Source organism: Bos indicus, chromosome 8, assembly GCF_029378745.1.
Source record: "Bos indicus isolate NIAB-ARS_2022 breed Sahiwal x Tharparkar chromosome 8, NIAB-ARS_B.indTharparkar_mat_pri_1.0, whole genome shotgun sequence".
Classification (NCBI taxonomy): Eukaryota; Metazoa; Chordata; class Mammalia; order Artiodactyla; family Bovidae; genus Bos; species Bos indicus.
The window spans coordinates 84,849,184-84,992,378 of NC_091767.1; the positions used below are offsets into that span (position 1 = coordinate 84,849,184).

Consider the following 143,195-nt stretch of genomic DNA (forward strand, 5'->3'; position numbering starts at 1 on the left):
GTGACTGTCTTCCAGCTCACCTTCTCCCCTTCAGGGGTCTCCTAGCCCACTTTCTCCGTCTTCCCAGCCCACTCTCTCTCCCTTCAGGTCCCCCGACCCACCTTCTCCGGGCAGGGTCTTCTGGTCCCTCTTCTCCCCCAGCACGGTTCCCCCGGACCACTTTCTCCCCCGGCAGAGGGGTACCCTGGCCCGCCTTCCCCGCGGTCCCCGGCCCGCCTTCCCGCGGCGGGAGCGGCGGCCCTGGCTGGCGGGCGGAGGCGGCGCCACCCGGGGCGCTGACGTAGAGGCCGCTCGGCGGCCGGGGGTCCCTTCGGTGGGGCCGCGGCTCCCCGCCCGCCGCCCCCGCGCGTCCATTCCCTTTTGTGTCCCGCGCGCGGCCCGCTCCCCGCGCACACTCGCGCCCTGCGCCCCGCGGGCCGGCGGGCGGCTCCCGGCGCGGCCCTGCACCGCGCGCCCCGCTTTGTGTGGACGCGCCGGCCGGGTGCGCGCGGGCTGTCGTGCGCCCCCGGCCCCGTCCCCGGCCCCGGCTCCGGCCCCGGCCCCGGCCCCGGCCCCCGCCCGGCCCGGCCCGCCCGGCCCGACCCGGGAGCGCAGCGCGGGCCGAGGGGCGGGCGGGCGGCGCGCGAACATGGCGACGGTGCCCGTGTACTGCGTCTGCCGGCTCCCCTACGACGTTACCCGCTTCATGATCGAGTGCGACGCCTGCAAGGACTGGTTCCACGGCAGGTGAGCGCGCAGCCGCCCGGCCCCGGCCCCGGCCCCGATCCCCGTCCCCCGGGCCCCCGGCCCCCGGCCCCGGCCCGGTCCGGTGAGCGCCCTGCAGGCCCCCGCCCGCCGCCTCCCGCCGGCCGCGCGCCCTTTTGTGCCCGGGGCGGGGGCCGGGGGCCGGGGCCGGTCGGGCGCCCCTCACTGCCGCCGCGCACAAAGCGGGTCCGCGGGGGGCGGCGGGCGGGGGCCGGGCCGGGAAGTTGGGGCGCCGAGCAGGCCGGACCGCCTGACAGCGGGCCCGCGGAGGCCGGGCTCCCGAGGCCCAGGCCCGGCGCCTCCCCCGCGAAGTTGCAGGAACTTTCCCCGCGCGGGCCCGGGAGACGCGCGAGTGGCGGGCTCGGACGCCGGCGGGGCTGGGACGGACGTGGGGCCCGGCCAGGTGGCGGCGGCGCGCCCACCCTCCGCCGCAGCCCGGAGCTCCGGCACCTTGTCCGGGAGGCAGGGACCCCTGCCCGGCCCCAGCGGGGCTCCTAGACACGGCCGGCCTGCACATCCCCGGCAGGCGTGTGGGTGACAGAATGGTGGGTCTGTGTGGGTGTTGTGGCTTTGCCGCCTCCTCTTTGGCCGTCACGTTTCCCCGTTCCCCTCCTCTGTGTTCCAGACACAGGCCCACCCTGGTTTTGACTTGACCTTCTGCTCTCAGAGGAAGATGGGGTGGGGGGAGGTGAGGCTTGGCCTTTGCCCGTGACCATGACCTGGCCCTGTGCCGAGTTTTCAAAAGCCAGAGGCCCCTTCCCACCCAGAAGTAAGTGGCGGAGGAGGAAGAGGAGGTGATCCTGGTGCCCAAACTGCTCCAACAGGTTCTCCTGTGTTTGGGCCTCAGCGGAACCGCCAGAGGCTGGCCAGGGTAGTGTGCCCTCCTAGGCTCCAGTCTTAGACCCAGCAGGAGCAGGGCTGGGGGCAAGAGGCTGTGTGTGTGCTGGTACGTGGTCCCTCAACTTCCAGAGAGACGAGCCCCTCACCCCCTACCCCGGTTTTAACTGTGGATGGGCGAGTGGCCCTTAAAGGTAGGTTGTGTTATCTACTTCTGACAGTTTGCATGTGTGGGGCTAGGCAGCCAGATGTGACAGGGCTTGCTTAGGTTGGTCAGTGCCAAGCCTGAGTCCTAGCTCAGTGCCTGTGCCAGGGACACCAGTGAGGAGGGCTGAGCCGCCATGGGATAGGAACTCCCACTGAGATCGTGGGGATCCTGGGCTGCCTTCCCAGGACTGTGGAGACCCTGCAGAGCAGTGGAGGCTGGAGTATGGGCATTGGGGTCTGCCCAGAACAGTGCTGTTATGCACACCCACCAGTTGGCATCCTCTCAGAGTTCATGGCTGGATCAAGGGTGCAGGCTGCCATATGATTGTTCATGGCTCCTCAGGTCCAGAGATGCTGAGAAGCTGGCCGGGAGTGCCCTGAAAGTGGTGGGACCTCTCCCTCCTCCCCTACCCCTACCCAGGGCCTGCAAGCCTGCCCAAGGTGCCCAGGCTGGAGGAGTGTGAGGGCCTGGGAGGACCCTTGTGTGGCTTCCCTCCTTTGAGTTGGGCAGGCAAAGCCAGTTCTGAGCTGGACTTTGAGAAGGGGCGTAGTGAGTGGGAGGAGCGGAGTGGGTAGGGAGAGACCTGGGAATGAGAGCGAGCAGGGGAAAGGGGCTGAGGGCTGGGATGGTGGCATTTACTGGATTGGCTTAGGTAGAGACAGGGAGAAAGATGTGCCCTGACACCTCAAAGGGGATGTTTTGGGGAAGTCTTCTCTCTTTATTTCTTATTTCTCATGTGAAGTCTTTGATTTAATCTGATATACACACAGATCATTTGACCAGCACAGATTCGTTTCCACCTATGTGGGGTCACCCTACGGTCTGAAAGGGGCTGTGCTTCCCTCGTGCCATGGGACACATCTTCTCTGTGTGTAATCAAGGGTCCTTTACAGAAGTGAGTGAACCCTGAGGGGCCAGAGCACCTCCTGTAGTGCTTCGTCCCCTGAGTAGCTCAGGGGAGGTGCTGTGTTGGGAGAACATAGGGTCAGAGTTTGGGACCATTGTTGGCGAGGTTGGACAAGGCTATATGCGGCCCTCACACCCCTGGGCAAACCTCCCACCTCTCCTGTCATGACCCTTCTCCACTGTGACAGAAAGGTGTATGACATGATCCACAATGTTTCCAAATCTCCAGATATTCCTGGATGGATAACCCTCTACTCTTTTCAGATCCATGTACCATCTGTACTGTTGTTCACTTCATATTCAAACATCTCAACTCACTTTCTAAAAGTTTGAATACTTTGTAACTTTTTGTGTTGAGAGAATTTGAAGAGTTACAAAAAAAGGTACAGTTTCCCTGTACCCCACACCCTGCCTCCCCTGAAGTTAACATCTTATCAAATTATGTTACAAGCATAGAAACAGGCAGAAACACTGGGGCCACACTGCTAACCAAACTTCAGGCCTTGGGCAGATTTATTTAGTTCCAGGACCCCACATTGCATTTCACTCTGGTGTCTCCTTACTCTCCTGAATCTTTCTGTTCCAAGGAAACTTCGTATCATTCCCTGAAATAGAACATTAGTATAACTTGCTGTAGACAGTACTTGTAAAAATAAACATAACTGTGAAAGTAACAGGCTCCCTCTTGTTCCACCTGTGACCCATCACATCCCTACAATGAACCCCTCTTTGGATGGATTGGAAGGGGGTCTCTGAAGTTACTTTCACTCCCAGTGGCCTACTCTTTGCTGGTAGGACTCTAGTAGCAGTGCCGGCTGAGATCATGGTTGAGGCAGTCTCCTTCCATAGGGGAAGAACCTGCTCCCAGGATGTGTCCACCCTGGCAGGAAGCCTGGAGAACCCTGACTACCCCTTCTGGCATTCTCTGCGGCAGTCTTTCTGCTGGACCGAGCTGGTACTTGGGCAGCCAGGAAGGCAGGAGCTCGTGTTCCACCCTATCTTGACCATGACTGGTCACTCCTGGGGCTAGGATAACGTGTCAACCCAGTCTGCCTTCCTTGCACCCACTGCAGTGTCACCTGGAAATTGATTGACTGGGAAGGGATAGATTTTGTGGCTGGGTGTCCTCAGAGCTGTCTTATCTGTCTGAGCAGATATGGCACCACTCAGGCATTGGGAACCTTCCTCCTCAATTGGGGTGCCACAGAGCCAGAAATGGGGGCCAAGAGATGGGGGGCTTCTCATGCTTGTGCCTCCTGCCAGACCCTGTGTGTCTGCCTTTGGCAAGTCGTCTAACTCTAGACCAGTAAGTAGCTCTAGGGAGTGACCTGGACATCTCACCTTTTCACCATCTTGACGTGAAGAGTCTCTGTGAGATATTAGAGATCCTGAAGCTTCCTGACCCTCTTTAAGTTCCTGTTGTATTGAGCTTGAAGGGTTTTTGGAAGCATAATCAGTAAAGTTGATTTTAAAGAGTTTGAAAGCTGAGGTGCTGTGCCAGTCCTTTAGAGGCGGAAGTTCCATTTATTCCTCAGCAAGTACTATGGGGTGCGTGTTCTGTATGGGGTGCAGTGCTAGCTTTGTGGTTTCCTGGGGTAACAAGGCAGATCCCCTTGCCTCTTACAGGTTTTCTTCTGTGAGAGTCAAACTTGTGGGCTGGGAGTTCCATCCCAGCCTGGGGAGTGTTTCAGAGCCGGAGGAAGCATTGTGTGGGGCAGGGAGGTGCATCAGGGCCAGCCTGCAGGTGTGGCTGGAGACAGGAACCACTCTGGGGCACTGAGCAGAGCAGTGGTAGGAGGGGACTGAGGACTTGACAGGGGTCCTCTGGATGCTGTGCACGCAGCTGGGGAAGAGGACGGGGACAGGGGTCCCTGCCCAGATGAGAGGGGACAGGCAGGACCTGGGGTGAGGACTGGGGTGGGGAGAAGGGGTTGAATTCTACAGGTACTCTAAGGTGGGCTGGCAAGACTTGCCTGCTATAGATCCCCTCTGATTGCTGTGTGTTTGTCCTGCCATCTGGACTCCACGTGCCCTCCTCGCCAGGGCCCTATCTCTGTGCCCATCCTCCCCAGGACTGGTTGACCTTTGTGGGCTTTTGCCATGTCTTTCACCCCACCCAGCCTTAAGCTTTTTAGGGCAGATCCTCTTCCTGGGTCCTTGGCCCTCATGGCTGCTCAGTACCACAGAGTGGGATGGTGGGTGGCTCTGTTGGCCAGCGAACTGTGTGAACTTGGAGAGAAAGAAGGGCTTGCCAGGGCTCAGGCCTCAGTGCCACAATCTGGGAGAGCAGAGCTGACAATTAAATCTTCTAATGTGAGATCCCTTAATATAGTGGGAAGTGCCATTCACATGGTGACCGAGTTGTGGCATGTTTGACGTGGTTAGGAATAATGATTTGTCATTTTAAAATGAAGAATTCTCACTGAATGAGCTTAAGAAGTTCCAGAGGAGGTTGGGGGAATGTCCTGCCAAATTATAGAGGGCAGAACAGATATCCCCTGTCCATCGATCCTTTCCAAATGAGATGAAACTCAAAGGAAGCTACTTGGAGCTCATGGTAATCACCAGAATGTTTGCTTTTGTTGAAAATATTGGCCTGGAAGCATGCTTGATGCGAGCCTCTGCACTGCAGCCTGCATTTGTTTGGGGCCTCTTGGGCTTAGGTGCGGCTGCAGATGGCCTGAGTTCGGGCAAAGTTTGGGATACTTGAAGCGGACCCTGCCACGCTCAGTTACCATCTGTGGGTCCATCCCCTCACCTCTGTGATCATGGCACCTGGCCATGTGCAGGGCCTTTTTCCAAAATAATGAGAAGTTTTGCTGTTAGGAGGGAGTGTTGGCCAGAAAATAATGTTCCACAATAGAGTATGCTAGAAGAATCCAACTGCTAAGATTCCTGTGTGGGTAAAGCAAAGCTGTTAAGTGACTGGTGTGACTAGTAGCACTGCAGGGCTCACACTCTGTCTGGCCTTTGTGGTGTCAGGATTAGTTCCCAATCATCCTTTTTTATTGGATGGTGGTGGGCCAGGCAGGCCACCTTGGCCTCCTACTTCTAGCACAGGGAGAGGGCCCTTGTCTCCTCACCCACTGCTGGTGTAGGCATCTCTGCCAGGGGTGGGGGCAGAAGTGGCATTTGGCATATTCTGGCTCAAGTGTGCTGAAAACTCCATACCTGTCCATGGGTTTGAAAATGCAGTGTGGATAGAGACATCTTCGCAGCGGAAAGGCCACATCCGGTGGCAGGTAGGGAAGCTGGGCTCTCTGCACACCCTTGGTGCCTCAAGTGTACCCAGCAGCCCCCCCCGGCCTCCCACTTAGAGCCACGTCTCCATCTCTGCACCCTGCCTCCATGTCTCACTCCAGCTCCATTCCCTACTCCTGTCTGTCTCAGTTCTCAGCTTTTTGGCTTGGTGGTGAGGCTAACAGCGCTCTTTGGAATGGGTCTTGGCCCTGTGCTTTAGGGCACAGGGTCTCTTCACTTCCCTCCAAAGTGTTGGGTCATCTGTGGACAAACGTAGTTAGAATTCCAGCCAGTGACTGGCTTTGCCTCTAAGCATAAGAACTGAAGGTCCTTGTGGTGTTTGTCCAGGCAAATGGAGAAACAAGCCTTTCATCCTTTTTTAAAAATTAGGGTGAAATTCACATACCATGAAATTAACTGTTTTATAAATTTAAGTGTTAGTCGCTCAGTCGTGCCTGACTCTTTGCGACCCCATGGACTGTAGCCCACCAGGCTCCTCTGTCCATGAGATTTTCCAAGCAAGGATACTGGAGTGGGTTGCCATTTCCTTCTCCAGGGGATCTTCCCAACCCAGGGACTGAAACCGGGTCTCCCGCACTGCAGGCAGATTCTTTACTGACTGAGCTACAAGGGAAGCTCCTAGTGCACAGTTAATAGCATTTAGTACATTCAGGACATTTCGCAGCTGTCACCTCTGTCTAGGTTGTGAACATTTTTATCACCCCCAAAGAAAACCCATTAGACAACTTCCCCATTCCTCCTCCCGTCAGTCCTGGACAACCACCCATCTATTTCCTGTCCCTATGGGTTTATCTATTCTGGACATTTCATATAAATGGAATCATACTATATGTAACCTTCTGTGTCTGTCTTCTTTCACTTAGCATAATGTATTCTTAGGATCATCCGTATTGTGGTGTGTATCAGAACTTCGTTGACTTTTTATGGCTGAATAATACTCCAGTGTAAGGATATACCACAGTTTGTATATACATTCATCTGTTTAGGGTTATTTGGGCTTTTTCCACCTATGGCTATTGTCAGTAGTGGTGCTGTGAACATTTGTGTACAAATATTTGTTTGAAGACTTATTTTCAATTGTTTAGGGAATTGCTGGGTCATATGATTAGTCTATGTTTAACTTTTTGAGTAACCAGCAAACTGTTTTTCCACAGCAGCTGCACCATTTTACATTCTTAACATCAATGTGGGAGCAATCTGGTTTCTCTTCATCCTTACCAACACGTTGTTTTTTATTTTTAAAATTATGGGCATCCTAGTGGGTGAGAGGTGGTATCTCATTATGATTTTGGTTTGCATTTCCATAATGGCTGATGATGTTGAATATGTTCTCATGCATTTGTCCATTTACATATCTTTGGAGAAATGTCTGTTGAAACAGGTTGCCCATTTGAATTTTTTTTTTTTAATTTTAAGAGTTCTTTATATATTCTAGACAATAGACCCTTATCAGATACAAAATTTGCACGTGTTTTCCATTCGATGGGTTGTCTTTTCACTTCTGTGTTAATGCCCATTGATGCACAAATATTTTTAATTTTGGTGAAGTCTAATTTGTCTTTTTCTTCTGTTGCTTGTGCTTTTGGTGTTATATCTAAGAATCCATTGCCAGATCTGGAGGTCATGAAGATTTACCCCTTTGATTTCTTCTAAGAGTTTTACAGTTTTAGCTCTTATATTTAGTTTTTGACTCATTGTCAGTTGATTTTTATATATGATTTGAAATAGGGATCCAACATCATTTGTTTGCATGTGGGTGTCCAGTTGTCCCAGAGCCATTTGTTGGAAAGACTATTTTTTCCCTATGAAAGTCTTGGTGGCCTTGCTGAAAATCGTTTGACCATATCCACGAGGATTTAATTCTGTACTCTCTTCCATTCCACTGGTCTGTGTGTCTGTCCTCCTGCTAGCACCACGCTGTTTTGGTTACTGTAGCTTTGTAGTAATTTGGAAGTGGGAGACTTCCAACCTTGTTCTTTTTAAAAAAATTTTTTTGAATTGTTGGGACTCCTTGCAAATTCCATATGAATTTGAGAATTGGCTTCTCCATATCTGCAAAAAGGGCTTTTGGAATTTTGACAGGGATTGCGTTGAATCTGTAGATTGCTTTGGGTAGTATTGACATCTTAGTATTATATCTTCTGATGTATGAGCATGGGGTGTCTTTCCATTTATTTAGATTTAGGTATTCCCTGATTACTTCCAGCAATTTTTTGGTAGTTTTCAGTGTGCAAGTTTTAAATTTCTTGATTAAGTTTATTCCTAGGTACCCCATCTTCTTGGATGCAACTGTAAGTAGGATTGTTTCTCTAATATCTTTTTTGTATTTGTTGCTAGTGCTTTTACACATTTTAATTTTTTTTTTTTAAATCACCTTTTAACATGTGGTGGTGAAATTTCCTGAACCAGACATGCTTGGGTGCAGGTGCTGAGGTATGCACATGCTCAGCTGCTCGCCTTTGGATGTCATGTGTCCAGAGTGTCTGCATGCCCAGGGAGGAGTGCTACTTTCCTTTTTAATCTTAAGTGTTCATTGAGCCTTCCCTCTGTCACATCCTGGGTTAGGCATTTTTCATACACATGTGGTGGGGGTGCTTCTTGTGTTGTCTGGGGATTGCCATACAGGTCTCTGTATCCTTTATGGTGACCGTTAAGGAAGTTACAACTGAGTAGTCAGGGCTTGCTGCTGGGCTTGTAGTGTATGTGGCCTTGCTGACCTTCCCACTGCCTCTGAGTGCTTGGTGGTGGTGGGCCTTTCTGATTGAGAGGCAAGCAAGCTGAGGCTAGAAAGATCAGCTCTCTGAGGTCAACACTACCACATGATAGGCTGGGACGACAGCAGCTCCCTCTACCAATGCCCCTTCATTGATGTTAATGACAAGGTTCAGTGCCTGGGACCCCAGAGGGTGAGAGTTCCCAGCAGTTGTGAAGCTGTGGGTTGGGTCAGCCCTGCTCCTTGGGCTGAGCAGCGCATGAGGGCAGCGAGTAAGCTCCTGGGATGGTAGTGCAAGCTGCTGACTAAACCATGAGCCTTACGCTGGGGTAGGCTGCTTGCCCAGGAAACTTTGGGCACAGTCTGGCTGGGTGCATCTGGGTCTGGGTCCCTCCAGTAGGGTGCTGTTTTCTGCTTCACATAAAAGTGCAGGGTGGAACTCATTTCTTGTGCTCTACACAGCATGGGCTGGGCACAGGTCCCATGGTGCTGGATAAGTGTGAGTGGCTGGATAGGCCTTGGAGACTGCCCTGGGGCCAGGTCTGAGCTCATAGATGCCTCCCCCTGGGACAGCCAGACTTACGCTGGTAAGCCCAGACTGATGCATGATCAGCCCAGCTACATGGACTCTGATACTTGAAAATCTTTTTGTAGCTTTGTGACTTTGCCTCTCATTTTATCCAGCCCCTAAGAACTGCCCCCAGATCAGAGTCTGGATGTGAATTCCAGCAAAGTTGGGCTGGAAGGGGAGTGAGAAAGTGCTTTCTGGGAACAGTGGGGGCACACAGGCCCTTCCCTGCCCAGGCTCCATCTCACCACCCTCCTGGGCTGACTTGCTGTCACCTGGAGAGATGACACAGGAATAGGTATTCAGCCCCCATCTCCTGCAGAAGAGGCTGAGGCCTGGGGCCCTGTGCAGTATGACTCTAGGCATCCTGGGACAATCAAGAAACTGCAGCCTGATCCAGTCTGCCTGCCAGATGAACAAGGCCCAGAGAGGTGTGCAGTGAGCTCCCCAAGAGGACTCCCCAGACCCTGTGGGGAGGGAGATCCCATGACACCCCGTGAAGCAACACAGGGGGTGTGCATCAGAGCTGGGATGGGTTCTCACTAAACATCCTTCTGCTGACATTTGCAAAACTCCAGGGTTAGCTGCCTTTGTTGGTACTTATGGAATCTCTTCCCTGGAAATTTAAGATAACTGTGGCTAATCTCCCAGCTGTTTTGGAGCTATTGCCCATAAAAAAGGGGGTGCCTGGGGGTGGTGATGCCTCATTGCTCCCAGCAAGATACTTTCTGTCATCCCCTTGTTCTTTCAGCAGCTTCCCGAGGGCACCACACTTGGGTCTGCCTAGGAGAATCTGGCTTGGAGAGGGCCAGCAGCCAGCCTGGGTCACTGGCTGGTAAGTGGCACGTGGGGCTCTGCCACCCCGCCCTCCCCTTGGCAAGGTGAGAGTCTGGCAGGCACTGCTTCACCCGTGCTGTTGGAGGGTGAAGTCTTAGCTGCTGTTCGGTCTTGTGGTTCTCATGATACCCTGTTGTCGTGGTGACCTTTTGATCCCAGTCTGGGTACTTATGTAGCCGACCCCCGTCCTGTCCTGGTACTGCCCCTGGACCTCTCCAGCGTCCCTCTCAGAATCCTGGGCCCCTGTCTGCCAGAGCCCCTGCCCCCTGCCCAGTGTGTAAGCATTAGGTACTTGCATTTCGGTCCCTGGCTCCAGAAGTGGAGGTGGACAGGGGAACCTGGGCGTGACTCACTAAGTGGGGGTGGGCATCTTTGTGAGTCTAGGGGCCGTGTTGTATTATATCCTCTCACTTCACTGGGCCACTGCTAGGTGTGGGACTAGGGCTCTGAAGACTTGTACCTAGGTTGCCTCAAAAGCTGTGCTTTCCCAGACCCTGCACGCCATGTCCCAGTCCTGCCCATCCAGTCCCCTTCTCCAGCTTCCCAGGGCACGTGGTTCCTTTCCTTTGCTCCACAGACAGCGTGACCCTCTGGAATAGAAGGTGGGTGTTGGTGGGACCAGAGAGCACCATGTGGCTCTGCTCTTCCTGGCGCTCAGCGGCCGAGGTCCAGAGGTGCAGCCCTGCCTGATCCTTCTGCAGAGCAGCCGTGCCAGCCTCAGGGCTGTGAAAAAACCAAGTGCTGGATTGAAGCTTGGAGAAAGAGGCGGACAGATCTGCATTCAATTTGAGAAAAAACTTTTTGATAATTGAAATTGGCCCTAGACTGGACTGTCTGGGGAAATATACCATGCACGTTAAAGCAGGATCTCTCCATCTGGGCTCTGTGGACACTGGGACCAGAAAGTTCTTTGTGGGATATGGAGCAACCCTGGCCTCTGCCTACTAATCCAGGAGCACCGCCCCTCAGTTGTGACAGCAAAAGTGCCTCTAGGCATAGGCCGATGTCCTTCGGGAGATACAGTTGTCCCTGGTGGAGGAGAAGAGGTGACTGAACATCTGCAGAAACATATTCACTTTCGTTGGGTGGAAAATGGAGCTTCTGACCCCTTTTCTTTATGTTTATTGTGATAGGAATAACTGCATTTATTCACTTAAAAATAGTTATTTGAACAAATTTGCAAGTGGAATACTAGGATCTGGCTTTTTAAAAAGGAGTGTGAAGGAATCGGTAGTGAAAAGTTATCTTCTCTCCAGAACCAACTCGATTGCAGCTCTTTAAGAAAAGCTCCAGGGAGATTTCTGTTTATACAGCATTTGTGTGGCGCAGCCGCCCCCCTCCCTTTCCTCAGGCACACAGGCGCATAGGCGCATGCTGTGGGCACGGTTCTGCCTGGGACAGGGGTCTCACCGAGGGCTCCGTTGTGCTGTCTGCGCTCAGGGATGCATTTTCCTGACTCCTAGGTCCTGGTTGGCGTTAAGCTTTCTTCTCATCTGTAGCAACTGCAGTTTTGTGCAGGGAGCATCCTGGTACATACAGTTATGTGGTCACATGTACAACTTTATCTGTTAGATAAATCCCAAGATATAAGGCTGCTGAGTTGAAGGGGAACGCATTATAGGTTTTAAAATTGCCAGATAGGTTGTACAGATTTCTCTACACACTAGCAACACATTTTCTGAACTTTTTGATTTTTTTTTGTCAACTCTGTCTAGAAGGTGAAAAATTGTTTATCTCACTGTGGTTTTAGAGTGCAGTTTTCATACATTATTACTTCAATTTCTAGTTGTCTAGTTATTAACTCACTTTTAAATTCTTTTTGCCCTGCAGTTGTAGGATTTTGGAAATGGCCCTGATGCTTTCTAATAAAGACAAAAAGAGCAGATTGAATCTGAGAAGTAAAATGAGAGGCAGCCTTCTTCTGTTGGGTCAGGGCAGGGTGGGATGGGTGTCACTCCCATGCTCTCCGTCCTCCTGCTCCAGTAGTACTCTGAGCCCCTGCAAACCTTTAGGACTGGCAGAGGGTGAAAGCCCACTTGTTTGCTAAATATCCCCTCTCCCTTCCTTTTTAAAGTAATTTTATTTATTTATTTTGCTGTGCTAGGTCTTTGTTGCTGCGAAGGCTTTTCTCTAGTTGCAGCGAGCAGGGGTTACTCACCAGTTTCAGTGCATGGGCTTCCCATTATGTGGCTTCTCTTACTGTGGAGCACAGGCTCTAGGGTGTGCGGACTTTAGTCGTTTTGGCTCCCGGACTCTAGAGCACAGGCTCAATAGTTGTGATGCACAGGCTTAATTGCTCTGTGGCATGTGAGTTTTTCCTAGATCAGGGATCGAACCCATGTCTCCTTCACTGGCAGGTGGATTCTCTACCATTGAGCCACCAGGGAAGCACCCCCTGCCACCTCTCCTTTCCTTTTGAGTCTTATTGTGAGGTCAGCCTCATTTGCTTTTATTTCTTTAAGAACTTTTATTTTAGACTTGTTTTAGGTTTGTAGAAAATTTGCAGCCTTGGTTGAGTTTGTGCATACTCTGGCTTAGTTTCCCTGATTGTTAGCGTCTCACATCACTGCCCTACCCTGGTCACAGAGCAGGAGTTCATGTTGTTCCATTGCCATACACTCCCAACTCCTGGTCCTCCCCACAGAACCAGGTTTGCTTTAGGCCTTGCGTGCCTTGTTGTGGCCTCTCAGATCCCTTTGTCCTCTGATCCTGACACTGAAGACCCTCCAGAGTTTGTGTACCTTTGAGGAACCATGTCTCCGGCTTGTGTGACTTCCTTGTGGCACCTTCACACACCCCTAAACCTGGGACCCCAGCCCCAACATGGGCACTCTAACTGCTCTTGGGGCTGTCTGTGATCCTGTGAGAGAGCTGGGCATCACTCAGCAGCCCCATGGTGGTCCCTGCAGCACAGACATGGGGTGTATTCCACGTGGTCCTGATCACAAAGGCTGCCATTAAGGATCATGGTGCTGCTCCCCTTTCACAGTTTCTTCTAGATCTCAGACTTGTTTTGTTTTATTAGATTTCAAACTACTCTTTGGAAAAGAAAGATGTAATTAGGGTGGTCTTTTGCACCTCCCCTCTGAAAAGCTGACTGAGAGAGTGGCCGCTCCCCAACCCTTGTGCTCTGCCTTGGGGACCAATGTTACCACCATCCAGACACTTCAATGGCTCCTGCCCTCTGGACACACCATTGGAGTAGGGTGTGCGAGTGGGGGTGTCCCAGGGAGCATTTGGTCCAGCCCTCTCTTTTGCAAACAAAAAATGAAGCTCTTTCCAGACCCTGGGGCGTTCCCACAGATGGGCTGGAACCCTCCTGGTTGGTTCTGCCCTGGGGAAGGCCCCCTGCCTCCAGTGCTAAGAAGCACACGTTTGAGTGCTGGAAGCCCTTTATCCTCTGTGACTTCAGTGAGTGATTGATGACTGTGAGCCCCTATTCGCCTTGTGGTCGGGCTGCCTATCTGCAGTGGGAGGCTGTGACCAACTGGCCTTGAGTTTCTGGGGTCAGTAGGATGTGGCCCGATGCTGTTCTGGTAGAGGCCTGCCCGCTGCTGGGTTGTCCTTCTGGAGCCTCCCCTCTCTGCCTGCCCTCCTGCCCTGTCCGTGGAGCCTCTATCACCTAGGAGGCCTGGGCAGCTCCCCGAGGTCCCTTGTTGGAACGATGGATCAGGATCCAGCCTATCTTCAACATCCCCTGCCACCCCAGAGCTGGTCACTAGAGGCCTGAGGGATGGCAGAGCTGGGCCTGGTTGTGTCCTTGCCACTTCCCTGCTGACGCTCTGGGATTCCAGGATTCAGTTCATTTTTAAACTCCTGGGGCAGTCCCTGTACAGATGGTCCCTGTGCTGGGGCCACGGGTCTGGATGATGGCTCACGGTCACAGCACCCTGTTGTACCGGGGGTCCTCTGGGAGCGGACAGTCACCTCGCGGTGCTGGCCTGTTCACCGTGATCTGCACGCACTGCGAGTTAGTGAAGGAAAAGGCTCTTGGCAAAGCCACCCAGCAGCAGTTGGCAGCCTGCCATTCTGACCAGTCGCTTGGCAGGAGAATCTTAAAGGCCTTTCCGGAAATGTCCTGTCTGTAGGGCGGAACTATGGACACGGCCTAGTGTGCTTGTGCTTGCTGGTATCGTCAGCGTCGGATGGACAGAGGACCCTGGCACCCCTGTACAGTGAGATCTAAGGTCTTGTGTGCCTCATCTCGTCCGCAGGGCCTGTTCCAGGAGCCAGGTGAGGCCCCTGACTTAGGCTGGATGTGGTCAAGCGCAGCCAGTGTCCTTTTGCCATGCTCACTGCCCAGTGGCTATGATGGCTGCTGTTAAAGTGTCCCTTGAGGCCCAACTTGTACCATCCTAGACCCATGGCCTGGTCCCCTCTGGGATAGGGTCCATCAAAAGGCGTATCATAAGATGCTCATCTCAGAGGGCTGCAGCACACGTCTGCTCCAGGCCCACACCTTTTTTTGTGCCTTCTGAGAGTCTTGAGCAAGGGCCCACTGGAGCCCATCCAAGTTTCCATAGCCTGATCTTTGCTTTTCTTGTCCTCTATGGTAAACACATGAACACACACAGACACCAAAAAAAAAAAAAAAAGCAAAGGACAGATATTAGAATGTTCCACCAGGATAGAAGCACACCAGTTAGTCCTCCATCCAGATGTGGCCACACTACAACCAGAGCACATCCTTCATCTGTGCTGTCACCTGGAGGGTCACAGCACAGAGCTGGATCCCAGGCCCTACACCTAAACACCTTCCAAGGGATATGTTAGGGGCTGAGGACAGGCACCTCACCTCCCTGGGCCTAGAGTGTTATTTCTGTTGATATGACCTTGGATTGCATTTGCTCTCAGGTCAAATTTGTCTTCCCAGCCACCTTGTGAGTCTCTGAGGATTTTATCCAGATGGAAAGCTGTAATTCCCAGAGCTTGTGTTTGCTGTATATCTGCATACAATTGGTTTCCTTAGAAACTGCTGGAATAAATGCTCCAGAACCTGCTTCTGATTTTTAAAGAGAACATGCCATTTATCTGGAATATCTATTAAAAATTCACCGGGACAGGTTTAAAAATATATAAAGAGACATTTTGAATATTCATTTAATATATCAAGGATTCTAGACTCTCATTAGATTGAGGGGATGATTAAATAAATTATAATGTACTCACAATAGGAAATTATTCAGTCTCAAACAGTAGATGTTTATGACAAGATTTTAATGATATGGGAAAACATTTACGCTATAATATTAAATAGGAAAATAAAACAAGATGCTATATCATCTATATAGGATGTTAGTTGGTATGAATCAATTAAAACAGAAGACATGCTGGAAGAAAATGTTAAGAGGGTTGAGAGTGTCTTTTTTCCTGTTGCTTTCATACTCATCTGTACTTTTCATCTTGTTTTCTAGGAACATAAGGTTACTTTTATAAGCAGAACTAAAATAAGCATGAAAATAAGGTTGTCAGAGTGTAGAGGTCATCCTGCCCTTCCTCGCATTTTACAGGTTTTGGAGACTATAGTAAGGCCCCTGTATATGAACAAGCTCTGTTCTGAGAGCAGGTTTGTAAGTCCAATGAATTTAGCCTAGGTACGTGACTAACACAATTGGCTATATAGTACTATACTATGATAGGTTTATATTACTTTTCACACAAATAATACATAACAAACAATCACAAAAAATAAATACCATATTTTAAATCTTACAGTACAGTACCTTAAAAAGTACAGTCGTGCCAGCTATATTGCCGCTGCTTTTACGCTTGCTTCCAGACACCTTGGGCTTGAAACAGACACTGTGCTACGGAACTCTATACAGTACTGTAGTGAAGTACACAAAAGTACAACTGCTTGTAGAGAATGCACGCACGTGACACTTGTGTGATTGTACGTGAGAATGCACATTCGCATCTTTGAAAGTTCTCGAGTTGAAGGTTCATATGTAGGGGACTTACTCTATAGGTTTTATAGACATTTGGGAATGAGTGTCTCCCAACCTCACAGCCACCTGGAAGCTAGGCTGAGGGCAGCCTTCTGTAGGACCCTTGACTCTGAAGGTCCTTCAAGCAACCTTTCTTCTGATGCTATTCCCCCTAGCCCCCAGTAATGCATAGTAGCCTGGCCTGCAAGCTGTCTGCTGAGAAGGGGCTCCATCTGCCACCCAAGAGCCCCATCACCCCCAAGCATCTTTCTGCAAGTGGAACTTCAAGCCTCATAGGACCCTGTACCCACTTTGGATCTCCCAGGGATGGGGCCTCAGGCTAATGGGTTGAGGTAGGCCCCTCAGCTAACTAGGCGCAGTGACTGAAGCCCTGTGACCACTTCCCAAAGCAGCAGGACCATCCTGTCACAAGCTGCTCTTATGCTGGAGTGTCCCACTCTAGATGGGGACCCAAGAGTGCAGCCAGCTTTGGAGGGCAGAGCCTGTAAGCCAAGCTCCTTCTGGTCTGTCCTCACATTTCTCTCCTTTAGACTAACTAACTAGGCTAAGCCCCTAGTTACTGCGCTCCATGTGAGGGATGAGCAAGTGGGGCCTCAGTGCCCCAAAATGTGGTTTGCAAGGCTGATGGGGGTGTGACCTAAGAGGGGGCCCTTGGGGAGATACCAGCGGACACCAGCCTTATCAGACATGCTAAAGGCACAGAGCTTTAAGCCATTACTTAGACATGCCAGATAGTTACTCATATATACTTGGATACTGCTGTGCTGCTGCTAAGTCGCTTCAGTCGTGTCTGACTCTGTGCAACCCCACAGACGGCAGCCTACCAGGCTGCCCCGTCTCTGGGATTCTCCAGGCAAGAACACTGGAGTGGGTTGCCATTTCCTTCTCCAATCCATGAAAGTGAAAAGCGAAAGTGAAGTCGCTCAGTCATGTCCGACTGTTCGTGACCCCATGGACTGTAGCCTACCAGGCTCCTCCATCCATGGGATTTTCCAGGCAAGAGTACTGGAGTGGGGTGCCATCGCCTTCTCCACACTTGGATACTAACAGATACTAAATTATTAGAGTAACCTAGGGCCAAAGGTATGGAGAGCTACTTTCAGTTGGATCTACTTTAGGAATAATAGCAAAGAATTCTGAAAATACAATGTAAGCCTTTAGGATTTGGTGTTATAGAAAATATTTCCTGACCACATTCAGTGTGTGACCATTCATTTTCAAAACGGCGATTCTGGAATGCCCTGAGAACATGTTCATCTGTGTGTCTGTGCACATGTCCTTTCTGAGTGTGCCAGGTGGCATTTTGCAGTGCACAAGGAAGAACATCCTACAGATGCACCCACCGGGCACGTGTCCTTTCCAAGTCTGTGTGTCCACACAGCTGGTTTGCACCAAATATGTGCATATTCAAAGATGCCCTATTCTTTTTTCTTATACATTTTACAAAATTCAGTTTTATTCTTTCCAACTTTATTGAGTTATAATTGACAAAATTGTAATGTATTTAAAGTGTACAATGTGATGATCTAATATAGGTATACATTGTGAAAAGATTCCTACAATTGAGTCAATTAACATATCCATCATCTCACATAGTTAGTTCTTTTTTTTTTTTGGTTGGAACACAAGTTTTAATCTCTTGGCAAATTTCAGTTATATAATACAGTATTATGAACGCTAGTCCTATGTTATACATTAGATCCTCAGACTTTGCCCTTTACCAGCCTCCCCCACTCCCCACAAAGATGCCTTGTCTTGGAGGGATGGTAGACCTGGGATTCCAAGATGACCCCATCAAACAGAAAGTCCACGTCCCTAAGTCAACTCACTTTCTCTACTTCACCGAGCTCATATTACTGTTAGTTTTACTGCCATCACACAGGTGATACTGTACTGTTTCAGATTTGATAACTGGTTTCTGTTTGAGTTGTGTCTGTGGCAGCCAGCAGGAGTGGACGTTTTCCCAGTTGCTCACTTTCCGACCGTCCATCCTTTTGGGTGAGCTGAACCCAGCTGTTCCTGACTTTTCTTTTGAGCCAGGCTCCTCCTCTCCTGTTTTCTTGAAGCAGAAGAGGCAGAACCAGGTTGAGTGGGTGGCTATCTTGGGGGGCAACCTTGAACAGCTGTGGGTGAGGAGAAGTCAAGGAGCTTTGCTTGTTTCCCAGAACAGGATGGAAGGAAACTGCGTGTAGCACTGGGTCAGCAACCCAAAGGGGTCTGGAGGTGCCCACTGAGAACCAGAGCAGAGACCACCCTGTTGGGACTGGTAGCCTTGTTGAGCCTTGCCTTCTCCACCTAGCCCAACCCTGTGTTGCACCTGGCAGATACTGGGGCTCTGGAAATGATGAGCAGGCTGTCAGGTGTGGCTGAGACCTCTAGAGAAGTGAAGTGAAGTGAAGAGAAGTCGCTCAGTCGTGTCCGACTCTTTGCAACCCCATGGACTGTAACCCACCAGGCTCCTCAGTCCATGGGATTTTCCAGGCATGAATACTGGAATGGGTTGCCATTTTCTTCTCCAGGGGATCTTCCCGACCCAGGGATTGAACCCGGGTCTCCCGCATTGTAGCAGATACTTTACTGTCCAAGCTACCGGGAGAAGGTGATGTCAAATACTTTCCCAGCCCTAAAGTCCTGCACTTCTTGAATGTGATTGTTTTCTATGCTTGGATGGGTCTATCCTGGGGAGAGAGAGGGTTTCAGACCATCGCAGCTGGCCCCTAGAGCTTTGAGGAGCTGGTGGGCAGGGCCAATGGGTAGAGTTGTTCTAGCTTCTTGGGGGCTTCCCTCCCGGGGTGATGCTGATGCCGACAACTGAAGGTGTGTCTCTGGACGGAGTTAGGGAAATTGTGCCTGAGAGTCTCAGAATTTCTGCCGAGTCCTAAAAAAATTAAAAAGTGCCTGGCTCTGAGGTGCTGGGTGGTGTGCAGCAGGTGTGCATTCTGGGACCTTTGTTCTGGTTCCTCTTTGCTCCTGGACCCCCACCTGCTGGCCACGGGAAGGGGGAAGATGGAGCTCTGGAAGGAAGGAGAGCAGAGGCTGCCAAACCTCAGTTTCCCCACCTGCAGAGCTGGAAGCGGCTGCTGCTGGGTGTGTGGGGCGGTGGACATGCAGTGCCCAGCATGGTGTGGCTTAACAGCTCTGCTTATATTGGGACGTGAGAGATGGCTGAGTGTTCTGAGGTCTGCTGGGGAAAGGCCTCTGTTGTCTCTCGGAGGAACCTGGCACATCCTCTCAGGAGTCTGGGACCTAGCCTGTAGGTGACATTTCAGTTTCCCAGCTGCTGAAGCCCTGTCATTCGTCCCTACCGCATTTGTGGACTCTTTCAACCGCCCTTTCTATTCAGTGTGGGAAATATGCATATAGCCATGAGTAGGGGGTTTTAGGAGAAGGCAATGGCACCCCACTCCAGTACTCTTGCCTGGAGAATCCCATGGATGGAGGAGCCTGGTGGGCTGCAGTCCACGGGGTCGCTAAGAGTTGGACATGACTGAGCGACTTCACTTTCACTTTTCACTTTCATGCATTGGAGAAGGAAATGGTAACCCACTCCAGTGTTCTTGCCTGGAGAATCCCAGGGACGGGGGAGCCTGGTGGGCTGCCATCTATGGGGTCACATAGAGTCGGACACGACTGAAGTGACCTAACAGCAGCAGCAGCAGCAGCAGGGAGTTTTAAAGAACTCCTCTCTTCCTAGCTCTCTGTTTCTCTGATTTTCTGACTCCTTCCCTGTCTAGGAGGGCACCTCAGCCTGGCATCTTCCTCCTCTAAGCACCCAGAAGGGGGATGACCGATGTGTACCGTGGTGCTCAGGAGCACCCTCTAAGTTTCAACACTTCATGCAGCTCAACTCACAGGCACCCGCATTTCATCTTTCCAGAGGGTCAGCCGGTCTGCCCCTGTGGCCTTTGGCTGCTCAGCCTTGGTGAGAGGCCTGCTGCCTGTCTCATGACCACCAAAGTCCAAAGGCCCCTAAGAGAAGACAGGAGAGCCTGATCCCTTCAGGCACAAAACCCACTGTGAACCCTGTTTATTCTGACCGGTGAGAATCAGGCTGACTGATAATGATGACGCCAATTCCCTATGAATGTGGCTACGCTTCGTGGGAGCCTTGCCGACTTCCTTGTTGCCAGATCGTTGACACTCGGCTCCCATCCCACCAGAAAGGCCATGACGAGGGGCATTGGGTATTTGCAAGGGATGGTCAGCCAGCAGGGACCCCATGAGCTGGATGGAACTTCCGCAGGTGGTGGTGATGAGCAGGGAAAGCCACCAGTCTCAGTCCGAGTGCTGTGCCCTGCTAGTCCTGGCCCTGGCGGCTGTCCTCTGGAGGAAGGCACGGCCCTGCATCCTGGCTCTTTCTGGGAGGCCCCGCTCACCTTTCAGGCTCTGAGAAGGCCCAGCCGGGTGGCCCTGAGGCTTGGGGTGGGGTCCCCTTGGCTGGGAAGATGGGCTGAAGAGGAGCACCACAGGCCTTTTAGGCCAGGCTGGTTCCACAGCTGGCAGTTTTGGCTGCCATGTGCTCAGGTCTCATCCTTGTTTTGTGTCCCCAAGAGTGGCACCCTCAATGCTGGCCCCTGTGGGCCTAGGCCTCTCTGCCCCAGGACTGGCTGTGATCCAGAGAAGAGCCCAGGAGGGTGTCCTATTGACCCAGAGCCCCAGAAATTACAGTTGTCCTTCGGAGAATTCTACCACAGGCGTGTGCTGTTGAGTGTGTCCTGGTGGGTCAGCCGCCTCTGACCCCAGGAGAGGTCCGGCACAGAGGCCCCTGTGCAGGGGACTGTGATCATCTCCAGGAGGGCATTTCCCTGCGGCCCCACTCTGCCCCTCCACTGCTGGGGGTCCAGCACGAGCCTCCACCTTTCCACACGTGTGCTTCTTGCCTGTGCCCTCAGAAACTGTTTTTATTGTGCGTGTTCTTCATAAATGATTTCATTTGTACCAGTTTTGTTCTGCAGCCCTTGCCTCCCTTCAGTCCAGGCCTCAGCAAGCCAGCCCTGCTGGACACCCTTGGTTGTCCCAGAGCCCAGGGTGAGGTCTGCTGACCAGCCCCTGCCTGAAGGTAGAGCCGCTTAGACACCTGTTCCTATGGGCCCTGCGGAGGATCTCAAGGGCAGTTTCAGGGGTGGCTTGTGGGGCTGGGGCTGCCCTCAGGGTTACTTTTCATGTCCGGTACATTCACCTTCCTGGGGCAGTGGCAGGCAGGGGATCAGGTGGCACTGGGCTGGCCTGGGAAGCAGACATGAACTGCCCCGGAGCAGGCTCACGGGGCACACACTGCTGCTGCTGCCCCTCCACAACTCTGGCTCAGCCTTTCTAATCTGTAAGTCCAAGAAGTGAGTTTCTAAAGGGATCAAGGAGGAGTTTCAGACAAATTCTGAGTGAGCGATGGTCAAGGTTTTGTAAGGAGATGGGGGTGCCCAGAGGATAAAAGGCCAAATAAAAGAAGTGTCTACATTCATTGTTTGAATGCCAGTGTTTCAAAACAAGACCCAGTGCCAGTAAACAGCTCACGAGGGAGCCAGCCTGCCACCTGAAGTGTTTGATGGTCACGCCTGCATTTCACCTTTCCTGGTCTCCACCAAAGCATGCAGTGTCTCAGCTGAGACACATGGGGTCCAACCATCATTTCACACCTTGTGGGGTTCAGAGCCAGAAGGGATTTAGACATGCAGGTAGGGGTGCTAGATAAAAATAGCTTGAATTTCTATTTATCAGAAATTCATATCTGACCGGTGTCCAGTATTTTCATTTGCTAACTCTGGCCACCGTGTAGCCCAGACCTGTATCTTTGTCAGCCAGGAAAGGTGGGACTCCCAGGCTCCCAGCACTTTGCAGGGAGGGAACCTGGCCACTGGGGTGCCTTGTGTCCCCCAGATTGATCCAGCCTGCTTTACCAGTGAGAGGAGAACCTTGCAGAGGTGTGTGTGTGTGTATGTATGGGGTACATGTGGGGGATGCAGTGTACATGTGTAGAGTGTGTGTGTGTGTAGTCTGTGGCATGTGGAGTATGTGTATATGTGTTGTAGTGTATTTGTGTGTGGATTTATGTGTGTATATGTGTATATGTATTTTTGTATATGTGTGTGGTGTATTTGTGAGTGTGTTTGCATGTATATGTGTATGGTATGTGAGTGTGTGTGTGTGTGTGGCAGCCACAGAGCAATGGAGTAGCATATGGCCACCTGTGTCAGCACCCTGAGAATTTGGGAGGGCCCTTGTAAAATGTTGAGGCCATGGATGCTGCACATGCTTTCTCCAGAGGGGAAAAAGCAGACACACTAGGAGGAGAGTCTAAGAATTTTCCAGAGCATCACCTTGTGAATCTCTTAGTCAGAAATCTGTCCTCACTGTGGGAGCCCAGCACAGTGCTCCACTGATGTGAGACCGCCTGGCCTTCCTATGGGGTGGGATGGTTTTGCACCTTCGGATCTGTACAGCCTCCTTCAGCACCTGGCCTGAGTGAGCCCCTCACCTGTCCCCGCTTCCCACCTGTAGAGTGAAAGTGGGAGGGCCACTTTGAAGGTTGTCATGCAGATTGAGTCCCAGGCCAGCAAGCACGCTGTGATCACATCCTGTGACCTGTCAAACCCAGGCCAGTGTGGACAAGGTCTCAGCCCCCCAGCCTGGAGGCAGTCAGCTGGAGCCCCCTTGGCTCAGCAGGGAAAGTTTCAAGTAGCATTATGTCATGAAAGAGTTAAGTGTTGCTCGGGCCTGAGAGAGGGAAAGACTGTCATGACACCACAGTCATGCTGAGTTTACAGCCAGGCTCTGACTGGTGGAAAACACACAAAGGGGGTCTAATCCTTTCTTTTTTTTTTTTTGATATGTTTATTTGGTAAAAATTAGAGAAGAAATTAGGCAAATTAGGCAAATGGACTTTAAAAACCAGAGTTTGGGGTTACTTGGCATTTTGGAAGGGGTAATTGATGGCTGGCAGGAGAATCGGCATCCTCATCCCTTTCACTGTTGCCAGGAGGGTCTGCATGGGCCTGAGAGGACCCGGGAGGTAGCTCAGTGCCCAGTGAGAGCCCCAGTGCCTAATGGGCACACCAGAAAGGCTCCCAGGAGGGTGGGAGCAAAGCCAAAACATTGTTTTTGGAGGACGAAGGAGGGATTGTTTGTTCCCTAGGATGTTCCAGGTATCGAAGCAACTGGTCCCCCCACTCCCTATGAACATGATGGCAGCAGTGGGAAGAGGTTCTTGGAGAAAGGGAAGCAGGGCTTTGCAAGTGGCACCGAGGTGGATGTTGGGCTTCTCCAGCTATTTACTTTCCATCTTGCCCTGGCTTTGCTTCCTAGAGCTGAGCTAGGCCTTTCTTAGATTCCGCACAGCCCTCAGTCTCCATCTCTTGGCCTTCCTTCCATTCTCCTCTCACCTCCCTGCAACAGTTTTTCTCTTGTGTTGGGCCTTCTCATTCTCTTTCATGGCCCTTAACTTTGTTTTCACGTATTCCCATGTCTTTTTCTTTGTGTGTTACATTCTTGGTGACTCCAGTTCACCAATTCTGTGAACCCTATGAACACATTAAAAAAATGTGTCTAGTTGGTTGCTTAAGCTGTTCATGGAATTTAAAATTTTAATATCATTTTTCACTTCTAGAAGTTGGAGTTTTTCAGATTTGTCTGATCATTTTTTTCCCCAGCATGTGTGAGTGTGTTTCATGCTTTTGAATCTTTTTTTTCCCCCTCCAATTATTTAAAATTGTTTTATGTCTTCTATTAGATGACTATTATATAATGTACTCGGGGGTTTAGTCCTCTTTTCCCTCAGGGTAGGTCATCGCCTGTGTTTAAAATTCTGTTCTCCCGAGGCCTCGGGGAGCTGCTGTTCCCCCCGCTCCAAGGGGCTGTGAGGCTGGCACCTGCCCCCCAGTGTAGTTTCTAGGGGCTGTTGGAGCATCTGAGATGGCCCCCTACAGTGTACCCCCTCTCCCTTGCTCGCTGGGCTCTGGAAACGCCACGCCTGTGCAGCGGCTTAGCCAGCTCCTGTCTGCTATTCTGTGGGCTTGGGCCGGTCCTGTGTTGGTTTGCCTCTCTGGCAAGGCCTGAAAGGGACTGGAGCCGTGACTGAGCGGTGCAGGACTGTGAGAAGAGTTACTGATCAGTAAAGACACCTATAGCGTCATGAGGAGAAACGAGGCCCAACAGCAGGCCCACCCATAGTCTACCATGGTCTGCAGCCCTGTGTTTGCTCCCCTGGCCTTCAAGGCCGCGGGTGCCATTTCCACAGGGTTGGAGACATGTCCTGATGTTGTAAACGTTTCCCTGTGTTTTTCCGTGTCCTCAGTTTCCCCAGGGTGTGGCTCCCCGTGAGTGCCTTGGTTAGTGGCATCTGTGCTTCAGGCCTCCTGTATGGGATGCCCAGTACATGAGAAACATCCTGGGTTCTTTGGAATCACCTCTTGGGGGGCAGTCCCAGCAGTGAACTTGTTTGATCAAAGGAAAGGACCTGAGGCTGGTAGTATGGCTCACTTGTTGCAATATTGCCCCCTCAGGGGCACACAGGAGTGGTTCTTGTGCTGTGACGGACTGGTGAGGCCATAGGGAGATAGAACTTTCTAATTCTTCCAAAGCCCGGGGCTGGGGGCCCTGCCTAAGAGTCTTTCCATCAGGGAGGAATGAAGGACCGACCCTGAGTCTCCTGGACCAGCAGGGGCACCGATGTGGGGAGGGAGCTGAGACATGGAGATGGACTCCCAGGTCTGTGGTTTCCCTTCCCAGGGGCCCAAGGCTGCAGAGGCAGTTGGCCCAGGTGACGGTGCTGATGCTGGGAGCCTCATAGTGGTGCCCTGGGTCATGGTGCCCAGTTAGGACAAGGCCCAGTCTAGATACTTCAAGGCCGCGGGTGCCATTTCCACACGGTTGGAGACATGTCCTGATGTTGTAAACATTTCCCTGTGTTTTTCCATGGCCTCAGTTTCCCCAGGGTGTGGCTCCCCGTGCCTGCCTTGGTTAGTGGCATCTGTGCTTCAGGCCTCCTGTGTGGGATGCCCAGTACATCAGAAACATCCTGGGTTCTTTGGAACTTTTATCTGATGGCATCCCCATGGGATTGTATGTTGGGCCTGGCCTAGTACACTCGCCTTCAATGCTCACCTTGTCATTGCCCCATTAGTCAGCACCTGGAGGCTGCCCAGCGGCCACCTCTGAATCCCCAGGCCACAGCCAGTTCTGGTCCTGATGGGCTCAGAATCTGGGGTGGCCCATCCTGCACTCACTCAACCCTGCTAGAGTGTCTGTGGCTATCTCAGAAGCCTGCTGGCCAAGGGGGCATTTTTGCTGTTTGAGAGGACACTCTGATCCTGACCTGGGAGCGTATGGGGGAGCATTTGCGAGGGGGAAGAAGAAGCTCCTGAGATAAGGAGGCCCCTCTGAGGTGGGAGACAGATGGTGCTCCAGATATGAGACCAAGAGGCAGATGGTGGGTGGTGGGTGGAAGAGCCCCTTCACCAGGTGGGTGCTGAGGGTCAGGCATAGTGGGGGCCTCAGCCTGGAGCCTGGAGCCCTGAGCTCTCCTCCTGGCATCAGGGAATCAGGGAGAAGAGTGAGCTTAATGGGGGTGAACAGGAGGCCTAGGCCTTGCTTTTCAATCTAGAGAGATGATTTACATTTGTATCAGGTTCCAAAATTAAACAGCAGCATGTTTCACTATCTCATTACCCAGTAAGTCAGCATTTTTTATATCCTAGTTTTTGTCTATTTGCTTGCTCATTTTTAAGTTGTTTTAGGTAATCTGTGAGATATATATTGTTTCTGTAGGTTTTTATTAATATTTCCTTCATAAGATTTTCTCATAAGATTTTCATAGCTTTTCTCCAGCATTCTCACTGGATGGCTCCCCACATCTCTCTGGGATTTTTGTTAGTAAGCATGTGGACACATGTGGAACTTTTCCATGTGATTAAAAAAAGACTTTTTAGAAGTAATTTTAGATTTACAGGAAGATTGTGTGGAAAGTATAGAGTCCCCATGTATCCCTTCATACCCACCTCCAGCCTCCCCTATTATTAACATCTTGACAGTGTGATATATTTGTTATAATTCATGAGCCAGTATTGATACTCTATTACTAACTACAGTCCATAGTTTACATTGAGATTCTCTCTTGGTATTTTACACTCTATGGGTTTGGACAAATGTATAATGACATGTATTCTCCATTATAGATATAATATAGAGTATTTTCACTGCCTTAAAAATCCTCTGTGATCTCTCCCCCAATCCATACTCCCTGGCAACCACTGATCTTTTACTGTTTCCATAGTTTTGACTTTTCCAGAATGTCATATAGTTGGAATCATACAATATGTAGTCTTTTTAGATTGGTTTCTTTCACTTGGTAATATGTATTTAAGTTTTCTCCATGTCTTCTCATGGCTTGATGGCTCATTTCTTTTTAGTGCTAAGTAGTATTCACCATGGCATGGATATGCCACAGCTTATTTATCTGTTCAACTACTAAAGGACATCTTGTTGCTTCTAAGTTGAATAAAGCTGTTAAAAACACCCATGTGTAGGTTTTTGTGGGAATGTTAAGGTTTCAATTTATTTGAATAAAAACCAAAGAGTGCCATTTCTGGATTGAATGATAAGAGTACACTGAGTTTTTTTTTTATTGAACTATTTGTTTTGTATTGGAGGTTAGCTGATTAACAATGTTATGATAATTTCAGATGGACAGCAAAGGGACTCAGCCACACATAAACATGTATCCATTCTCCCCCGAACTGCCCTTCCATCTAGACTACTGCATAACATTGAGCAGAGTTCCCTGTGTTGTACAGTAGGTCCTTGTTGGTTATCCATTTTAAATATAGCAGTGTGTACATATCCATCCCTAACTCCCAAACTATCCCTTACCCCTGGTAGTCATAAATTCTTTACGTCTGTGAGTCTGTTTCTGTTTTGTAAGTAAGTTCATTTGTATCATGTCTTCTTGAATTTACAAAGGATGTCATATGGTATTCTGGTTCTCTAACCTCTCTTCACTCAGTATGATAATCTCTGGGTCCATCCTTATTGCTGCAAATGGCATGATTTCATTCTTTTTAATGGCTGAGTAATATTCCACTGTGTATATGTACTACATCATCGTTATCCGTTCCTCTGTTGATGGACGTTTAGGTTGCTTCTGTGTGCACCCCTATGTTTATTGCAGCACTGTTTACAATAGCGAAGGGTACACTTAGTTTCCAAACAAACTGACAAGCTGTTTTCCAAAGTGGCTATACCTTTTGCATTCCCACCAGCAATGAATGAGAGCACCTATTGCTCTACATCCTTACCAGCATTTGGTGTTATCAGTGTCCCGGATTTCGACCATTCTAACTGGTGGAGCTGTATCTCGTTGTTTTAATTTGCATTTCCCTGATGACATATGATGTGGACCATTTTTTCATGTACTTATTTACCAGCTGTGTACCTTTCTTGGTGAGATGTCTATTAATGTTTTTGATCCATTTTTAAATTGGGTTGTTTTCTTTTTCTTATTTTTTTCATTTAATTAATTTATTTTAATTGGAGGAGAATTACTTTACAATATTGTGGTGGTTTTTGTCATACATTGTTGAATTTTTAATAGTTCTCTCTATATTTTGGATACTAGTAATTTTTCATATATATGCTTTTCAAAGACTTTCAGTTTGTGGCTTATCCTTTCATTCTCTTAAAAGTGTCTTTTGCAGAGCAGAAGTTTTTAATTTTAGTGAAGTTCAGTTTATCAATTTTTTCTTTCAGAATCATGCTTTTTATTGTATCTAAAAGTTGTAACCAAACCAAGGTTATCTAGGTTTTCTTGTATGTTATCTTCTAGGAAAGGTATAGTTTTGCATTTTATACTTAGGTCTCCCACCCGCCTCCTTTAAAAAAATATTATTTGTTTATTTTTGGCTGCACTGGGTCTTCCTTGAGACATGTGACTCTTGCTGTGGCCTGTGGGCTTCTCTTTAGTTGTGGCACGTGGTCTCCAGAGCATGTGGGCTTGGTAGTTGGCGGCACATGGCCTCTCTAATTGAGGCACGTTGAGACATGTGACTCTTGCTGTGGCCTGTGGGCTTCTCTCTAGTTGTGGCACGTGGTCTCCAGAGCATGTGGGCTTGGTAGTAGGCGGCACATGGCCTCTCTAATTGAGGCACGTGGGCACAGTTGTGGCACACAGGCTTAGTTTCCCTTTGGCATATGGAATCTTAGTTCCACAACCAGGAATCCAGCCTTCATCCTCTGCTTTGAAGGGTGTATTCTTAACCACTGGACCGCCAAGAAAGTCCCCCACCCCCTTCTTTTTGCATGTAGGTGTTCAGTTGTTCTAACACTGTTTGTTGAAATGACCATCTTTCTCCCATTGTATTACCTTTGTTTCTTTATCAAAGATCAATTAACCATGTATATGTGGGTTTATTTCTGAGGTCTTTCTTTTGCTGAATTGATCTGTTTATCCATTCTTTCACTGATACCACACTTTTGTTTAATAGTAGAAGGTCTTGAAGTTGGGTAGTCAGTCCTCTAACTTCTTTCTTCTCCTTTAGGGTTGGCTATTCTGTTTAAAATTTAGAATCAGTTTGTCAGTATCCACAAAATAACTTGCTTTCTTTTTGATTGAGATTGCATTAAATCTGTAAAGCAAGTTGTGAAGAACTAACATCTTGACAGTGTTGATTCTTTGTGTCCATCAGTATGGAGTACTTTCCCACTTATTTAGTTCTCATTCATCAAAGTTTTATATTACAGTTTTCCTCATATAGACCTGTACCTGTTGTGTTAGATTTATATCTCAGTATTTATTTTTTGGGGGTGCAAATGTAAATTGTAAAGTGTTTTTAATTTTAATTTATCATTGTGGTATATAAAAAACAGTTTATTTTTGTATATTAACATTGGTATCACACAACCTTGCTCTAATCACTTATAGTTTCAGAGATTCTTTTGTTGATTGCTTAGGACTTTCTACATAGACAGTCATATCATGTGTAAACAAGGATAGTTTTATTTCTTCTTTTCCAATCTGCATATTTTTATTTCTTCTTCTTGTGTTATATTATGAGCTATATTTTAAGAGCTTCTAGTACCATGTTGAGTAAGAATGGTGGTAATTAATATTTTTGCTTTATTCGTGATCTAGTTTCTCATATTAAGTATGATATTAAGTTTCGGGGGTTTTGTTTGTTTGTTTGTTTTTTGTTTATTTGTTTTTTTAGGTCTTTTTTTTTACCAAGTAGAGGAAATTCCCCTCTATTCCTAGTTAGCTGTGAATTTTACATGAAGGAATGTTGGATTTTGTCAAATACTTTTTCTACAGCTATTGATATGATTATATAATTTTTCTTCTTTAGCCTGTTTTGTGGTGGACTGTGTTATATTTTCAAATATTAAACCAATATTACTTATAGGGGAAATAAATCCCTCTTGGTCTTTTTATATACTGTTGAATTTGTTGCTAATGTTTTATAGATTTTTGCGTCAATGTTCAAAAGAGATATTGGTCCATCATTTTCCTTTCTTTAGTCTTTGTCAGTCTGCTATTCCTTTCTCTGTCTTTGTCTGGTTTTAGTATTAAAGTAATGATAGCCTCATAGAATGAGATTGGAAGCATTTCCTTTGCTTCTAATTTCTAGAAGAGATTGTAGAGCATTGGTATAATATTGTCCTTAAATGTTTGGTAGAATTAATCAGAGAGCCCATCTGGGCCTAATGCTTTCTGTTTTGGAAAGTTTTAAAATATTGATTCAATTTCTTTAATATAATAGTTATATAGTCATAAGCAGATTATTTCCCCTTGTGTGAGGTAGATTGAACTTTTCAAAAAATTGGTTCATTTAATCTAGGTTATCAAATTTTTGAGCACAGAGTTGTTCATAATATTCCTTCATTAACCTTCCAGTATCCATAGGATCTGTAGTGATGGCCCCTCTTTCATTTCTACATTGTGTTGTCTCTCTTTTTTCCTTTGTTAACCTGGCTAGAGGCTAATCAATTGATTGATTTTTCCCCAAAACCATACTTTGCTTTCTTTGATTTTTTTCTATTGGCTATTTTAAATTACATTAATTTTTGCTCTTATTTTTATTATTTTTTTTCCTATACTTACCTTGGATTTAGTTTTCTTTTTCTAGTTTCCTCTAGTGGAAGCAGAGATAACTGATTTTAGATCTTCTTTTGTAGTATTTGCATTCAGTGCTATATATTTCCCTCTAAGCACTACTTTTACTACATCCCATAAATTTTCTCAAGTTGTGTTTCATTTTCATTTAGATAGAAATATATTAAAATTTCTCCTTAGACTTAGTCTCTGTGTTACTTAGAAGTGAGTTGTTTAATCTCCAAGTATTTGGAGGGAGGGGAGTTTCTAGATGTCTTTTTTTTTTTTTTTTACTTGTTTCCAGTATAATTCCATTGTGGTATGTGAGCATTCTTTGTATGACTTCTAGTCTTCTAAATTTACTAGTGTGTGTTTCAAAGCAATCAGGGCAGAAAAAGAAATAAAAGGAATCCAAATTGGAAGAGAAATAAAATTCTCTGTTTGCAGATGACATAATCCTCTACATAGAAAACCCTAAAGACTCCACCAGAAAATTACTAGAGCTAATCAATGAATATAGTAAAATTGCAGGATATAAAATCAACACACAGAAATCCCTTGCATTCCTATACACTAATAATGAGAAAATAGAAAGAGAAATTAAGGAAACAATTCCATTCACCATTGAAACGAAAAGAATAAAATACTTAGGACTGTATCTACCTAAAGAAACTAAAGACCTATATATAGAAAACTATAAAACACTGGTGAAAGAAATCAAAGAGGACACTAATAGATGGAGAAATATACCATGTTCATGGATTGGAAGAATCAATATAGTGAAAATGAGTATACTACCCAAAGCAATCTATAGATTCAATGCAATCCCTATCAAGCTACCAACAGTATTTTTCACAGAGCTAGGACAAATAATTTCACAATTTGTATGGAAATACAAAAAACCTTGAAAAGCCAAAGCAATCTTGAGAAAGAAGAATGGAACTGGAGGAGTCAACTACCTGACTTCAGGCTCTACTACAAAGCCACAGTCATCAAGACAGAATGGTACTGGCACAAAGACAGAACTATAGATCAATGGAACAAAATAGAAAGCCCAGAGATAAACCCACACACCTATGGACACCTGATCTTTGACAAAGGAGGCAAGAATATACAATGAAGAAAAGACAATCTCTTTAACAAGTGATGCTGGGAAAACTGATCAACCACTTATAAAAGAATGAAACTAGAACACTTTCTAACACCATACACAAAAATAAACTCAAAATGGATTAAAGATCTAAACATGAGACCAGAAACTATAAAACTCCTAGAGGAGAACATTGGCAAACACTCTCTGACATAAATCACAGCAGGATCCTCTATGACCCACCTCGTAGTGTAATGGAAATAAAAGCAAAAATAAACAAATGGGACCTAATTAAAATTAAAAGCTTCTGCACAACAAAAGAAACTATAAGCAAGGTGAAAAGACAGCCTTCAGAATGGGAGAAAATAATAGCAAATGAAGCAACTGACAAAGAATTAATCTCAAAAATATACAAGCAACTCCTGCAGCTCAATTCCAGAAAAATAAACAACTGAGTCAAAAAATGGGCCAAAGAACTAAACAGACATTTCTCCAAAGAAGACATACAGATGGCTAACAAACACATGAAAAGATGCTCAACATCACTCATAATTAGTTCAGTTCAGTTCAGTCGCTCAGTCGTGTCCGACTCTTTGCGACCCCATGAATCGCAGCACGCCAGGCCTCCCTGTCCATCACCAACTCCCGGAGTTCACTCAGACTCACGACCATCGAGTCAGTGATGCCATCCAGCCATCTCATCCTCTGTCGTCCCCTTCTCCTCCTGCCCCCAGTCTGTCCCAGCATCAGAGTCTTTTCCAATGAGTCAACTCTTCGCATGAGGTGGGCAAAGTACTGGAGTTTCAGCTTTAGCATCATTCCCTCCAAAGAAATCCCAGGGCTGATCTCCTTCAGAATGGACTGGTTGGATCTCCTTGCAGTCCAAGGGACTCTCAAGAGTCTTCTCCAACACCACAGTTCAAAAACATCAATTCTTTGGCACTCAGCCTTCTTCCCAGTCCAACTCTCACATCCATACATGACCACTGGAAAAACCATAGCCTTGACTAGACGGACCTTTGTTGGCAAAGTAATGTCTCTGCTTTTGAATATGCTATCTAGGTTGGTCATAACTTTCCTTCCAAGGAGTAAGCGTCTTTTAATTTCATGGCTGCAGTCACCATCTGCAGTGATTTTGGAGCCCAGAAAAATAAAGTCTGACACTGTTTCCACTGTTTCCCCATCTATTTCCCATGAAGTGATGGGACCAGATGCCATGATCTTCGTTTTCTGAATATTGAGCTTTAAGCCAACTTTTTCACTCTCTTTCACTTTCATCAAGAGGCTTTTTAGTTCCTCTTCACTTTCTGCCATAAGGGTGGTGTCATCTGCATATCTGAGGTTCTTGATATTTCTCCTGGCAATTTTGATTCCAGCTTGTGTTTCTTCCAGTCCAGTGTTTCTCATGATGTACTCTGCATATAAGTTAAATAAACAGAGTGACAATATACAGACTTGACGTACTCCTTTTCCTATTTGGAACCAGTCTGTTGTTCCATGTCCAGTTCTAACTGTTGCTTCCTGACCTGCATACAGATTTCTCAAGAGGCAGGTCAGGTGGTCTGGTATTCCCATCTCTTTCAAAATTTTCCACAGTTTATTGTGATCCACACAGTCAAAGGCTTTGGCGTAGTCAATAAAGCAGAAATAGATGTTTTTCTGGAACTCTTTTACTTTTTCCATGATCCAGTGGATGTTATGCAAATCAAAACCACAATGAGGTACCATTTCACTCCAGTTAGAATGGCTGCTATCCAAAAGTCTACAAGCAATAAATGTTGGAGAGGGTGTGGAGAAAAGGGAACCCTCTTACACTGTTGGTGGGAATGCAAACTAGTACCGCCACTATGGAGAACAGTGTGGAGATTCCTTAAAAAACTGGAACTAGAACTGCCATACGACCCAGCAATCCCACTGCTGGGCATACACATTGAGGAAACCAGAATTGAAAGAGACTCGTGTACCCCAATGTTCATCACAGCACTGTTTATAATAGCCAGGACATGGAAGCAACCTAAATGTCTATCAGCAGATGAATGGATAAGAAAGCTGTGGTACATATACACAATGGAGTATTACTCAGCCATTAAAAAGAATACATTTGAATCAGATCTAATGAGGTGAATGAAACTGGAGCCTATTATACAGAGTGAAGTAAGCCAGAAAGAAAAACACCAATACAGTATACTAGCACATATATATGGAATTTAGAAAGATGGTAATGATAACCCTGTATGTGAGACAGCAAAAGAGACACAGATGTGTAGAACACTCTTTTGGACTCTGTGGGAGAGGGCGAGGGTGGGATGATTTGGGAGAATGGCATTGAAATGTGTAATATCATATGTGAAATGAATCACCAGTCCAGGTTCGATGCAGGATACAGGATGCTTGGGGCTGGTGCACTGGGATGACCCAGAGGGATGGTATGGGGAGGGAGGTGAGAGGGGGGTTCAGGATGGAGAACATGTATACACCAGTGGCAGATGCATGTTGATGTATGGCAAAACCAATACAATATTGTAAAGTAATTAGCCTCCAATTAAATAAATTTACATTAAAAAAATGTGTTAGTATGTGTTTTATTGCCCAGAAATGTGATCTCTCTTGGTGAATGTTCTATGTGACTTGAGAAGAATGTTTATTCTGCTTTTGTTGGATGATGTATTCCTTAAATGTCAATTAGATCAAGTTTGTTGTGGGTGGTGTTCTGTTCAGTTATGTCCTTACTTAGGTTTCGGACTGTTGGATATGTCAACTACTGTTAGAGGATGTGAAAATCTCTAATATAATAATGAATTTGTCTATTTCTCCTTCAGCTTATCAGTTTTTGCCTTTGGTATTTTGATGCTCTGTTATTAGGCATAGACACATTCAGGGTTGGTATATCTTCCTGGAAACTGAACCCATTTATCATTATGTAATGCCCTTCTTTATCCTGATGATTTTTCTTCCTCTGAAGTTTATTTTGTCTGAAATTAACTTAGCTACTCTGGCTTTCTTTTTCAGTAGTGTAAGAAACAATATATATTTCTTCATCCTTTTGCATTTTCCCCTTCATCTAAATTTTTTTTACTTATTTCCTAATAGACTTTTAATTTTTAGAGCAGTTTTAGATTCAAACTGAGCAGAAAGCGCAGAGAGTTCCCATACTGCCCCACCCCCACATTGTCCCTTTACTTTTAATCTCTCTTAATATTTAAAGTGAGTTTCTGATAGAAAATACATGTTTTATTACCGCCCCCCCCTTATTTCTCTTTTGGTTTGTATATTCAGACCATTGATGTTTAAAGTAATTATTGAAAATGTTGGATTGATCTATTTGTTGTCTTTTTCTATTTGTTGTCCTTGCTATTGGTTTTTGTCTTCCAGTCTTTTTTTTACCTTCTCTGATTTTAATTGAGCATTTTATATGATTTTATTTTTTCTCCTCTCTTAGTATATACTTCTTTTTAAACTTTTTTTTAGTGATTGCCCTTGAGTTTGCAATATATATATTTATGGCTAAGCCAAGTCCACTTTCAAATACACTCTACCACTTATGGATAGCTCAAGTTCCTTATGACAGTGTCCCCTATTCCTCCCTCTCATCTCCTGTGATGTGGCCATCGTTCGTTTCTCTTATCCATAAATTCATTGTTGCTGTTATTGTTGTGAACAAATAAGATGGGTGTGCAGTCTTCAGTAGCTGCAGCATGCACGCTTCAGTGATTGTGGTACAGAGGCTTAGTTGCTCTGAGGCATGTGGAGTCTTCCCAGACCAGGGATCAAACCAGTGTCCTCGCACTTCCTATTGTTCCTTTCTTGGGATTTCCACCTCTGAGCTTACATGGCCCATCTGTTCTTACATGTTGTCCGTTTATTCCATTAAAACCCTTAACATAGTAATCATGTGCTGTGCTTAGTCGCTTCAGTTGTGTCCAACTCTTTGTGACCCCACGGACTGTAGCCCGCCAGGCTCCTCTGTCCCTGGGGATTCTCCAGGCGAGAATACTGGAGTGGGTTGCCATGCCCTCCTCCCAGGGATCTTCCCCACCCAGGAATTGAACTCAGGTCTCCCATATTGCAGGCACATTCTTTACTATCTAAACCACCAGGGAAGCCCATATAGTAATCATAGTTATTTTAATTCCTTATCTGATAATTCCAACATCCCTGCTTTCTATCTCTCTCATATCTCATGCTTTCTCTGTTTCTTCAGACGGGTTTTTTTTTTTTTTTTGCCTTTAATATGTTTATTTTTTTGTTCAAAAAAACATTTTAAAGACAAGAAAACTGTCCCCTTTGCAGTGATGCTTACTTGTAACCACTGTTCCCAGTAACCTCCCTCCCGTCTCTCCTGTGTGTGGATTTCAGGATGACTCAGTGTGCTGCTTCCTGTATTAGGGCATAAGTGTGTCACTGTCGGTACAAACCTTTGGATACATAATGATCTGATAGGTGGAAACTGAACAGCTCCCCTCTTGTTGGGTACTTTAGTTGGTGAGTTTTTTTGTCTCTCCTAACCTGGGGAAGCTGAAAAGTAGACTTTCTTGCTGTAGTTTATGGACACGGAGGCTGAGAGAGGCCCAGAGGGGCAGCCCCTTCAGCCACCCTCCTCCATCCTGCTCACCCTGATGCTGCTGCAGGCCTGGGTTAGACTAGGACTCTTGGCATCCTGGTGTCGTAGCTTTCCACATACTAGCTGTGCTGTTAGTTCGGCAGGTCAGTGTCCCAGGGTAGCTCCAGGCCCAGAGTCTCCTAGGACCGATGCAGTCCCTTTGCTGCTGTACTGCCTTTCAGCCAGAATGTGTGCAGACCCCATGCTGGTGGGGAAGGAGGGATTGCTGCCCCAGACATCACTGAGGCCTGGTCAAGGACATCACTGGAAGGCCTCAGAGGCTAGGGGCACCTCTCACTACCCTGACACTGGGCTGTGCAGGAGGGCCTCAGCTGGGCTCAGTTGCCCAGAGCAAGGGGGTACCTTTTGACCTTGTGTCTGGGGTAGGGGTGGGGCTTGCAAACTGCCCACTGGACCACAGGTGTGTGCAGGGCCCATGATGTTGGTCCACACAGGGTTTTCAAAAACAGTTCCGTTAGCTACAACATACTAAAATCATGAGTTCCCTGGTGGCTCAGACAGTAAAGCGTCTGCCTGCAATGCGGGAGACCTGGGTTTGATCCCTGGGTCAGGAAGATCCCCTGGAGAAGGAAATGGCAACCCACTCCAGTACTCTTGCCTGGAAAATTCCATGGATGGAGGAGCCTGGTAGGCTACAGTCCATGGGATCGCAAAGAGTCATACACGACTGAGTAACTCCACTGGTTCGCTGGTCACATAAAGATGCGCATTCCTAGGTTTTCTTGAACAGTTGGGAGATCTGACAGCTCAGTGCGCATCCACAAGGTGCCCCCACGGGCCTGCTCGGCCTTGGGCTGTGGTGTCCTCATCTCCATTGCTCGCTGAGCTGAGCTGCACCTGCCCGCTTTGCCTTGTGGCCCGCCTGCAGTGTCCACTGTGCACAGTCAGGGCCCACTTGGCAGGTTGTTCTGGATGACCTTCAGATCCCCGCCATGCAGACATGTGGTGGGTGTCTGAGGGCCGGCCGAGTGGAGACCTGTGAGCGCCAGGCTTCTGTTGTGTCCTTAGAGCTGTGTCAGGGAAGGCTGTCCCTGTGCACTGGGCAGCCTGCTTCCCGCCGTGTCGCAGAACAATGCTAAACGAGATTTGTAAAAGGAATTAAAGCGGAGTGGGCAGGCCTGCTGACCATACTTGGCCTTACTGTCCTTGTCTCACAAATGAGAGGCTGGATGGGATTGATTTTTGCTGAGAGTACCTTCATTTCTGATGCTACAAGAGCCTTTAGTTCCTACCTGCTTCAAGCAGCTCTCAGAAAGTTCTGAGCACATACCATAAGCACACGCCAGCACTTGTTTATGACCCACATTCTATGCAGATTTATTTTCAAGAGTCAGAAGAGTATTTCTTTGAAAGTTTATTTGTATATACTTAAGAAATTCAAATAGCTCTGATGTGAATCAAGTCAGTTTATTGGGATTACAGTTGTTTTTTATAATGTTTAAACGGAGATAGCAATATGTACACACAGGAAATGGAGAAGGCAATGGCACCCCACTCCAGTACTCTTGCCTGGAAAATCCCATGGACAGAGGAGCCTGGTAGGCTGCAGTCCATGGGGTCTCGAAGAGTCGGACACGACTGAGTGACTTCACTTTCACTTTCCACTTTCATGCACTGGAGAAGGAAATGGCAACCCACTCCAGTGTTCTTGCCTGGAGAATCCCAGGGATGGGGGAGCCTGGTGGGCTGCTGTCTGTGGGGTCACAGAGAGTCAGACATGACTGAAGCGACTTAGCAGCAGCAGCATAGCACACACAGGACAAAACTTGTCTTCAGTGACAAGTCTGTCTCCTCCCTACTGACCACCAGGCTTCTCCAAAGGTAGCCACTGGGGTTCTGTTTCTGAGTCTTTCCAGAACATTCTGATTACAGAGGAGCATGTGTTTGCATTTCCTTCAGTTCAGTTCACTTCAGTCGCTCAGTCATGTCCAACTCTTTGCGACCCCATGAACCGCAGCACACCAGGCCTCCCTGTCCATCCCCAACTCCCAGAGTTTACCCAAACTCATGTCCATTGAGTCGGTGATGCCACCCAACCATCTCATCCTCTGTCATCCCCTTCTCCTCCTGCTCTCAATCTTTCCCAGCATCAGGGTCTTTTCAAATGAGTCAGTTCTTCGCATCAGGTGGACAAAGTACTGGAGTTTCAGCTTCAACATCAGTCCTTCCAATGAACACCCAGGACTGATCTTCTTTAGGATGGACTGGTTGGATCTCCTTACAGTCCAAGGGACTCTCAAGAGTCTTCTTCAACACCACAGTTCAAAAGCATCAATTCTTCTGCGCTCAGCTTTCTTTATAGTCCAACTCTCACATCCATACATGACTACTGGAAAAACCATAGCCTTGACTAGATGGACCTTTGTTGGCTAAGTAATGTCTCTGCTTTTTAATATGCTGTCTCGGTTGGTCATAACTTTCCTTTCAAGGAGTAAGCGTCTTTTAATTTCCTTCAGTGCCCTCCAAAATGAGTGTGGGCCGTGCCCCCTCCTGAAATTTGTGCTCTTTGCTGCACAGTATATCTTGGAGATTGCTCAGATAGCAAGTGTAGAGTTTGTATTTCTTGGCGCTCCAGACATTTGCCTAAGTCTCCCCTGGATGGGGACCTGGCTGCTGCTGCAGTCAATGCCCTGTGCACACCTTCGCTCGTGTACCTGTGCATTCTTGGGAGAGAATCGCAGACAGGATGCATACGTTCTCAGTATTGGCAGCTCCCATCCTACAGGCTTTGCTGGTGTGTGTTTTCGCTGAGACGTTGAATGCTTGTCTGTCTGCAGTGTCACCACACCAGGTACTCTCCAGCGTCTTAGGGCTGTGCCGGGCAATAGGTGGGAAACCTTGCATTTGGGTTTGCATGTCTTACTACAAGTGCTGTTGCATTCCTTTCCATATGTTGAAAAACCACTTTGTCCTTTTCTGTAAATTGTTTACTTAAAGCCATGATTTGAATCACTGGTCAGGCAGTTTCACTGTTTTTTTTTTTTCCCTGCAAAAAGTCTTCCTACTGTTTCCACCATTCTTGACATGTGGTCCAGACCTAAACTGAGGTCTCCCTGAGGCACATAGCACTCCACAGAAAGCTGTCATTGATTTGGGTACTTGGTATTTTTTACTCCTGGTGCTGCTGTTCATTGTTTGGAGTTATTTGGATTTTTGTGTCCCTGAGGCCAGAAGCAAGGCACCCGTTCAGGGCCGTGGGGAGGTGTTCCCCTCAGCTGCATCTCTGTGGGGTGTGGGAAGGGCCAGGTTTCCCTTGGGGCCCGTGACCAGCTCTGCTGTGGCCTTGGTTAATTAATTAGTGTCAGGAGCCTCTGTGTCCTGCTTGCTTCTCTCCAACAAATACTTACCTACCCAAAACCTGCAGATGTGGTTTTGTACTTTTACATGCTCTAGGGGTAAGGTTTTAAGAAGGCAGCCCTTAGGAGGATTGTTTCAGCTAACTCTGCATGAACATTATGGGACCTTAAGTGCCGACCTCCCTCTGGTCCTCTCCTGTTCTTGTTTGCGCAGGGTCGAGGGGTGTCTGCTCAGTGCTGGTTCTGTACTGGAGTCTCTGGGCTGACTGGAAATCAAGGACTTCCCTGCTTTCTCTGGGACGGGGCTGCCTGTAAGTTTCTAGGTCATGGAATTTTAGCGCTGTTGGGACTTTGGAGATGCGCTGGGCAAAGCAGTTTGCTTAGTGCTGAGTAACAGGGTTCATGGAGGATAAGTGACTTATGTCTCACGTGGAGGGGGTCTGCTCCATCTGTGGTTTCCTCCAGTCAGTCGCTCTGGGGGTTTTCCTTTAGCAAATATAGTCAAGAAATGAGGTTGAACAGTGAATTCCTAGGTAAAGCTGGCACCTGGGCGGAGACCATGGCCGAGGGCCAAGGATGCTGACCAGGAGTGAGCCTGGGACTCATGCTGTGCATGTGGCCTGCTTTTCTGCAAGGGGTTATAGCCCCAATGAAGGAAGTTATAGCTCCGATGGCTCACAGAAACCCCAGGTGAGAGCTGAAAAGAGCATAGGCTTGGCCCCACCTGGCTTCCTAAAATAGGCCCTGTTCTCGCAGCTCCTAGGCCCCAGCTTGTCTTTAGAAATGGGCCTGATCCAGTAAGTTAGGTGGGGCTTGGGGTCCAGATCTTCAAAGCCTTCCCAAAAGTTGTCTAGACATATTGCCAAGACAATATATTTGCCAGAACATGTTGTTAAGTGGAAATCCCAGGGCAATAACTGGGTCAGCCCTGGACACTGAGGCTGTAGGTCAGACATTGCAGGGGCAACAGAGTGACCTCCCCCCCCCCCACAACAGAGTCCCTTCTTTTTGACCTGATAGTGGGCCTGTCCCACCCAAGAGACTCCAGTCTGCATGTCCATGGGGGCACAGCTTGACCCTTGGGGGCACAGCTTGACTCAAGTCTGTGATCTATGCCAACACTCCCCATGGGGCATTTGTGTCAGAAACGCAGCTCAGGTGTGGTCATGCAGAAACACCAGGCAATCCAGAACGCAGAGTACATAGGAGACCACCAGCCTGGAGCCTGCAAAAGGCCACAGCACCAGAGAAAAATAGCACCCCTACCCCAACTAGGACTTCCCTAGTAACTCAGCTGGTTATCCAGAATCCACCTGCAATGCGGGAGACCTGGGTTTGATCCCTGGCTTGGAAAGATCCCCTGGAGGAGGGCATGGCAACCCACTATAGTATTCTTGCCTGGAGAATCCCCATGGACAGAGGAGCCTAATGGGCTACAGTCCATGGGGTCTCAAAGTTGGACACAACTGAGCACCTAAGCACACACAGCAGCGCCCCCATTTCAGGAGCCAGAGGCTGGGCAGCTGGTGCCATGTGTGATCTGGGGTCAAATACAAACAGCTGTGAGGAATGTTGTTGAGACAACTGGGAAAATATGGATATGTAGACACGTGCTTTAGGATATGTCTTATGGTGTTAACTTTGATGTTGTGGTTATGGTGGAGACAGCTCAGTTCTTAGGAGACTGCAGGGTGATGAATTAGGGGGCCAGTCCTCACGTCTGTAACAGATTTTCAAATGTTTCAGAAAAAAAAAAAGAAGGAAACTACAGAGATATAAAGCAAATGAGGGGAATTGTTAACCATTGGAGAACCTGAGTGAAGGGAAGACAGGTATCCATTGCAATTTTTCTGTAGGGTTTACAATTTCAAAATGGGAAGTGGGTTGGGAGAGCCCTCTCAGGTGATGGTGACATGGAGTGGACAGCACACTGTCGCCTGTCCGCCTCTGCCTGTGTCTCTTACCTTCACCAGGGAGGGTCCTGTCTGTCCCAGAGTGGAACCTGTGTGTAGACTCCCCAAGGCTTCACTCTGCCTCACTTGGGACGCTTCCCAGGCCCCTATGCTTGCTCCTCTCTGTCCTGTGAGCCCTCTCACTGCCCCTCGCACTGCCTTTGTGCCTATACCAGATGAAGGAGACTAGGGACACGAGTCACTTGCCTCACGGTGGCTGGCCGAAGAGGTATGTGAACATGGAGGACCTTGACCTCCACCTCCACCCATTAGACTGAGCGACATCAACTTACAAGGTCATGACCCACCTTGCTTAAACCTTTGAACTGGGAGAGAGGGGTTTCTTCCCCTACAGTGGTGCTTCTTCCAGATTGCTGTGGGTGGTGCTCTTGGGTTGGCCTGGAGAATGAGGGAGACTCCTGTCCAGCATGTCTGCCTATGGCTTTTATCCCCCCATCATGGCTTTGTCCCCCATGGCTTCCATTCCCCCATATCTTCCATCCCCTTGGAAGCTTATATTCCCCTGGGTGCCCCATCCTGCTGAGGGAAGTGTGGAAAAGTACTAACAAAGACATTACAGCCAGGAAGGAAAAGCTGTGGGCATGATGGGGTGGGTCTCAGCTGAGCAGAGGCCACTGGCCCCTTATTCTCTCCTTGGAGACAGGCAGGGCTGGGCTGCAGTCCATTCACCTCTGAGTCCTGGAGGAGTGGACATGACACATCTGGGAATAGGAATAGATGTTGACATTCTTTCCATGCAGATTCTTTGTTTTGCGCTGGAGTTTTGCTCTTTCTCAGCCACTTGCTGACAGAAGGGAGAGCTTGTGTCATGATCCATCAGCTCATCGGGAGAAATTGATGACAGTGATGATGATGGTGATGGTGTTGATCATGATGGTGATGACTGTAGTGACCATGATGGTGATGACTGTAGTGACCAAGATGGTGATGACTGTAGTGACCAAGATGGTGATGGTGATGGTGGTGATGATAATGGTGATGGTGTTGATCATGATGGTGATGACTGTAGTGACCATGATGGTGATGACTGTAGTGACCAAGATGGTGATGGTGATGGTGGTGATGATAATGGTGATGGTGTTGATCATGATGGTGATGACTGTAGTGACCAAGATGGTGATGGTGATGGTGATGGTGGGTGATAGTGGTGATGGTGTTGATCATGATGGTGATGGCTGTAGTGACCAAGATGGTGATGGTGATGGTGGTGATGATAATGGTGATGGTGTTGATCATGATGGTGATGACTGTAGTGACCAAGATGGTGATGGTGATAGTGATGGTGGGTGATAGTAGTGATGGTGTTGATCGTGATGGTGATGGTTGTAGTGATGATGATGGTGATTATGACTGTGAAGGTGGTGATGACTACAGCAAGCAGTAAACTGTCTTTGCAGGCCCTTGCATTGTGCCAGGTATGGCGCTGGGCATTGTACATACAGTCCTTTCTAAGCTTACCTGCCTCCTCAGCAGGGGCTAGGAGAACAATTGTCCTTCATGTTCTGGAACCTCTTTTCATTTCTTCTGAGTATTCATCCCTCCCCACAGCCCTAGTTATCTGTGACTGTGTAATAGCCACCCCCAAATGTAGTGGCTTCTGACAATGCCTGCCTGGGTTTTTTCTACGAGTCTACATCTGGGCTCAGCAGACAGACCTGCCCGCACCAAAGCTCTGTCACTGTTCTGTAACTGGGTCCCCACAAGGTCCGGATGGAAGCCACATGGTCTGTGTGACCCTTGTTGGTGTTGTTCAGTCTCTAAGTGATATCCAGCACTTTGCACCCCTATGGACTGCAGCATGCCAGGCCTCCCTGACTATCTCCTGGAGTTTGCCCAAGTTCACGTCCATTGAATCAGTGATGCTAACCATCTCATCCTCTGCCACCCTCTTCTCCTTTTGCCTTCAATCTTTCCCAGTCAGGGTCTTTTCCAGTGAGTCGACTCTTCACATCAGGTGGCCGAGATATTGGAGCTTCAGCATCAGTCCTTCCAATGAATATTCAGGGTTGATTTCCTTTAGGATTGACTGGTTTGATCTCCTTGCAGTCCAAGGGACTCTCAAGAGTCTTCTCCAACACCACAGTTTGAAAGCATCAGTTCTTTGGTGTGCAGGCTTCTTTATGGTCCAACTCTCACATCCGTACATGACCACTGGAAAAACCATAGCTTTGACTCTACGGACCATTGTCAGCAAAGTGATGTTTCTGCTGTTCAATATGCTGTCTAGGTTTGTCAGAGCTTTCCTTCCAAGGAGCAAGCGAGCATTTTTTAATTTTATGGCTGCAGTCACCATCCACAGTGATTTTGGAGCCCAAGAAGAAAAATATCTGTCATTGCTTCCACTTTTTCCCCTCTATTTGCCCTGAAGTGATGGGACCAGATGCCATGATCTTAGTTTTTTGATTTCTGAGTTTTAAGCCAGCTTTTTCACTCTCCTCTTTCACCCACATCAAGAGGCTCTTTAGTTCCTCTTCGCTTTTTGCCATTAGAGTGGTGTCATCTGCATGTGTGACCCTTGGGGGTCCTGATATACTGAGTCCTCAGGCTGACTACCCTCCAGAGTTGGGAGTGAGACCCTCCTCTGTGGCTCAGTGTCTTCCGCTGCCCCCCCAGGCCATGGCTGGCACTCTGTCATCCCAGGCACCCAGGCAACCCACTGGCAGGCTCATCCAGCTGGGCCAGGTCTGGTGGTTTCCTGTTTCCTGTTCCTCTTTATGAACTTGTCCTTTGAGGGCTCAGCTGCACCAGGGGTCCAATCCTTATTGCACTCCCAGCTCCTTCTGTGGCAGAGTGTTTGCTACCCGCTTCTGCACAGCAGGCTGGCTGACTGGGAGCTGTGAGGGCTCCTGAGGTGCATATGAGGTGTGGGGTGCAGACAGACCTGGCTGACCTCACCTGCTCTTGCCCCACTTCTATGTGGTCCAGGTGAATGTGGGCCTCTCTGGGCCTTCGTTTTCCCCTCGCACACCATACCTGAGGGTCTTAGGGTGAAACCACAAAACCTGTGGACAGCTGCTGCCTGGGAGCATCTTGGGAGCACCAGGCACACTGTCTTGAGCCCCTGTATGGCTCTGAAGGGGTCAAATCCCTTCTCCCACTGTGATTTCTCCCCTGTCGTGTGGAGGTTGTGTGGCTCCTGGACTAGTGGCTGGGCACTCAGTGAGTGGTTGCTCACGTGATTAGGGTCTAAAGGACCACCTTAAGTTTGATGATATGTGGCTGGTGACCATCTTGAAGCAAAGTTGTAACTGCGTTGTGATCCCTATGGCTTTGTCATGTGGAAATGTGCCAGTGACCCATTTCTGGGCGCCTTCTGGAGACTGCAGGCAGAAATGTGGGAGAATGCAGGAAGAAGGGGATGGCCCTCAAGTGGGGCTGGCTTGACATGGGATGAAGTCATCATGAGGGGAATTGCTGGGCACCCCCAGGCCTTCTGGGGCTCCCTGGCCCGCCCAGGCTTCCATACAGTATCCACCCACCCTGCCTCTCCCTGTTGTCTGCAGCGTGGACTCATCCCTCTGCGAGGCTCCCAGGGGAAACCCAGGGGCCCTGAGATGAGTGTCCTAGCCTTGTGGCAGGGTGGACAGCTCAGGAACCCTTCTCAGTGGGATACCAGGACCTGAGAAATGTAGAGGAGATGAGCTAGGAAGGGACATCGTTCTGATCTTCTGAATAAAGCAAGACTTTTGCTACTTGTTATGGAAAGAAATACACACTCATTTCAGTGATTTAGGGAAGTACAGAAAAGTGTAAAGAGAAAACAAGCATGCCATTGCCTGGCACCAGGGTGGAGCCCTCTTGTGTCACTGTGTGCCAGGGCTATAGTTTAGTGTCTGCACATTGTAAACACGTAAACTCAAAAATGTGTAAAACCTGAGTTTTGGTGACTGTGTGATATCCTGCTGTGTAAGCAAAGCATGACCTGGGTCTCTGACCTCCTGGCTGGAAAAGTTTACTGTTCTTAATTTTTCACTATTGTGAATAATCATGGGGTGGACCATCTTGCATGTGAATCTTGTGTGCATTTCTACTTTCTGCCTTATACTAGGTTTGAGATTGTGGAATTACTGGCCCAAAGGATGGAAACCTTTTTTAAACCTGGGCAACACGACTGTATCTGGGGAGGCTTCTTCCCATGTTAGTTTCTCCACGGGCAGGATGAGTCCAAGTGGCCCCACGTGCCGTGACCATTATTGACAAATCAGCTGTGCCACCTCTGACCTCCTCGGTGCTTCACAGTGCGGGGGCTCCACCTTCCCTCTGGAATTAAAAGGGGCCACCTCCTTTTTTTGAGGCTCCTCCTCTAACTTAAAAAAATCAAAACAGTGTTACAGAAGTTGTGATTTACGGTAAATCAACATCCTTGACAACACAATAGGAAAAAACCACAATGCAGTCTAATTTTGGATTCATGAGAAAATTCCAACCTTGATTCTCAAAGACTGAGCAGAGGAGAGTGGTGGGGTGTCCAGGCCGTGCCAGGAGCCTGTGCTCTGGGGAGCTCCTCTGGCAGGGCTGTTACCATGAGGTTGTACCCTGCATGCTTGGGGGTAGGATTCTAGAACGTGCTACTGAAAGTCACCCTACTGGCTGGCAGAGCTGGGATTCCTGTGGGATGGCCATAGAAGAGCTATTCCTCTCTTGATCCCCCTTGGCCCTTGGTCTCACAACCGGAGCATCTCCAAGGGGTAGGTTTGGATTTTGTACAAAGAACAGGGAACCCAGGCTTCCTTGCAAGCAGGACTTCCTGGAGGGTGGATGGCTGCTTTGGCATTTCTGACCTGATTTTGCCACCTTTGCAAGTGTCTGAAATCTGCAGCATCAAACTCCTCAGTTCTCTTTTTCTTGGTTATCTTTGGTGTCTTATCTCCCGCTCACTTCTGTCTTTGAAAATTCTGTTGTCTTTCTACTTACTGGGCTCTGGGGACCAAATGAACTTAACATTTGTTTGGGGTAGACTTTCTGACATGCTGGGGTCCCTGGGAGCTCAGATCAAACCAGTTCCCAGCCTCATCAGGTCATGAGCCCCTGAAAATGCAGTAGAAACATCACTCATTCATTTCAGCCTTCTCCTAGGGACCTGGGGTCCTGGGTCCTGATGACCTGGATTCTCTCCAATGTAGGGAACGTGGGGTCAACAGGGTCCATGTTGATGTCTTAGGTGGTCCTGGCAGTCTGTGCTTCTGCCTGCTGCCTACCACCTGGGTGGACCACAGCTTTCCACCCTGGGCACTGGGGCTGGGCAGGCTGGATTTGGCCCTCACAACTTCCTGTCCTTTAAGAAATATGGCCTGTGGGGTGCTTGGGGAACCACTATTCTCATCAGATGGAGAAGGCAATGGCACCCCACTCCAGTACTCTTGCCTGGAGAATCCCAGGGACAGGGAAGCCTGATGGGCTGCCGTCTGTGGGGTTGCACAGAGTTGGACACGACTGAAGCGACTTAGCAGCAGCAGCAGCATTCTCATCAGAGTTCAAAAGGACTGTTGCTGCTGCTGCTAAGTCGCTTCAGTCATGTCCGACTCTGTGCGACCTCATAGACAGCAGCCCACCAGACTCCTCCATCCCTGGGATTCTCCAGGCAAGAACACTGGAGTGGGTTGCCATTTCCTTCTCCAATGCACGAAAGTGAAAAGTGAAAGTGAAGTCACGTAGTCGTGTCCAACTCTTTGCAACCCCATGGACTGCAGACTACCAGACTCCTCCTTCCATGGGATTTTCCAGGCAAGAGTACTAGAGTGGGTTGCCATTGCCTTCTCCATTAAAAAGGACAAATGCTACAATTATCTGGCTGCCTGTGTCTTTGCCAAGGTGTCAGAGCTGTTGAAATTGTCGTTCTGTTTTTGAACGGATATCCTGGATGACGTTTGTCCCCATCTAGCCTCTGAGGTCTATGTACGGTTCCCCTGCCTTGGTCCCACAGCACCTTTCCCAGCTTCTGGTCTTTTCCCTCTTCTGCCCTGAGCTACCTGCCTCCACTTCCCCTCTCTCTCGCTCCCCTCCCCTACCTTACCCTCATGCTCTCCCCAGTGTGCTCCCCTGGCCAGCTCTGCCCAAAGAGCTGACCCTCCCAGGCTGCACTTGGGACTGCCTTGAGTGGTTGTGATGATCCTGGGGACATGGATGCAGCTGGGCCTGGCCATGTCCAGGACCCAGCTTGTAGCTGATGCCCCTCATCCTCCTTTTTCTCTTGGACCATTGGCAGGTAACTTTGAACCCTTGCTTGGGCCTGGAGTGTGTGGCAAGCTCCAGTGCCTACTTCCCAGGAGGGCAATACCCACCTTCCATTGAGAAGCCCCTGAGTCTGGGGCTGGTTGCTGCGAGGACCCTTCTCACCCGCCTCTTTGGCTCACTGTGTCCGCAGAGAGCCTTTGCTGCAGTCCCACAAGGGGCAGGGACAGGTGAGGACCTTGGGCACCTTGCCGTGGATGCAGGAGGACTAGAAGGCTGGGCCTGCTGAGCCCCCAGTGTCCATCCAGAGAAGTCCTTGGGTGTCCAGCTCTTGTTGTGAGCCAGCAGGGGTCTCCAGTGGGGAGAGTATCTTCCGTATTCAGTACAGTCTGGCTGCTTGGGTTCAGGTGGCCCTTAACAGGGTGCCTGTAGAGGGCATGCATGTGCAGACACGTGCATAATTGGAATTTTCTTCAAACTGATGCTCCTTGGTGGCTCAGCAGTAAAGAATCCACCTGCAGTGCCCAGAGCTGCAGGAGATTCAGGTTCGATCCGTGGGTTGGGAAGCTTCCCTGGAGGAGGAAATGGCAACCCACTCCAGTATTCTTGCCTGGAGAATTTCATGGACAGAGGAGCCTGGCAGGCTACAGTCCATAGGGTCACGAAGAGTCAGACAAAACCAAAGTGACTTAACGTCCATGCTGGATGCTCTTTAACTATTGATACTTGCCCACTGTACTTAAGTACAGCAAGGCAGGGGATTGGTGTGTATTAATGTGAAATGTGTGCTTCTTTTTTTGTCTTTAAATGATGACTCATCACACTAGCAGCCACTTAATGTGAATACATCTGCATTTCTCTTCTCACCATGGATGGCGTTGATCACGCACACTAAACGATCACCTAGGTGATTGATCCAGATGCATGTTGGAGTGACAGTCTCCCTCAGAGTCGCAGTGTCTTTGCTTCTGGCTTTGGGGCAATAAAAATGCTTCTGATGTTTCTCTTGTTCTGATTTTTTATAATATCTCAAATAATTTCTTTGGAGCACTCAGAAAGGCTTAACTTTGGGATAATAAAATAAACGAGCTGCTTTCAGTAAGCAACCCTGACAGAATGGCAGTGAGCAGGTGTGGTCTAGTGCTCTGCACACAGGATCTTGAACTGGGCAGTGGGTCGCTGGATCTTTAAGACAGGATTGGGGTGGTTCCCCCCTGCACACGGTACATCCAATGAGCTGAATCTGGGGACTTCATTTCCACAGGTGGCCTTGTTAGGGTCATGGACACATACAGGGCGGTGATGCATCGCTCTGAGGGGGGTTGCTGCTGGTATTTCCCATTAGGAGAGGGCAGGCTTGCCTGGGGTCACCTCCCTGGGAGCCCCAAGCCCTGGGTGGCTCTCCTGGGTGAGGGGCAGCCCTCAGGTGTGCCCAGCAGAACGGGGCCCACCTTCCTTGTCTCTCATTTTCCCTTTCAGTCCCAGGACCTTCCTGCACAACACAGCAAACAGCCAGACCCATCCTGGACCATGTGAGCCCTGTGCCCCCCAGATGGTGGTGTTCTAAAGAGCGAGCTCCCAGGGCTGCGGTGGGAGTATCCGCATGCACAGTGCACATGGCTGTGACCTCTGGGTCTCAGTTTCCCCATCTGTCACAGAGGCCCCTGCTGTGGGCCTTCCAGAGCATGATGAGGCTTCAGGGATGTGTGGGACCAGTAGGTGGTATTTGGGGGAGCCAGTCTGAGGAACTAGGCCTGAGAAATGCCAACTGGGGGGTTTGTATTTTAAGGTGCTTTGGTTTCCTTCCCTTTGATTGACTTGAAACTCAACCCTTATGAGGCCTTTGGGTGGGAGTGGTCCCCCCTGTGCCCTTAGAGCCTACGTTGGAGAAGCCCCTTGGGCTTTCCACGGTATACCTTACTCCCGACCTGTTGAATGGGCCCTGTGTCATCTGACCTGAGACCTTCTGCCTGCCTGCAGGGTCAGTGCTGGCACATAGAGGCCTTGCAGCAGAACCATGACAGCCCTTCTCGTTTGTCCTTGGGTCCTGGGGCAGGCAGGGGTTCCCAGTGGGCTGTGGGTATGCATGACTTCTGCTGGGACAGAGGAAAGCCCTTCAGGGCAGGTTGCCATCCTCAGCGTCTGTGAGCTCCAGGAGCTGCCAGTGAGAAGTAGCCTAGAACCACTGCCCGGTGTGGACTTGCAGTATGCACTGTTCATCTAAACTAATGACACAGCCAGCTATTTTACCAGCAAAATGGGTTTATTCAGGCACAACAAAGAATTACGGTTTGAGACATGGTCTCTGGTGAGCACAGGCAAGTCCAGGGAACAAAGGAGAGGACCATTCTTTTATAGAGGAAAAGGGGGAGTTGGGAGGAGCTGCTGTTAACAGAGTCCATTGGAGGAAACTGGGAATTGGAAGTGCAGTGGCGCTACCAGTAGGTCTCTGTCTTTCTACATTTACCTCTGCTGGGTGTGACCATCTGAATGGAATCGCAGTATGTGGCTTCCTCTATCTGGTTTCCTTTCTCAGCACAATGCTTTTCAGGTTCGTCTTTGCTGTAGTGTGTATCAGCACTTCGTTCCTTTTTAAGGCTGAATAGTACTTCGTTGTATGGCAGCATTGCAATTTGTTTATCCATTCATCAGTTAATGGACATTTGGGTTGCTTCCATCTTTTGTTTATTGCGACTACCGCTGCTGTGAGTATTTGTGTACAAGGATTTGTTTGAGAAACTGTTCTTAGTTCCTTTGGGTCTATACCTTTGAGTGGAATTGCTGGATCATCTGATACTTTTATGTTTAACTTTTTGAGGAACTGCCATACTGTTTTTACATAGAAATTGTATCATTTTACATTCCTACCTGTGAGATGTAAACCACTGTGAAAGTCACACAGTTGTGTCTGACTCTTTGTGACCCCGTGGACTGTAGCCCGTCATTCTCTTCTGTCCATGGAATTCTCCAGGTGAGAATACTAGAGTGGGTTGCTGTTCCCTTCTCCAACGGATCTTCCTGACCTGGAGATTGAACCCGGGTCTTCTGCATTGCAGGCAGTTTCCTTACCGTCTGAGCCACTAGGAAAGCCCTGTGATACGAGAGCGTTCTAATTTCTTTGCATCCTCACCAGTCTTTGCTCTTTTCCCATTTTCTTTTTTTCAACTACAGCCATCCTAGTGAATGTGCAGTTGTATCTCTTGGTTTTGATTTGCATTTCATGGCATCCAGATGACTAACGATGTTGAGCATCTCTTCATGAGCTTGTTGGCCATTTGTATTTCTTTGGAGAAATTTCTATTTGGGACCTTTGACCATTTTAAAATTGATGTGTCATTTTTGTTGTTGAGTTGTGAAGTTCTTTATTCATTTCAGTGATAGACCCTTATTAGGAATATGATTTGCAGATATTTTCTCCCATTCTGTACAGTGAAAAGCCTTTTCACTTTCTTGATGTCCTTTAATGCAGAAAAGTTCTAAATTTTAATATTGTCCAATTTATCTCTTTTTCCTTTTGTTGCTTGTACTTTTTTTTAAACTTTTAGTCTTTTATTCACAATGTTTGGGCATATTAATTTTACCTTTTTTTAATGCTATTTTTAAAGCAACAGAGGAGGTAAGAAAATATCTTTTACTCTTGGAAATATTTTTAGCATGGTCTTCTTTAGTCGCTAGATCAGATCAGATCAGATCAGTCACTCAGTCATGTCCGACTCTTTGAGACCCCATGAATCGCAGCACGCCAGGCCTCCCTGTCCATCACCAACTCCCGGAGTTCACTCAGACTCAGGACCATCGAGTCAGTGATGCCATCCAGCCATCTCATCCTTTGTCGTCCCCTTCTCCTCTTGCCCCCAATCTCTCCCAGCATCAGAGTCTTTTCCAGAGTCAGTTCTTCGCATGAGGTGGCCAAAGTACTGGAGTTTCAGCTTTGGCATCATTCCTTCCAAAGAAATCCCAGGGCTGATCTCCTTCAGAATGGACTGGTTGGATCTCCTTGCAGTCCAAGGGACTCTCAAGAGTCTTCTCCAACACCACAGTTCAAAAGCATCAATTCTTCGGCACTCAGCCTTCTTCACAGTCCAACTCTCACATCCATACATGACCACAGGAAAAACCATAGCCTTGACTAGACGAACCTTTGTTGGCAAAGTAATGTCTCTGCTTTTGAATATGCTATCTAGGTTGGTCACAACTTTCCTTCCAAGGGGTAAGCGTCTTTTAATTTCATGGCTGCAGTCACCATCTGCAGTGATTTTGGAGCCCAAGAAAATAAAGTCTGACACTGTTTCCATTGTTTCTCCATCTATTTCCCATGAAGTGATGGGACCGGATGTCATGATCTTCGTTTTCTGAATGTTGAGCTTTAAGCCAACTTTTTCACTCTCCACTTTCACTTTCATCAAGAGGCTTTTGAGTTCCTTTTCACTTTCTGCCATAAGGGTGGTGTCATCTGCATATCTGAGGTTATTGATATTTCTCCCCGCAATCTTGATTCCAGCTTGTGTTTCTTCCAGCCCAGCGTTTCTCATGATGTCCTCTGCATATAAGTTAAATAAACAGGGTGACAATATACAGCCTTGGTGTACTTTTCCTATTCGGAACCAGTCTGTTGTTCCATGTCCAGTTCTAACTGTTGCTTCCTGACCTGCATACAAATTTCTCAAGAGGCAGATCAGGTGGTCTGGTATTCCCATCTCTTTCAGAATTTTCCACAGTTGATTGTGATCCACACAGTCAAAGGCTTTGGCATAGTCAATAAAGCAGAAATAGATGTTTTTCTGGAACTCTCTTGCTTTTTCCATGATCCAGCAGATGTTGGCAATTTGATCTCTGGTTCCTCTTCCTTTTCTAAAAGCAGCTTGAACATCAGGAAGTTCACGGTTCACATATTGCTGAAGCCTGGCTTGGATGTCCAATTCTCTTGTGACTCCATGGAGATAGCCTGCCAGGTTTCTCTGTCCGTGATATTTCCCAGGTGAGAATCCTGGAGTGGACTGCCATTTCCTTCTCATTGTTGCTTGTACTTTTGATGTCCTATTTGTGCCCAAATCCAAGGTCATGAAGATTCACCCTTGTGTTTTCTTCTAAGAGTGTTATAGTTTTAGCTCTCATATTTAGATTGTTAATCCATTTTGAGTTAATTTTGTGTGTGGTGTGAAGTAATTGTTCAGTTTCACCCTTCTGATATCTAGCTGTCCTAGCACCATGGTACAGCTCCCTGGGGTCTGCAGGGGCCCTGCCCATGGCTGCAGACTGTCTGTGGTGAAATGATGGGAGTGCCTGGGCTGTGAGACACCCCATCTCCCGCCTCCTGCCTCAGCCTCTCTGGACTCTGTGGTGACAGGTAGTGATGGCTTTCTTAGAGGCAAGCCTAAAGTCTGGCCAGTCCCCTCTGCCTCTCCCAGTCACACATAGTGAGGCCTTCCTTGACCCTCCCTCTCCATTTTGAGTCCCCCATCCCATACCTGTGAGTTACTGTCGTCACACATACTCTGCCCCAACTGCCCTCATACCACCTTCTCTTTCTCCCAGGGTGTTGCCGAGCTTTGCAGGGGAAGCACTTAAGGAGTTGCTGACTGCTGGTGATAATCTATTTCTCCTCCATTTCAGCTGTGTTGGAGTGGAAGAGGAGGAGGCCCCAGACATTGACATATACCACTGCCCAAACTGTGAGAAAACCCACGGGAAGTCCACCTGTAAGTATAGCACCATTCTGCTGCCCCTTGGATCTGACTATGGGGGTGAGGTCTCTGCTTGACCTTGATCCCAGCCCCAACTGGACCCTACCTTGCTGGAGTCAACTGCCCTGTGTGGTTGCAGCCAGGGGTCTCTGGTGCCTAGGGACCTCCTTCTGTCTCATTTATTGCTCCTCATGGCCTTAGTGGGCTGGTTGTGGCTCCTCCTGATCATCTCCTGCCTGCAGATGCATCTAGGGCCCCTCATGACCTTTGCAGAGAGCCCACCAGCCTCCAAAGGCCAGGACAGGGGTTGCAAACTCTAGCATTCGCAGTGACCAGGCAATGCGAGATGGGGACATAGCGTGGGAGATGTCCAAGGAGCCATCCATCGCAGCTCTGCCCAGCTGGCCGCTTCTTATCTATGTAGCGCTCTAGGAATGTGCATTATTGGGAACCTGTTCTCCTTCCTATCTCCAGAACTCCTTGCTTGGAATCTTAGGTGATCCCCTTTCTCTATCTTTTTTTCAGCAATGCAAAGCATTTTATTTCTTGTCAGTTCTACATTATTAATAAGTAAGAGTACAGAGAGGACAACTAATAGTTTTTTTTTTTTTTTTTCCTTAATTGAAGTATATGGCCAAGGAGTTTTGTATTTTTGAAATGCAAAAGAATTCCCATTCTCACACTACTATTTGTACATCACAATGACTTTATCACCCTCCCCTTCCATGTGGCCCTTTCAGGGTGTGGGGGGCACCTAGTGGGTGCTCTCCAAGGCATGGGCTCATCCAGGGTGGCTCTAAAGGGCCCCACATCAAGGCTGGGAGGCAAGTTCCAAGGCCAGGTCCACATGGGAGAAGAACCATGATCTGCCGGGGCTGGAGCCCTGTAGCCCTGGTGGGGTAACCCAGTGGATCCAGTGGGCATAGAGGTATGGAGTCCTGTAGATCCACTGGCACAGGGTGGGGTGGGAGCCCACCCGGAGCCCATCCCCAGCGGTCCTATTCTGTAGGCTGAGGCCAGCAAAGCAAGCCCAACCTAGCCCCTTGGGAAGCTGGGTGAAGAGTCGTCTTGCCTCACCTCGACCTTTCTTGGGCCTCTCTTTTTGCCTAGCCTGTGCTCCATCATCACTGAGTGACCATAGGAACTGTATTTATTTTGGCTTTTGTGCCCTACTTTCCAGCACATTGTGGGCATGTGGTAAATGCATGAGAAGAAGACAAGAAGGCCTGGTGGCTTCTGAACTTCCCAGGCATGAAGGTTCTCAAATTCCTAACTTACCCTCACAGCCCTAGAGGCTGGCAGCACTGCTGCTCGCAATATGTCTGCCCTAAAGTACCCGATCCTTCTGGTAATGGCTTCACAGCAGACACAGGAGGATGCCTGTCACCCCGTGGCTTAGTCTACATTTCTAATACCTCATGAACTTCCAGGAGGCTAGGGTAGATGAACAGGGTGTGCACCCGGGTCGGCACCTCGTGGCCCCGGGAGTGGGATGGGGGGCCGATAAGGGCTGGAGCTGGGAGACACCACCCAGCTGATGATAGGCACTACCCTGGGGTGTGCTCAGGGAGGCTGGGGGGCCAGGATGCCTCTATAGCACTGTCCTAGATCAGCAGTGTGGGACTGCCGCCTGGGGGGACCTGACAACCCTCCCTGACTGTGTGTGTGCATGTGTGCATTGTGTGTGTGCTTGCACATGTGCTTTATAAATTCTGTGACTCAGACTCCACTGATGGGCTGTGTGTCCATCAGGGATGAAAGCACAGATTCTAGCAGCTTCCGCCAGTGGGCATTCCCACACTGCCTATCACCGATCATTTTACATGTGTGTGCCCTGACCAGAGCCTGTCTGTGACACACTGGTTGGTTTTTGCTGCATGAACTCCAGTCACACCTGCGGGAAGGCCCCTTGATGACCCTGTGCCCCCTGGGAACCACCCAAGCCCACGCGCCTGCCTCCTTTCCCTGTCCTGGCCTGGGTGCGGTTTGTGGTGGGCACAGTGACGTGAGGACAGCAGGGAGAGGGCCAGGACAGGGTGGGGCGGGGGATGGAGCCCTGGGAATGGATGGAGGCGGGGCTCCCGGAGCTTCAGCTGGACCTGAGGCCACACCCCTCGTGCTTTGCCTTGTCTTTGCGAGCTCGCAGGGTTCCCTGTCCATGCTGTTGCCATCTGCCCCTTGGACTGACTTTGGTTTGTGACTCTCAGGCCCACAGGCTCCCATGAAGGCTCATGGGAGGCAAGTGACATGACCCTTAAAGTGATTCTGAATCCTAGTGTTTCCTCTTGTTGGCTCCATGACTGCGTAAGAGGTTTTGTTGTTCAGTCACTCATTCGAGTCCAACTCTTTGCGACCCCATAGACTGCAGCACGCCAGGTTTCCCTGTCCTTCACTGTCCCCCGGAGCTTGCTCAAACTCATGTCCATCGAGTCGGTGATGCCATCCAACCATCTATCATCTGTCATCCCCTTCTCCTCCTGCCTTCAATCTTTCCCAGCATCAGGGTCTTTTCTAATGAGTTGGCTCTTCTCATCAGGTGGCCAAAGTACGGGAGCTTCGGCTTTAGCATCAGTCCTTCCAATGAATATTCAGGATTGATTTCCTTTAGAATTTAAGGAAAATTTTTAAAAATAAATTTATTTATTTTAATTGGACGTTAATTACTTTACAATATTATATTGGTTTTTCCATACATCAACATGAATGCGCCACGGGTGTACACGTGTTCCCCATCCTGAACCCCCCTCCCTCCTTCCTCCTCGTACCATCCCTCTGGGTCGTCCCAGTGCACCAGCCCCAAACAACCAGTATCATGCATCAAAGTTGGACTGGCAATTCGTTTCATATATGATATTACACATGTTTCAATGCCATTCTCCCAAATCATCCCACCCTCTCCCTCTCCCACAGAGTCCAAAAGACTTTTAAGAGGTTACTTACTAATTTCTTATCTTTTCCTTCTCCCTGAGGCAAGCATTGCTGTCACACCTTTGGGATGGGGCAAGCTACGCTTAGGAGGGTGGGCTGAGCTGTGTTACCAAATGTCTTAGGGATACATATTGCCCCTGTAACCCAGAGGGGTCTGCTGAGTCCCCACCAGCTTCCAGCTGTCCCCTGGGTACCTTGTCAGAGGGTGTCTTGGGCCACCCATAGGCAGGGAAGGCTCAGCCTTAGAGCTCAGGAGGGTCTTAGACCCTGGGGAGGGAAGGAGCCCACCAGTCAGGGCTGCAGAGGGGTTCAAGAGTAGCCCCTGTGAGCTCAGACCTGCCTCACAGCTTCATCTTTGGCTGTTGTCCCAGCATACCTGCTCCAGCCACAGTATCAGGCATATTCCAGCCTCTACACGAGGTGCTTGAAGCTGCCCAGTCCTGAATAAGGGCCCAGGAAGCCCAGATGGCCCAAGACTGCCACTGGCCCCTGGTCAGCAGGGGCCCCAGGCCCGGCTCCTGGAAGGCAGAGGAGATGCTGCTTCTTTCTTCTGCTGCCCACTGCTGCCTGCATATGTGCTGTCTCTGGGCTGTATGCCTCCTCCAAGACTCAGTCACCCCATGTGTCTCCTGGCACAGGGCCCTCCATACTCACGAGGAGCCCAGGAAGCCAGAACCAGCATTAAAGATGAGACACAGAGACACCCACTAACTTGCCTAGAGTCACACAGCTACAGGATAGGTGGGCAAGAAAGATTTGGACTCCTCTCTGGGTCTGGTGGGGCTTCCCTTGTGACTCAGCTGGTAAAGAATCTGCCTGCAATGCGGGAGACCTGGGTTTGATCCCTGGGTTGGGAAGATCCCCTGGAGAAGGGAAAGGCTACCCACTCCGGTATTCTTGCCTGGAGAATTCCATGGACTATGTAGTCCATGGGGTTGCAAAGAGTCAGGCATGACTGAGCGACTTTCACTTTCACTGGGTCTGGTGCTGCCACCGGAAGTTCTAGCTCCAGCCCCTCCTTTGTAGGACCTGGCCTGATTTCCATAATATGCACTTGCACTTTGGTCTGGGAGACCAAGCATGATGTATATATCACCTATTTTAGGAGACAGTCTCAAGGAACTATGACTTGATGAGACAGGGAAGAGGTGGCAATTTGGAACAGAGGTCAGCTCAGCCACCCCGCATCCAGTGCCTTCCGCTTCCTGCTTTAGGCAGGTCCCACCCAGGAGCAGTCGTCAGCTCCCTTCATCCCCACAACCACTGAAATGCAGGAGGACTGCAGCCCCTACCCGATCCCTGTCTGTGAAGGACAGACACTCTAAGGGCCCCGCCAGCTCTCCCTCACCTCCAGTCACATCTCTGCCTGAGAATCATGTTTAAAACCCTGCGAGGCAGTCCCCCAGGATGGGTCTCCATGCCTGGCCCATCTTCACTCACTGAGTTATCCATGGCTGCCCTGAATGGGGCCGAAGGTATCAAGGAAATAGCTTCCTTCCCTCTGGGAGCTCGAAGTCCAGTAGGAGCATGTGTTAGTGTGTGTGCATATTTGTCCTTATGTGTGTGTGTGTCCTAGTGTGCACGTGCCTGTCCTGGTCCCGTAAGGGCATGTGTGGTTGTGTGTGGATGTGCATGTGTGTACGTGCGTGAGCATGTGTCACAGCCCAGGAGGCACAGGTGTGCATTCTCACGTGTAAAAGTCCAAGAAGTGTGTGTCCAGTGCCCTGGGAGCAGGTGTGACAATACGATACCCTGAGGATGGGCAGGCAGTGGTGGGCAGGGAGTGGGGAGGGCAGTGGGCATAGAAGATGGGGCTGGGCTGCTCTGCCTATGAGTTGTGGGTTGTCATGGCAGCAAAGATCCCAGTGGGGAAGGACAGCAGTCTGTGCTATTTGAGGGCAAGTCTGAGGGTAAGACAGGTGAGAAGGGTCCTGAAAAATGACCGTGGGTGGGAGCTTCTCAGGGGGCGCCTCTGAAGAGTTCTCAGCAGACTAAGTGCTGAGTGAGGTGGGGCCCTAGGAAGCCCCAGCTTTGAGTGCCATCATCTGAGCCAGCAGGTTGGGAAGTATGGGGTAAGAGGTGAGGTGGGGGCTGTGACTCAGGATGTGAGAGGTGGGAGTTCCTGACCATGTGTCAACTCGGGGTCCTGAGAGGCTGGGGAGGCTGGGTGGGTGGGGGCCAGGGAACCCCAACTTCTTTGCCTCTGAGAGGTCTGAGTCTTGCAGCATTCATGGTGGCTGCCCTCCTGGCTGGGTCTCTGCAGGCATGAGGAGGGGAGGGTGTTGCAGGTGACGACCTGCCTCCTGTTTCCCCCACAGTGAAGAAGAAGCGAACCTGGCATAAACATGGCCCCGGGCAGACGCCGGAAGTGAAACCCGTGCAGAATGGCAGCCAGCTCTTCATCAAGGAGCTGAGGAGCCGGACCTTTCCCAGGTGAGCAGCCTGTTCCTCTCCAGCCTGAGGCTGGATACGCACCCCGCACTGGGGCTCCAGGGCCATGGGCTTCCCTCCAGGGGAAGCAGCAAAGTCCCAGAAACTCCAGGTGCTCCCAGTATGGGAGCTGATCTCTCCCTTCTCAGCACCTCCCCAAATAGGTGATTGTGACCTTCACAGCCCTGGAGGGAAGAGTCTTATCTCCCCCACCTGGTATGGCCCTTCCGACGGCACATTCCTGAGAGAGAGCCACTGTCCCCACTTTATGGACCAGGAGTGGGGGCTGGTATCCAGCCTGATGTGGATGTGGCGGGTCCTGGTATCATAGCCATGGGCTTTCCTCTGTGCGCATGGCCTGGTGGGGTGTCCCTGGTTCTTCTTAGACTGCCCCTCCCCCTGTACACCCTTGTCCTTGTGAGGGCAGAGGGCAGGATCAGGGTCACGGAAATCACTTCTGGTGAGGGGGGGCACCCTGACTGTGCGGACATGTGGTTGTATAGACAGCGGCTCTGAACCACCCTTGGCCCTTCACAGCTGGAAGACAGTTTCTGTTTGTCTGACAAAGTCTTTACTCCTTTTTTTTGAAGGATAATTTGATGGACACAGATTCCTAAGTTGGCGGGGTTTTTCTTTTAACATTTTAAATGACTCATTCCATTCTCTACTTGAGTGCAAGGTTTCTGGTGAGAAATTCAGTGCAACTTCTTTCCTTGCTCCTCTATGGATAAGGTATTTTTCCTCTCTGGCTTCTTTCTTATTTTCTTTTTTCCCATCTTTATTGAGATATAATTCATATACCATATAATCCATCCATATGAAGGGTACAATTCAGTGTATTCACAGCTCTGTGCACCACACCAGTTAATTTTGAAGGGTTTCCATCACCTCAAAAATAAATTTATGATCCACATTCCTCCTAGAAGTCCTGCCACTAATCATGCTTTCTATCACTGTAGATTTGCCTATTATGAACATTTCATCTAAAAGAAATTATATAATATGTCGTCCTTGTGACTGGCTTATTTTACTTAGCATAATATCCTCAAGGTTCATCCAGAGTGTAGCAAGTGTCAGTGCTTCATTGCTTTTTTATGGCTGAGTAATATTCCCTTTGGATAGACTGCATTTTGTTTATTCATTCATCAGCTGATAGAAATTTGAGTTATTTCTGATTTTTGACTACTGTGAAGAATTCTACCATAAATATTCTTGTAAAATACCTTGTTTGGACATATATTTTCATTTTTTTAGGGGTAACTTAATATATAATTGTTTGAAGAATTGCCAGGCTGTTTCTTTTTTTTTAATTAATTAATTTTTTTTAATTGAAGGATAATTGCTTTACAGAACTGTGTTGGTTCCTGCCAAACGTCAACAGGAATTAGCCATAGATCTGCATATGTTCCCTCCCTCTTGAACCTCCCTCCTACCTTCCTCCCTACCCCACCCCTCTAGGTGTTATAGATCCCTGGTTTGAGTTCCCTGAGTCATACAGCAAATTCCCACACCACTTTCCATTCCCACCAGCAGTGTCTGAGGGTTTTAAAACATTCTCCGTGTCCTCACTAGAATTTGCTATTATCTGACTTTTTGAGTTGCTTCCCTTGTGGCTCAGCTGGTAAAGAATCTGCCTGCAATTTGGGGGACCTGGGTTCAATCCCTGGGTTGGGACGATCCCCCGGAGAAGGGAAAGGCTCCCCATTATGGTATTCTGCCCTAGAGAATTCCATGGACTGTATTATCCATGGGGTTGCAAAGAGCTGGACACAACTGAGTGACCTTCATTTTCATGGTGGTTCTATCTATCTATACTTGCAGGTGTGAAGTGGTCTCTCACTGTGGTTTTAATTTGAATTCCCCTGATGACTAGTGATGTTGAGAACATGAACCTTTTCATGTTCTTGTTGGGTATCTGTCATTTGCCCATTGAAAGTTGTTTTTTGTCTTTTTGAATTGTAAGAATTCTTTGTATATTTTAGATACAAACTCCTTATTGGATATATGATGTACAAATCCTTTCTCCAATTTCATGGGCTGTCTTTTCACTTTTTTGCTGTCTTTTGAAGCACAAAAGTTTTAAATTTTCATTCAGATCAGATCAGATTAGTCACTCAGTTGTGTCCGACTCTTTGCGACCCCATGAATCGCAGCACACCAGGCCTCCCTGTCCATCACCAACTCCCGGAGTTCACTCAGACTCACGTCCATCAAGTCAGTGATGCCATCCAGCCATCTCATCCTCTGTCGTCCCCTTCTCCTCTTGCCCCCAATCTTTCCCAGCATCAGAGTCTTTTCCAATGAGTCAGCTCTTTGCATGAGGTGGCCAAAGTACTGGAGTTTCAGCTTTAGCATCATTCCTTCCAAAGAAATCCCAGGGCTGATCTCCTTCAGAATGGACTGGTTGGATCTCCTTGCAGCCCAAAGGACTCTCAAGAGTCTTCTCCAACACCACAGTTCAAAAGCATCAATTCTTCGGCACTCAGCCTTCTTCCCAGTCCAACTCTCACATCCATACATGACCACAGGAAAAACCATAGCCTTGACTAGACGAACCTTTGTTGGCAAAGTAATGTCTCTGCTTTTGAATATGCTATCTAGGTTGGTCATAACTTTCCTTCCAAGGAGTAAGCGTCTTTTAATTTCATGGCTGCAGTCACCATCTGCAGTGATTTTGGAGCCCAGAAAAATAAAGTCTGACACTGTTTCCATTGTTTCCCCATCTATTTCCCATGAAGTGATGGGACCGGATGTCATGATCTTCGTTTTCTGAATGTTGAGCTTTAAGCCAACTTTTTCACTCTCCACTTTCACTTTCATCAAGAGGCTTTTTAGTTCCTCTTCACTTTCTGCCATAAGGGTGGTGTCATCTGCATATCTGAGGTTATTGATATTTCTCCTGGCAATCTTGATTCCAGCTTGTGTTTCTTCCAGTCCAGTGTTTCTCATGATGTCCTCTGCATATAAGTTAAATAAACAGGGTGACAATATACATCCTTGACGAACTCCTTTTCCTATTCGGAACCAGTCTGTTGTTCCATGTTCAGTTCTAACTGTTGCTTCCTGACCTGCATACACATTTCTCAAGAGGCAGATCAGGTGGTCTGGTATTCCCATCTCTTGAAGAATTTTCCACAGTTTATTGTGATCCACACAGTCAAAGGCTTTGGCATAATCAATAAAGCAGAAATAGATGTTTTTCTGGAAACTCTCTTGCTTTTTCCATGATCCAGCAGATGTTGGCAATTCTGGTTCCTCTGCCTTTTCTAAAACCAGTTTGAACATCAGGAAGTTCATGGTTCACATATTGCTGAAGCCTGGCTTGGAGAATTTTGAGCATTACTTTACTAGCATGTGAGATGAGCGCAATTGTGCGATAGTTTGAGCATTCTTTGGCATTGCCTTTCTTTGGGATTGGAATGAAAACTGACCTTTTCCAGTCCTGTGGCCACTGCTGAGTTTTCCAAATTTGCTGGCTTATCGAGTGCAGCACTTTCATAGCATCATCTTTCAGGATTTGGAATAGTTCAACTGGAATTCTATCACCTCCACAAGCTTTGCTCGTAGTGATGCTTTTAAGTCCAAGTTATTTTTTCTGTTGCTGCTTGTGTTTTTAGACAAAAACAAAAAGAAACTATTGCCAAATTTAAGGTCATTAAGACTTATGCCTATGTTTTCTTCTAAAAGTTTTGTAGTTTTAGCTCTTATATTTAGGACTTTAACTCATTTTGAGTTAATTTTTGTATATGGTATGAGGTAAGGGTCCAACTTCATGCTTTTGCATGTGCATATCCAGTTCTCCCAGTTATTACAATGATTATTCATTTGCCATTGAATTATCACGGTACCCTTGATGAAAAGCAGTTAACCATAGATGTTTAGGTTTTTTCTGGACACTCAATTCTGTTCCACTGATCCATATGTCTCGTATTATGCCAGTACCACACAATCTTGATTACTGTAGCTTTGTAGTGAATCTTGAAATTGGAAAGTACCTTCCAACTTGTTCTTCATAAAAAATGTTGTGGTCATCTTTGTGCCTTGTATTTCCTCAGTATTTCAAGTTCATCATGTGGGTTTCTGCAGAGTAGTCAGGTGGTATTAAGAGAGGGATTGTGTGGAATCTGGAGATCAGTTTTCCATTATTTCTTGAATCCCACTCCTTCCTTCAAGATTTGGTTTCCTCCTTGTTGAGTTATATCCTTTAGTAGTTCTTCCAAAAAAGCTCTATAAAAATATTTTCTGTGTCTGACAATATTTTTATTTCATCTTTATTTTTACATGATTCTAATTTTCTAAAATGGATCTAAAATTCTGGTTATAAGTTATTTTCCTTTAACTCCGGAGATATTATAATATTGTGTTTCTTTTGACATTTCTTGCTACTGTTATCAGCCTAGTTGCTGGAGTTTTTGTTTTGTTTCATTTTCATTTTTGGTGAATAATCTGTTTTTCTGTCTGGAAACTTTTGAGATTTTTTTTTTAATTTATTTTTGATATACCATAAGTATACTGTGAAGCTTCTAATGTGCATTTGCTTTTATTTATCCTTCTCAGGATTCAGTAAGCACTTTTAATTTGAGGTGTCATATTTTATCTAAGTTCTGAAACATGTTCTGTTTTCTGTTTTAATAGCACTTCTTCCCCATTCTATCTTACTTTTTGAAATCTTTTTTTTTTTTAATCAAATTCAATGTTGTTTAGCCAGCTACCATTTAATGTATCTGCTGAGTTGTAAACATTTCAATCATCATATTTTTCTTTTCTATAATTCCTATTCCTTTTCATTGTTGCCTATTCTTTCCCCTCCTTCTCTGATCTTTGCTTTATCTTCTCTTTATCCCTTTGAATGGGTTTAATGTATTTGTCTTAAAATCCCCTTTACGATTATCCTATTATCCTCAGTCCTTGGGCTCTACTTCTCTGGGCAGATGAGGCTGCTGGCCCTTCCTCCTGGGGGTTTACCTCCTTGTGTGGGGCAAGATGCCCATGGCAGCCAGTCTGCCCTGGGCTCTGAGGTATCCCCACACAATGGTTCATATTTGCCTCTTGCTGGGCCCCCATGGGTTTTGTAGTTCCAGACCCAATCCATTGGGTATTGTGTGAATCCAGAACTCTCACTAGTGACTAGAAAAGAGCCTGGGATTCCAGCTTGTCAAGGGCAGCCTTCTACCTCCCACTGCCTTTTGGCCTCCGTGGCTGACTCTGCTGTCCCAGTGCTCCCAGAGCTTCTCACAGCAGTTGCCCAGCACACTCCTCCTTCTTCCTCACCCTCTGCTCAGTCCTTCTGGATTATCCCTAACACTCCGCCCAAACCCCAGAATCACTCTTCAGTCCTCACTTAACTGGCCCTTGTTAACACATGGCAGTGGTGCGGGCCCCCCACCTGGAGTCAGATGTCCTCCGTAGAGGCCGTGACACCATGCCATGCTGGCTGTCCTCCCTGCCTGATCTCCCCTGCTCACGGCTCTTCTCAGGGATTCTGGGAACTCCGCTCGGTCCCCACTATCTGTTTCTCTGGCCTCATAGATTGTCCCTTGGCCAGCGGTTCCTCAGCTTCTTTCTCCAGCCACTGGTCCTTCTGAGCTCCTGACCTGTCTGGATGTGCACCTGCATCCACTGGCCAGTCCCAACAAGTGTGTCCCTCCTCAGTTCTAGGTCTGCTCCAACCCCACTCCTGCCCCAGTCCCTTGATCACAATGACCAGTCCCTCGGCTGCTCACCTTTGCCCAGACATCATCTGATTCTTGAGTCTGCCACCTCCCTCTCACTGTCACCTTCTGGTGCAGGCACTGCATGCTGAACCTCCTCCTCTGTGGTCACCTGCCCCACCCTGGTCCTGCTGCTGTCCACTGTATGTCTGCAGAGCAGCCAGATGAACCTCTGACTGTCACTGCCTTGCTCAAGCTGTCCAGTGGCTCCCCAGTGCTCTTGGCATGAGGTGGCCTGGCCTACCACTGACTTGGGTGCTTCCCTCTGCCTCCCTGCCCCAGCCACCCTGGTTCTTCTCATTCATCACACTTGTCACATTTTCCTCTCCCCAAGGCCTTTGCTAGTACGTACTCTCTACTCGGAGCCCTGCCCCTCTCACTCCCATTCCCCCAGGCTTCAACAGGCCCAGTCTGATCCTGCTTCCTGTCCTCTCCGCTGTAGCACTGCTCTCAGCTGTGGGTTAATGGCATTTCATGCTTACCTGATGAAAACCCCTCTCCAGCATCAGCCTACAGGGGTCTTTGCAGCTGGGCCCCACAGGTCCCTGGCACCCAGGGTGGCATCCAGCACACAGGAGACAGGAGAGCTGCTGACCACAGCACCTCAGCCACCCTGGGTCCTGTGTTTAGCTTGTCCAGGGGGTAGGTTCTCTGTGAAAAGAGGTTTATCTCCATCAGCTGTGCCCTTAGGATCTAACCCCTGTGCAGCGGTCTGACCTCTGAGCACTCAAGAAGAGTACTATTGAATGAGGGGCGAGTGGAGAGCAGGGAGGTTGAGGAGGGATCTTGCTCACACCTCTCGAGCCTCGCTCTGTCACAGTAAGAGGGACAGGTGTGGCGTGTCCCCATTCTCCACTCGCCACGGCCCTGGACTCCTGGACCTCGAGGGTCTTGTGATGAGTGTGTGTGTGGGACTCTGCCATGTCTACCCTGTAGCTGCCCTGTGACCACTGAGTGAGGCGTTCCTTCTGGGGCATGGGGGCAGAGCTCAGGCTAGAGCTCAGGCTCCATGTTTCCAGCCCTGAGGCCCTATCCAGGCCTGTCATGGAGGCTGGGACCTGGGCTTGACGTGACCTCCGACTTGTACTTCCCTGCAGTGCAGAAGATGTGGTAGCCCGCGTGTCGGGCAGCCAGCTCACACTGGGCTACATGGAAGAGCATGGCTTCACCGAGCCCATCCTTGTCCCCAAGAAAGAGGGGCTGGGCCTGGCGGTCCCAGCCCCCACCTTCTACGTCAGTGACGTCGAGAACTACGTGGGTAAGTGTCCTCTCCTGCAAGTGAGTTATGGGTTCCCTGAGCCAGGAGTCGCTGTATACACTGTGAGCTGGTATGACTCCGGGTCCCTTCCCAGGCTCCATAAAGGGGGTTCTTCTTAGAACGAGACCCCATGCCCCAGCAAATGATGTGTGACCCAGGCCTCCTCCCTTCTCAGTTACTGTGCCCACAGAATGGAGGCTGCATGGCGTCCCCTGGCTTTGATATTGTTGGGTGCTAATGATAGTCATGCCTGGGAGGGCCTCGACTGTGTGGCCCTCTGCCCCTGAGCTTTGTGCCATGTCCTCCCCAGCTGACCTCCCTCGTTTGCCCCAGGCATGCCTTCCCGTGGCCCCAGGGCTTCCTGTCCTTCTGGACCCCTTTGGGTTCTCACTGGTACTTTCGGTGCCCTGTCTTGTATTCCCCGCAGCTTTCAGTGCTATGGACCCACTTGATCAGGACACCTCTGGGTGGGGCAGGTGCTTGTACATGCCGGCATCATCTGACACAGAGAGGCCAGATGTAGCCTCTCTCCAGGTAGCCCAGCATCATCTGGCACAGAGAGGCCAGCATGCACTTGCAGTGACCTCGGAGGGGCTGGTGGCCACACTGCCCTGGCTCTGACGCTCATGGTTGCCAGGGCTTGGGGTGGTCACAGGGATGCCTGGGTGACCAGTGCGGAGAGGGGAAAGGAAAGACCCTGAAAAGGCAAATGCCCTGGCCCGCTCTGGCCACATACCGGATGGGAGGGTACAGGTACTTGAGGCCCTCAGACAAGTTGTTCAGTCTATGAGCTCTTGAGCCTCTGCATCCCTAATGCTGTGAGTTGTGGGTGGGGGGCAGATGGGTATGAGAATTCAGGGGGAGCGTCTGTACAAGCCACTCAGGAAATCAGTGGCATTCTGGAGAATGGGGTTGGGATGGGAAACACCCTTTCTCTGGAGCCCACCAGGAGAGAGCCCAAGGATGACCAGCTTGTGCTAGGGAGGAAGCAAGGACTCACATTTTCATTCTGGCAGTGACAGCTGTCCAGGGGAGTTTGTGCCATGTCGTAGCACCTATAATAACAGATAATATTTAGTGAGTGCCTACCAGGTGTCAGGCATTTTTATAAGCTATTTTTACATAGGAGCTAGTGTTGTCCTGCTCACAACTCTGTCCCTAGGCCCCAGGCTCAGCCAGCTGCAAAGGGTAGGGCCAGCCCTGCCTCGGATGCTGCTTCCCCTGCTGCCCGATCAGCTGTGCCTTCAGGAGTGGGAAGAGGCTTACTGAATAAGGGAGGAGATGGTCCAGAGGTCTAAAGGTCTTTCTTTCACTTCTTGGGTTTTTTTTTTTTTTTAATGCAACTTTTCATACACACACAGAATAAGAGAAGTAAGCAGTGAACCCCTATGTATCCAGTACTGGTCAGAGAACCCACCAGCTTTGAGGTGTTAATTCATCTCCCCAACTCTGTCTTCCTCCAATTATTTGAAAGCAAATTTCTGGTACATAACATCATTTTACCCATGAAGATTCCAGTACACAGCACTAACAGTTTTCAAAAATGTATAATCACAGTTCCATTATTTCCCTTTATTACACTAATAATAATTCCTCAAAATCACCTAAGGCTCACCTACATTCTCCCCACATGCCTCAAAAACACCTTTTTTTGTATTTGGATGTTTGAATCTGAATCTGCACAAGACCCTCACACTGGATTTTAGGTTTTATATCCCTTTAGAGGGCAATGGCAACCTACTCCAGTGCTCTTGCGTGGAAAGTCCCATGGATGGAGAAGTCTGGTAGGCTGCAGTCCATGGGGTCACTGAGAGTCGGACACAACTGAGTGACTTCCCTTTTACTTTTCACTTTCATGCATTGGAGAAGGAAACTGCAACCCACTCCAGTGTTCTTGCCTGGAGAATCCCAGGGACGGGGGAGCCAGGTGGGCTGCTGTCTGTGGGGTCGCACAGAGTCAGACACGACTGAAGTGACTTAGCAGCAGCAGCAGCAGCAGCAGCAGCAGTCTCTTCTGTATCAGCCCCCATCCTTTTCCCATTCCCTTGGTCTGTTGGAGAAAGACTCTCCTGGAGAGTCTTTCATGTTTGACTTGGGAAAATCTTATATTGGGGATTTGGTTAACAGCATCCTTGTGGTGTCATTTAACGTGTTCTTCTGTCCCAAGTAGTTCCTGTAACAGGTGGTTGGAGGTTGCTTAGATTTGAGTTCATGTTGTTGGCAGGACTCCTTAGGGTAGGGGTGCTGCCACCCACTTCTTTTCAGTGGTCTAGGCAGTGCAGCCTCAACTGTCCACAGAAAGCTCCATCAGCCTTTGAGCTCATTGGCTGAGCCGTGGTGAGGACTGTTGCAAAGGAAGAGTTGACTACTTCTGTCCTTTTCTCTTCTTCTATTGTGAGTCTTCTGTAAAGAACTTTTCCTCTTTACTTGGTTATCCAGAATGCTATGTCTGTCACTAAAATATTTTTACCTTGAACTTGCCCCATCAACTATAGAAAATGTACGAAAAATGTTTTTCCTTTTATTTATCAACCTTCAGAATGTGGAGTTGATGTCCTAGAAATGCAGTTTTTTTGATTTAAAAAAATTTTAAGTGTAAATATGTCCCATGTATTATTTTGGACATATCTACACTAAAAACACCTCCATTGTTTAGCTGAAGTTTAAGTTCATGTGGTGTCCTGTATTTTTATTTGCTTATCTGGCCAGCTTAGCTGAGGGTCCTGATTGTGCCACCCCACTGCACCAGGGGATCTTCATGGTCACCCAAGGGAAGGAGTGGGCAGGACAGGTGGGAGGAGGGTCAGATCTCAGAGCCTAGAGCCTCAGCTTTCCGCCCTTCCTTTGGTTGTCTTCAGAGGGTGAGTGAGCATTCTCTCTGCACATCCTGGCCCCCGACCTCATGGGAGGCCACGTCACCATCCTGGCTGCACTCACCCTCCCCTGCTGCCTCCCCAGGCCCGGAGCGAAGTGTGGATGTGACAGACGTCACCAAGCAGAAGGACTGCAAGATGAAGCTGAAGGAGTTTGTGGACTATTACTACAGCACCAACCGCAAGCGGGTCCTCAACCTCACCAACCTTGAGTTCTCTGACACCAGGTGAGTGGGGCCAGGGCGGAGGGATAGAAACACTGGTTTGGAACATGCTGAAGATTTAAAGAGGAGGGCCTGTGACTGAGGCTGTTGAGGTCAGGGTGGCCTAGTTTATGATGTGTGACTGTCTTGTCTGAGCAGGCATGACCCTGAAGGCAGAGATGTGCCCAAGGCAGCAGGAACACTGAAGCCCTGTTCTCGGCTTGGCTGAAGTGTCACCGCACAGGTGCTGCTGAGCTGGGCGTTTTCGATGCAGTATTGTGCGTTCTGTCCAGGACAGTGACATTTAAAAGAATCACAGGCTGTCTCTGCCTTTTCTCATCTTCCCTGGAGATGAGTTATCTGGTCTGACATGGCCCAGCATGGCGAGAAGTTGCTGCACCCTGTTGTCTGTTCTGGAGGGCAGTGGCTTTCCCTTCGCCCGGGCTGTTTATGAGCAATGACGTTTACTCTCAAGGCCCCATCGTGCTCAGTGACACTAGCATGAGCCCACCTGAAAAGTCTCTTTCCAGCTCTCCAAGAAGGGAGTTGTTTCTGGGGTAGATAGTTCTCGGGCCTTCTCTTCGGGAGGAGAGCCCAGTGTTAGATGCCTGCTGTAGCTCCACCTAGCAGCTGGGCTCCTTCTGCCCGCTCTGTGGACCTCGGTTTGCTGCCCGGTAGAATGGGAGCAATGCCATGTAGCCTGAGGTGGAGAAATAGGTGTGGGACTCATATCGCAGAGCACCTTGCCCTGCCTCCCCAGGGGGCATAACAAATGTGCTGATGGTTCCTGTCACTGTGACCGCCCTTCTTGTCCCTGACCCCAGAATGTCCAGCTTTGTGGACCCTCCTGACATCGTGAAGAAACTGTCCTGGGTGGAAAACTACTGGCCTGACGATGCCCTGCTGGCCAAGCCCAAGGTGGCCAAGTACTGCTTGATCTGTGTGAAGGACAGCTACACCGACTTTCACATCGACTCCGGGGGCGCCTCTGCCTGGTACCATGTGCTCAAGGTGAGCGCGGGCCTCTGCTCCCCATGGGCACCCTGTCTGAGCCCGAGGCAAGACCTGCTCTTGACCAGAGCCGGCAGGACCGTCTGTATCCCCACAGGCCTTAAAAGTGGCTAGCATCAGGTAGGAGGAGGGACAAGATGTTTCTTCACAGGAAGGACACAGATGTTGGGCCCTTGGGGAGTAACTCAGGCCCAGAGCAGCGCATGTGTGGTGCTTTTTCTAAAGATTGAGGCTCATGAAGCAATCGGAGGAGGCCCACTGTAGTGGTGACCAAATGCGGTGTCTGGGGAAGGGAGAACAGTGCTGGGGAGCCTTCCTGAAAGAGGGGGTGAGGGAATATCCCCCACGGGGAGAATGAGGGGTTGGCCGGGGGCCAGGGAGCAAGGCTGCAGTGGCTGGCATCTGAGCAGCAGAGAGAGCTAGGGGACTTCTGGCTGGGAACAGATAGGGCAGCCAGAGGGAAAGGGAGATGTAAAAAGACACACAAAAGGAGACCCTGAGCACTGGGCTCACCACCCCGACCAGACCTGCTGGAGCCTGGGCTAGGATAGGTGGCTCAACTTCTGGTCCCAGCCCTTTGAGGCTCTGAGCAAGTCCTGCCACCCACTCCTGCCACCCTTTGTGCATCTCCTGCCCTCAGCCTGTCTGCCCTGGGAGTGAGGACCTGTCGATCTCCCTAGACCAAGCGTAGAGCTGGGCTATAGCTGGCAGGGGGTACCATCCTTCCATCACCAGTGGGACCCAGGCTACTCTCAAGAGAAGAGCTTTCTTATAACTCGTCAGACTGCAGGTCACAACTTTGTTCCCCTTGGCATGTACAGCATCCATAGTGCTGCAAAGATATGGAGTGTGGAGTGGCAGGGGTTGCCCTGAACGTGCTGGAGGCACCGATGCCCAGGATCTTCCTGACAGGCACACTTCTGGATTGCAAAGCACATGTGGTCCCAGTGTTTCAGGGGAGGAATGGTGGGCCTGGGAGGACAATGGTGAAGCTGGGACCCAGCCAGGGACATGGTGGGCATTACCCACCCCCAGCATCCCAGCATATGACAGTTTCTGCCAATGGCCTTTTGTTGGCAGGGGGAGAAGATCTTCTATCTCATCAAGCCAGCTTCAGCCAACATCTCCCTGTATGAGCGCTGGCAGTCAGCCTCAAACCACAGCGAGATGTTTTTTGCCGATCAGGTGGATAAATGCTACAAGTGCACCCTCAAACAGGGCCAGACCCTCTTCATTCCCTCGGGTGAGTGCCTGCCCCTGTGTTGTGTGCCCCACCTCTGATGTTTGGGAGGTCACGCCCTGGGTGTGTGCTGCCTTGCCTTGGGGTCGGTCCTGCTCTGTGGTTACTTCTGGGGCCACCTCGGGGCCATGAGGCCCTGTAGCCTCCAGCCTGGCTGTGCTTCTGGAGGCCAGGCCTGTGGGATTGCATGGGGCCCTGAGAGCCCAGCCCAGAGATCCCAGTCACACTGTCAGAGTGGTGTTTGCTGATCTGGACATTGCAAACACAAAGGGGAAAGCAGGATACGAGCAGATAATGCTCTTCACAGATGTCGCTTTGCTTCACCTGTAAATACTTCACCTTTTAAGGTGAAGGTTTCTGTAAGGCTTCTTTTTAAAAATAACATAATTACAATACTATCATCATGCTTTAAAAATGAACAGTTAACCATGCCAGTATTACCCAATGGCCAATCAGTGTTCAGATTTTCTAGTTGTCATATATGGAGGCCCTCACATTTCCACTGACTTGGGTGCCTCCGAGTCCTTCCTGGTCTAGCCCCTACTCCTGTTTCCTACAACCACAGCTATTTCTCAGAGTCTGGGGGGACAAACCCAGCTCTCCTGGGAGTTGTGGCAGCTCTGCCTGTCCGTCCGTCCTGCATGTGGAGATCAGGAATGCCAGGCAGCCCACCCCTGGGTTGGGTCTGAGCGAGTCTCTTGGGCTCCTGGGCCTGAGTTTCCCTGTCTATACCGCACAGGGCTGGATAGAACAGACTGGGCCAGTTCAAACATAGGCCATCCTTCTGGGAGGGCGCACCCAATCATTACATAGAAGCCAGGGCCGGAGCACCTTCCAGGGCCCCGGATGGATGGGGGCACAGAGCAAGGGCTGGTAGGAGCCTGAGCCCATGCTGGCTGGAGTCAGGCCAGGTATGCCAAGAGCCTGGCGTGAGAACACTGTGAAGAGGTGGCCTCATCCCTGTCCCCACAGGCTGGATTTACGCCACTCTGACGCCTGTGGACTGCCTGGCCTTCGCGGGACATTTCCTCCACAGCCTGAGTGTGGAGATGCAGATGAGGTAGGGCCTCCCCTGACTCCCTGGCTCCACCGTGGTATGATGATGCCTCCCCTGAGTCCTGGCCGGGCCCAGCCCATGGGTGACCCTCGGCACGGCTGTTTGCCTAGCCAGGCGTCCGCGTGGTGGGGAGGAAGGAGGAGATGAGCTGTGATCCTACCAGTGCCCCTGAGTTGCCTGGTTGCTGGACAGCCTCAGGCCTGTAATAGACTTGGGGGGAACTTAAAGGCCGAGCCGCCTACTCCTTGAGCACTGACCCAGAGCTCTAGCAGCCATGGCCCATGGGGCTCACCTTCACACCAAGCGGTCATCCTGAGGTGGTCCCCTGGTTCACCTTGCTGTTAAGGCCCAGCAGGGAGGCCTGAGTGGGCATGGCCGCAGTGTAGCCTCTAGCTGTGGCATGGGTTCACCTTCCTTCATTACCTGCTCAGAGCTTCATACACTGAATAGTTCTTTGCTGTGGCTTCCAGAGCATACGAAGTGGAAAGAAGGTTGAAACTGGGCAGCCTGACTCAGTTTCCCAACTTCGAAACTGCCTGCTGGTACATGGGGAAGCACCTGCTGGAGGCGTTCAAAAGTACGTCATCTCCTGGTCAGCGTCTTTGCCTGTGGCTGTGGGCAGTTAGTTGCGGGCGGAGCTCAGGGATGCCAGAGAGTGGTCACAGGTCTGCCATCATGCAGCAGGGCGGCTGGGCCCTGGGGCACAGGCTGAGCGCTGCCCTCATGGGGCCTGAGCAGAAAGTCCCCTCAGCTCCCAGGTCTTGCTTTCCCTGTCTGTGTGCTATGGGGCTGGAGGGGGCTCCTGCCTGCAGGGTTGTCTGGTGTTGCAGAAGGAGCTCTGGCCACATATTTCCAGACCTGGTGTGTGTTCTGCTTGGTCCCTGTGGCCCTGTGTGGTTACTGACAGGGCTCAGTTGGGACATCGAGAGGCCTGGGGTCTGCCTGGCTACCAGCCAAGGGACCCCGGTAGCATCCCTGCTGTGCTTGGGGGAGTGAGGATGCCAGAGTCCCCCGGGGAAGGCCGTGGGGAGGGATGGGCTTTACTGGGTCCCTGCCCTCCATGAACATGGCCCTCCATCCTACGTCCTGCCAGCCCTGCCTTTGGGATCAACTCCAGGTGGCCACCTCCTGCTCAGGTCTCCAGACTTTCTGCAGCCATGTGAGGGATGCAGGAGGAGCATTTGCTTTCATGGAGAGCTTCCTTTTTCAGCAGCACCTGCCTTCCAGGAAGCTGCTCTTTTGTGTTCTGATAAGAGTCTCAAGTAGAGACCTCCTTATCAGGACTCCTTTGTACTTTGACTCTAATTTGAGATCAGAAGGCTGAAAATGGTTCTTAACCTGGGCTGGCTAGGTTTCAGTGAAATTCATCCATCATTTTCTAAACTTCCGCCCTGTACTCCAGGCAGAAGGACTGCCCTGCTCTGGGGTTTCTTGCTGGGGAGATGGAATGGGGTTTGTATGGGCAGAATCACACCCTAAGGACCTGGGGACGGCTTGGCTAGGGTGACTGCTGACTAGCTGGGCCTTGCTGGGATGCCCTTGCCTCTCTGCCTTGGGCCTTCCTCTGTGATGGGGCTGACAGCTCAGCAGCCTCAGAGCTGAGAGGGCCCAGGGGTTTGCCACAGGCCAGACATGGTCATCTGGTGGTGTCAGAGCTCAGGGCTGTTCTGCCTCCATGGTGAACTCTCTGCCTGAAGGGGGAATGCTCTGTCCCTTCTGTTTGGGGGCAGCTCTGGCTCCCAAGGATGTGATTGAGGTAGTGCTTGCCCTGGGCCACCCCAGTGGGAAGTGGGCCCACTGCCTGAGCTATGCAGGGGGCTGTGAGCGGGTGGGATCAGCATCGGGGACGCTTGGTTTGGGGCATGACTGTGGTCCCTCACTGTCGCAGGCTGGGGCCCAGTGGAGGGGGAGCCAGCCCACTGCCTGAGGGGCCTGGTGGGTGGACAGTGGGAAGGCCAGTCCTGCCCCTTGCAGAGCATCTTAGATGGGCATCCCCTGGGTTCCAAGAGGAACCGTTGGCAGTTGGGCAGGTGGTGGTGGGCACATGCCTCTGAAAGCTCTGGCCCTGAATATCCCCCACCACCGGGGCTTTGAGTCACCTGCAGGTGGCAGGGGAGAGTGGGTACCCACCTGAGCAAACCCGTCCGTCTTCCCCCAGGTTCTCACAAATCTGGGAAGCAGCTGCCCCCTCATTTAGTCCAAGGAGCTAAAATTCTCAATGGTGCTTTCAGATCATGGACGAGAAAGCAGGTAGGGAAGTGTGCTAGGCATGACCCAGGGCAGAAGGGAGGGCGGCAGGCGGGGCGTCATCCCTCGGGCTTGTCCTTCCTTCGGTGGGAACTAGCATGTGAGAGGCAGGTGGAGGGCACCTGGCCAGTCACATATCTGTTGGTGGGGGCAGATGCGGGAGAGGGCCCACCACCTCGGGACCTGGCCTGAGCGGGGGGGCTGGGTGGCAGGGAGATTCAGTGAGAGGTGAGGTGGTAGAGATGGCACTGCGTGGACCCTGAAGGCCAGGGAGCGGGGAGGACTCGAGTCAGTGACTGGCTGGAGGGTCACATTCTGATGAGAGTGGAGATGTCCTCGTTGTCCCACTGACTGGTGCAGGCGTCACCTCAGGAGCTGGCTTTGCTCTATGACTAGGACAGTCCCTTTGCCCTACGTGCCTCCATCCCCCCCGACCATAGGAGCACTGCCCTGTGCCCCTCCTGACTCCCTTGAAGCAGCATTTCTGGGTCCCCCGGCTTTGAAAGCATCGGCACCCTCACTAGCGTCCATGCAGTGGCTACTTCTCCTCAGGGAGGCTCCAGAAAAGCAACTTCCAACTTCCCTTGGCATCCTGCCTGGATTGTTGGTACAGAGGGAGGGGAGAGGCCTGGTCAGCCTCGGGGCTCCCTGTCTACTGCCTTGGGAACCCCTGCCAGTCAGGGGTGCCAGCATAGTCTGAGCAGATCCCACCAGGCCCCCGGAAAGTCTTGAGGAAGTGGGGAGTCCAAGAGGGGAGCACTGTGCGTCTCTCACGGGTGAGCTGGGTGGGGTGGGGCAGTAGGTACCCTCCTAGGGCCGTCCTTCGGTTCTCAAAGCCTGGAGTGGGGCAGGGTGTGCCCCCTGACTCACACCAGTTGTCTGGCCAGGTGAAGTGGCCTCACGCCCAGGAAGAAGGGATAGCCTACATTCACGTCACAGCTGGTAGTGGCACTGGGCACCCCCTCCCCTCTGGGACTTACTGTCCATCTGTAAGAGTGGGATCGTGGCAGAGCCTCCTCGTCAGCACAGTGTCTGGCTAGAGTGGGCTAACGCCCTTGGGGCCCCCAGCAGCCAGTCCACGCCTGTGGCAGTGCCTTCCCTTCTGCCTGTCTGGGTGGCAGTGGGGCTGGAGGTCCTGGCTGGGTAGATGGGGGACAGCCTGGAGGGACAGAGGGCATGAGTCAGGAACCACAGAAGCTGAGCCTGCTTGGGGCCCCTGCGAGTGGAGGGGGAGTGGGCATCTGTGCCCAGACTTGGCAGCTGACCCTGTGCATGGGCTGTCCTGCAGGCTTTGGCAGAACATGAGGACGAGCTCCCAGAGCACTTCAAACCCTCGCAGCTCATCAAAGACCTCGCCAAAGAGATCCGGCTCAGTGAGGTAGGGCTCACCCTGGTGGCCTGCTGACCCTGCTTGAGGGATGTCTCTGCCTGTCTTCCCTGGTTATCCTGCGAGGGTCGGGCACATGGGAAGCATCCCCTCCCCCAGCCCTCTGGGGCAGGGTCAGCTGCACGATGACGCTGGATCCTCGGCCCTGGTGGCAGACTCACAGTCTCCTGGTGGGATCCTCGGGAATGAGAGAGTGTGGGGATGCTGTGTAGCCCCCTGTGGGGGGGGGATGACTCTGCCGCAAGGACTGCTTCAGCCCCTTGAGGCTCAGCTTGTGCGAGCCTGTCCAGCCCCCAGCCTCCCCGTGCCTTGGGGTGGGACAGCAGTCCCCACCAAGGAGGTAGAGGGGTCAAGTGGCTGCTGATGTGGATGGTGTGAGACAGGTGTGAAATTGTCACACGGATGGTATGGATGGTGTGACTGTGTTCATAGACAGTGTAGGTGGGTGTGAGCCTGTTATACAGATGGTGTAGGATACGTGTGAGCGTGTCACCAGTGATGCAGACAGATGCTCCTTTTCTGCCTGTTCCCCACGGCCTGGGGCTGTGAGACCCTCCTAGCAGGGCACTCTTGGTCACCTCTTCCTGTCCTTTTCCCAGAATGCCTCCAAGGCCTCCCGACCTGAAGTAACTGCGGCTGTCTCCTCAGACGAGGTCTGTTTTGGGGACCGGGAAAAGGAGGAGCCCCCATCCCCCATTGAGGCCAGCCCTCCACGGTCCTTCCTGGAGAAAGTGTCCAAAAAAAAGACTCCCAAAACCGTGAAGATGCCCAAGCCGTCCAAAGTTCCTAAGCCCCCCAAGCCCCCCAAGCCTCCCAAGTCACTGAAGCTCAAGGATGGGAGCAAGAAGAAAGGGAAGAAGTGCAGGGGCTCAGCATCACCCACCATCCCCAACCTGGACCTGTTGGAGGCCCACACCAAGGAGGCACTGACCAAGATCGAGCCTCCTAAGAAGGGCAAGGTGGGTGGTCTTGACCTCCCTACCTGTAGTCAGTGGGCCTGCAGACACCTCCATGGAGCGGGCCTGTGGGCTGGTGCTGGACCTGCTGTGTCCTTGTGCTGGAGACCCAGGGCAGCTGGGCTCTGCTCCAGCAAGCTTGGTGTAGTGGGCAGCTGGGGAGAAACCCTCATGATAAAGGCAGCGGAGTCTGTCCTGGGTCAGGGTGGGTCAGACCCACCTGGGTCAGGGTGGGTCAGACCATCAAGGGTCACCTGGGGGGACAAGCCGGCTGAGTCTTCCCTGGGGCCTAGACATTGGCTGAAACCTAAAGGTGGGTGAGGCACCCAGTGGAGGGCAATGGGGAGGCAGGAGTGGAGGTGATGATGGGCCAGGCTTCCTTGGGGCCCTGAGCCCCTGTGGCAGTAAGAGAGCAGGCCTGGCCTTGAAGTCCCATCAGTGTGAGTAGAGGGTCTTAGGTATGGACTTTGGGAACAGTGAGTCTCTGAAAGCAGGCCATACTGAATGGTTTCCTGCTAGTGGAACATCATTACCCGATGTTTCAGGGCTTAAGTGGGGCACATGGTTTTTCCTTTTCTCAATGCAAAGAGGGCAGATGAATGTATGAATTAATAGATGGATGAGTGGATGGAAAGAAGAGAGGGAGGAAGGAAGGGTAGGAGGAGGAAGAGTGGTTGAATGAATGGGTGGGTGAATGATTTATGAGTGGGTGAGTGGATGGATGAATGGTTGGTGAATGAATGAGTGGATGGGTGGGTGGATGGATGGATGGTGTGGATGGATGGTGGGTGGGTGGATAGGTGGATAGTGGATGGTGGGTGGGTAGATAGGTGGATAGTGGATGGTGGGTGGGTGGATAGGTGGAGTGGATGGTGGGTGGGTGGATAGGTGGATAGTGGATGGTGGGTGGTGGATAGGTGGATGGTGGATGGTGGATATGTGTGTGGTGGATAATTGGATGGATGGGTGGATGGATGGGTGTGTAGATGGAAGGATGGTGTGGATGGATGGGTGGGTGGGTGGATGGTGGGTGGGTGGATAGGTGGTAGTGGATGGTGGGTGGTGGATAGGTGGATAGTGGATGGTGGGTGGTGGATAGGTGGATGGTGGGTGGTGGATATGTGTGTGGTGGATAATTGGATGGGTGGGTGGATGGATGGATGGTGTGGATGGATGGGTAGGTGGGTGGATGGTGGGTGGGTGGGTTGGTGGATAGTGGATGGTGAATGGGTGGATAGGTGGATGGTGGGTAATTAGATGGGTGGGTGGATGGGTGGGTGGATGGATGGTGGGTGGGTAGGTAGATAGTGGATGGTGGGTGGTGGATAGGTGTGAGGTGGATAATTGGATGGGTGGGTGGGTGGATAGGTGGATAGTGGATGGTGGGTGGTGGATAGGTAGATGGTGGGTGGTGGATAGGTGTGTGGTGGATAATTGAATGGGTGGGTGGGTGGGTGGATGGTGTGGATGGATGGTGTGGATGGATGGGTGGGTGGGTGGATGGTGGGTGGGTGGATAGTGGATGGTGGGTGGGTGGATAGTGGATGGTGAGTGGTAGATAGATGGATGGGGGATAATTGGATGGGTGGGCAGATGGACGGATGGCTAGTTGGATACGTGGTTGGGTATATTGATGGATGGATGAACTGATGTATGTAGGCCAGCAGGAGGTGGGGACTCTGTGCTGTAGGGACTTTGTATTGTAGCCTGATGGACCCTGCTGCCCTCCCATGTCTGCTACTAGATCATGGCTAGTATTTTCTAGGCCACAAAGAATGTCCTGAGTGTGCCCAACAAGGAGGTGATCAGCACGCAGAATGACGTGGAGCGGTTGGAAATCCGAGAGCAAACTAAGAGCAAGTCAGAGGCCAAATGGAAGTATAAGGTGAGGTGTGTGTGTGTGCAGGTGTGCTGGTGAGTGAGTCTACCCTCAGGGAGGGCTGTTAGTGAAAGAAGGTGCTGTGTGAGGCAGGTGTGGGCTTGGTGGCGTGTGTGGGGTGTGTCAGGGTGTGTGCTGTGAAGGTCTTTGAGGGTCTGGGTGTGCACGTGGCCTCCTGGAGCCACCTTCTGAGGGTTGGTGTGGGCACATCTTAGTCTAAGAGGATGGACGCTGTTGCCCTTAGTGGCCTGCCCTGGTTCTAGCTGGCAGTCCTGGAGCTGGTCAGCATCCAAGGGCAGTTCCTGTGGACCTGGGGCTGTGGTGGGCCTGGGTCCTCGGGTGACATGTCAGAGGAAGGAGGCTGGCCTGTCCTGCTGCCTCTGCCCACTGGGCACCTGTATGGGGTTCAGGGACGGTCCTGGGTTTGCTTTTCAGAACAGCAAACCTGACTCCCTGCTGAAGATGGAGGAAGAGCAGAAGTTGGAGAAGTCTCCTCTGTCAGGGAACAAGGACACCAAGTTCTCCTTCTCCTTCTCCAACAAGAAACTGCTTGGGTACGTGAGTGCTTGTGCCAGGAGGGGTTGGTTGTACACGCACCACATGTTGCCACACATACCCTGAGCATCTCCTCTCCACATCACACACACACATGCCCTGCTTGTGCACACCTCATACACACACATACACTCGCCTGGAGGACTCTGCAGATGAGCCTCTGTCCTGAGCTAGAGGACAGGCACACCCCTCATGAGGGCCTCACCAGGCTGACCCCTTTCCTGCCTCCTAAACCAAAGAGCTCAGGTAGGTAGGCAGGGAGCAGTGGTGTGTGCGGCAAGGAGGGGAGGGTATGATTGGGCAGATATTAGCCAAGTGCTGTCCTGGGCTGTCACAGAGGACATCGTAGGGGTCAGGATCTTGGCCTAGGAGTCCAGAGGGCAGTGGGGAGAGGCTGGTATGAGCCCAGTACTCTCAAATCCACCTGAAATTATGGCTGTGATTGGGGCCATGGAAGGAGGATTTGTGGGGCCTGGGGTGCTATGGAGTCCGTGGGTGCCCAAGGGAATTGGTGGGAGGGCTTCCTGGAGGAGATGGCCCTAAGCTGAGAGGTGGGGCACCCAGCCTGGGTGGGTCTGTGTGTGTGAGCTGGTGTGTCTAGGTCCCAGACTGTGTAAGGGATCTCAGTCGGCTGACCAGTGTGGTGGGCTGGCCAGATGGGAGGTGGGTGGGCCAGGAGCCCTGTACCCACCGAGAAGCCCCTCGCTGGCCTTGGTCTGGCAGTTGTATGCTAAATCCAAAGTGCAGCGTGGGTGCCTAACAAACAGGAGGTAGACACATCCCAGTGGGAACGGGGCCACTTTACGCCTGTGGATCTGAGTTTTCTCATCTGCAAAATGGGAGAAGGCCACTTTCAGGCTGCGGGACACAGCCATCAGTGTCTGGTGTGCGTGCAGGGCCCGGCATAGGTGGGCCTGCTTTTCCCAAGAGCTCGTGGCAGTGTGCCAAGGCCTCTTTGCAAGCAGATGGGTTGGATCTGTTGCCATGACTTCACGGCCCTGGGCATGTCCTTGACTTATCTGAAGCTCAGCTGGTGGGTCCCGGGGAGCTTTTGATGGCATTAACTGTATGACTGACTGACCGTGCTAGAGTTTAGAAATGGAAGGGAGAAAAGGAGACATGATTCTGTAACCATGTGTGTACACGGGTATGTGTATGTACACGGGTATGTGTGTGTACACGTGTGTGTGTGTTGCATGATGTAACTCATGGCCACACCCAGCAGGGCTCACTGCCAGCTGTCCTCGGTATTTCCACTGTTGGGAACCGGAGCTGTGCCCATTGGGAATTGCAGACGCCTGTGCCCTGCCTGCTCTTCCCCACTGCTGAGTGTGCACTTGTGCCCTCAGCTGACCCCGGGGGCAGCAGCTGGAGCATCGGACTCTGCTCGTTTGCAGTAGCCCTGTGGCCCCAGGAGGGAGATTTGTTACATTGTTCCTACACCTCAGCCCTGAAATTATTTTTCCATAATAACTGTGTGAATAAAAAACCCAGGCCGGTTGGCACTGGCTGTGTCTGACTCTGAGCTTGTATCAGGCCCAGGGCAGGCTGACGGAAGTCCAGCACTCGTCCAGCAGTGAGGATCAGGGGGCAGTTAGGGGCACAACCTCACACAGCCTGAGAAAGGGCCGGGCATGTACCTCGTGGGTTGTGTGCTATCCTTGCTGGGGTCATGGCATTGGAGAGGAGGCTGTGGGGTTGGGAGGGGTCCAGCCCTTACTGTTGGTCTTCCAAGGCCTGTTGAGGGGTGGAGTGCTGGGGGCACTGGCCAGGCTATGCAGATGCCCACTGACCGGCCCTTTTCTCCCACCCCAGCTCCAAGGCCCTCAAGCCACAGCCCGGCCCAGGGGTGTTCGGGGCCTTGCAGAACTTCAAGGAGGACAAGCCCCAGCCGGTGCGGGATGAGTATGAATATGTGTCGGATGATGGGGAGCTCAAGATTGACGAATTCCCTATTAGGAGAAAGAAAAATGCTCCGAAGAGGGACTTGTCCTGTGAGTTGGGGGGACACGGGGAGGGGGCAGACCCAGCCCCGTAGGAGCCATCCCGGGCATGTGGAGTGGGCGTTGGATGTGGCTGGACTAGGGTCCCCCTGTGCCCCTCCAAAGTTGCCATTGACTCCCATCTGCTCTGCTTTCAGTCCTACTGGACAAGAAGGAGCCGCTGCCCACGCCCGTTACAAAGCCAAAGCTGGACTCGGCGCTCTACAAGGTAAGCGACTGCCTTCTGGGACACTGGTCACGGGAGTGAGCAAGATAGCCATCTCTGTGTCTGGCTGTTCTTGAGGCAGTGGCCCGCCTACCACTTGGTGGGGCATCTCTGACTGAGCCTTCTGGGTGGAGTGCAGAGGGGGACGTTTTCCTGGGGAAGCTGGCTGGGCTCCAGATGTGGGACTGTGAACCCTGGGGCCCTGCACAAAGGGGCAGAAGCAAAGTCGGGACTCGTGGAAGGTCTACAGGTGTCTGAGTGGTGGGGCCTCTGGAGCTGCGCTCCTCAGTCAGATCCACGAGTTTCCCTGATGCTTGAGGATGGTAGTACAGAGGGTAGCAGGCCAGGCTGCTGGGGGGTGGGTCTTGCACTGAGGTATGGTGGTTAAGTTAGATGGCCTCCAAGGCCACGCGTGTCCAGCCCAGGATGTGATGGCCATCTCCCAGGAAGCCAAGTTCCAGGAAGACGGGTGATACCATACCTGCAGAGCCCAGGGTGTCCCTGCGGAGCCACCTGCCAGGGGCTGTTAACAGGTGTCCTTCAGGCGCAGGTTCACCCACCTGATCCCTGTCCAACCACGGCAACTCTTCTTGTATCTGTGCTCAATACTGGAGCTCTCACATAAGGTTCTGTAAACCAGGGCTCATCTGGCACAGTGCTGCAGTTGGGGCTGCAGGCTCCCAGCACAAAGCTCAGGCGCCCATGCTCTGCAGTGTGTGTCTGGTCAGTCAGCCTCCCGGTGCTCAGCACAAGGACAAGCTCTTTAAAAACCTCTTTTTCTCACTGGAGTGAAACAGTCCCATCCCTACCCCCAAGCCCTTTTCTGACTGGCTGCTCTGTCCCTACAGCAGAGCGATGACTCCTCTGATGAGGGCTCACTGCACATAGACACGGACACCAAGCCCGCCCGCAATGCCAAAGTGAAGAAGGACAGCGGGGGTTCGGCCGCGGGCATCCTGGACCTGCTTCAGGCCAGCGAGGAGGTTGGCGCACTCGAGTACAACCCCAACAGGTAGGCCTAGTGCCCTCAGGGAACTGGGGGGACTGGGTGCTTCCACAGAGTTGGGCCAAACAGGGCTCCATCAGCCCATGTCCTGGAGGCTGGACAGTCAGAGTGGGACCCCTGCCTGGCAGAGGTGGTGCCAGGTGGCCAGGGAGGTGAGCGGGGGCTGGCTATGTAGGTCCTTCGTGTTGCAGAGCTCCTGTGTGAGGAGTCTGTGGGGCCTCCATATCTGTGTGCCTGCGGGAAAGCAGGTCCAGGCTGGGTACCTGGAGGGTATCAGGGTTTTTCCAGACTGGGACGTCCAGCTGTCTCTGCCTCGTCATTTCCCAAATGCCATAAAAATGACCTAAGAAAATTCCACAGTGTCTGCCTGGTGTTAGGGTAAAGAGCATTCATGGGCCACTCTGGGACTCCAAGCTGGCTTCCCTGCAGAGCCGTCATCTGCAGCAAGGGAGATGATGGCTTCAGAGCTTGGGATGTGAGAGCCCATTCCATGAGAAAGGGCTGGATAGGCCAGGGTCCCAGATTCCCACCCCAACTGGGAGTGTGTGGGAGCTAAGCCAGGCTACCCTTGAGACCTGTTTGAGTCCACATGTGAGCCTCAGGAGCCCACTCACTGCTGGTGTATATGCTGCCCTTTCCTGGAGGCCCTGAGCTTCCAGGCGATCAGGCAGGCCAGGACATGTGTCTGCTCAGCTCAGGTAGTCCTCCCTGCCTAGGCCTGCCCAGTTTCAATCCTTTGATTTGAGAGAAATGGATTAATTCTCTTGGGCTTTTGCATTGGATGGGAGGCCATGGGGCTTGTTTTTCTCATGATTGTCGTTATTTAGTTGCTCAATCATACCTGACTCTTTGTCACCCCATGAACTGTGGCCCACCAGGCTCCTCTGTCCATGGGATTTCCCAGGCAAGAATACTTCAGTGGTTTGCCATTTCCTTCCCCAGGGGATCTTCGCAACCCAGGGATTGAACCCGAGTCTCCTGCCTTGTAGGTGGATTCTTTACCACTGGGCCACCAGGGAAGCCCCTTTTCTCAGGATGGTCCCAGTTAAATTCCTTTTTGGTCCCAATTGGCCCCAGTTGGCTCTTGCTTTTAAGCATCATGGGACATTTTTTTTTTTTTTTCCACATGGAATTTCTACAAGTACCACAGACAGACCAAGGGACGGGGGCCTGTGTCCCCTGCAGCCTCCCCATTCTGGAAGTGTCTGCTACCATGGTGAGGGCTGGCTCCCCTCCTAGTTCTTGAGTCATCAGGAGATTCCTGCTGCATTGATGGGGAAACTGAGGCTGAGAGAGCTTAGGTGACTTGCTCAAGGCCACACAGCTAGGAGGCAGCAGAGGCAGGACTAGCGTCTCCATTTGCTAATGATGGAGCCTAAGTGTGGGGGTTCTGGAAGGCTGACCTTGCTAGATGGTGTCATCCAGCCAGGGGGGGGTGACTTGGCCTGAGGGAGGCAGGGCTTACGTGGTCTGCTCGGGGTTTGGTCCTCCAGATCTGCCTTTCAGCCCGTGCTACCAGGATTAAGGTCTGAGGGCTACCTGGGCCGGTGGAGGCACATGTCTGCCCCATCTCAGACAGTGGGGCCCCAGCAGGAGGATTAGGGCTTGATTGAAAAGCGTTCTTCCCAAATCAAATGGTTGTATTTTCTTTCACAGATTATCATTTTTTGTGCAGTGTTATGCTCACAGATAGCCATAGGTGCCTTTTCTCATGGGAGTGGAGTATGGTTGGAGGCTGCTACAGAGCTGTGGGGTACAGATTTCCTGTTTAGCATGAAGTGGTTTCTGTAGATAAGGCAGACCCAAGCCCCTCAACTGCAGAGATGCCTCGGTGGTGGCAGGAGGGACCCTGGCCTGAGACCCCTTTGCCGGGAGGAGAAGCCTGGCTGTGAGCCCCCTTCTGCTGGAGGGGCTGGTGCCCGGGCTGGCCCCACATCTCTTCAGAGGTGCCTCTCTTCTGGGAATGCTCTGGCTAGCTGGCACCTCAGTGATGGAATGATGCTCACCCAGGTCCCCTGTGAGCTCCATGGAGAGCTCCCCCCAAAACTGGATGAGGGCAGATGAGGCTGGTGCCAGAACTCTGCCCGGAGCTGGGACACAGGGCCTGCAGCCTGGGCTCCTGACTGAGCAAGGGCATGGCCTATTGGGAGAGGGCGGCCAGTCTGTGGACGCGCTGTGAACTGATCTGTAGGTACACACGTGTGTGCTCACACACGCCTGCACACGTGCACGTGTGCCTGCCGGGGCTGGCCTCCTTGGCCGCCGCAGGCAGTTCCTTTCCCAAGTCTCCCATTTGGAGTGTAGGTCAGTGTTTGATGGTCCATTTGCTCTGTTTTAAGTATTTGCTTTTTTGGAAAAAACAGCTGAAGAAAATGGAGGAAAATATGTTAATTTCTTGTGGATGGTTTGCTTAGTGTTTACCGCCGGGGGGGAAGGAGAGGATTTTGGTATGATAATTGGAGGATTAAGGTATTATTTTCCATGCACACTGGTTAGACTTTGCTCCTTGATTTGCCGGCCCACGTGGCCAGTCTGCAGCCCTGGGCTCCAAGACCCCTCCTTCTCAGTTGCAGCTGAGCTGGGCTGGGACCACGACGTCCAGATGGCACAGGCAGGCGGCTGGCTTCCATGCTGGCTCCCGGAGGACCCTCGTGGTGGGTGTCCTGGCCCCCACCCTGCCATCCCTGCAGGAAGCCTGGCGTTTGTCCAGGCCATAAGGCTGGGTGAGGATGCCTGGGACCTTCAGGGCCTCATCTGCAGAGCACTGGAGAGCCTGGTGCAGAGCGTGGGGGGCCATCTATCAGCTCTTGCTGGCTCTCGTACTTGGCCAGGCTGGGGGTGGGGGGGGTCCATCCCTGCTCAGAAAAGTGATGATGGTATAGCAATGATACTACCGCTCCCAAATGCCATGTGCTCCTGACTGGGTCTGGGTATCCCTCTGCCTTCATGGCATGGGACACTGGGGGTTGGGAGGACACTGGGGCAGGTGGAAGGTCTGGTGGAGAGCTCCTAACTCTCCACAGCGGTCTGATCATACTTGATTTTTCCCACTGTTTGTGGCTTTGGAACCATAATCCATCCGCTTCTAGCAAAAGCCCAAAACACTGCGGTCCAGTACGTCTTGGGTGGGGCTGGGGGAAGCGGTATTCATGGAGGACTGCCCAGAGAGGCGCCCGCCCGTCGCTGCCTCCTGGCTTAGGGCAGAGTCCCTGGCCTGGAGCCCAGCAGTACCCCTCGCAGGATGACTTTTGTCCAAGCTTGTCTCGGTGGGCCCCCAGGAACACAGGGGACCACCCTCTGTGTCTGTGCTTCCTGGGGCCAGCTCTATCTCCCTTTACTCTCCAACCTCAGTCTTGGGAACTTTATGTCTGAGCAGGGATTTCTTCTCATTTTAATGTCTTACTAGAGATGCTTCAAACACTTCTTGGAAGTTGGGGAGGGGGCAGGGACCATGCAGAACCACCAGCGTGGTTCTGTGGGTACACTTTTGGGTGCTGCTTTTGTGTTCTGGCAGCCCTGTGGGTGTGTCCATCCCCCAGGGGCACATGGGGCAGGCTGGAGGGGGCCTGAGTGTCACACATGCAAGACGGGCCCACTGCTGGGCCTCCTGGGCCTCCTGGGTCTGTGACCAGGGAGGAGAGCCAAGCGTTGCGCCATTCCAGGCCCTGCTTCCTCAGGAACCAGGGGGCAGTGAGAGGTATGGCCAGGCTCCCCAGAGGCTGGGGTGGACTCTCCTGACCCAGGTGGAAAAATGTCTGGGGTGATGGGCAAGGGTGAGGGTGTGGGTGCAGATGCAGTCATAAAAAGATGGTGTGGGTCACCTGGGGAGATCGAGTGCCATGGGAGGGAGCGGGCTGAGCCGCTCCATCTCAGGTGCTGGATGAGATGTGGGGGAAGCACCCACGACTGGGGCTTAGTGCAGGAGCCCATGGTGGGCGCAGGGGTGCACAGAGAATGGAATAGGGAGGGAGAGGTGGCCTGGGTCCTTGGGGGGATTCTGCTTATTGACCTCATGATGGGAGAGATCAGGAGCACCTTTGTCTGCCTCTCCCTCGTCCCCTCCCTCCACTTCCCCCTCCCTTTTTTCTCTATTTATGCCCCTCTCTGTCCCAAGGCCTCCAGCTCTCCCTTCGATGTTGGGGGATGGGGGGCAGAGGGTAGAGGAAGCGGGTAGCTGGTCCTTTCCATGGGGAAATGATCAGCCCCCACCGTCCTCCCCCCACGCCCTCTGCTGGCTGCTGAGAGGGAGGATGTGTGGGCCATGGGCTGAGTGCCTGTCTCTCTGTGCCTCCAGCCAGCCCCCCGCCTCCCCCAGCACACAGGAAGCCATTCAGGGAATGCTGTCCATGGCCAACCTGCAGGCTTCCGACTCCTGCCTGCAGACCACGTGGGGTGCTGGCCAGGCCAAGGGCAGCTCGCTGGCCGCCCATGGTGCCCGGAAGAACGGGGCTGGTGGGAAGAGTGCAGGCAAGCGGTTGCTGAAGAGGGCGGCCAAGAACAGCGTGGACCTGGACGATTATGAGGAGGAGCAGGACCACCTGGACGCCTGCTTCAAGGACTCGGACTATGGTGAGTGCTGCTGTGCAGGGAGAGGTGCCTGTCCTGGGTGCTGGGAGCCAGACCCTCTTGCGGATGTAATTCACAGGCCTTAGATGTTTCTCTTTAGAAGCATGCAACTCAGTGGTGTTTAGTGTATTCAGAGGGATGGGTCTGCTGCCGTCAGCACCCCCAACTGGAGAACATTTCATCAAAGGAAACCCTGCCCTCTGTCCATTAAGAGTCAATTTGCCTCCCCTGATTTACGCTGCTGCTACTGCTGCTGCTGCTAAGTCGCTTCAGTCGTGTCCGACTCTGTGCGACCCCATAGACGGTAGCCCACCAGGCTTCCCCATCCCTGGGGTTCTCCAGGCAAGAACACTGGAGTGGGTTGCCATTTCCTTTTCCAGTGCATGAAAGTGAAAGGTGAAAGTGAAGTCGCTCAGTCGTGTCCGACTCTAGCGACCCCATGGACTGTAGCCTACCAGGCTCCTCTGTCCATGGGATTTTCTAGGCAAAAGTACTGGAGTGGGGTGCCATTGCCTTCTCCGTGATTTACACTGATTTATGCCAACTCATAGATTTTTCTCATCTGGATGTGTCATGTGAACAGAATTGCACAGTACTTGGTCTTTGGTGCTTGGCCTCTTTCATTAGCATACTCTTTTTTTTTAAACTTATAGTAACACATTATTCATTTATTTATGCTTTTTTTTTTTTTTGGCTGCACTGGGTCTTCATTGGTGCGTGTGGGCTTTCTCTAGTTGCGGTGAGCGGGGTCGACCCTTCCTTGCGGTGCACCGACTTCTCATTGTGGTGGCTTCTCTTGTTGAGGAGCACAGGCTCTAGGCACACAGGTTCAGTACTTGCAACACACAAGCTCAGTAGCTGCGGTGTGTGGGCTCTGGCACGTGCAGGCTTCATTGGTTGTGTCACGCGGGCTTTGTTGCTCCAGAGCATGTGAAATCTTCCTGGACCAGGGATTGAACCTGTGTCCCCTGCATTGGCAGATAGATTCTATACCACCAGGGAAGTCCTCCTTAGCATACTCTTTAGGCTCCATCCACATTGTAGCACATGTCAGCTTTGTTCCTTTTACTAGCTGGATAACATTCCACTGTGTGGACACACCACATTTGTTTATCCCTTTGTCCATCCCCAGGCACTTGGATGGCTTCCACCTTTCGGCAGTTGTGAATAGTGCTACTGCGGGGGGTTTTGTGTGGCCTGTATCTGTGGTGTCTGCCTGGGTCGCTGCCTAAGGCACCTTCTGAGAAGGTATAGCCACTATGAAGTGGCTATACCATTTCATAGACACATTGAGACCACATCCATTCTGCGTCTGTGTAAACAGAAACCAAGGCCCAGAGTGGCTCTGTGGCCTGAGTCTGAGGTGGGCAGTAAGTTGGCAACTGGGCCATAGCTGTGGCCTCTGCTCAGGGGCATGGCCACTCACCTCACACCGTAGCCCCTCCAGGCCCAGCGCTTCAGGTTCCAATACGATCTGAAGGAGTTGCTGTTGGCTGCCTGGGAGGAGACTTGGAGCAAGGACCCACCTCCATGCCTTGGCCCACTGCCCGGGATGTCCCCGTCCCCACGGGCTGCAGTGTGCTTCTCAGGGCGAGGGGCCATGTGCTGCCCGCATGGCGCAGGGCCTGTCTTCAGTGCAGTCCTGATGGTGTGAGGCTGCACCTCTGTCCTAGAGAGCCCTCCCGCGGTGACGCTGGGCCTGTCCTATCTGGTGGACACTTCCAGGCCTCACTGGCGGGGGCTGTCATGGTCTGACAGTGGGGTGAACTCCATTTTGGGGGCGCCCTTGGGACATGGGTCAGGTCCTGGGGGTTAAACCTATTGATAATAGGAGGAGGCACCCAGTGAGTCACCCAGGACTGCTGTGTGGGTCTCCCTGCTCTAGAGACTTGTCGAGGAGAGTCTGGGGTCCTTCAGAGCCAGCTGGCTCCATGGACATCAGAGGTTCCCTTCTCTGACACTAACAGAAGAGATGTCTTGAGAACTGGGCATTCAAGTGGGTGTGGCGGCCAGGCTGGCATAGGCATGGCTGGTTGGGTGGCCATGGGGGCTGGATGGAACCCATTGTCTGGCCTCTCTGGACCCCAAGGGGTGCCTGGGCTGGACGATTTCAGAGGCCACCTGTGCCTGTGCATGGGGCAGCCACTCCGGGAGGGCTGGTACTATGGAGCCTGAAGACGGCCCCAGGGGTGCCAGTCATAGGGTCTGCCAGCAGCCTGCCACTCCCGTCCTGCTGGGGCCACACCAGCAGCTCAGTCCTTCCTCCTCTTTCCACCTCTAGTTTACCCCTCCCTGGAGTCGGATGAGGACAGTCCTGTTTTCAAGTCCCGGTCCAAGAAGAGGAAAGGCTCGGATGACGCCCCCTATAGTCCGACAGGTAGTGCTGGGGGCTGGGAGGGGAGCTCTGTCCACACGGAATGCCAGCAGTCGTGTTGCACACCCACTGGCTCTGTGGCTCAGACAGGGTGTCTGTTGAGCCCCGACTGGGCTCCACTTCAATCCCAGGACCTCAGCCAAGTGCTCTCGCAAACACTCAGAGGCATCCCAGCTCCTGCCAGTAGGGCAGTGCAATGTCCCTGTGGTGCGCTGGCCCTCTGCCTTGGCTCTCCTTGACGAGCATCCCTGGGCGGGTCCCGTTTGCCCCCGGCCCCCATCATGGCAGCCAACAGAGTGGGGTCTGGTTCCCCTAACACACTCCCTTCCTGACCCCTCCTGTCCTGCTGGTGGAGGGCAACCACCCCCACACGAGGTTGGGGCTATTGCTGACCTTCCCCCAAATGTGACTTGTCCCTGGGATTCAGGGACAGATTAGGGCAAGGCTGGGAGATCCAGGAGGGTGCTCAGGCACTGGGTGGCGACTCGAGGAAGGCTGACCTTCTTTCCTACAGCGCGGGTTGGCCCATCGGTGCCAAGGCAAGACAGGCCTGTGCGCGAGGGGACCAGAGTGGCCTCCATTGAGACTGGGCTGGCAGCTGCCGCAGCCAAACTGTCGCAGCAGGTGAGGAGAGCGTCTGCCTGGGCTTGGGCTCCCCAGTGCCTTTGCTCCCCCCACTCTCATGCACGGGGAGCATCCCCCTGGGCTTAGGCTCCCCGATGCCTTTGCCCCCCACTCTCATGCACGGGGAGCGTCCGCCTGGGCTTGGGCTCCCCAGTGCCTTTGCTCCCCCCGCTCTCATGCACGGGGATCACCCAGGCTGGGGCTGTCACGGCCTGGTTCCTTCAGGCTCCCAGGTCCATGCTAGTGGGAAGCAGAGAAGCTGGAAACTGGTGTCAGAAGTCCCATGGTAGCTCACAGTGGGGTGGTGGGGAATGGGGGGTTCGGGAGATGGGGGAGGGGCCCATACTACATGTCCTCCAGTAGGTGAGCTCAGATTGGGCAGGGTCTGTCCACACTACAGCTGAGTGCTGATGCTGTGTCCTGGACGTCCCCACGTCCAGGATGGCTGGCCTCACAGAGCAGGGCCTGATGGTCCCTCCACAGACCCCAGAACTGTTCTGCGGGGCTCGTGGTGGCTGGAGATGGGCTTGGGCGTGGTCCAGCCCTTTCTGCTCCTGCAGTGCTGACTTGCTCAGCTCCATGGCAGAAGCCTTGTCCACGGTAGACCAGGCTGCTCCCAGGTTGCAGTCTGCTCCCCAGGGTCTGGGTCTGGCCAGCCCTGTGCGGTGACGCACCTGCATGTTTTGTTCAAAGGAGGAGCAGAAAAGCAAAAAGAAAAAGAACACCAAAAGGAAGCTGGCTCCCAACACCACCTCCCCCTCTGCCTCCGCCTCTGCCGGCACCACCTCAGCCAGCACCACCTCGGCCTCCACCACCTCGGCCTCCACCACCTCGGCCTCCACCACCCCGGCCTCCACCACTCCGGCCTCCACCAGCACGGCCAGCAGCCAGGCCTCACAGGAGGGCAGCTCACCTGAGCCCCCGCCAGAGTCCCACAGCAGCAGCCTGGTCGACCATGAGTACACAGCAGCTGGCACCTTCACTGGGGCCCAAGCCGGCCGTGCCTCTCAGCCCATGGCCCCCGGGGTCTTCCTCACGCAGAGGAGGCCCTCCTCATCATCCCCCAACAACACCGCTGCCAAAGGTACCTTGCTTGCTGACCCTGAGTTGCCTGTGAGTGACCATAGGTCTCTGTCCCTGCAGCCATGAGTTTCTGTGGCCAGGCCCTCAGTCAGTGTGTGAAAGAAATGGCTCAAGACTGAGACCTCTGGTTACTCGCTGGGGGGTGGGGGGGTGGGGGCTGGTTCTGGGTACCTTGGAGCTAGGTCCATTCCTTTAGACTACCAGGGCCTTGGCTTTGGGTCCTGGCTTGGAGACAGAGTGTGGTTGATGGTTTGTTGAGGGTTCACTGGGAGTGGCCTAGGGTGACCCAGGCTCCTCCATGTGATTTAGGGGTGGGACAGTTGGCTGGGTCCTATGGTACCCCCACTGTCACCCCAGGCCCACTGTGCCCCGGCCGTGAGCCCCAGCCAGCCATGGACATGGGGGGGTGGGTAGCTCCAGGTTGCCCTAATGCCATCCCTGGACTGTCCCTGCTGCACACGCCATGCCCCAGCCCCTTGTCGACACAGTCTCTGAGTGGGGCATTTTGTCGACAGTTGATGGTTTTGGAGGGATGCAGAGCTCACTGTGCTTGGGCATCGCACGCCCATCTTACAGAAAGGATGTGGGCTCAGTGAGGGATTACAGACCCCCCCATATGCTGCTCCTCTCACTCACCTGTCTTTTTTGTGTCTCCACCTCCACCAGGAAAACGTACAAAAAAGGGCATGGCCACTGCCAAACAGAGGCTTGGGAAAATTTTGAAAATTCATCGGAATGGAAAACTACTCCTTTAAAGTTTGGAAAGCCAGGATCCTTCTGCTCCACTCAGGACCCCCGGAGCCCCGCTAGAACATCAGCCCCCAGGAGGGTGGCCTTGCTGCCTCACCCAGGGAGGGCCTGGCCTCCTCCCAGCAACCACCCCCCTCACATGAGCATCTGTTGCTTCAGCAGGCGGAGCTTGCCAATGTGGACAGACGTCCTTTCTCAAGTTGCTTAGAGTGACCAGTTCCCGAAACGTGGCCCTGCCCGTTTGAGGACCATTCCAGTTTCAGGACAGCCTCCAGGCATCCCCGAGCATGGGTGTGATTGCAGGGCCTCTGCAGCTCTGCTGGGAGCATGAGTCCTTCAAGGAAGGAGGAGTGAGCCAATGCTCACCAGGCCCAGAGTCTGAGCTGGCCACAGACTGGTAGCCTCCAGAGGCTTAAAAAAAGGCAAAGAACACTAGAGAGGAAGAGGAGGAGAAATCGGGGTGTGTATGTGCCCCCCTTTTCTTCCCAAGTGATTCTCAGACAAGTCCAGAGAGTGTTCGGTCCGGTTAGGAGAGGAGCCTCTGTGCTCTCCAGATAGTGGGTGGTGGGCCGGATGGTGGGTATTGTGCCCTGAATGTCTGGGGCATTTCTTGGGGCCGGCTGGGGCTGGCAGCAGGGTCAGTGTGTCAGTGGGGGCGAACTGGAGCCATCATGGGGTCCCCGGGGAAGGGCTTGGGCCCAGCCACAGTGTGGCATCCCGGGGGCCCAGGCTAAGCCACGTGGGTGGGCCTCATCCAGCCTGACCATCTATACTCCGAGAAGCACTTCCCAGCCAAAGCACTCCGCCATATGCCTGGTGGGGCAGTTGGTGGCCGGGTGGCCGAGGACTTGGGGCCAGGCACTTCTATCTTGTCACTTGTCGAGTGCACGGGTGGCTCCTGGACCACGCGTCTGCCCATCGACATGGAGGGGCTGGATTTGTTTCTCAGGCAATCCTGTATTTTAATTTTAGATGTATTTCCTGAAGCATATTTTTCATAGAATGTAGCGTGTAAATAGCTTTTTAAATAACTTCTTTTTTATAAGAGTAAAAGTATCTTTAGGAATTTCTTTCTATAGAGTCCTTCATTAACATTTATACGAGTTTTTTGCCGAGTATGATGAACAGTTGGGTTTCCGATGCTTTTCCTTTTCCTTCTTTCTTTGTATTATTATGGTTATTATTATTATTTTTTCTTTTAGGAACTAAGGTATTGCCTGAAAAACAAGTGATGTCTGTGCAGCCTTATATCTGTCTTGACAGAAGCAAACAGTACACAAAAGATCTATTTCAGACACATTTGAAGAGGAATCTTCAACTTGAATACCAGCTCTTTCTTTCCTTCTTGTTGATGAAGGGGGTGGGGTACAGTTATTTTACTAGCACCTTGTGAAGTGTTTCTGTGTTTTGTGATGCTGTAATTTATTAATGTTTGTAGCTTTTTATATTTGTACATTTCTTATGAGCTTTGTTTATATGCCCATCCCTGGGTGTTCTGTCCATGAGGAGAGGCAGCTTTGTGTGGGCCTTGCCATCCTTGCTCATCCTGTTTGGGGGACACAGCCCCGGGGCCCAGAGGCTGGAAGGGGCGAGCCTCACGGGGCCCTGACTATTCTGACCCAGCGTTTTGAAGGTTTCCTTTCCTGTCCTTGTTGAACATTTATATAATCTAACCTGGCCATCAAGCTGTTCTCTCTCTTCCTCTCTTTTATTTTTTTAATTTTATTATTATTATTTTGGCAACATGTACATTTCTAACAAAGTTTATTGTGGCTATTAAAGTGTTTTATTTCCCAATTCATATTACTCTTGTATCGAGTCCATGAGGTCTAAGGTAACTTAGATCAAAGTTTTAAAAGAGTAAAAATATTTCCGGTTTTGTACAGAACCACGTCTTTGTCGTTTTTGCCTCGTTCGCTGTTGTCCACTCTGCAGTGAAGATGGTGGGGGTCTTGGACACTGGGGAGAGGAGTGGACCAGTGTGGTGGGCTGGGTTTAAGGGTGGGCAGTCAGGCCAGGCCCCCTACCAAGGCCCAGGCCCTGGCTGCCAACATTCCCCTTGGAAAGCCCTTGGATTGCCCACAAGGCATAGGTACTTCCCTGTACCCCAAAGCTACAGCACCCTGAGCCAGCCTGTAGGAGCAGGCAGAAGAGACCCTTGGTCAGAGTGGGCAGCCTTTGAGACCCTGGCAATACCAGCCCCAGCACCAAGCATCCTTAGGTGCCCGTAGAACATTCTTGGTGTCTTAGTGTTCACAGGCGTGCAGTTTAGCGAGTCCAGTGACAGGCACCCGAGAATGTGTGCAGGATTTCAGTCTAAATCTGATGTTATTTACAACAGATGAACAAAAGCAGATCCCCCATCCCACCCTAACAGATGCACAGTGAAGGGCACAGTGAAGATCAAAGATTAAGGAGAAAGAGCAGCTAGCCGGAGGGGCCCGCCACGAGGAGACTTTGGGCCCACGCTGGGGCTGCCCCAGCTGCCTGGCATCTCAGACTTCGCTGGGCCTTGGGATAAAGCGTTCAGCTGCACAGCCTGAATCTGCTCTGCTGGACCCCACCACTGGGGCCTCTGCACACTCCCAGGTGAGGCACTCACCCTGTCTGGCAGCTCTCCTGTCCTTGCCCAGATCCAGCCAGACTCTGCCCTGAGGATCCTCCAGGGGTCCCCACACCCTCATCCCATAGCCGCCAAAGGACTGGGCTGAGCCCTGGGTTGTTCTGTGCATCCTGCCCGCCAGGACTGGCTCTGGCTGCCCAGCCTCTGAGTTGGAGTCCTTGAGGCTGAGTTATCTGGGTGCTCCTTGGGTCTCCCCACCCCAGCATGGCTGTGGGGATTGTGTCTTCAGAGGGCCACTTGGGACCTAGGGCCCTGGGCTTGGGGAGGGCTCCCAGAAGGTGCCCAGAGTCTCTTCCCTGGCCCTAGGCCCTGTCCTGGGCTGTACCCACATCATCCTGGGGCAGCCTGGCCTAGTTGAGCCCTGGGCCCTCGCTCTAACCCCAGCAGTCCAGGTGTCCAGGAATGACTATAGGTGGACCCAGGCTGTGCATTTCTCGGTATGCCTGTAGCAGGGGCAGCAAGGGGCCTGTGTTGCTCCATGCTTGGTGCTCACTGTGGCCCTTCCGGGGTCTTCTCATCTTCATGCAAGGCCACTGAGAAAGCTCCCTGCCTGGCCCCACGGACCCAAGCCCTCATTTGACAGAGAAACTAAGGCTCAGACTGAAGCCCTCTGTGGATGAGACTTGAGTGCTCCGGGATCGTCCCTTGCTCAATCATTATTTCTCAACCTCCTGGCAACAGGTGGCTGGCCATGTAAGTGGAACACCACCATCGTATCAAGGCAGCCCCAGGGGGCCACAGGATGCTGGCAGCAGGGTCCTGAAGAGCCATCTGACCAGCAACAAGCTTCTCAAAAGGAAACAAAGGGTTGCATGTTAAGCCTGAGATGCTGGAGCTGTTTGTTTGTTATTGCAGGCTGCCCTAGCTCTGCCTGCGACTCGTGAGTGGCTGGGGTCCTGTGCATTGAACATGGCATAAATAACAAATTGCCTCAACTCAACTTACAAAGTTGAGCTGAATTTTACAGTCATTTTCCTGAGCACCCATTGAGTTCCAGGCTCCATGTTGAGAAACTTACAGAGGCTTCCTCAGGGTCGATTTCACCAGGGGAAATTCTGCTTCACCTGCGGCTCACTGTCACCTGCTCCCTTGTGCGGTGGGACAGTCTGTGATGAGACATCCATCGTGTCGTCTTATACTCCGGGTGAAAGAAGGGAGTTAGGGAAGTTCCCTGGAGCAACCCATGAGATGAAAATGTCTTCAGCAACACAAGCAAAGGCCTCAGGGCAGGTGACCAGACCTTAGGGTGATCAGATGGTGGGAGGTGGGGTAGCAGCTGGCTGAGCCACAGAGGGTGTCCACACAGTAGGGATGTGGCAGGCCCTGGGGAGCCCCTGCAGGTGAGCAAGCAGCCTGCTGCAGGATATGCTGAGGAAAAAGAGGATTACTTTCCACCCGGGGTCCTGTCTCCCTAGGGTCCCCCTCCTTCTAGGGCTCCCTCCCCTTCTGACATCTGCCCCCCTATTCCCTCCACCCCTTATGCCCGTCAGGCACATGTTACCATTGTGCAATTGGAGAGGGAGCTCAGCACCACCAACAGCCCAGTCTGCTTTGCATGGTGCTGCCTAGATGCTCAGAGCCTTAAACCAACCCAAGGGCCAGTCCCCAAACTTGCAGGAAAGGGTCCCGTGTGGTGTCTTGGGGCAATACTGAGAGTGACCACCAGGGGGCAGGGGAGGGCCAGGAACGACCTGTCCTCCTGCGATAGCAACGTGAATTCATTTTGTGCTAGGTGTCCTTCGGGCAAGACCCTGGGGCTAAGGGCAGAAGGGACTGATGTGGGCAAAGAGAAGTTATCAGCATGCTGTGAGGGTTGGGAGGGAGATGATAATAATCAGTTCACCTTGGTCCTGAACTATTTAAGCGCTGGGTGTGCCAGGGCCTGTTTAAGTATCTGGCATATATTATTAGCACATTCACGCCTCACAGCTACCCTCTGATGAAGGTCCTACAACTGTCTCTGTCTTGCCGAGGGGGAAGCTGAGGTACAGACTCTCACAGCTGGTGGAGCTACGGTGCAAGTCAAGTCTAGGCAGGACAGTTATAGGGCCCTTGAGCTTGTGAGAGACACCCTGCTGCAGACTCCCCAAGATGCAGAAGAAAGAGCTGTGCCAGAGCAGAAAGGAGCTACCATTCAAAAGCCCTGAGGTGGGGACAAGGTGAAGTGCCATCTTTGAGGATGGCTGGAGTAGAGGATGAGTACAGGGGAGGGGACAGAAGTCAGGCAGGGCAGCAGTTTTCTTGCCTGACTCTCCGCTCCATCACGGGGGTCTCTCCCTTTCCCAGGCTGCACAGAGACTTTCGAATCCCCCCTCCCCAAACCTCACGTTCCCCGCTGGACCCAGCCCAGCCTCCCTCTGTGCACAGCCCTGAACAAGGAGCCCTCTTTGCAGATGAAGACCCTGAGGCAGGTTTTCTGTTGGACACATGGCTACCAGGGGTCTCTGCTTCCTTGCCCATGGTTCTGAGAGGCTGCACAGTGTGTGGGAGAAAGAGTGAAGAGTGCTTACCATCCAAGGTTTAAAGAAAAAGATGCTGCTGATATAAAACTTAAGACTGTGTTCCCAGCCCTGTGGAAAAAACCTCCTTAGCAGTAATGATAATGGTACATAAAATTCATGTCAAAGACATTAGATGCTGGTGCTAAATTCCATGGGTTTCATGTTGTGATTATGCTGCCAGTGTGGTACACTTTCCTGAGTGCCTACTGTGTGCTGGACAGAGTGCCATGTGGTTTCCCAAGGCTTGCCACTTGCCACCTCCCCCTACACCTCAGGTTTGGGTCCTGGAGCTGGGAGGCCTTTCTGAGGAGGTGACCTTTGAGCAGACCCCTGAGATCGTGGGGGAAGAGTGCCGAGGCCAAGGGAACAGTAGAGCAAAGGCCCAGGGGCAGGATCAAGCTTTGTGAAGAACAGTGGGGATGGTGTGAGTGGAGAGCTTGGCAGGGCCAGGGTTCCAGCAAGGCTTCTTCTGCCCCAATCCTTGGTCCAGGCTGTGTCCCCTGCCCCTTCCCGACCCAAGGAGCCTGTGGAAGGCCTCACCTTGCCTGGCTGTGGAAACCTGGGGCTGGCTTCAGCTTCTTCATCTTGAGTGACTGATATCTCAAACCCACACAGAAATTCTATGGGGCGAACTTCTCCCTATGGGTCACCATTCCCACCTGACCTTCTGCTGGACCTTCTCTTCCACCTGTCTGACCTGACAGCCTGTTGGCTGTGTTATCTCAGGCAGGTCACTTCCCCTCTCTGGGCCTCTTCTTCCATCGGCCTTCCTGATGAGGAGGAGATGGATGAAGCAGGGAGCTGGAGACAAAGGGGTGGAATGTCCCCACCTGGTCTCCCCCAGATCTTCTCTGCTATGGCCCGCAGACGCCTGCCCACTCGGGAGGGAAGCTGCAACAGGACACAAGACACAGCCAGGCCTCAGGTGGCCAGGCCTGGCCCGAGAGGTCTGCCAATGGACGTGCCATGCACACCCCAACTTGCAGAGGTGTGTGGAGCAGAGGCTGCGCCCTGGGCTGGGTGTGAACCCAGGTGATTGTGTCCACGCTCAATTAAATGTTTACTCACTTCCAGCTTGCAGTCTCCCTCCCATATTTTGGAGTGAATCCTTACTTCTCACGACCCAGGGCTTTGCGTCCCCAGAGTGCTTTGGATGGAAGGACGCCGGGCGGGGCTGCGTGAGGAGAGGTGGTGGGAGGGGTGCTCTGTGGGCTGTCGGGCAGCCTGACAAATGGGCTCTCTCCTTAGACGCTAGCCCGCCTTTCCCAGGCCGAGTCCCATCGGCTGCCTCATCCAAACATCCCAGGGGATGCCACCTCGGCAGAAAAATGATGCTGTTCCATTAACATCTGACACGGATTTGCAGGCCCCAAACAGACGAGCGTGCATGTAAACACCCGGCCTAGCTGGGCCCTCGCCCGGCTCAAAGCGGGATCCTCGTAATTAATTGTCCGCCTGCCGGCCCACCGGCCTGAACCCACACTCCAGCCAGTGTTATTTCAATCCCTCCTGCCACCCCCGCTCCCAAACTGCATTCACCAAACGGCGGCTGTGCCGGAGCTTGTAGGAAGGAGAATGGAGATGGCCTTGGCTCTGCAGACCTCGACTTCCTCTCTGCAAAACAGAGGCGTCGTCCTGGCCTCCTCGACAGTCAGGGGAATGGGGCGCCTGTGCCTGGCTCAGGCTGGGCCGAGCATCCGCACACCCACAGGCACACTGTCTCTGCTGCCTGGCTCGAGTGATCAGGTGCTAAGCGAGCGGCCTCCACGGGTCAATGGGGTCTCCACGCCCCGGATGTGCGCTCAACGCGCCTGGCATTGCCGCTTATCTTTTCTACTCATTTTGACTGATTTAGTAAGTGTGTAAAGCCACATGTGTTACAACATGTGATTTTTTAGCCTGAAGAGGGAGGATTTTTGTAGACTGCTGTTCTAGAATGTGGTCTACAATCAGTGTGTATAGGTACACCACAAATACTTCTGCTTTTCAAAGAGAAATACCATATAAATGGGCTACACATTTTGTAGAGTAAGCTTTGGTCTGCCACATTTATCTTTCCTTCCTTTTTCCCTTTTTGGTTCATTTCTCTTAGAGTTTAGGAAAACTGCATGATTTTGCCTGTGATGGGGCCTCAGGAACTCCTTGCTCTGCACCTGCAGCTGACGGAGACGCCACCTCTGGGAGCTGCAACATGGGGACAGGTATCTTACCTCTGATGGAGTCATAGGGTAAACCAATGCCAGGCTCACCGATGGGTTCCTGCAATGTGTTCTGAGATCAGTATCTTCGCTCAAATGTCATTTACTTCATCTTCAAACCTGGGGGAAAACCCAGTCTTATTTTCTTTTCCTTTTCTTTTTAGACCACCTAACTGTGACCCCCTGCGATGAACTGTAATGGCCAAGAGTTAAGATCCTGAGTTTATCCTCCATCGACATACAGGAATTTGTGACCCATATCACACAGAAGTTTATTGGTGGCTGTCTCTCAGTGGTTGTGGATTAAGCTCTGGAAAGTTTATTGGTGTCTGTTCTCTGCTCTTTCCACGGGGTTACCAGGAGAAGTGTTAGGGTTAGGTGTGTGTGTGTGTGTGTGTGTGTGTGTGTGTGTGTGTGTGTGTGTGGTGGGAGAGGTTCCTTGAGAAGGAGACATCTGGGGGTGTGTGGCAAATGTGAATAAGGATGCTTTTGAGGGAATTTTTTCTTTTTTCCTCTCTGTTTCATCTGTTCTGACTCAGACCATAAAGTTTTCATAATTGCAGCTTTAGGATGTATTTCCAATCTATCAGACCTTCCCTTTGCTTCTTGAATTACTGTGCTACAATGTGTGAAGCAGTTTTGAAGGTGGGGAAAAGGGGCTTGTGCTCCAGTTACAGTCTCCACTCAGGAAGGAGGGGCTCCCTCCCTGTCTGTTCAAACCCTCCCTCCTCCTCTCCCCAGATGCTGACATTCTCTGGGCTTAGCTCTCCAGGCTCCACTCTGCAGTCTTCTGGAAGACCCTCAGCTGTGCTCACTCAGCTGCTCCAGACTCATTTCTCACTGCCTTGGGCTTCAGAGGTCCTTTCTGTCCTTCTGCCAACACACTTAGATGGGTTGGTTCTGGCTTCGTCAGGTCTCATGGCCCTGCTGGCCGCATCTTAGCCTTCCCCAGAATGCCTTATACTAGACCTGCGTTGACTCTGTTTCCCTGATTCCCTTCTTCACAGTCCCCATATTCAGCCCCAAACCCTACCTCCTCTGGTCATTCTTCAGCTTAGCCACTAACTGCCTGCAGTATCCCCACATCCCAGGCCTTCTATTCTTTCATGGCTCAACTCCTACAGCCCCATCAGGGGATGCTCTGTGTGGTCAAATGGACCCCCTCTTGACCTATTTCACTCCAGAAGGTAGTTTATGTCCTTGATTTGGGCCCTGGAGCCATGGGAAGCCCCTGGTCCAGGGCAGGCAAGGGCACCAGTGACTGGTACATGGTGGGAAAGCAAGGTGGATCAGGGACCCCAGAGAAGGGAGGGAACAGAGAGGTGGGAGGGAGACAACAGGGGACTTTGAGAAGAGGGATATTCAAATAGGGGGAGGGAGTTTACAAGGAAGAGAGCTCCAGATAGAGAAACTCATGGAGTGTGTGGAACAGGGCTATTAATTCCTGCCCTGCAGGGGTGGATTAAGACAGACAAGCAGCCAGGGCAGCCCTTCTGGGACCTGGGGTTATCACTGCTTCCTCTTGTAAGGCTGCTGGTGATTCATGGCCTGAGGGCTGATGGGCAGGTGGTCAGGGGCATGGTTAGACTAGCAGGGAGGGGTCATGGACATTCCTATTGTGGTGAACTGGCCTGACCTGTGCAGGCAGGACCAGGCTCCTGGGAGCCTGGGTGGCAGAGTGCAAGATCCCCTAGCTATAGCCTGGGAGCCCACTTCAGACAAGTGCTGTCTGGCCTTTAACCCCACACCCCTGATACCTCTGGTGGGGCACGCACAACTTCCTGGATTCTCTGTCTCACTCTTAAACTTGGCTGAACTCAGAGATCTGGAACTTGCCTTCTCAGGCTGGCTCTGGAAGGCCTGGAGAGGAGGTGCTCTGGGGCCTATGTCATAAACCAGGTCCAAGAGAAGGAGCCCTACAGCTCAGGGGCAGTTTTCCCTGTCTCCATTTTCTGGTAGTCCACTGGGTGACTGAAGCCAGGTGGTGCAAGTGACATGGATGTTCTTGGTGGCCCATTTAAAAGTGGGGGCTGCTTCTAGAAAGCATAACTCAGGCCTATAAGGGAAACAGATCATGCTCTGCTGGGAAGTCCTGTGGGGCCCAGGTAATGGGAGCACTGTGATTTGAGAAAGGTGGTATAGGGACATATCACTGTGTTGGAGGCTCCCTCTGGAAGCAAAGGTGGAGAATGAGAGGAGGAAAAGGGATCAAGAAGAAGGGAGGTGGCCACAAAGCCTGAGATGGGACCAAGGCCAGAGTCATCAAGAGGACAGGGTGGTTTCAAGAGCCACCTGGCCCTCCCAAGACCCTCAAGAAGCTTAGAAAATGTCTAGTTAAGAGAGATGAGGTCAACTGAGAAAAAGACCTTCCACCCTTTGGACCAGTGCTGACCAATAAACTATTTTCAATGAAGAAAATGTTCATATAGTACAGTTAAACACTTGAAATATGGCTAGTGTGGCTGAGTTTTGAATTCTTAATTTTTATTTTCTTTTAATTACTTTTAAGTTTACATTTAAATGGCTATGTGAAACAATGAAATAGAAAATGGAAAAAACATAAAGAAAATTAATGAACTCCCAACTTGGTTCTTCGTAAAGATCAATAACATTGATAAATCTCTAGCTGGACAGATAAGAAAATGGAGAAGATACACATTTCCAATATAAGAGTGAAAGGGTGGTCATTACTGCTGATCTTTCAGTCATTAAAAAAAACAACAAAAGCATATTATGATCAACTTTATATAAATTTTTGACAAGTGCCATAACATGGACAAATTCCTTGAAAGGCACAATCAACCAAAATTGATGTAAGAAGAGAATATCTGGATAGTCTTCTGTGTGTAAATTTTTTTGAATTAATAATTAAAAAGCCCCCATTCAAAAAAAAAATTTCCAGGCCCAGATTGCTTTACTAGTGAATTAATTTATCCATATGTATATGGTCTATTGATTTCCAACAAAGTTACCAAGGCTTTGATATGAATTCAAATTCACTATGAAAAGAAAATTCACTATGAATAGAAAACTCTTTTCAACAAATGAAAACTAGACAAACTAAATGTCTACCAGGAAAAAAAGGGCTTTGATCCTTATCTCATTCACACTCAAAAATTAAGGTCAAAAGGATTAGAGACCTTAAAAAGATAAAACACATACATCATTAAGAAAACATAGGAGAAAACCTTCATGACATTGAATAGGTAAAGATTTTTTAGAATGGACAAAAAATAAAAATTGGCAAATTGAATTATATCAAAATAAAAATGTTTTGTTTTCTCTAAGTTTCCATTTAAAAAATAAAAACCAAGCCACATGAAAGATATAAACATCCAGATTCAAGAAGTTGAGTGTTTCCAAACAATATGAATCCAAAGAAATCCACACCAACCAAACATGTCAGAGTTAAATTTGTGAAAAGCAAAGACAAAGAAAAAATTTTATTTATTTGGGGGCCACACTGCATGGCTTGTAGGATCCGAGTTCCCTGACCAGGGATTGAACTCAGGCCTCAGCAGTGAAAGCACAGAGTCCTAACCTTTCGATCACCAGGGAATTCCCTAAAGAAAAAATAATTTTAAAATTCAGAAAAATAAATACAATAAAGAAAGCCTAAGGATTTCCCCAGTGGTTCATTGGTTAAGAATTTGCCTTGCAATGCTGGGGATGCTGGGGATGCTGGGGATCCCTGGTCAGGGAACTAAGATCCCACATGTCACAGAGTAACTAAGCCCATAAGCCATAGCTAGAGAGCCCTCTGGCAGCACTACTGAAGTCAACGTGCTCTGGAGCCCACGTGCTGCAACTTCTGAGCCTGTGCGCCACAACTAGAGTCCATGCACCATGATGAGGCATCCCAGGTGCCACAGCTAAGACTTGGTGCAGCCAAATAAATAAATATATTTTAAAAGTTTAGATGGAAGAAAGGCTTCTGCACATCACTCAGACTGGTAAAATAGCTATACCACTAGGCTGTGATGAGCAGTATCTGGTGTGGTGATACCTTGAGCAACCACTAATGAAACTATACAGATCAGTGTATTTAGTTATTTAAAACTATTGTAAATAAGTCTGGTTAGCCTTATTATTTAAAAAAGTAATCTCAGAAATGTTCAAATAACCTATAGGAAGCCAAGAAAAAATAAACAGAGGGATAGATACAAAAGGAACAAACAGAAAATAATAATAAAATGACAGATTTAAGCACTAACATGTCAATCATTGCTTTAAATGTAAATGATACAAGTACATCAATTAAGAGACAGATATTGATAAAGTGATTAAAAATGTTCCAATTATAGGCTCTCATCAAGAAATTCACTTCATATATGTTTCTGGTGAAAGGGTGACCATAAACATTAGAAGGTAGGGATGAGAATATTCTATGAAATTAAGAAACAATTTACCTAAACAAGATACCTCCTTGAATACAAGACCACCTCACTTCTGGTAGATGAAACATCTGGAAGCAGGACCAAAGTTTTGTTCAGAAAACCTTTCTGAGTTTATCACGTTAAATATACAAATGACTGATATGCATTCGTTTGCACTGGAGGACAAGACAGCAGATACCATAAAATATTGATCAGAGCCATAAAAAGAAAAAAAGAGGAAAAAAGAAGTCTCTTTGAGACACTAAATTTAAATAATGTGTTTTTTCAGGTTAATGGGAACTGTATACATATTGACTTCCTATAGGGTCATCTATAAGCCAATAACATATTCAGTATAATCTTTCCACCATAATGATTTGGGTTTCAGAGAAGCTGATCTTTCTTTTTTTTCTCACAGCAAACAGAGTAAAACTTATCTCATGAATTAAAAAAAAAAAATCACTTCAAACATAATGGCATAGATAGGTTGAAAGTGAAAGAATGGAAAAAGACATATACATTCCAAGCACCAATTTTAAAAAGGATGAGTGGCTATGTTAATATCACATAGAGTAGAATTTAGAGCAAAGAAAATTCCTAGAAACAAAGAGGAACATTACATAGTAATAGAAGCACCAGTCCACTAAGAAGATGCAGCAATCCTAAATATTATGCATGAAACAACAATTCTTTCATGTGAGTTGATAGAGATGAAAGGAGAAATAGACAAAGCCATAATTATGCTTGAGAATTCAACATCTCACTCTCAGCAAGTGAGAGAACACAGAACAGATCACCAGGCAACAACAGAATACACATTCCTTTCAAACAGCCATGGGATGTTTACCAAGATAGGCTATAATCTAGGCCATAAAACAAACCTCAACTTATTTAAAAGAACTGAAATCATACAGAGAAGTCAATAAGGTAAAGACAAAAGGAACATCTCCAAACACTTGGAAAATAATCATCAACATATTTCTAAATAACCCATGGAGCAAAAAGGGAATTTCAAAGAAAACATAATAATAAATAGAACTGGATAAAAATCAAAACATGGCATATCAAAAATTGTGAGATACAGCAAAAGCCATGCCAAGAGGAAAATTTATAGCCCTTGTTGTTGTTCGGTCTCTCAGTTGTGTCTGACTCTTTGCAACTTCATGGACTGCAGCACTCCAGGTTTCTCTGTTCTTCACCATCTCCCTGAGCTTGCTCAAACACTTGTTCATTGAGTTGGTGATACCATCTAATCATCTCCTCTGTCGCCCCCTTCTCCTCCTGCCTTCAGTCTTTCCCACCATAGGGGACTTTTCCAGTGAGTCAGCCCTTCGCATCAGGTGGCCAAAATTTTAGAGCTTCTGACTCAACATCAGTCCTTCCAATGAATATTCAGGACTGATTTCCTTTAGGATTGACTAGTTTGACCTCCTCACAGTGCAAGGGACTCTCAAGAGTCTTCTTCAACACTACAGTTCAAAAGCATCTTTTCTTCAGTGCTCAGCCTTCCTTATGGTCCAACTCTCACATCCATACATGACTACTGGAAAAACCATAGCTTTGACTATATGGACCTTTGTCAGCAAAGTGATCTTTTTGCTTTTGTTGTCTATGTTTGTTATAACTTTTCTTCCAAGGAACAAGCATCTTTTAATTTCATGGCTACAGTGACCATCTGCAGTGATTTTGGAGCCCAAGAAAATAAATCTATCACTGTTTCTAATTTTTCCCCATTTATTTGCCATGAAATGGTGGGATCAGATGTCATGATCTTAGTTTAATCCTAAATGCTTATGTTAGGAATGAGGAAAGTTCTCAAAACAATAATACATGCTCAAACCTCAAGAAGTTAGGGGGAAAAGAGCAAAATATAGCCAATGCAATTTAAAGGAAGAACTAATAAAGATAAGAGCATAAATTTATGACATTGAAAAGAAATAAAACAATACAGAAAATTAATGAAAAATATCATTAAAATTGATAATCTTTTAGCAAGACGAAGATAAATAAAAGACCCAAATCATTAATATCAAGAATGAAACAGGAGATATTACAAGAGATCCTGTAGCCGTTTAAAACATAGTAAGGGAATAATACAATAAACTCTATGAGAATAAATTTGACAGCTTAGAAAAAACCAATTGACTAATTCCTCAAACATTACAACAACCAAAATTCAATCAAGGTGAATGAGACAAACTGAATAGTAATATAACTGTTAAATGAATCAGATTTAAAACTCCTGAAAAAGAAATCTGCAGGCCAAAACTACTTCAGTGGAAAGCTCTAGAAAACATTTAGAGAATTATCACCACTTCTGCAAAATCTATCTCAGAAAATACAAAAATGGGAACACTTGCCAACTTATTTTATTAGACCAATGTTATTTTGATACCAAAACCAGAGAAAGTACAAGTAGAGAGATAGAAATAGAATGAAAAACTAATATGTTTTGGGAACCTAGAAGCAAAAGTCTTCAGCAAAATATAAGCAAATCAAATCCAGGAGTATAAAGCAAAACCTTATATACTCATAGTAGAATTTATTTCGAATTCAAGGTTGGTTTAATATTTTATAAATCAACCAATACCATCAGCATCAACTGGTCAAAGGCAAAAAAATATGATTATATCCATGGATGCAGGAAAAGAATGTGACAAATCCAATAGCCAATTATTATTTTCAAAAGCCTCAACAAACTTAAGTAGAGAGGTAAACTCATTCAACTTGCTAAAGAAAATCTACCAGAACACCTACAGCTAATATCATGCTATACTTAATGTTAAAGAACTAAATACTTTCTTTTTAAAAAATTTTATTGGGGTACAGTTGATTTTGGCTTCCCAGGTTGTACTAGTGGTGAAGAACACGTCTGCCAGTGCAGGAGACATAAGAGACACAGGTCTGACCCCTGGGTCAAGAATATCCTCTGGAGGAGGGCATGGCAACCCACTCTAGTATTCTTGCCTAAAGAATCCCATGGACAGAGGAGCCTAATGGGCTATAGTCTATAGGGTCGCAAAGAGTCAGATACGACTGAAGCGACTAAGCACACACAGAACAGCTGCTTTACGATTTTCTGTTAGTTTCAGGTGTACAATAAAATGAATCTGTTGTCAAATACATATATCCACTCTTTTTTGGATTGTTTTCCCACGTAAGGGCTAAATTCTTTCTTTCTGAATTTGGGAACAAGGGAGAGATGCTTGTTCTCACCACTGTTATTTCACATAGTGCTAGAAGTTCTAGCCACTGTGATACGAAAAGGCACACAAATTATAAAGGAAGAAATTTAACTGTCCCTATTTGCAGATAACATTATGGTATATGTATAAAATCCAAAGAAATCTACAAAATATGAGAACAAGCTCTTAGAGGTAACAAGCATGTTCAGCAAGGTTAAAAGATAAATGATCAAAAAACAAAAGTTTACTTTATTTCTATACACTAACAATGAACATTTGAAAATTGACATTAAAGCCATAATACCATTTATACTTATGCCAAAAAAAAATCAAACCCTTAGGTGCAAGTGTAACAAAACATGTACAGAATCTGAAAAGCTGACAATTATAAAATGTTGATGAAAGAAATCAAAGGAGACCTAAACAAATGCAGGCCCAAACCATGTTCATGAACTGCATGACTTAACATGGTAAACAAGTCAGTTCTCCCTGTATTTGGAGATTTGTGACCTTATTTGGTGATATGGTCTTTTTTTTTTTAATTTAAAAGATCTAATTGGCTTTATTGAACGACTCATGAATCAGGCAGCATCTCATCTAACACGTCAAGAGGAACTGGAGATTACTTTATAGCCATGGTCTGCAAGACCCAAACCAATCAAAATCAAATGTCAAAGAAAGACCCCATTGAAAGAGCCGCCTTTTTACACCAAGTGGCTTGCTCAGTGATCTCATGTAATCGAGTCTCAGTGGAGACAGTTTTTACTGAAGTAATCAAGTCAAAATGAGGTGACTGAGGTGGGCCGTAATTCAAAGAAGTGAACCTCAGTCTAAATGTAGCACCTTGTACAAATACGAATTCAAAACAGATTATAGATTTAAATGTGAAACTAAATAAATTTTAGGAAAAAACAGGACAAAATCCTTGGGACCTAGACTAGGCAAAGACTACTTAGGCCTGACATCAAAAGAATGATCCATAAAAGGAAAATAAATCAAAAGTAAAAAATTTTGCCCCTCTGTGAAAGATCCTTATTGAGAGGATGAAAAGATAAATTGCAGACTGGGAGAAAAATTTTGTAAGCCACATACATGACAAAATACTAATGCCTGCAATACATATAGACCTCTCAAAATCTAACACTAAGAGACAAACAATTCCATTAGGAAATGGGAAAAACACATAAACAGGCATTTCACCAGAGATGATTCACAGATGGCAAATAAGGTTGTGAAAAGATACTCAAAGGCAGTATCACTAGGGAACTGTGATATTATTACATGCCTATCAGAACAGCTAAAACAAAAAAGTGTGACAACACCAAATCCTGTGGGATGCAGAGAAACTGGATCCCTCCTATGGTTCTGCTTGAAATGCATGATGGTGCAGCCCCTTTGTAAAATACTTGGGCAGTTCCTTTTAAACTTATTAACGGAGTTACTAGAAGACCCAGCGACTGTACTCTTGGGCATTTATCCCAGAAAATGAAAATGTATTTTCACACAGAAATTTGGACAGGAATGTTTATTTGTAATAGCTGAAGTTTGGAGAGGATCCAGTGACCCTCAGTGAGTGAGTATGGAAACACTGGTACATCCATAGCATGAAACACACTGCTCGGCAAGAAAAAGGAATGAATATTGACACACACAGAAATATGGATGAATCTCCAGGGAACAAGGCTGAGTGAAGAAAAGCCAACTTCAAAAGGACACATACTGCGGATTCCTTTTATATAACATTTATTAAATAACATAATTATGGAGATGGAGATCTGATTACTGGTTGCCATGAGGTAGGGATGGGATGGGAGTGGCTATAAAGGAGTAGCATGAGGTAGTCCTACGGAGTATCTTGATCTGGGTAACAGTTATGTTAAGCTACATGTGATAAAATTGCATAGAGCTACACACACACACACACACACACACACACGCATGAGTGTATCTATAACTGGAGGTATCTGAATAAACTCCATGGATCAGATCAATGTGAATCTCCTCGTTTCGATTATGCACTATCGTCATGCGATATCCTAGGTTTGCTGGGGAGTGAGGTGAAGAATGTATAGGACTCCTCGTACATTTTTATGCAACATGCTTTAAATCTATTGTTATTTCAAAATAAAAAGGTATAAAAGAAAGGCAAGCTAAAATTCAGAAGGGAAAAAAATCTAAATAGAATGTGTGTAACCAAAACACACAAAGAACTCTTACACATCAGTAGTAAGACAAACATCAAAAATAGGCAGAAGAGTTGAAAGATCCTTTTCAGAAGAAGATATTCGGATGGCCAGTAAGCACTTGGAGAGGTCTAGAGTACTGAAGTGGGTTACCATTTCTTTTCTCCAGGGGATCTTCCCAACGTAGGAGAACTCACGTCTCCTGCCCACATTTCCTGCATTGCAGGCAGATTCTTTACCACTGAGCCACTGGGGAAGCCCTTATTATTCATCAGTCAGTTCAGTCGCTCGGTCATGTCTGACTCTTTGCGATCCCATGAATCGCAGCACTCCAGGCCTCCCTGTCCATCACCAACTCCTGGAGTTCACTTAGACTCATGTCCATCGAGTCAGTGATGCCATCCAGCCATCTCATCCTCTGTCATCCCCTTCTCCTCCTGCCCCCAATCCCTCCCAGAATCAGAATCTTTTCCAATGAGTCAACTCTTCGCATGAGGTGGCCAAAGTACTGGAGTTTCAGCTTTAGCATCATTCCTTCCAAAGAAATCCCAGGGCTGATCTCCTTCAGAATGGACTGGTTGGATCTCCTTGCAGTCCAAGGGACTCTCAAGAGTCTTCTCCAACACCACAGTTCAAAAGCATCAATGCTTTGGCACTCAGCTTTCTTCACAGTCCAACTCTCACATCCATACATGACCACTGGAAGAACCATAGCCTTGACTAGACGGACCTTTGTTGGCAAAGTAATGTCTCTGCAGGGAAATGCAAATTACAACTGTAATGAGCTGTCACTCACTAGGTATCCATTAGAATGCAGATATTACTTTGACTGACAATACCATATTTTGAAGAAAATGTGGAGCATGTTGGAACTCGTATACACTGCAGGTAGCATATCAAATGGGTCACCCTGGGTGAAACATCTTGGTAGTTTCTTGTTAAGTTGAACACATAGTTACCCTAAAACCCAATACCTCAGTAAGGTTGACTTAGTAACATGTTACATGTCTCCCTTCATCGGAGGCTGAGATCCTGCTCCTTTAACAACCCCCATTGGCTCAGCTTGGCTGAATGGCTCACTATGTACTTCTGGAATGGAATCTTCCATGTGAAAGCATTTTTCTTCTTGTCTCCTTTAGGTGACTACATACAAACCACTGACCCTCCTTGGTCCTGGTTGGCCTTCTCTCAGGGTACACTCCTCTCACAGGGCCTTCCTTCACTCCTGGTCTGTCGCCTCCTACTTTATCCTTCTAGTGTCTAGTTCAGGGAGTCCTTCCTTCCAGAAGCTTCCCCTGATTCCCCAGGCTGAGTCAGGTCTTCCGTGGGTCCCCCCGTGTCCATGCAATGTCACAGCACTGACCTACTGCTCTGTCTCCCCCTCTCCTGGGATTCCCTCTGGGCTAGGACCTCTGTCCCTGGCTGGCACAGGGTCTTCACATGCTTACTGCTGGGCACGCAGAGCCTGCCTCCTGCTCCAGGCTTCTACTCCACGTGGGAGACAGAAACCTGCATCCTCTCTCCTGAGCACCCATACCTGTGATTGGAAATGCAAGTCCGACAGGTGGGTTGGGCTGGTACTCGAGTTCAGGGCTGATTCGTTAAAAGGTTTTATGAAAGCATGCTAAATAGACCGTGGAATTGTGAGAGTAAGTCCTTCTCTGGTGGAAATTACTCAGCCATTTGGTTTTTATTTTTGCAAACGCAGTTCGGCCCTTTTGAACACTCACTTGATACGCCTTTGCTGCCAAAGCAACAGGAAGATATGCTTTGAATTCTCTGTAAAACCCCCATGTAAACACCAGGCTTACGGGTAATTGCAACAGAGCACCGGCTCCACTCCGGGAGCTTTCACATGGCCTGCCTTCCCCGACTACTGCGGGTAAACACACATTACCCTTGGGAGCCCCTGCCTGCCCCCAAAGCACCCACCCCCCAAAAGCTTCAAGGGTCGAAAATGAGACAGTTTGGTCCCCACCCTAGTCTGAGAGGCAGGGCTTCTAGAAGGGTTCTCTCTGTGGGGAAAGGAGGCTTCCACCTTCCTGGGGCTTCTGGCCTCGGGAAGCACTGTCTCCCCACCTCTGCTGGTTAGTTCTGTTACCCCTCAACTCCAATCCACGAAGTCAAGTCCTGGGGATCCTTTCCTGCCTTGGCTCAGGTCTGAACAGCTCTTGCCCAGCTTCTGGATGGTGTCCAGCCTCCAGGCCCACTCCTGCAGGTCTATTTTGCAGCTTTCCCCAGCTGGGCCTGCCCCCTCCGACCTCAGCTTGGAGGACACTCCAGCCTGGTGCTCCCACGATGTGCCCCCAGCCTGCTTGGCTCTCCTTGCCCAGCTCCCGGGGAGGCTGTTGCCTGGAACTGGCCATTTGCAATTCTTTGCAATCTCACCTCCTGCTATACCTCAGCACAGCCCTTCCAGTGCTCCCAGTTACATGACTTTCTCTTGCTTCACAGCTTTCCTGAACTTTCTCAGGGTCCTGTGTGTGGTCTGCCTGCATATCCAGGCCCTGGGTTGGGTCCCATGCCTGCCTGAGAAGCCTTATCCAGGGTTCAGTTCAGTTCAGTTCAGTTGTGTCTGACTTTGCGACCTCATGGACTGCAGCATGTCAGGCTTCCCTGTCCATCACCAACTCCTAGAGCCTGCTCAAACCATGTCCATCGAGTCAGGGATGCCATCCAACCATCTCATCCTCTGTCATCCCTTTCTCTTCCCGCCTTCAGTCTTTCCCAGCATCAAGGTCTTTTCCAATGAGTCAGTTCTTTGCATTAGGTGGCCAAAGTATTGGAGCTTCAGCTTCAGCGTCAGGCCTTCCAATGAATAGCCAGTACTGATTTCCTTTAGGGGCCAGGGTTCAGTACTGTTAAATGGAAGTTTCAATCAAAGTCCCCTGATACATTAAGTGGGACATTCCAGAGGCAGATTTGGAATTTCTGAAACTCTGACCAGCACGGTCCAGGGAATGGGGTCAGGGTCCTGTGGGACCTATAGAGACTTGTCTTTTCTGTTGAGAGACCCCTAGCTTAGAGGAGCAGAGAGGGTCACCAGGGGTTGCTGGACAAAGCCTTATCTCTGGGCCTGCAATGGCAACTAGCATAGGGACCACACCTTGTCTCCTGGAACCTAGGCCATACTCTGGGTGGGTCTGATGGTTGCCCTGCCACACACTCTATGTAGCATCAGGTTCTAGATTAGAAATGAGAGTAACTGTATGATGGCTCACCCTCTAGGACCTGGAGAAGTCTGGATAGGCTGGTGTCCATCCCGGGCAGGCATGGGGGTGCACGAGGCACATGTAAAGGGATGGAGGGGGCAAGTGTGCCTGTATGAGATGGCCTCAGGGAGCTATGTGTTTGTACCCCCATAACATTGTGAGGAGCTGGACACCAGAACCCAGAGAAGAGTCCTTCCCTTTTGTTATTCACTAGTCACCCCTCCTCGTCCACCAGCACCTTCTGCTGGGCATTGCTCTGATCCAGTGTGAATCCTTGAGGGGCCCATGCTGGTGGGGAGGCTGATGCAGATATGCATGCAACCCCAGAGGAACTTTGGAGCTTCAGAGTCCAGCAGAACCCTTGGCCCAGCCCAGGTAGGACCTGAGAGGGGGCTGGCCAGGTGGGGGGTGGTGCAGTGGGTGATACTGTGCTCCAGGTGGGGGATAACACAAAGGCCTCGGTATGATAGTGGTGTAGGTGGGGGCTGCATGTGGCCAGGGGAGGGGCCTCTTCTTCCTATGGCGCTCAGGCCCATGGAACTTGGAGGTCAGAGGGTTTGAAGGCCCCCTAGTCCAGCCTCCACCCAAGACTGGAAGCTTTGTCCTGCTCCAGGGTGACCTGCCACAGCCCCACCCCTTCCCAGGCATCTCCCCCCATCCTGCCTGAGCTGGGAGGATGTGCCTCCCACAGAACCACTGAGATCTCAACTGGGCAGATATTGAGGCAGAGATAGTGCAGAGATGGGTCTTGAGAGGCAGAAAAGGAACTGCTAGTATTTGGGTGTCAGGCCTCTCTGTGGCTTCGGGGGTCACAATGGACTCAGTCACTCAGCCTCATTATGCCTCAGTTTCTTCATCTATAAAAAGATGGGGCTGTTCGTCTTGAACTTGTAGGACTGTGTTGAGTATTAAGGATAGTTACATGGGAAATTCTTACCACCTCTGAGCATGTGATGGATATGAGTTAGTGACACAATTATCGATTCTAGAAATGCCCTCACTCTCGAGCCAGGGCCCCACCTCTAAGGTACGTGGGACTGAGGGGCTTGAAAAGTCATGGGTACAGCTGGCTGTGGGCACTGGTCCTGGTGACTCTTATCCTGAGATGCAGGGGCTCACTTTCATTCTCAGGCATTCAGAGACTCTGACCTGCCTGGTGGCACTGGGTGGCCCTCAGCCCCTGATGTTACAGTGTTCTGGAATCTTTGCAGCTCAGGGCAGACAAGGTCTTAGGGAGCAGACTTGACTCTATTATGGGGAACCCCAGTCACCTTATTTTTGTTATAAGTGTTGCCAGGAGCAAAACTCAAACCAGCTAGATAGTTGTGCTGGGGAAGAATGGCTGATTTTCTGGCTGTGGGGCTGTGGCAGTCCATGTCCTTCATCTTGGTCTACAGATATCCCATCATCCATTACCATCGACAATTGTCCTTCATTTCAGTGAAGAGATGGAGGCCCAGAGGAGCTGGCTCCTCCTCAGTCAGCCTCAATCAAGGGTCTGAGTGCAGCAATGAGTAGGAGGAGCCCCCAGGAAATGCCAAAAGAGGGAGGAAGGGAGGCAGGGAGGAAAGAGCCCAGCAAAGCATGTGTCTTCTGGCCAGCACCCTTGTAGGTGTTCACGTACAATTCCAACCTCAGTTTCCCCACCTGAGTGAGTTGGGCACATCTACTGCCACTCCTGTCAGCAAAGGGGCACTTGATCCTGGTCCATCTCTCAAGGACACAGAGAATCTGGCTCCCTGTCATATCTCCATGCCTAGCACTTGGTTTGGCCCAGAGATGGAGCCCACACATTCCATGTGGGGCCTAACTTGGAAGACTCAAATGACTGCAGACCTCCAGAACCATCTGGAAGATTCTTCCTCACAGGCCCAGCACATCCAAGAGAAGACCTCACTTTTTGATGAAATGTCAGAGGATTTGTAGCCATGTTGAATACTACCGTTTAAGTGTTGGATGCTGGTCTGGGAGTTTTTGCAGGCTCAGGACGCTGCTGTCTCCAGCCAGACCCTTGAGGAGGTGGGTGGTACAGGTAGATTTAACTTGGTTTCCTTCTGAGCTCTAGATCCCTCCCCCGCCCCACTTCTGTAAACATTGAATTTCATTCTTGCATGAAAAACTTCTTCATTCTGACAGCAAATGTTTACTGAGTTCTAGTCATGGTGACCAAGCTGGATGTGGCCCCTGTTTCCTGGAGTTCACGCACAGGGCTCAGAAAACAAGGACCCAGCAACGACATGCTGGGCTTGGGTCGAGTGAGTGAGGGTGCTGTGAGGAGGTGTCCTGTGGCAAAGAGCCGGGGAAGGTGACTCTGAGAAAGTGACTTTCCATCTAAGATGGCAGAGCAAAGAAGGCCTGAGGTGAGTGAAAACCTGGGCAAGGGCTCTCTAGACTTTGCGACCAACTTGTGCAAAGGCCCTAGAGGGCAGCAGAGCTGGGAGTATCTGAGGGCTGAAAGAAATGAGTCAGGAGAAGGAGAGGGTATGAGTGCAGAGGTATGGAGCTGTCATGAGGGCCTTGCAAAGTCTTGAGTCTTGAGGAGGAAATGGGATGGAGGAATACATGAACAGTCCACGGGGCTACCTCAAACCCAAACCCTCTTTACCCACAGGCCACATTCGATGTCTGCAGGGCTGGCCCCATGGGGACTGGGCCAGCCCTGTGGCCAGATGCTCTCCTCCTTCTCCCGCTCCCACCCTCTGTTCTGGGGTCCCTGTCAGGGAGCAGGGCACAGGCGGTGTGGATCAAAAGCCCCCTGGGGGCTCGGCCTTGCCCATCAGGCAAACATCACATTGCTCTGGAATGAGGTGATTTCGAGCAGCCGATGCGAGGAAATGGGTATTTATGTAACGGTGGGCATGGTTTTTATTTTCCCTAATTTTCAGATTACTTTCGATTAGGCCTCTTCGGAGTAGAAAAGGCTTGAAGTGAAATAGATCCTGCCTAAATCATTATGGCCCGCCCGGCCCCGGGCTGCCTCTGCAGACAATTACCCCAGACCCTGGGGTTAGGGGGCAAACTCCAGGCCGGGGCACTTCCTCGGTGCTCGCAAGGCAGGGAGAGCCCAGGTCTCAGCCGCACGGCCTTTTGTGCTGTGTGGACACACAGCGGCCATTGATTCCACTGTCCCTCTGGCCAGAGGGGTTGGGGGGAGGGAGAAAAGAGAAGTTAATTCCCACCAACATCTGGACTCTATCTCTTCTCCCCACCCCCAACTCAGGACAAGGCGGGGGAGGGGGAGAAGGAAAAAGGAAAAAAATGCCCAAGCCAAATTCAAATGCTTTCATAAATTTTGCACCAGAAATGTTTTGACGTGAATATTTTTGTCAGTCTCCAGCGTTTGCCAAGAGAAACTCAACTCCACACGACAGCTCGAATATACTCCATAGATGACTCTGGAGCCGCTGGGAGGCTGGGCAGGCTGGGCCCCCAGCACCTGCAAGGCACGCGGAGCCTGGCGCCTGGCCTATGGTGGGCAGAGGGGGAGGTGCTGGGGACCCGAGGCCCTGTGGGTGGATGCCCTTGAGCAGCACTGGCCTCTGCTGGGGGAAGACCTGGTGTGGCACCTGGAGGCCATGGTGCTCTTTCTAATGTCCACCCATGAGGTAGCAGAACCACCCAGTGCAGCTGAGCCCAGGGCAATCAGCTGCAAACGACGCCTACAGGAGTAAACTGAGGGACGGATTGACAGCGTGTTGATACCTCTGAAGGAAAGCATACACATATGTTAAAAGTGGGTTTCTTCCGCAAAATTGAAAAAAGCGATCATTTTTCATTTTCTTTTTTTCTCAACTATATTTTTCCCACTTTCTTACAATCAATGTAAATTATTAAAAAATTCATTAAAAATCTCTCTCTCTCTCTCAAACAATGTATATAGAATTGTCATATATCTAATGATTCCACTTCTGGATAAATATATCCCAAAGAATTGAGATCAGGGTCTTGAAGAGATATTTTCACTCCCATATTCATAGCAGTATTATTCACAAGCCCAAAGGGGAAGCAACTCACTGATGTATGAATGGATAAACAAAATATGGTATAGCCATACAGTGGAATACTATTCAAACTTAAAAACGAAATTCTGACACAAGTTAAAGCACAGATGGAACTTGAGGATATCATGCTAAGTGAAATAAGGCAGTTACAAAAGGACAAATACTGTTTGATCCCACTTATACAAGGTTACTAGAGTAGTTACACTCAGAGACAGAAAGTAGAAAGGTGGGTGCCAGGGGCTGGGGGAGAAGGGACTGGGGAGTTAGTGTTTAACAATGAGTTACAGTTATGCAAGACGCAGATGTTCTGGACATGGATGGTGGTGATGTTTGCACAACACAGTGAAGGTACCTAGCATTGCTCAATTGTCACTTAAAATTGGTTAAAATGGTCAACTTCTTCTTATGTACATTTTACCACAATTAAAAATAATTTGACAATGTGATCTCCACCTTGCCAAATCAACTGTCCCGTCTGGTGTAGTGGCTCTATCCAAAGTTGTCCCCTGGGGGCGGTGGTCTGGCTGGGATGCGCCCCCATGCTTGCTGGCCCTGTGGACTTGTTTTTTCTCATCTGTAGATTGGGATGTTGCCTCTCTTCAGCATGAGACAATGGAACAGATATCCCGTCAGGTGTCCAGGATCAACATGGGGGCACTAAGGACTGAGCTGAGTGGACGTTGTCTTTGGATGTGCCTGGCTTCCGGGAGTTGGATCCCCCCTGCTGACACCTAGTGCATCAAGAGCTTTCTAGAGGGGGTGAAGGAGGTGGAACCCAGGGTTGGATTCTGAGCCTGCAGGTGGGAGGAACATGGCCCCAGAGGTTGATGTGGCCCACAGTGGGCCAGCCCAGCCCCCTCCTCACTCTAGGGCTCTCAGGTGGCTGTTGGGAGTTGGTGGAGGCAGTGGCTAAAGGCAAGCTACATGCCTCAGTCTCCCCACCTGTAGACCGGGAAGATGATGCTAACCTCAAGGGCTGCTGTGAGGAGTAAATGAGAGCAGGTTTTGCCACGCAGGAAGCACGCAGTACCCAGTGCTGGGTTATTAGGCTAGTGCTTGCCACAACCACAGAAAACTAAACAATATGATCACATGGACCACAGCCTTGTCTAACTCAACGAAACTATGAGCCACGCTGTGTCATGGTGGAGAGTTCTGACAAAATGTGGTCCCGTGGAAAAGGGAATGGCAAACCACTTCACTATTCTTGCCTTGAGAACCCCATGAACAGTGTGAAAAGACAAAAATATAGGACACTGAGTGATGAACTCCCCAGGTTGGTAGGTGCTGAATATGCTACTGGAGATCAGTGGAGAAATAACTCCAGAAAGAATGAAGAGACAGAGCCGAAGCAAAAACAACACCCAGTTGTGGGATGTGACTGGTGACAGAAGTAAAGTCTGATGCTGTAAAGAGCAATATTACATAGGAACCTGGAATGTTAGGTCCATGAATCAAAGCAAATTGGAAGTGGTCAAACAGGAGATGGCAAGAGTAAACATCGACATTTTAGGAATCAGTGAACTAAGATGGACTGGAATGGGTGAATTTAACTCAGATGACATTATATCTACTACTGTGGGCAGGAATCCCTTAGGAGAAATGGAGTAGCCATCATAGTCAACAAAAGAGTCTGAAATGCAGTACTTGGATGCAATCTCAAAAATGACAGAATAATCTCTGTTCGCTTCCAAGGCAAACCATTCAATATCACAGTAATCCAAGTCTATGCCCCAACCAGTAATGCTGAAGAAGCTGAAGTTGAATGGTTCTATGAAGACTTACAAGACCTTCTGGAACTAACACCCCAAAAAGATGTCCTTTTCATTACTGGGGACTGGAATGCAAAAATAGGGAGTCAAGAAACACCTGGAGTAACAGGCAAATTTGGCCTTGGAATACGGAATGAATCAGGGCAAAAGCTAATAGAGTTTTGCCAAGAGAACACACTGATCATAGCAAACATCCTCTTCCAACAACACAAGAGAAGACTCTACACATGGACATAATCAGATTGATTATATTCTTTGCAGCCAAAGATGGAGAAGCTCTATACAGTCAGCAAAAACAAGACCAGGAGCTGACTGTGGCTCAGATCATGAACTCCTTATTGCCAAATTCAGACTTAAATTGAAGAAAGTAAGGCAAACCACCAGACCATTCAGGTATGACCTAAATCAAATCCCTTGCGATTATACAGTGGAAGTAACAAATAGATTCAAGGGATTAGATCTGACAGAGTACTTAAAGAACTATGGATGGAGGTTCGTGACATTGTACAGGAGACAGTGATCAAGACCATCCCCAAGAAAAAGAAATGCAAAAAGGCAAAATGGTTATTTCAGGAGGTCTTACAAATAGCTGAGAAAAAAAGAGAAGCTAAAGGCAAAGCTGAAAAGGAAAGACATACCCATTTGAATGCAGAGTTCCAAAGAATAATAAGGAGAGATGACAAAGCCTTCCTCAGTGATCAGTGCAAAGAAATAGAGGAAAACAATAGAATGGGAAAGACTAGAGATCTCTTCAAGAAAATTAGAGATACCAAGGGACTATTTCATGCAAAGATGGGCACAATAAAGGACAGAAATGTCATGGATTTAACAGAAGCAGAAGATATTAAGATGAGGTAGCAAGAATACACAGAAGAACTTTACAAAAAAGATCTTCATGACCCAGATAATCATGACGGTGTGATCACTCACCTAGAGCCAGACATTCTGAAATGCAAGTCAAGTGGGCCTTAGGAAACATCACTATGAACAAAGCTAGTGGAGGTGATGGAATTTCAGTAGAGCTATTTCAAATCTAAAACATGATGCTGTGAAAGTACTGCACTCAATATGCCAGTAAATTTGGAAAACTCAGCAGTGGCCACAGGACTGGAAAAGGTCAGTTTTCATTCCAATCCCAAAGAAAGGCAATGCCAAAGAATGCTCAAACTACCACACAATTGCACTCATCTCACACACTAGTAAGGTAATGCTCAAAATTCCAACATCCATTGGATCATCAAAAAAGTGAGAGAGTTCCAGAAAAACATCTACTTCTGCTTTATTGACTATGTCAAAGCCTTTGACTGTATGGATCACAACAAACTGTGGAAAATTCTTCAAGAGATGGAAATATGAAACCACCTGACCTACCTCTTGAGAAATCTGTATGCAAGTCAGGAAGTAACAGTTAGTACTGGATATGGAACAGACTAGTTCCAAATAGGAAAAGGAGTAGGTCAAGGCTGTATATTGTCACCCTGCTTATTTAAATTCTATGCAGAGTACATCATGAGAAATGCTGGACTAGATAAAGCACAGCTGGAATCAAGATTTTTGGGAGAAGTATCAATAACCTCAGATATGCAGATGGTACCACACTTCTGGTAAAAAGTGAAGAAGAACAGAACTAAAGAGCCTATTGATGAAAGTGAAAGAGAAGAGTGAAAAAGTTGGCTCAAAACTCACCATTCAGAAAACTAAGATCATGGCATCTGGTCCCATCACTTCACGGTAAATAGATGGGGAAACAGTGGAAACAGAGACTTTATTTTTGGGAGCTCCGAAATCACTGCAAATGGTGACTGCAGCCATGAAATTAAAAGACGCTTGCTCCTTGGAAGAAAAATTATGACCAACCTAGATAGTTTATTAAAAAGCAGAGACTTTACTCTGCCAACAAAGGTCTGTCTAGTCAAAGCTATGGTTTTTCCAGTAGTCATGTATGGATGTGAAAGTTGGACTTTAAAGAAAGCCAAGAACCGAAGAATTGATGCTTTTGAACTGTGGTGTTGGAGAAGACTCTTGAGAGTCCTTTGGACTGCAAAGAGATCCAATAAGTCCATCCTAAAGGAAATCAGTCCTGGGTGTTCTTTTGAAGGACTCATGTTAAAGCTGAAACTCCAGTACTTTGGCCACCTCATGCAAAGAGTTGACTCATTGGAAAAGACCCTAATGCTGGGAAAGATTGAAGGCAGGAGGAGAAGGGGAGGACAGAGGATGAGATGGTTGGATGGAATCACCAACTCAATGCACATGAGTTTGAGTAAACATAGGGAGTTGGTGATGGACAAGGAGGCCTGGCATGCTGAAGTCCATGGAGTGGCAAAGAGTTGGACACGACTGAGTGACTGAAATGACTGAAAATGACTGACTAATTGCCTCAGTACTCAACACGTGCAAATGAGCAACAGTATTGGCTACAATAATTTTTATCTAAAGATGGGGATCCCATGTGCTCATTTGTTGTTTCTTCCAAACTATTGAGTACCTCTCCTGTGAGTCTGAAATTGGGACGGGGCTGGCCCTTCTTGGGGGCTGCAGTTCAGCTAGGAGGAGAGGAACAATGGGATGATCCCAGACAAAAAGGTCAAAGGGCAGGAGGGAGCCTGCTGAGAATATATACTCACAGGCCCGAGGGACAGGATTCTTGAGAGGTACCTTCTCAGGGGAGAGGAGGAATGGTCAGGGCAGGAGGTGATGGTGTTTACCAGTCCCTGCACACGTTGGGTGGGCAGACTCTGTGTTTGGCTATCTGTCATGTCTGGCTTCCAGCACCTCTCCTTACTATCTCATAGTCCCTGGACACAACCCCATGCGCTTGGGCCACATCCTACCTGAGATGGGTTCTGTGTGGCCTGCAGGCTGATGCCAGACTTGACTCACCGGGAGATGGGATGGCTAGCTGTGGTGTTAGCTGGGACTGCCTCCAAAGGTTGTGGCTGACTTGTACCCCATGGCCCATGGGGCCCTGTGGATGAGCAAAGGTGATGTGTCTTTTCTGGGTCTGAGCATTTGACTGTAAGGGAGGGTGATTCTACAGTGCTTTCTCCTTGGTGTGGAGACATCTGGGATGGAGGCGGCTCCTCCAGCCACACAGAAAGAGTCCTCTCCAAGAGTCACACAGGACAAAAATCATGGTAAACAATGGGAATGAGGGGCTCCTGAAGATTTTGTGGGACACAGACAATGAGTGAGCAAGCTGGAAAAAAAAGCTCTCTTGTTTCCAGCCCCTGGGATTTGAGGTTGTTTTCTAGTGCTGCAGAACCAAGACTGTCCTGTGTGCTATAGGTATTTTACATAATTATCCAGATGTCTGAATTTTTAGAAAAAATTGGGAGTTCTGGCCACATGAGGCTAAATTTCCCACATGGCCCTGAGTGGATGGGCTGAGTGACAGCTTTATTGGAGGGCAAGACTGTCCCACTCTGCCTCAGTTTCCCATTTACTCACTCACGCTATAGGCCTCCGTCACTCTGAATCTCCCACTACTGTGAACCTCTGCTCCAAAGAGATGCTTGGAGACTCAGACATCCTCATGTGGGAGGGAAAACTACCCTCTAGGGACCTTGGCATCCAGTGCTTGGCAGCTTGGGATGGTAGATGCTTATACTGTGTTTGCTACTAACGAACTCCTGCGCTCAAGAAATGACAAAATCAGTGGAAGGGAGTTGCCCTCACGTGGAAGTCTGACCACACCCATGGCCATCTACTCTACTGTCAGCCTGCGCAGATTCTATTCTAAGGGCTCAGAGGAAGATGGTAGACACTGGGAATAAGAAGCTCCTAGGTGACCTGATCAAAGCCACACAGTTAGTGCAGAGAGGATGCGGCTGGCCAGAAGCCAATGCTTACATTTGCTCACAGGATTTCCTTGTGCAGCTCCCCTGGGGAACGGAAAGCACTCCTGCTTCTCCACCTACTTTCCTCAAAGGTCATCAGGCTTTGTAAGGTCTCCAAAAACTTAGTCTTACTCCTTTCCAGAGGAGAAATCACCTCTGTGCATTCCGTCAAGTGGCTGCTTGTCCAGTTGCAAGCAAATCCCTTGCTTTCCCTTCTGGGTGATCACTCTGCTTTGAGAGCCTATTTTCTTACACTTCCATCTTAACATTTCTGGAGGAAAAATATATCAGACCAAGAGAATGTGCCTCTTTCAAGGTGTCCATGTGAAACACATTGAAGGAATCAGGTCAGCCACCAGTAAATCTCCCCCAAAGAAGCTTATAGACTATGCACCACAGCAACTCAGCAGAGCTCAGCTATAAGTCCATTGAGGCAGATTCTGATCCTCCTGTTACTGATGAGGAAAACAAGGCACAGAAAGATGGAACAACTGGACCAAAGACATACAGTGAGTTGGGGGGCAAAGACTTGAGCTAAACTTTCTGCTTTCAAATCCTGCATTTCGCCACCTCTGGTCTGATAAATTCTCCTTCTATTCCTAGAAATCAGAGGAAAAGATTCAAGCAAACCTGGATTTTGTTATAGACTATTCCATGTACTGTAACTGTGAGACATGGGCAAATCTCAATGCCTCTCTGAGCCTGGGATTCTTTGTTAATAACATGGGCTAAGCACACTCCATTCACAACATGGGCGGATTAGCTCTGACTGTGGGAGGCTCATGTGTGATTAGTTCTATCCTATCACTCATAACCCTGGGATATTTCTAGAGCTACTCCACTTGGAACGCAGAGTCCCCTTTGTGAAATGCTGGGATTTCCATCTGGAAACAGAATGAGTATTTCCTCTTCACCTGAAAAATTAAGACTGCAAAAATAGGAGAAATTTCTCCCCTCCTTCAACTCTTTTCTTTGGGGATTAAATTATCCTTCTGTTTACTTTGGAAGTATACATACCCAGCCTAAGAGGACAGTTTGTAAGGAGGCTGGATCAGGAAAGGCAGTCCACTGGCACCGTCAGGCACGGATAACAGCCAGGCTCTTTCATCTTTCCTTCCTTTCCTTCTCCTTCCCCTTCCTTCTTCCCTTCCTCCCTCCTTCCCTCCCTTCCTTCTCTTTCCTGATTATATCTTATTGGGCAAAATATATATAACATAAAATTTACCTTTTTACCCATTTTAAAATATACATAATTCTAAAGTGATGAAACTAAGTGTATTCATAATGTTGTCTAACTATCACTACCATCTGTGGTGATAGCTAGTGGTAGTGATTTTTTAAAACTTTTAAAAAATCGTCTCAAACGGAAACTCCATAGCCTCTAAGCAATAACTCCCCAATTCCCCACTCTGCCAGCCCCTGGAAACCACCTTTCTATTCTCTGTCTAGGAATCTGATATAAGTAGAATCATGCAATATATGCCCTTTTGTGTCTGGCTTATTTCACTTAGCATAGTGTTTTCAAGGTTCCTTCTTGTTGTAGCGTTATTAGGATTTCATTCCTTTAATGGCTGAATGATATTCCATTGTATGTACATATCACATTTGTTTATCCATTCATCTGTTGGTGAACACTTGGGTTGTTTCTACCTTTGTGCTATTGTGAATGATGCTTCTATGAACATGGGTGTACAATGTCTGAGTCTTTGCTTTCAGTTCTTCTGGGTATATGCTTAGAAGTGGGAATGTTGCACCATATGGTGGTGCTGGTGGTTTAGTTGCTAAGTCGTGTCTAACTCTTGCGAACCCATGGACTGTAGCCTGTTAGGATTCTCTGTCCATGGGGTTCTCCAGGCAAGAATATTGGAATGGGTTGCCATTTCCTTCTCCAGCATCATACAGTAATTCTATGTTTATCTTTCTGAAGAACTGCCATACTGTTTTCCAGTACTGGACCATTTTACATTCCTATCAATAATGTGTAATATTTGCGATTTTCACATCCTATCAACACTTGTTATTTTTGCTTTATGTTTTTTTGTTATTGAGTGGTAGGAGTTGTTTTTATGTTTTAAATATTAATCCTTGATCGGATATCTGATTTGAAAATATCTTCTCCTGTTTTCTGGGTTGTCTTTTCACTCTCCTGGTTGTGATCTTTGATGTACAAAAGTTGTTAATTTTCATGAATCTGATTCATCTACTTTTCTGTTCTTATATTTTGTTTTTTTAATTAGAGGATAGTTATTTTTACAATATTGTGATGGTTTTTACCATACATCAACGTGAATCAGCATTAGGTATACATATGTCCCTCCCTCTTGAACCCGCCTCCCACTTTCCCCTCATCCCACCCCTCTAGGTTGTCACAGAGTACTGGCTTTGGGTTCCCTGCATCTTACATCAAACTCCCACTGGCTATCTATTTTACATATGGTAATGTATATGTTTCAGTGTTATTCTCTTTTGTTGTCTATGTTTGTGGTGTCAAAACTAAGGAATTGTTGATAAATCCAATGTTGTGAAGATTATTCCCTATTTTTCTCACTATGATTTCTATAATTTTAATGCTTATGTTTAGGTCTTGATACATGTTGAGATAATTTTTGTATATGGGATAAAGTAAAGGTAAATTTCATTATTTTTCATGTGGATATGTAGTTTTCCCAGTACCACTTGTTGAAGAAACTTTGTTCCACTGAATGTTCTTGGCAACTTGGTTGAAAATCATTTAATCACATATATGAGGGTTTATTTCTCTGGTATTCATTCTATTCCATTGGTCTATATGTCCATCATGCCAGATAACATTATTTAAAAAAAATTTTTTTTTATTTATTGGCTATGCATGGTTTTTATTGCTGCTCGGGCTTTTCTCTAGTTACAGAGAATGGGGGCTACTCTCTAGCGGTGCATGGGCTTCTCAGTGCAGTGACTTCTCTTGAAGTCACTTGCAGAGCACGGGCTTTAGAGCACAGGCATGATAGTTGTGGCACACAGGCTTAGTTGTTTCAAGACATGTGGGATCTTCCCGATGCAGGGACTGAATCAGTGTCTCCTGCATCGGCAGGTGGATTCTTTACCACTGAACACCAGGGAAGCCCAGATCACACTGTTTTGATTATTGTGTTTTTTTAAAAGTAAAATTTGAAATTAGAAAGTACGAATCCTCCAACTTTGCTCTTCTTTTTCAGTATTCCCCTGGCTATTTGCGTTATTTAAGATTCCATATACATTTTAGAGACAGTTATTCAGTGTCTACAAAAAATGCTGTAGATATTTTTTATAAAGATTGCATTAAATTTGTAGGTCACTTTTCGCAGAATTATGATCTAGACAATATTAAATCTTCCAATTCATGAACACAGGATATCTTTAGCTCTATGTCTTCTTTAATCTCTTTCAGCAATGTTTTGTAGTTTTCAATGTATAAGCCTTTGGTCAGTCAGTCAGTTCAGTCGCTCAGTCATGTCCGATTCTTTGCGACCCAATGAATTGCAGCACACCAGGCCTCCCTGTCCATCACCAACTCCCGGAGTTCACTCAGACTCACGTCCATCGAGTCGGTGATGCCATCCAGCCATCTCATCCTCTGTCGTCCCCTTCTCCTCCTGCCCACAATCCCTCCCAGCATCAGAGTCTTTTCCAATGAGTCAACTCTTTGCATGAGGTGGCCAAAGTACTGGAGTTTCAGCTTTAGCATGAGTCCTTCAAAAGAACACCCAGGACTGATCTCCTTTAGAATGGACTGGTTGGATCTCCTTGTAGTCAAAGGGACTCTCAAGAGTCTTCCCTAACACCACAGTTCAAAAGCATCAATTCTTCGGTGCTCAGCTTTCTTCACAGTCCAACTCTCACATCCATACATGACCACAGGAAAAACCATAGCCTTGACTAGACGGACCTTTGTTGGCAAAGTCATGTCTCTGCTTTTGAATATGCTATCTAGGTTGGTCATAACTTCCCTTCCAAGGAGTAAGCGTCTTTTAATTTCATGGCTGCAATCACCATCTGTAGTGATTTTTGAGCCCCCCAAAATAAAGTCTGACACTGTTTCCACTGTTTCCCCATCTATTTCCCAGGAAGTGATGGGACCAGATGCCATGATCTTAGTTTTCTGAATGTTGAGTTTTGAGCCAACTTTTGCACTCTCCTCTTTCACTTTCATCAAGAGGCTTTTGAGTTCCTCTTCCCTTTCTGCCTTAAGGGTTGTGTCATCTGCATATCTGAGGTTATTGATATTTCTTCCGGCCATCTTGATCCCAGCTTGTGCTTCTTCCAGCCCAGCGTTTCTCATGACGTACTCTGCATAGAAGTTAAATAAGCAAGGTGACAATATATAACCTTGATGTACTCCTGATCCTATTTGGAACCAGTCTGTTGTTCCACGTCCAGTTCTAACTGTTGCTTTCTGACCTGGTACAGATTTCTCAAGAGGCAGGTCGGGTGGTCTGGTATTCCCATCTCTTTCAGAAGTTTCCACAGCTTATTGTGATCCACACAGTCAAAGGCTTTGGCATAGTCAATAAAGCAGAAATAGATGTTTTTCTGGAACTCTCTTGCTTTTTCCATGATCCAGCGGATGTTGGCAATTTGATCTCTGGTTCCTCTGCCTTTTCTAAATCCAGCTTGAACATCAGAAAGTTCACGGTTCACATATTGCTGAAGCCTGGCTTGGAGAATTTTGAGCATTACTTTACTAGCGTGTGAGATGAGTGCAATTGTGCAGTAGTTTGAGCATTCTTTGGCATTGCCTTTCTTTGGGATTGGAATGAAAACTGACCTTTTCCAGTCCTGTGGCCACTGCTGAGTTTTCCAAATTTGCTGGCATATTGAGTGCAACACTTTCACAGTATCATCTTTCAGGATTTGAAATAGCTCAACTGGAATTCCATCACCTCCACTAGCTTTGTTCGTAGTGATGCTTTCTAAGGCCCACTTGACTTCAGATTCCAGGATGTCTGCCTCTAGGTGAGTGATCACACCATCGTGATTATCTGGGTCGTGAAGATCTTTTTTGTACAATTCTTCAGTGTATTCTTGCCATCTCTTCTTAATATCTTCTGCTTCTGTTAGGTCCATACCATTTGTGTCCTTTGTTGAGCCCATCTTTGCATGAAATGTTCCCTTGGTGTCTCTAATTTTCTTGAAGAGATCTCTAGTCACTTTGGCAAATTTATTCCAGAGTATTTTATTCTTTCTTGATGCTATTGTAAATAGGATTATTTTAATTCCATTTTCATTGTTACTGTATAGAAATGCAACTGATTTGAACCTATTGATTGGGTATCATGCAAATTTATTGAATTCATGTATTAGCTCTGATAGCTGCATGTGTGTGTAGATTCTTTAGTGTTTTCTACATATAATATCATGTCATATTTGAACAGAAATAATTTTACTTCTTCCTTTCCTATTTGGATAACATTTATTTCCTTTTCTTGCTTAATTGATCTGACTAGAATTACAGTATTCATTGTTGTTGGTCTTATTGAAGAATAAATGACATACAGGGGCTTCCCAGGTGGCTCAGTGATAAAGAATTTTCCTGGCAATGCAATAGATGTAGGGAAATGGGTTGGATCAGGAAGATCCCTGGAGGAGGAAATAGTAATCCACTCCAGTATTCTTGCCTGGAAAATGGCATGGACAAAGGAGCCTGGTGGGCTATAGTCTTGAGGGTTGCAAAGAGTCAGATGTGACTGAGCACAAACACTTATGGATGACATACAATATTATATTAGTTTCAAGTACAACATAATGATCTGACTTTTAGGTTGATGTAGTCCCATTTGTTTATTTTTGCTTTTGTTGCCTTTGCCTGAGGAGACAGATCCAAAAAAAATACTTTGCTAAGATCAAGGTCAAAGACAGTACTGCCAAGGTTTTCTTCTAGGAGTTTTATGGTGTCAGGTCTTATGTTTAGATCTTTAATCCATTTTGGGTTTATTTTTGTATATGGTATAAGAAAGTGACCCACTTTCATTCTTTTGCATTAAACTGTGTCTAGCTTTCCCAACATCATTTATTGAAGTGACTCTCTTTTCCTCACTTTTTATTCTTGTCCCTTTGCCATAAACTAATTGGCCGTACAAGTGTGGATTTGTTTCTGGGCTCTCTGTTCTATTCCATTGTCTATTTTTGTGTCAGTATCATGCAGTTTTAAATTATTATAGCTTTGCAGCATAGTTCAAAATCAGGGCGCATGATACCTCCAGTTTTGTTCTTTCCCCTTGAAATTGTTTTGGTGATTTGGGGTCTTTCATGATTCCATAAAAATTTTAGGATTATTTATTCCAGTTCTTTACAAAAATATCACTGTTATTTTGACAGGGATTGCATTGAATCTGTACGTGGTGTCGGGTAGTATGGACATTTTAACAATAATCCTTCCAAGCTATGAGCATGGTATATCTTTCCTTTAATTTGTGTTGTCTTCAGTTTCTTTCATCAGGGTCTTAAGGTTTTCAGACTATAGATCTTTCATTTTCTTAATTTAGTTTATTCCTAGGTATTTAATTAGTTTTGATGCACTTGTAAATGGGATTGTTTTCTTTTTCTAAATTTCTCTTTCTTACAGGTCATTATTAGTGCACAGAAATGCAACCAATTCATGTGTATCATTTTTGTATCTCCCAGTATTACTTAAATTATTAGTTCTACTAGTTTATTGATGGGTTTTTTTTAGGATTTCTATATATAAAATCACATGATCTACAAATAGTGAGTTTGGCTTGTTCATTTCTTTTAAAAACATTTTTCCCCTTTTTAGTTAATTTATTTTTATTGAAGGATAATTGCTTTATAGAATTTTGTTGTTTTCTGTCAAACCTCAACATGAATCAGCCATAGGTATACATATATCCCCTCCCATTTGAACCTCCCTCCCATCTCCTGCCCCATCCCACCCCTCTAGATTGATACAGAGCCCCTGTTTGAGTTTCCTGAGCCACAGAGCAAATTCCCATTGCCTATCTATTTTACATATGGTAATGTAAGTTTCCATGCTACTCTTTCCATATATCTCGCCCTCTCCTCCCCTCTCACCATGTTCATAAGTCTATTCTCTGTCTGTGTCTCCATTGCTGCCCTGTAAATAAATTCTTCAGTGCCATTTTTCTAGATTCTGTATATATGTGTTAGAATATGATATTTATCTTTCTCTAACTCACTTCACTCTGTGTAATAGGTTCTAGGGTCATTCCCCTCATCAGCACTGACTCAAATGCATTCCTTTTTATGGCTGAATAATATTCCATAGTGTATATGTACCACTACTGCTTTATCCATTCATTTGTCGATGGGCCTCTAGGTTGCTTCCATGTTCTAGCTATTGTAAATAGTGCTGCAATGAACAATGGGATACATGTGTCTTTTTCAGTTTTGGTTTCCTCAGGGTATATGCCTAGGAGTGGGATTGCTGGGTCATATGGTGGTTTTATTGCTAGTTTTTTAAGGAATCTCCATACTGTTTTCCACAGTGGCTGTATCAATTCACATTCCCACCAACAGTGCAAGAGCATTCCTTTTTTTCCACACCCTTGCCAGCATTTATTGTTTGTAGACTTTTTGATGACGGCCATTCTGACCGGTGTCAGGTGATATCTCATTGTAGTTTTGATTTGCATTTCTTTAATAATGAGTGACACTGAACATCTTTTCATGTGTTTGTTAGCCATCTGTATGTCTTCTTTGCAGAAATGTCTGTTTAGGTCTTTTGCCCATTTTTTGATTGGGTTGTTTGTTTTTCTAGCATTAACTTGTTATGAGCTGCTTGTATATTTTGGAAATTAATCCTTTGTCAGTTGTTTCATTTGCTATTATTTTCTCCTATACTGAGGGTTGTCTTTTCACCTTGCTTATGCTGTGAAAGTGCTGCACTCAATATGCCAGCAAATTTGGAAACAAAACAGTGGCCACAGGACTGAAAAAGGTCAGCTTTCACTCCAATCCCAAAGAAAGGCAATGCCAAAGAATGGTCAAGCTACCTCAGAATTGCACTCATCTCACAGGCTAGTAAAGTAATGCTCAAAATTCTCCAAGCCAGGCTTCAGCAATATGTGAACCGTGAACTTCCTGATGTTCAAGCTGGTTATAGAAAAGGCAGAGGAACCAGAGATTAAATTGCCAGCACCCACTGGATCATGGAAAAAGGAAGAGAGTTCCAGAAAAACATCTATTTCTGCTTTATTGACTATACCAAAGCCTTTGACTGTGTGGATCACAATAAACTGTGGAAACTTCTGAAAGAGATGGGAATACCAGAGAACCTCACCTGCCTCTTGAGATACCTATATGCAGGTCAGGAAGCAACAGTTAGAACTGGACATGGAACAACAGACTGGTTCCAAATAGGAAAAGGAGTACGTCAAGGCTGTATATTGTCACCTTGCTTATTTAACTTCTATGCAGAGTACATCATGAGAAACACTGGGCTGGAGGAAGCACAAGCTGGGATCAAGATGGCCGGAAGAAATATCAATAACCTCAGATATGCAGATGACACAACCCTTAAGGCAGAAAGGGAAGAGGAACTCAAAAGCCTCTTGATGAAAGTGAAAGTGGAGAGTGAAAAAGTTGGCTCAAAACTCAACATTCAGAAAACTAAGATCATGGCATCTGGTCCCATCACTTCCTGGGAAATAGATAGGGAAACAGTGGAAACAGTGTCAGACTTTATTTTTGGGGGGCTCCAAAATCACTGCAGATGGTGACTGCAGCCATGAAATTAAAAGACGCTTACTCCTTGGAAGGAAAGTTATGACCAACCTAGATAGCATATTGAAAAGCAGAGACATTACTTTGCCAACAAAGGTCCGTTTAGTCAAGGCTATTGTTTTTCCTGTGGTCATGTATGGATGTGAGAGTTGGACTGTGAAGAAAGCTGACCACCTTTCAAAAAATTGATGCTTTTGAATTGTGGTGTTGGAAAAGACTCTTGAGAGTCCCTTGGACTGCAAGGAGATCCAACCAGTCCATCCTAAAGGAGATCAGTCTTGGGTATTCATTGGAAGGACTGATACTGAGGCTGAAACTGCAATACTTTGGCCACCTCATGTAAAGAGTTGACTCACTGGAAAAGACTCTGATGCTGGGAGGGATTGTGGGCAGAAGGAGAAGGGGACAACAGAGGATGAGATGGCTGGATGGCATTACCAACTCGATGGACATGAGTTTGGGTAAACTCCAGGAGTTGATGATAGACAGGGAGGTCTGGCATGCTGCGATTCATGGGGTCACAAAGAGTCGGACACGACTGAGTGACTGAACTGAACTGATAGTTTCCTTTGTTGTGCAAAAGCCTTTAATTTTAATCAGGTCCCACTTGTTTACTTTTGTTTTTATTTTCATTACTCTAGGAGGTTGGGTCATAGAGGATCTTGCTTTGATTTATGTCCTCAAGTGTTCTGCCTATGTTTTCCTCTAAGAGTTTTATAGTTTCTGGTCTTACATTTAGGTCTTTAATCCATTTTGAGTTTATCTTTGTGTATGGTGTTAGGAAGTGTTCTAATTTCATTCTTTTACATGTAGTTGTCCAGTTTTCCCAGCACCATTTATTGAAGAGGCTGTCTTTGCCCCATTGTATATTCTTTCCTCTTTTGTCAACAGTAAAGTACCCATAGATGCATAGATTTATTTCTTGGCTTTCTATCTTGTTCCATTGGTCTATATTTCTGTTTTTGTGTCAGTACCATACTGTCTTGATGACTGTAGCTTTGTAATATAGTCTGAAGTCAGGAAGGTTGATTCCTCCAGCTACATTCTTCTTTCTCAAGACTGCTTTGGCTATTCAGGGTCTTTGGTATTTCCATATGAGTTGTGAAATTTTTGTTCAAGTTCTGTGAAAAATGCCATTGGTAATTTGATAGGAATTGCATTGAATCTGTTGATTGCATTTGGTAGTATAGTCATTTTTACAATATTGATTCTTCCCACCCAGGAACATGGAATGTCTCTCCATCTGCTTATGTTATCTTTGATTTTTTTCATCAGTGTTTTCTGTGTACAGTTCTTTTGTCTCCTTAGTTAAGTTTATTCTTATTTAATTCTTTTTGTTGCAATGGTGAATGGGATTGATTCCTTAATTTCTCTTTCTAATTTTTCATTGTTACTATATAGAAATGCAAGTGATTTCTATGTATAGATTTTGTACACTGCAAATTTGCTAAATTCACTGATTAGCTTTAATAATTTTCTGATACTGTCTTTAGGGTTTTCTATGTATAGTGTCATTTCATCTGCAAACAGTGAAAGCTTTACTTCTTCTTTTCTGATCTGGATTCCTTTTATTTCTTTTTCTTCTCTGATTGCTATAGCTATCCAGAACTATGTTGAATAATAGTGGTTAAAGTGGACACCCTTGTCTTTTTCCTGGTCTTAAGGAGAATGCTTTCAGTTTTTCACCATTGAGAATAATGTTTGCTATAGGCTTATCATGTATGGCCTTTACTATGTTGAGGTAGGTTCCTTCTATGCCCATTTTTTGAAGTTTTAATCATAAATAGGTGCCGAATTTTGTCAGAGGCTTTTTCTGCATCTATTGAGATTATCATGTGGTTTTTATCTTTCAATTTGTTAATATGGTGTATCACATTGATTGATTTGCATATATTGGAGAACCCTTGAATTCCTGGAATAAATCCAACTTGGCCATGGTGTTTTAGTTTTTTGATATATTACTGAATTCTGTTTGTTAAATTTTTTTGAGGATTTTTGCATCTATGTTCATCAGTGATATTGGCCTGTAGTTTTATTTTTTTGTGTTGTCTTTGTCTGGTTTTGGTATCAGGGTGATGGTGGCCTCATAAAATGAGTTTGGAAGTGTTCCTTCCTCTGCAGTTTTTTGAAAGAGTTTTAGAAGGATGGGCATTAGCTCTTGTCCAAATGTCTGGTAGAATTCTCCTGTGAAGCCATCTGGTTCTGGGCTTTTGTTTTTTGGGAGATTTTTGATCACAGCTTCAATTTCAGAGTTTGTTATTGGGTTGGTCATAATTTCTATTTCTTCCTGGTTCAGTCTTGGAAGATTGAACTTTTCTGAGAATCTGTCCATTTCTTCCAGGTTATCCATTTTATTGCCATATAGTTGTTCATAATTGTCTCTTATAATCTTTTGTATTTCTGCATTGTCTGTTGTAACATCTCCTTTTTCATTTCTAATTTTGCTGATTTGATTCTTCTCTCTTTTTTTCATGGTGAGTCTGGCTAAAGGCTTGTCGATTTTGTTTATCTTCTCAAAGAACAAGCTTTTAGTTTTATTAATATTTTCTATTGTTTCTTTCATTTCTTTTTCACTTATTTCTGCTCAGATCTTTATAATTTCTTTCCTTCTACTAATTTTTTTTTGTTCTTCTTTTCCCAGTTGTTTTAGGTATAAAGTTAGGTTGTCAATTCAATGTTTTTCTTGTTTCTTGAGGTAGGATTGTATTGCTATAAACTTCCCTATTAGGACTGCTTTTGCTGCATCCCATAGATTTTGAGTTGTCATGTTTTCATTGTCATTTGTTTCTAGAAATTGTTTATTTCCCTTTTGATTTCTTCAGTAAACTGTTGGTTATTTAGAATTGGGTTGTTTCATCTCCATGTATTTGTATTTGCTACAGTTTCTTTCTTGTAATTGGTATCTAGTCTCATAGCATTGTGGTTGGAAAAGATGTTTGATATGATTTCGATTTTCTTAAATTTACTGAGGTTTGATTTGTGACTCAAGATGTGGTCTATCCTGGAGAATGTTCCATGTGCACTTGAGAAGAAGGTGTATTTGTCTGCATTTGGATGGAATGTCCTGAAGATATCAATGAGATCCATCTCATCTAATATATCATTTAAGACTTGTGTTTCCTTATTAATTTTCTGTTTTGATGATCTGTCCATTGGTGTGAGTGGGGTGTTAAAGTCTCCTACTATTATTGTGTTACTGTCAATTTCTCCTTTTATGTCTGTTAGTGTTTGTCTTATGTATTGAGGTGCTCCTATGTTGGGTGCGTAGACATTTACAATTGTTATGTCTTCCTCCTGGATTGATCCCTTGATCATTATGTAGTGTCCTTCCTTATCTCTTGTAATCTTCTTTATTTTAAGGTCTATTTTGTCTGAATGAAGATTGCTACTCTAGCTTTCTTTTGCTTCCCATTTGCATGGAATATATTTTTCCATCCTTTCACTTTCAGTCTATATGTGTCTTGAGGTCTGAAGTGGGTTTCTTGTAGACAGTATATAAATGGGTCTTGTTTTTGAATCCATTCAGCCAGTCTGTGTCTTTTGGTTGGAGCATTTAATCCATTTACATTTAAAGTAATTATTGATATATATGTTCTCATTGCCATTTTCTTAATTGTTTTGGGTTGATTTTATAGATCTTTTCCCCTCTCTTGTATATCTTGACTATAAAAGTCCTTTTAACATTTGTTGTAAAGCTGGTTTGGTGGTACTGAATTCTCTTAACTTCTGCTTGTCTGAAGAGCTTTTTATTTCTCCATCAATTTTGAATGAGATCCTTGTTGGGTACAGTAATCTTGGTTGTAGATTTTTTCCCTTTCAGTACTTTATATATATCCTGCCATTCCCTTCTGGCCTGCAGAGTTTCTGCTGAAAGATCAGCTGTTAAGCATATGGAGTTTCCCTTGTATGTTACTTGTTGCTTCTCCCTTGCTGCTTTTAATATTCTTTCTTTGTGTTCAGTCTTTGTCAGTTTGATTAGTATGTGTCTTGGCATGTTTCTCCTTGGGTTTATCCTGTATGGGACTCTCTGTGCCTCTTGGACTTGATTGACTGTTTCCTTTTTCATGTTGGGGAAATTTTCAACTATAATCTCTTCAAAAATTTTCTTACACCCTTTCTTTTCCTCTTTTATTCTAGGACCCCTATAATTCTAATGTTGGCGCACTTGATATTGTCCCAGAGGTCTCTGAGGCTATCCTCAGTTCTTTTCATTCTTTTTACTTTATTCTTTTCTTCAGAAGTTATTTCCACTATTTTATCTTCCAGCTCACTGATTCGTTCTTCTGCTTCAGATATTCTGCTATTGATTCTTTCTAGAGTATTTTTAATTTCAGTAATTGTGTTGTTTGTCTTCGTATATTTATTCCTTAAATTTTCTAGGTCTTTGTTAATTGATTCTTGTATTTTCTTCATTTTGTTTTCAAGGTTTTTGATAACCTTTACTATCATTATTCTGAATTCTTTTCCAGGTAGTTTGCCTATTTCCTCATTTATTTGGAATTCTGTGTTTCTAGTTTGTTCCTTCATTTGTGTAGTATTTCTCTGCTTTTTCATTGCTTATTTATTTATTTTTTACTTACTGTGCTTGAGGTCTCCTTTTCCCAGGCTTCAAGTTTGAATTCTTTCTTCCTTTTGGTTTCTGCCCTCCTAAGTTAGTAGAGGAAGGAAATAATAAAACTAGAGCAGAGATAAATGAAATAGAGAATAAACAAATCAATGTTGGCTAAAAATTAAGAGGGAAATCTTACCACATGTGACAACATGGATGAACCTTGAGGACATTATGCTACAAAAGAAGCCAGTCACAAAAGGACAAATACTTCATGATTCTACTCTCATGACATATCTAATAGATTCATAGACTCAGAGAATGGAGGCTGCCAGGGGTGGGGTGGGGAGAAATGAGTTTCTATTCAACAGAGGTAAAGTTTTGAGTTATGCAATTTAAATAAGTTCTAGAGATCAGCTGTAAAGAGCCTCCAGATGAGGGTGAAAGAGGAGAGTGAAAAAGCTGGTTTGAAACTCAACATTCAAAAAACTAAGATCATGGCATCTGATCTCATCACTACATGGCAAATAGAAGGGGAAAACGTGGAGCCAGTGACAGATTTTGTTTTCTTGGACTCCAAAATCACTGTGGACGATGACTGCAGCCACAAAATTAAAAGATATTTGCTACTTGGAAGGAAAGCAAACTAAGACAATACATTGAAAAGCAAAGATATCACTTTGCCTGCAAAGGTCTGTATGGTCAAAACTATGGTTTTCCCAGGAGTCATGTACAGATATGAAGGTTGGACCCTAAAGAAGGCTGAGTGCTGAAGAATCGACACTTTCAAATTGTGGTGCTGGGGAAGACTCTTGAGAGTCCCACGGACTGCAAGGAGATCAAAGTAGTCAATCCTAAAGGAAATCAACCCTGAGTAGTCATTGGAAGGATTGATCCTGAAGTTGAAGCTCCAATACTTTGGCTGCCTGATGTTAAGAGCCAATTCACTGGAAAAGACTCTGAGGCTGGGAAACATTGAAGGTGTAAGATGAATAAGATGGCAGAGAATAAGATGATTAGATAACATCATGAACTCAATGAATATGAATTTGAGCAAATGCTGGGAGATAGTTGGAGAAGGAAATGGCAACCCACTCCAGTACTCTTGCCTGGAAAATCCCATGGATGGAGGAGCCTGGTAGGCTACAGTCCATGGGCTCGTGGAAGAGTTGGACACGACTGAGCGACTTCATTTTCACTTTTCACTTTCTTGCCTTGGAGAAGGAAATGGCAACCCACTCCAGTGTTCTTGCCTGGAGAATCCCAGGGATGGGGGAGCCTGGTGGCCTACCATCTATGGGGTCGCACAGAGTCCGACACGACTGAAGCAACTTAGCAGCAGCAGCAGCAGCAGCAGCAGCAGCAGCAGCAGAGATTTGTGAACAAGTCCCCATGATTGTCTTCTTAGTGACCACAATGATGATCAGCCTGATTGAGCAGATTCTAATGTTTTCCTTGGGATCAGCTTCCTAACAGGCTTTCAGTTTTTGTTTTTTGTTTTTTTTTTAACTGAGTTTTAACTATTAAAATTTTTTCTTATAAACATTATTTACTATATTTATAATATACGTGCTTGTGTGCACACTAAGTCAACCAGTCATGTCTGACTCTTTGCAACACTATGGACTATAGCTTGCCAGGCTCCTCATCCATGGATTCTACAGGCAAGAATACTGGAGTGGGTTGCTGTGCCCTCCTCCAGGGGATCTCTCTGACCCAGGAATTGAACCCACATCTCTTACGTCTCCTATGTTGGCAGGCAGGTTCTTTACCACTAGTGCCACCTGGAAAGACCTATGTGTGTGTTTGTTTTAGTCGCTCAGCTGTGTCAGTCTCTGCGACCCCAAGGACTGTAACCCACCAGGCTCCTTTATCCATGGAATTGTTCAGGCAAGAATACTGGAGTATGTTGCCATTTCCTTCTCCAGGAGATCTTTCCAACCCAGGGACTGAACTCAGATCTCCTGCATTGTAGGCAGATTCTTTACCATCTGAGACATATCTGCTTCATTATAGGGGAGCCCTAGAATATACATATATACATGTATACATATATACCTGTATCTATTCATTTTCAAATTCTTTCCCCATTTAGATTATTACAAAATACTGGGCAAAGTTCCTTGTGCTATAGAGTAGGTCCTTGTTGGTTATCTATTTTAAATATAGTAGTGTGTATATCAGTCTCAAACTCCCAATTTATCCCTCCCCACCACTTTTCCCCTTTGGTAACCAGAGTTTGTTTTTTAAATCTATGTGCCTGTTTCTGTTCTGTAAATAAATTCATTTGTATCATTTTTTGTATTCCACATATAAGCAATATCATATATTTGTCTTACTTTGTCTGACTTACTTCACTTAGTATGGTAGTTTCCAGGTCTATCCATATTGCTGCAAATGGCATTGTTTTCATTCTTTTATAATGGCTGAGTAATAGTCCATGGTGTATACATACCATATTTTTTTAATGCAAACTTTAAACTTTTTATTTTGTATTGAGGTATGCTATGCTATGCTATGCTAAGTCCCTTCAGTCATGTCCGACTCTGTGCGACCCCATAGACGGCAGCCCACCAGGCTCCCCCATCCCTGGGATTCTCCAGGCAAGAACACTGGAGTGGGCTGCCATTTCCTTCTCCAATGCATGAAAGTGAAAAGTGAAAGTGAAGTCGCTCAGTCGTGTCCGACTCTTAGCGACCCCACGGATTGCAGCCTACCAGGCTCCTCCGTCCATGGGATTTTCCAAGCAAGAGTACTGTAGTGGGGTGCCATTGCCTTCTCCAGTATTGAGATATAGCTGATTAAAAATGTAGTGGTAGTCTCAGGAGAAGAGTGAAGGCCTCAGCCATACATATACAAGTATCCGTTCTCTTGTAAGCCCCCCTCCCCTTCCCATCAAGGCTGGCACATAACATTGAGCAGAATTCCATATGCTATACAATAGGTGCTTTTTGGTTACCCATTTTAAATACAGCAGTGTGTACATGACTTTCCCAAGGTCCCTAACCTTTCCCCCTGGCAATCATAAGTTAGTTTCCTAAGTCTGTGAGTCTCTTTCTGTTTTGTAAGTAAGTTCATTTGTATAATTTCTTTTTAAATTCCACATATAAGGGATGTCATGCCATATTTCTCCTTCTCTGACTTACTTACTATGACACTCTCTAGGTCCATCCATATAGTTGCAAATGGAATTATTTAATTCTTTTCAATGGCTGTGTAATGGTGAGATAGCATCACTGACTCAATGGACTTGAATCTGAGCAAACTTTGGGAGACAGTGACAGGGAAGCTTGGTGTACTGCAGCTCAGGAGAGAGCAAAGAGCTGGACACAACTTAGCAACTGAACAACAACAGCAATATTTTATTGTATCTATGTAACAAATTTTTATCCATTCCTCTGTTGATGGACATTTAGGTTGTTTCCATGTCTTGGCTATTGTAAACAGTGTTGCAGTAATCATTATGGTGCATGTAACCTTTTGGATTATGTTTTTCTCCAGATATATGCCTAGGAGTCAGATTGCAGGGTCATATGGTAGTTCTATTTTTAGTTTTTAAGGAACGTCCATACCGTTCAACATGGGGTCATACAAGTTTATATTCCCACCAACACTGTAGGAGGGTTCCCTTCTCTCCACACCCTCTCCAGCATGTGTTGTTTGTGTACCGCATCTTCTTTATCCACTCATCTATCCATAGACATTTAGGTTGCTTCCATGACATTGTAAACAGTGTTGCCATAAACATTGCAATGCATATATCCTTTTGAACCATGGTTTTCTCCTGCTCCTGGGATTTCTCCAGGAGCTATCATATGGTAGCTCTATTTTTAGCATTTAAAGGAACCTCCGTACTGTTCTCCATAGTTGCTGTACCAATTTACATTCCCACCAACAGTGTAAGAGGGATGGTTCCCTTCTCTCTACACAACCTCTAGTATTTGTTATTTGTAGACTTTTAAACGATGGCCATTCTGACCAGTGTCAGGTGGTACCTTATTGTAGTTTTGATTTGCATTTCTCTAATAATTAGTGACAGTGAGCACCTTTTCATGTGCTTGTTGGCCATCTATATGTGTTCTTTGGAGAAATATTTTTTTAGGTTCTCGGCTCATTGTTTGATTGGGTTGTTTGCTTTTTCAATGTTGAGCTGCATGAGCTTATTTTGGAGATTAATCCCTTGTTGTTCACATCATTTGCAAGTATTTTCCCTCATTCTGTGGGTTGTCTTTTAATTTTGTGTATGGTTTCCTTTGCTGTGCAAATGCTTTTGAGTTTAACTAGGTCCAATTTGTTTATTTTTGTTTTTATTTCCATTACTCTAGGAGATAGATCAAAAAAGATATTGCTGTGATTTATGTCAAAGTGTGTTTTGCCTATGTTTTCCTCTAAGAGTTTTATACTATTGAGTCTTACTCTGAGGTCTTTAATCCATTTTAAGTTTATTTTTGTGTATGATGTTAAAGAATGTTCTAATTTCATTCTTTTGAATGTAGCTGTCTAGTGTTCCCAACAATGTTTATGGAAGAGACTGACTTTTCTCCATTGTATAGTTTTTTTCTCCTTTGTTGTAGATTAATTGACCTTAGGTGCATGGGTTTAGCTCTGGGTTTTCCATTCTGTTCCATTGATCCATATTTCTGTCTTTGTGCCAGTACCATACTGTTTTGATGACTGTAGCTTCAGAGTATAACCTGAACTCAGGGAGCCTGATTCCCCTAGTTCCATTTTAATTTCTCAAGGTTGCTTTGGGTATTCAGGGTCTTTTGTGTTTCCATACAAATTAAAATTTTTTGTTGTTCTAGTTCTGTGAAAAATGCCATTGGTAATTTGATAGGGATTGCATTGAATCTGTAGGTTGCCTTGAGTAGTATAGTAATTTTGACAATATTAATTATTCCAATCCAAGGACATGATATATCTTTCCATCTATTAGTGTCACCTTTGATATCTTTCATCAGTGCCTTATATTTTTCATAATATAGGTCTTTTGCCTCAGGTCATTTTCTTTAATATAATAAAATATATTTTATTTTATTTTTTAAAACTTTTATTTTATATTGGAGCTTAGTTGATTAACAAGGTTGTGTTGGTTTCAGGTGTAGAGCAAAGTGATTCATTATACATATACATGTATCTATTCTTTTTCAAATTCTTTCCCATTTAGGTTGTTACATAATATTGAGCAGGCTTCCCTGATAGCTTAGTTGGTAAAGAATCCACCTGCAATGCAGGAGACCCCAATTCGATTCCTAGGTCAGGAAGATCCACTGGCGAAGGGATAGGCTACTCACTCCAGTATTCTTGGGCTTCCCTTGTGGCTCAGCTGGTAAAGAATCTGCCTGCAATGTGGGAGACCTGGGTTCAATCCCTGGGTTGGCAAGATCCTCTGGAGAAGGAAAGGCTACCCTCTCCTATATTCTGACCTGGAGAATTCCATGGACTGTATGGTCCATGGGGTTGCAAAGAGTCAGACAAGACTGAGCAACTTTCACTTTCACTTTCATAATACTGAGCAGAGTTCCCTGTGCTATACAATCATATTATATACAGCATTGTCTATGTTCACTACACTGTGCATTAGATTTCCAGGGCTTATTTATAGCACTAATTCATTACAAATTTGTACCCTTAAACAGAAACTATCTTATCCCCCACCCACTGTCCCTGGTAGCTATCATTTTACTCTCTGTTTTTATGAGTTTGATTTTTCTTAGATTATACATGTAAATGATATCATACAGTATGTATTTTTCTTTGTCTGATTTATCTCACTTAGCATCACACCCTCAATTTCCATCCATGTTGTCACAAATGGCAGGATATCCTTCTCTCTCATGGCTGAATAATATTCCATTTTATATATATATATGTATTCTGCCTCTTTTTTTTTTTTTTTTTACCCATTTATCCACTGATGGGCACTATATTTCCAATACTACAAATTTTGCTGTAAGCACTATTTTAGCTGCATCCTACAAATTTGAATATGATGTGCTTTTATTTTATTTAGTTATATGTATTTTTGAATTTCCTTTGAGACTTTCTCCTTGTCCCATGGATTATTTGGAAGTGTATTGTTTCATTTTTAAGCCTTTAGAGATTTTTCTCTTGTCTTTCTCTTATTGATTTCTTGTTTGATTCCATTCTGTTTAAAGAACACATTATATATGATATTAGTCTTAAAAAATTTGTTAAGGATTGTTTTATGGCCCAGTATATGGTCTATTTTGGTGACTGTCTTATAGGTGCTTGAAAAGATGTCTGTTCTGCTCTTGTTGAGTGGAGTGGTTTATAAATGTCATTTAGATTATGTTGGTTGGTTTTACTGTCAAGTTCTTCTGTATTCATGCTGTTTTCCTGTCTAGTAGCATATCAATTGCTGAGTAAAACTTGCTAAAGTTCTCAGATGTAATTCCAGCTTTTCCCATTGCTCTTTCAAGATCTAGTAGTTTTTTGTTTCCAGTTCAAGATGGTAGAGTAGAAGGATGTGCACTCATCTCCTCCTATGAGTACACCAAAATTGCAACTAGCTGTTGAAAAACCATCGACAGGAGGATGCTGAAACCCACCAAAAAGGGATAAACCATGTCCAAAGACAAAGAAGAAGCTGCAATGAGATGGTAGGGGCATAATCATGATAAAATCAAATCCCATACCCACCAGGTGGATGACCCACAAACTGGAGAAATATAATACCAGATTTCCCACTGTTGTGACGGTTCTGAACCCCATGTCAGGCTTCATACCCTGGGGATCCAACAAAGGGACTGGGAATCCCCAGAGAATTTGACCTTGAAGGCCGGTGGGATTTGATTATAGGTCTTTCACAGGACTAGGGGAAACAGGGACTCCAGTCTTGGAGGGCACAAAATCTTGCATGCAACAAGAGCCAAAGGAAAGGAGCAGTGACCTCACAGGAGACTGAACCAAAACTACCTATTAGTGTTGGAGGGTTTCCTGTGGAGATGTGGGTTAGCAGTGGCTCACCACAGGGACTGGAGCAGTGGAAGCAGTGGTCCTGGAAGGTCCCTGTCAGTGTAAGGCCTCTTGGAGGTCAACACTAACCCTACCATAGAACCCTGTAGACCCCAGGGCTGGGTTGCCTCAGGCCAAACCACTAACAGGGAGAGAGTACAACCCCACTCATCAGCAAATAATTGGATTAAAAGTTTACTGAGCAAGGCCCTTCCCATCAGAGCAAGATCCAGTTTTTCCTATCACCAGTCCCTCCAATCGGGAAGCTTACACCAGCCTCTTAGCCTCCTCTATCAGAGGGCAGACAGAAGAAGCAGAAGAACCACAATCCCACAGTGGCTAGAACAAAAACCACATTACAGAAAGTTACGCAGGATTAAAAAGCAGAAACTTATGTGCCAGATGAAGGTACAAGACAACTCCCCAGAAAAACAACTAAATGAAGTGTAGATAGACAACTTTCCCAAAAAATAATTCAGAATAATGATAGTGAAGATGATTCAGGATCTCAGGAAAACAATGGAGAAGATGCAAGAAATGTTTACCAAAGACCTACAAGAACTAAAGAACAAACAAACAGAGGTGAATAATACACCAGAAGGAATCAATAGCAGAATTACTGAGGCAGAAGATCAGATAAATGGCCAGGAGGGCAGAATGGTGGAAATCACTGCCACAGAACAAACTATAGAAAAAAGAATTTAAAAAAAAAATGATGACAGCCTAAGAGACCTCTGGGACAACATTAAATGCACCAACATTCACATAGGGGTCCCAGAAGGAGAAGAGAGAGAGAGAAAGGACATGAGAAAATATTGAAGAGATAATAGCTGAAAGCTTCCTGAACATGGGGAAGGAAATAGTCAACCAAGTCCAGGAAGCACAGAGAGTCCCAGTCAGGAAAAAACCAAGAATAAACATACCAAGACACATAGTAATCAAACTGAGAAAAATTAAAGACAAAGATAAAATATTAAAAGCAACAAGGGGAAAATGACAAATAACACACAAGGGAACTCCCATCAGATTATTAGCTGATTTCTCAACATAAAGTCTACAAGCCAGAAGAGAATGAATGGCATGATATGTTTAAAGTGATGAAAGGGAAGAACCTATCATCAAGAATACTCTACCCAGCAAGATTCTCCTTCAGACTTAATGGAGAAATCAAAAGCTTTCCGTACAAGCAGAATATAGCACCACCAAACCAGCTCTATTACAGATGCTGAAGGAACTTCTTTAGGCAGGAAACACAAAGCAAGAAAAAGACCTACAGAAAAAGTTCTTCTCAGGAGGTCTTCCAGGATGTCCTAACTAAAACTTGAACCCATCTTTTTGATTCTCATTTTTTATTTCTCATCCCTGACTTTTTTTTTTTCTCCTTTGCATTATTATCTACATACTAACCTTGCTCTTATTTCACCCGGTTAATTTAGCTTATTATCCCTTCCTACTGGAACACAACTCTCCTAGTGTTTTCATCTGTTTTGTTCATCAAACAAAACAAACTTCTACCATCAACAATGACTGAATACCTAGATAAATATCAACTGAAAAACAAAATCACTGTTAACATTTAAAAGTTACAGAGTTTTATTTTAACTTTAAATTTAACAGAAAAAAAAGATATTGTAGTAGAATGAAGAAATTGCTGAACATCAGATTATGGGTTCCTAAAAGATCCTTCTGAAGTTAAAAAATATATATATGAAATCATTGAGGTTGGAGGTATTATATTTTTGTCTTTTTTTTATTGTTCATTTCCAAATGGGCATAAGTTTAA

At 48.0% G+C, this 143,195-nt stretch overlaps 1 protein-coding gene across 5 annotated transcripts; it reads left to right on the plus strand.

Moving 5' to 3' along the window:
* Positions 1–267: 267 nt before the first annotated feature.
* On the plus strand, positions 268–93,165 carry PHF2 (PHD finger protein 2). Of its 5 annotated transcripts, none has more exons than XM_070795149.1 (22): positions 268–726; positions 52,861–52,946; positions 58,178–58,292; positions 65,098–65,258; positions 68,217–68,358; positions 69,159–69,345; positions 70,426–70,588; positions 71,558–71,645; positions 72,113–72,219; positions 73,801–73,892; positions 75,178–75,267; positions 75,876–76,235; positions 77,998–78,117; positions 78,547–78,665; positions 80,482–80,660; positions 80,807–80,877; positions 81,726–81,886; positions 86,175–86,449; positions 88,728–88,823; positions 89,335–89,444; positions 90,138–90,528; positions 91,194–93,165. In XM_070795149.1, exons 1-22 carry the CDS (start codon positions 629–631, stop codon positions 91,280–91,282), a joined length of 3,300 nt encoding a protein of 1,099 aa, XP_070651250.1. In that variant the 5' UTR covers positions 268–628; the 3' UTR covers positions 91,283–93,165. The 5 variants fall into 5 exon arrangements, with proteins under 5 accessions (XP_070651250.1, XP_070651249.1, XP_019822167.2 ...); XM_070795148.1 differs by having other exon boundaries at positions 269–726; positions 81,723–81,886; XM_019966608.2 differs by lacking the exon at positions 268–726 and adding an exon at positions 4,641–10,072.
* The last annotated feature ends 50,030 nt before the right edge of the window (positions 93,166–143,195 follow it).

Bases quoted from the DNA above. Each gene is read 5' to 3' on its own strand.
- PHF2 (XM_019966606.2), top strand. From the start codon at position 9,840: ATGGAATCTCTTCCCTGGAAATTTAAGATAACTGTGGCTAATCTCCCA. The intron at 70,589-71,557 runs GTGAGTGCCTGC...CTGTCCCCACAG, and splicing joins GACCCTCTTCATTCCCTCGG to GCTGGATTTACGCCACTCTG. The intron at 80,661-80,806 runs GTGAGTTGGGGG...CTCTGCTTTCAG, and splicing joins TCCGAAGAGGGACTTGTCCT to TCCTACTGGACAAGAAGGAG.